Source organism: Muscardinus avellanarius (genome assembly GCF_963383645.1).
Source record: "Muscardinus avellanarius genome assembly, chromosome: 2".
NCBI lineage: Eukaryota > Metazoa > Chordata > Mammalia > Rodentia > Gliridae > Muscardinus > Muscardinus avellanarius.
Window position 1 is genome coordinate 47444232 of NC_137787.1, and position 132711 is coordinate 47576942.

General features: G+C 36.7%; 1 protein-coding gene across 1 annotated transcript; it reads right to left on the bottom strand.

Annotated features, from left to right (window-relative positions):
* Window positions 1-44410: 44410 nt before the first annotated feature.
* PMS1 (PMS1 homolog 1, mismatch repair system component) lies at window positions 44411-119879 on the bottom strand (the record flags this gene model as incomplete). Its single annotated transcript, XM_080689620.1, has 12 exons — window positions 119739-119879; window positions 115486-115668; window positions 106087-106189; window positions 97465-97628; window positions 73870-73986; window positions 65794-65916; window positions 65077-65220; window positions 64034-64908; window positions 54275-54760; window positions 50778-50908; window positions 45593-45753; window positions 44411-44572 (listed from the first exon to the last, which is right to left on the bottom strand). Exons 1-12 carry the CDS (start codon window positions 119868-119870, stop codon window positions 44411-44413), a joined length of 2781 nt encoding a protein of 926 aa, XP_080545746.1. The 5' UTR covers window positions 119871-119879.
* Window positions 119880-132711: the final 12832 nt, after the last annotated feature.

Here is a 132711-nt window from a genome sequence, read left to right on the forward strand (position 1 = left end):
ATTTATTTTGCATTCTTAAGATGTTCATAAGTAAGGGTAGACGAACCAATCTGTAATTTAAAAAGGAATAGTAGGGGTGAATAAAAAAAAATACCCAAGAGCAGAAGGAACCAAAAGAGGCTCCAAAACTAAAATTGTGTGTGTGTGTGTGTGTGTGTGTGTGTGTGTGTGTGTGTGTGTTACTATAGGTGGAACCCAGGGGCTTTTCTACCTCCAGGCTATACTCCCAGACCTATTTTATACTTTATTTGGAAAGAGGGTCTCACTAAGTTTCTGAGAGCCTCACTAAGTAGCTGAGGGTGGCTTCGAACCTGTGCCATCCTCCTGTCTCAGCCTCCCAAGCACTGGGATTACAAGAGTGTGCCACCAAGTCCAGCTAAAAAAAAACTGAGATTTCTAAACAATACATGCCAAAGCAATTAATCAGTTCAATGAATTCAGGAAAAATAAGGCAAAATGGCAACTAAGAGATAAAAAAAAAAAGCTGTCAATTTGTTAAAGGCAGGAAAAATAATGACAGACATGATGGCACATGCCTATAATCCTAGTACTTGGGAGGCTGAGAAAGGAGAATCTCAGGTTCAAGGACAGCTTCAGCAAGTAGTGAGACTTTCATCAACCTAGTGAGACGCTATTTCAAAATAAAAATAAGATAGGGCTGAGGGTGTAGCTTGGAGTTAGAATGCCCCTGGGTTCAATCTCCTGTATCCCTCACACACACATGCACATGTGTGCATGTACATACACAAACACACACATTCAGTAAGAATGATAATTTAATGCATTTTAGAAAATCAGCCTTTAAAGTAATTACAAAATTGATTAATTAACCAAAACATGCCTAGATTAAACTATAAATTTAGTCATGCTTCTTTATTAAACTTTTGACTACTTTTCTACCACACATAAATATTGTAAGAATCATGAGATATTGGTATAGTACTTTTAAATATATACCATATTAGTAGCTACTAGAGCCCATCTGGCAATCATATAATGAATTCTATACATTTGGTGGTACTGGGGGTGGAACCCAGAGGCTTTCTACCTCTGGGCTATGCTCCCAGACCTTTTTTTTTTTTTTTTTTTTTTTTGGAAACAGGGTCTCACTAAGTTGCTGAGAGCCTCACTAAGTAGCTGAGGCTGGCTTCGAAACTGTGCGATCCTCCTGTCTCAGCCTCCCAAGCGCGGGGATTACAAGCGTGCGCCACCATACCTGGCTAGCAATCATATAATGAATTCTAATTGTGGCTTGGAAAATTTTAGGAAGGTAAGAGGTAATTTTAAGAAGGTAATTTTCTAAATCCTTTTCAAATTTCAACAATCTTAATGTGTGTGCCTCCTACTTCAATCTAAAAAGCTTACATATTTCCTCCAAAATTAGTAACAATGACAATATATTCAAATAGGTGAAGCTTAGCTTTTTGTCCTATAACCTTATAATCCCCAAATAGGTGAATAGGTGGACATTGTGGTGCATGCCTATAATCTCAGTATTTGGGAGGCTGAGATAGGATGACCACAGGTTCAAGAGCAGCACAGAGTAACTTAGTAAGACCTGCTTCAAAAACAAAACAAAACCCCAAAATACTGAAGCTGATAAATGGGTTAATTTGCTCCCAGCACTAAGCAAGTTTGTCTTTCATCACTTCTGTTTTGCTTCATTTCCTCTTACCTTACTCACCAAATAATGAACCCATAAAGGCAGCCTTGCTTGAAAAGAGCAACAGTAAACATGAAAGAATACACCAGCTGCATGCCCTTCCTTTCCCCTCCCATAAGTCCTCTTCTCTTTCTGCAGAGGAGAAGTGAGGACACTTCTCACATGGGGTGAGTTACAGAACTTTACCCCATGTCTGTTCATGACAGAGATCTCTGGGTTCTGTTTCTGCTGTTTATTCTCTGTCAGTCTCTGCTCTATCATTGTGTCTGTGTTGCTGCAATATGGGAAATGTGTCATTCGTTTCCAAAATGAGCCCTCTGGGTTAAAATCTGAGTAAATGGGCTGACTGTGGCTACAGTACTATGCCAAAGAAATGTTGGTGTGTGTGTGTGTGTGTGTGTGTGTGTGTGTGTGTGTGTGTGTGTGTGTGACTGGAGATTGAAACCAGGGGGATTCTACCTCTGGGCAACACCCCAGCACCATTTAAATTCTTTATTTTGAAACATGGTCTCCCTAAGTTTCAGAGGGTTTCACTAAGTTGCTGATGCTGGCTGAAAACCTGCAATCTTTCTGTCTAATGGTTTTCTTTTTTTTAACTGTCTAGCCTCAATATTCCTTGGGGTTGGGACAAGAATGGCCAAAAACAGCTCCCTTAACTGGCTCTCAGACTATAAGGAGGAATGAATGTTCTGATGAAAACTGAGAGGGCCCAGGTGCTCCCATGGATCTAAGCCTCCCTATCTGTGTTCCCCATGGGAGTCCTAGGTACAACTGACAGTGGACAAACAGCTTACCAATGTCTTGTGGGCAATAGTTTCTGTTAAGCACCAAAATGGGGAAAAATCCCAAACTTCTACCCCAGTCACAGGAATATCAAGAGAAACTGAAGACACATACTTCTTCTACCCCTTGAATGCCAATTATGAGACAGGACTTTAGAGCACAGCTTTCCGTATATACTGGAGTGTTCAACTTCCCTTTCCAGATCCACTTCCTCTGTGAGTGTCTCTGTGAGGAGAGTGTCTCTTCTCTCCATCTATTATTGCTGAGTGTCAATTAGCCTTTGACAACATTAGCATCAGCTTAGCCCAAGCTCTAGCTCTGAGACTACCGAATTTTGACAAGCCTTTTTATCTCTATGTGCATGAAAAATAGGATGTAAGTTTGGGGTACTAACCCAAAAGCTGGGCTCCACTTTGCATTGGATGGCACACTGTTATGGTTTGGATAGTTCATGTATTGAACTTATGGTCCCCAGTGCCACAAGGTTCAGAATTGGGACTTTTAGGCAAAAACTAGATAGTGAAGACTGTAACTCTATCAGTGAATTTAGTCATTTGATGGATTAATAATGTGAATAGATTTACTGGTTGGTGACTAAGGCAGGGGTGGTGTGGCTGAGGGAGTTCGGTCACTGAGCACATGGCCTGGGAAGGGTTTATCGCCTCCTAGTCTTTTCCTCTCTTTGTCTGCTTCCTGGCTGCCATGATCTGAGTAGCTTTCTTCCGTGATGCTCTGCAGCCATGATGTTTCTGTGCTGGAACCAGCTGACCATGGACTCTTAAACCACCAGTCAAATGCTGAGCGTGGTGGCGCACGCTTGTAATCCCCGCGCTTGGGAGGCAGAGACAGGAGGATCGCGAGGGTTCAAAGCCAGCCGCGCTGGCTTAAGAGACCCTGTTTCCAAAAAACAAAGTATAAAATAGGTCTGGGAGTGTAGCCCGGAGGTAGAAGGGCTTCCAGGAACCCCAGTACCACCCCAAAACAAAACAAAACAAAAAAGAGTTAAACTAAATATTTCCTCTTTTAACTTTCTTTTTCATTTCTGTACCTATTCCAAATTCTTACGATAATACAATTGGTTAGGAAAGTATAGTTCTGTATTGAGCTGTTGGATTATATTCCTATTGACCTAACCAGGTCTATTCAGGAAACTATTCAGTAAGTACAACAATAAATCTATGAATCAAGACTTTTGTGATACTATGAACAAAAAGCCACAATAAAGAAATACATAGAAATAAATGCTGATATAAGGCTGCAACTGTTATCCTTAAATCCTATCAAACTAGTTCCTAAAAGCATGCTTCATGTTCTCAAGAATTTTCTTTATAAAAACTACATGTTAGGTGGGCACACTGGAAAATACCTCTATTCCCAGTATTTGGGAGGCTGAGGTAGGAGGATTGTACATTTGAGGCCAGTGCATGTTAACATGACGCTGTTTCAAAAATAAAAAAAATTAAATAGGACTACGCATTTAGCTCAGAGGTAAAATATCCCTGAGTTTAGTGCCATGCATATGAGAATACATACTATAAATTTTCATACATTTTTATGTGAATGGAGCATTTAATGTTTACCCTAAAGTAATTTAAAGTAACCTTTTACTTGTATCTATCAATCAATGTCAAATAATAAGCCACTAAATTAATAAAATTTAGGTCATAAAGCTGAATTCAGAATGTGTTCAATTACTGAAAAACTTACACACAAGGACTTAAACCAACATAAAAATAAAACCAAAGAAAAACATATTTCATCATTATATATGTGTTTGACCGGTTATAGAAATAATTTTACACTTGAAAAAAAAACCTCAACACAATTCTAAATACAAACAGTATCATTAGTGACACCAGTTGTTATTCATCAAAGAAGGTGAGGCATATAGAAAATATAATAATAATTATTAATAAAATATCAATTCAATCTTTTTATACAGTAAATATTATAACTTACCATGTCAGTGTTTTCTTTGCCTAAGAATAAAAGATAATTCAGAAACCTTAAAAATGTAAATGAATTAAATTCCCTAATCAAAAGACATAAAGCGGTTAACTGGACAAGAAAATCAAAATCTAACTATATGCTACCTACAAGAGAGTTACTTTGGTTTTGAGGAACATAAAATCAAAGTAGATGGTGAAAAAAATGAATTTCATGCAAATGGTAACCAAAAGAAAGCAAAGGTGGCTATTCTTATATCAGATAAAACAGACTTTATGTCAAAGATTTAGGGGTTTTGTGTGTGTGTGTGTGTGTGTGTGTGTGTGTGTGTGTGTGTGTGGTACTAGAGATAGAACCCAGGGACTTTTTATCTCCAGGCTACACTCCTAGATCTATTTTATACTTTTATTTGGAAACGGTCTCACTAAGGTGCTGAGATCCTCACTAAGTAGCTAAGGCTGGCTTCTAAACTGTGTGATCCTCCTGTCTTAGCCTCCCAAGTACTGAGATTACAAGTGTGCACCACCACACCCGGCTATGTCAAAGATTTAAAAAAAGAAAAAGATTATATAATGATAAAGGGGTCACTTCATCAAGAGTATGTAACAATTATATGTAATTAAATATATACATATATATAACACTGGAACATCTAAATATACAAAATACAAAGCAAGTATTAACATATCTGAAAGAAGAGATAGAAATATCATAATAGTAGGGAGCTATAATGTCTCACTTTCAAAATGGATTATCTAGACAGAAAATAAGCAAGGGAATATTGGATTTGAATTGCACTTAAGACCTATAACACACTTAGCAGACCCACACAGAAATCATATACAAGAGCGAAAGAATACACATTCTTCTAAAGTGCACATGGAACATTCTCTATGATGGATAATGTACTAGATCACAACATAAGTCTTATCTAATTTATGACTGAAAATAAGTATCTTACAACAATAGTATGAAAACAGAAATCAGAAATAGGATGGAGATTTGTAAATATAAATATGTGGAAATTAAACTACCTAATCCTAAACAATTAATAGGTCAAAAAAGAAATTAAAAATGAAATCAGTTAAGAGAAACAAATGAAAAGTGAGATGCCACGTACTAAAGCTTATGGGATGCAGCAAAAGCAATTCTAGAAAGAAAGTATATAGCAAGAAACAGCTACATGAAGAAACAAAGGTTTCACTCTTTAAAACACTGGAAAAAATGATCAAAGTGGGCTCAATTAAAGAAAGAAAAAAATCATAAAAACCAGAGCAGAATAAAAGGGAGACTACTAGCCGGGCGTGGTGGTGCACACTTGTAATCTCAGCACTGGGGGCTGAGATGGGAGGATTGTCGTTTGAGGACAGCCTCAGCTACTTAGGCCCTCTGCAACTTAGTGAGACCCTGTTTCAAAATAAAGAACAAAAAAATAAAAAATAGGGCAGTGGGTGTAGCAACTGAAAAACATAAAACTAAGTTGATTTTTGACACAATAAAATCAAACCCTTAGTTAGACTAACCAAGAAAAGACTCAGTAAAGTCAGCAATAAAAGATTTTTAAGGAGAATTTACAATTGATACCACACACAGTTATAGTGCACTTTGTTTTACTGCACTTAGCAGATTAGGCAATTTTTACAAACTGAGTATTTGTGGCAATCCTGTGCTGATCAAGCCCATTTTTTTCTAACAGTTCAGAAGATCATTAGCATTTTTCAGCTTTTAAACAAGCGTATATACACAGTTTTTAAAACAATGCTATTTCATACTTAATAGACTTACATTATAAGTATGACTTTTATATACACTGGTAAACACAGTAACTGGCTTTGGTATTTTATTTAATTTATTGTGGTATTCTGGAACAAACCCCTCAGTATTACCCATTTATACCTATACCATGAATAAATTATGCACTACAAATTAGATAATTTAGAAGTAATGGATAAATTCCTAGAGAATAGGAGAGAGAGAGAGAGAGAGAGAGAGAGAGAGGGAGGGAGGGAGGGAGGGAGGGAGGGGGAGGTGGAGGGAGAGAGGGAGGATGAATGTGTGTGAGAGAGAGAGACTTTGAGGATTGAACCCTGGGACATTCAACCTCTAAGCTACACCCTCAGCACATTTCTTTTTTTGAAACAGGAACTTGTTAGCTTGTTGAGAGTCTTGCTAAGTTGCTTAGGCTGGTCTCAAACCTGCGATCTTCCTATCTCAGTCTACGAAGTACTGAAATTATAAGTATTCAATGCCACACTTGGCTTAAAATAATTGTTACTTAGTAAAGTTTTTAGAGTATATGTGTAATGCTTGTTCAATATAGCAAAATATATTTAGAAAGTGTGAGAAAATATGTGGGAGAAAATTAAAATTACTACAGCTCTACTACTCAGAAAGTCACTATTCATTCAACAGATAATAATAATTATTTTTGGTGTACTCTAATCATATAGCTTAGTGGGGTATAAGACGAGAAGGAGGGAGGGGAGAGGAGGGAAGAGAAAAAACGGGAGGGGAACTGGGGATGAGTGTGCATGTATGCCTCTATCAGCAAATAATTATTGAATAACTACTACATGCCCTTTTCTGGTTTTGTTTTGGGGAATTCAGCAATGACCCTGAATAAATTCTCATTATCATGAAATTTAGATCCCAGTGAATCAATAATCAGGGATTACTGAAGTAACACATTTTGGGGTCTTAAAGATTTGAGCTTGAACCTAGAAGAAGGAGACTTTTGGTCAGACGGGATGTAAGACAGTGGATCCCCACATCAAAAGGCTTGCCTGGACAAGGGGCAGATCTAGTCAGGTCACAAAGACAATTGGTTAAGCAAAGATGTGAGATAAAATTCTTTATAAAAACTGTTCTATATCTAAAATTTCAGTAACTTATTTTCAAGTTACTCCAATACACCACCCCTTTCTGTTTCTTCTTTCTGCCTTTGTAATAATAAAATTACTTAAGTTTACAGCAGAAGTGTTCAGGCTATTCCTTTTTCTAAAATAGCCCAGAACAAGAACCCGCAGCTACACCTCACACTGATACAGTTTTGCTGTACCACTGTAACAGAATGCTTAGAGAAGTCCTTTCTGATAAGATGATATTCAAAAGAAACCTTGAGTCAGCAAATATTGCAGATATCATCTCAAGAAAACGCATTCTGCAAGGAAAAGTAACTGGAAAGACCCTGCATATAGAATATGATTGACAGAAGAAATAGCCAAGGAGCCAGTGTAGGTAGAAAAATTAAACACAGGAGGAGAGGTGGAAGATACAAATTAAAGGAAAAATGGAAGGTGGGAGATGGGAGGCAGAGATATATAAAACTTTGAAGGCCATCGTAAGAATTCTGAATTTCAACCTGACAAAGCCACTTGAAGGTCTGTGCAGAAATGACATATAATAATTTCTACGGCTAATGAATTTCTCTGGCTACTATGAAAAATTAATGGACTATAAGGAAGCAACACTGAAGTTAATAGATCATTTAAGAAACTGGTTTAATAATGAGAGATGATGGCAACTTTTTTTTTTTTTGGTGGTACTGGGGTTCCTGGAAGCCTTCTACCTCCCGGTTACACTCCCAGACCTATTTTTTACATTTTTGTTTGGAAACAGGGTCTCTTAAGCCAGCACGGCTGGCTTCGAACCTGTGCGATCCTTCTGTCTCTGCCTCCCAAGCGCGGGGATTACAAGCGTGAGCCACCACGCCCAGTCTGATGGCAACTATTTAAAAAGACTTCAGTCTAATTTCCTCTGTTCTTTTGTTTGTGCATTTGAGTTCGTGTATAATCAACATAAGTGGGATTAAAAGATGTACACAATTTAGTATTTTGCTTTCTCTCACATAAAATTATATTTCTCATATAATGTGAAATCTCATAAAAGGTAGAAATTATGTATCAGGCAAATATTTTCTTTGGTTACTTGCATGCTTGCAATTATTTAAGTGTAAAACAAAACATCAAAACTTTGCTATCATTATTATTATTATTATTATTATTATTATTATTATTATTACTGTTGTTATTATAAATGTTGTGGTGGTGCTGGAGATTGAATCCAGGTCTCACATATGCTGCCAAGCACTCTACCACTCAGCTACCCCTCAGCACAAAATATTTTAACTTTAAATCAAAAAGTTAGAAACAGCCGGGCGAGATGTCGCACACTTGTAATCCCAGCACTCGGGAGGCTGAGATCGGAGGATCGTGGTTCGTGAATAGCCTCAGCTACTTAGTGAGGCCTCTGCAACTCAGTGAGACCCAGTTTCAAAATAAAGAATAAAAAATAGGGCAGGGGTGTATAGAAACATTATTACAACTGTTTAAAAACAGAAGGTATTTTTTTAAAAAAGGTCATGTACTTACATGCTAAAATACTATGCAACTCTTAAAATAACACAAAGTTATTTTGAAATTGGGATATACAATGGAAATTACAGAATGAATAAGGCTGTATATGCTAAATATTCCAACTATGTAAAATATAATCAGAAAGATTAAAAGGAAATTAAAAACCCTGTTTCTGGGTAATATGGTCATGATTATTTTTATTTTCTTCTTTTGTATTCTTCATTCTTCAAATTTCTACAGTAAAATGGCAGTAAGGTTAAAATTAATTTTGTATTTGAAAAAATTACAGAACCTAGAAAAAATTAAGGAACACACGAAATTGAAAATATCTAAGTCAATTATTCAAATTATTAGATATTCAAAATATCTAATTCAAATGCCTCACATGTCACTAACTAGCCGTATTTTGTACTAATTTCTTTTTTAAATTTCAATTTTCTCCCTTTTATTTATTTATTTATTTATATTTATTTATATTTATTTATTTATTTATTTTGGTTCCTGGAAACCCTTCTACCTCCGGGCTACACTCCCAGACCTATCTTATACTTTTTAAATTTGGAAACAGGGCAATTTCCTCCCTTTTAAAATGAGGGTAAGCTGGGCTTAGTGGCACACACTTGTAATCCCTGCACCTGGGAGGCTGAAACAGGAGGATTGCACAGGTTCGAAGCTACCCTCAGCTACTTAGTGAAGCTCTCAGAAACTTAGTGAGACCCTGTTTCCAGATAAAATATAATATAGGTCTGGGAGTAGAGCCCGGAGGTAGAAAAGCCCCTGGGGTTCCACCCCTAGTACCAGACACACACACACACACACACACACACACACACACACACACGAGGATAATACTGTCCTGACATAATGACTTTTGAGATTATATGCAGATGTACACAGCACATTCTTAGTACAGTAAATGCTTGAAAAATATGTTTAAACAAACAGAAAAACTTGACACTAGGATAATTCATATTTCGAGTAAAATGCAAAGTTTCAAACCAAAACAATATAAAAAGTATTATTTAAGCTGGGCATGTTGGTGCAGGTTTGTATTCTCAGCACTTGGGAGGCTCATGATTCTGGTTTGGGACCAGCCTTAGCTACTTAGTGAAGCCCTCTACAACTTAGTGAGATCCTGTTTCAAAATAAAGAATAAAATAGGGCTGGAGGTATAGCTCAGAGGTAGAATGTCCCTATGCTCAATCCCCAATACCTCAAAAAAAAAAAGTGTTATTCATTCTTTTATCCTGTTCTCTCTTGCTATAGTCAAAATTAGAAAAAGAAAAGTATCACTCTAAAATTAATATAAAAGACAAACCAAACTATCTTTCCTTCTTGGAGCATTGTGTTGCCTAAAGCGCTCCCTAACACTGCAAAAATACTTAAAAATTTGCTGTAAAAGTTATCCTCCTAGAGATATAAAAGTAGGAGTGGAAAAAGAATTCAGTTCATTAATATAAATACTACCATAGATTATGTGTATCATGTGAATGTATACCAATATCAATCTGGATCCTTTGTATTGGGGGGAGGGAGGTGGGGAGAAAGGGGCACCAAGAGTGTGTGCATATATGTCATTGTCAACATGATTTACATCATTATGTGAGACTATAATACACCAATAAAAGCATAAAAATCATATATGACTAAATTAAAAATAAACTAATTAAATAAAACCTGGTTTATTAAAAAAAAGTTCTCCTAAAGTGAGTACAAATTTTAGAGAGAAATTCTCAAGTCTCTTATGACTTCACAAGTTTCCTAAAACTGACGAAATATTAGAAATTCATAGGTAGTACTGACTTAACAACTAACACCTGACTAGAGATTGGAGAAACACCTTTTAATATAATGATGACCAAAAAAATCCCATAGTATCAATGAATTCAAGTTAATTTAGAGACTGCAGACCCTAAAGACAATTACAAATATTTCCTTTCTTTAGAGGAATCTAAAACTACCTTATCTACAATAAATTTTTCCTATGATTACTACAAGGTTCAGATGATAAGGATGATGATGATGATGACGACAATGAGATGGGGACAACAACAATAAAGACAGGGAAGATGATGATGGTGATTTTGTACTGGAGATTGACCCCAAGAGTATTCTACCTGCGAGCTACACCAACAGTCCTTTTTATCTTTTTATTGTGATCAGGGTATCACTAAGACTGGCCTGTAATCCTGAACCTGTAATCCTCCTGTATCAGCCTCCCAAGTACTAGATTTACAGATATGCACCACCAGGCCAGCTAAGATTCAGATTCTCAAAGTTGTGTGGCAGATGGAAAAACTGTGAGTATCAATTTTGTCCTGACTACATACTTCTAGTTATATCCCTTATTCGGTCATCTCCTGAATCTGAGATAGCTTCTGAATTTTTATACTTTTAAAATAAAATAATACAATTCAAAATATTTCTGTAAGGAGATTCATAAAACAGAAACCTGGGATACTACATTTGCAACTAAAGCATCAGCTCCTTAAAAATACAAATGCAGCTGACCTTGATTTCAAACTTAAAAATTCAGATTTTAGAAAAAATGAACTATGAAATAATTGTATTATACAATAGTCTTAACCTTATCAAAATTTTAGTTGACAAAATTTTACTGAATTTAAGTATTTGTACATGTTACTTATACAACTTCAAAATAAGAGATTCCTATTTAACTTTATTCTTTTTGCTTTTGGATATAAAAGTGACAGAGATACAGAAATATATGTTCCTATAATAGCAACAAATAAGAACTATAAAATGCTCTGATGAACTATACAATGCATATGATAAATGGTCATGTTTCACTCTGAATAACACTGTCAGATGATAACATGAATTCTTATCCTCATTTCTAAAGTGAGAAATGTAAGTTCAAAGAGGGTAAATGACTTTCCTAAAGACACCAAATGCTAGAGCCATAATTTTATTACTGTAAATACAGTATTCTTTGTAGTACACAAAAATCATCTCTTTAATGCCATATTTTCTCTTAAGATAGGTTGTATAAATATGAGGATTAATACCACTTGTGCATGGTGGTGTATGCCTGTAATCTCAGTGTTATTGGAGGCTGAGACAAGAGAGTCACAGGTTTGAGGAGAGCTTCAGCAACATAGGGAAACTCTTGGAAACCTAGTAAGACCTTATTTCAAAAAAACACAGAAAAAAAGGGCTATGGCTGGTACTCTGGGGTAGAATGCCCTGAGATCAATCTGTAGTACCACACACACACAAAAGAGATTGATGCCAATGAATATTAATAACTGCACAAAGATTTATAAAATCATTGCTTCTCAAGAATTAACAAGTGGGATGGCATCAAAGTAAAACGTTTCTGTTCATCAAAGGAAACCATCAAGAACCTAAAGAGAAAGTCTACAGAATGGGAGAAAATCTTTACCAGCCAACACTCTGATAGAGGGCTAATATCCAGAATATACAAAGAGCTCAAAAGATTCTACACTAGCAAAACAACCCAATCAAGAAGTGGGCAACTGAATTGAATAGACACTTTACAAAAGAAGAGATACAGATGGCCAACAGATACATGAAAAAATGTTCAACATCATTAGCCATCAGGGAAATGCAAATCAAAACTACACTGAGATTTCCTCTAATCCCAATCAGAATGGCAAACATAAATAAGTCAAATAACAACAAATACTGGCAAGGATGTGGGGAAAGAGGAACTCTTTTACACTGTTGGTAGGAGTGCAAACTAGTTCAGCCACTATGGAGATCAGTGTGGAGATTCCTTAGAAAACTGGGAGGAATGGATCCACCAAATAATCCAGCTATACCACTCCTGGGTATCTTCCCAAAGAGTTTGAAATTAGAGAATTACAGTAACATATGTATACCCATGATCATAGCAGTATAATTCATAATAGCCAAAATATGGAACCAACCTAGGTCTCCATCAACAGATGAATGGATTGCAAAATTATGGGAAATACACACAATGGAATTCTACTCAGCAATAAAGAAGAACAAAATCATGTCATTCCCAAGAAGATGGAAAGACCTGGAGAACATAATGTTAAGTGCGATCAGCCAAGCACAGAAAGAGAAGAGGCATATGTTTTCTCTAATATGCCCAAACTAGGGAGTATTAGGGATACCAGAGGGACTCTAGATAATGAAGGGGAAATCTCAGCAAAGCTAGAAAGGAAGGATAGGAGAGAAAGCTGAGGTTAACTGGAGGAGCTATATTCGAATATGTGTATAAGTGTGAATGTAGCATGGTCAACCTGGACACTCATTTTTTGGGGGGAGCAGGGCAGGGGAGGGCACCAAGCACTGTGTGAATGTATGCCGTTTTCAATATGATCCACATAAGAATTAAAAAAATAAATAAAACCTGAAAAGGAAAAAAAAGAAAATCATTGACTTTTTTCAATATCTTTTCTTTAAAGTAACTTCTGAAATAGCTCCTGTCTACAACATGGTGGCACTGCTACAGTTCCAATACGGTGTCCACTGGAGGAGTTCACATATTGATGCAGGGATCTTTGGAAGTGAAGTGATTGATTCATGAGGGTTCTAATCTCCTCAGTGAATTGATCCATCGTAATGATTTTACTGGGTGGTAAACTAGGCTGGTAGAGTGTGATGAGAGGAGCTGGGTCACTGGGGGTGTGTGGCTTTGGGGACTATACATATGTTCCTGTGCCCCCTGTCTCTCTGCTCCAGGCTCCATGATGTGAGAGTGCAGCCCTTGTGTTCTCTCTTTGTGCTTCCTGCTGCCATGCCCTAAGCTCTGCAGATTTTACCCTAACATGGACTGAATCCTCTGCAACCTCTAGAACTGTGGGCAAAGAAGTTTTCCTTCTTCTAAGTTATGGTCCAGGTGTTTTGAGTCACAGAACTGAGAATGCTGAAAAAATATCTCATTCAAAATTATTTTTGTATTTCACATTAAGGAACTCAGTCTTTTTATGTTATGTAAAAACATTAATCTATTTAGAGATTACTAAAAGCAATGAATAGAGCTAGGGAAGTAGTTTAATGAGATAACATGTGCCTCGTATGCACCTGGCTTTGTGTTCAATCCCTATCACCACCAAAACAAAACAGAAATCTTCAAGAAACAAAATAGTTTAACTTCAGAACAAAGTATAATTAGGCCCATAAGTCTGAAAGCTACTATATAGAATGCTAGCATGAAGGGAAGAGAACTACTCAAATAGTAAAGCAGTTTCATTAGGGACTAACTTTGGGTTATTTAAATACTTTGTGATTTATCTATAAAATAGAATACTGACCTATATATCTATGAGGATTACATGAAAGCATATATAAAGGCATATTTTTAGGCACCAAGCACAAGATAAATGTAAGGCAACTAAACTACTGACTTGCTCATTCTATATCTTGATATATACTAATCATTAATCAATATATGTAGTTTAAATTTTAAGTTATAAAAGTGATATTAAAATACACAAAAGAAATTGTTAATCTTTTAAATAATCACTCCCCCTTAATACTTGTAAATTCAAAATTTTACATATAAAAACTCATTATAAAATGATTTCTATAAGTCATAGATACAATCAGTCTTGCCACCTTATCATCTAAAGTACATCTTTACAGGCAATGTACCATCCCTATTTCCAATACAGAATGCTTTAACAGCGTGAACTCAATGTTTACACATACTAAATATTATTCAAATATCCACTGTCTCTAATGCTGATAATGTTGATCCTATAAAAGCATAAGATGTAATTAACACAAAAATAAAAATTTTAATCATTGTAATCTTGCTCTAAGATCATCACTATGAATAACGTTCTGTGCAGTATTTTTCAAAATAATTTAAGTATCTAATCATAGTGTTTAGGAATTTCTAAATGTGTTTAAGTTAAATGTTTGCAATTATATTTTTACAATGTTTATATAATCTTATATGAAATTTATCAGTCTATATTCTTGTACCATAATTATATTTAAACCTAAGGACATATTCAGTATTTAAGTTCTTTGCATCTTTCAAAAAAATTGTTCAGAAGTCTTATACTTTCATAAGGTATGTAGCAATGTTGGCCAAATTTTACTCTGCTTTTTTATGATTACAGTTTGCAATTACAATTTTTCTGATAAAGATATTTTTAAAAAACTATTTAAAATATTATCTAATATCTAGCCTCTTGATTCATATGATTTCTTATCTTCCTTATCTCTCAGTTACTACTCAGGCTTCTGTTTCCTTAGCTTATCTCATCACCTCTTTTAGAGGTTTTTAAATAATCACTTCTACTAATGTAATTTCTTTTTATTGGTACATTATAATTATATATCCTAATGAGGTTCAGAGTGATAAATACTTGCATGCACCCAGCAATTTAATAATTAAAGAATAGAAAAATGTTCCCTGCCAAGTTCTATAATAAAATAGATGATCTTCCCTATTTTTACTCTCCAGTACTAAGTCCAAACAAGAAATTTAAGTAATGAGAACGGGTATGGTGGCTCATGCTTGTAATCCCAGCATTCCAGAGGATGAGACAGGAGGATCACAGTTCTCGGACAGCCTCAGCTATTTAGTGAGACCCTTTGCAACTCAGCGAGGCCCTGTTTAAAAAATAAAGAATAAAAAACAGGGCTGGGGGTGTATTTCAAAGGTAGAATGTCTCTGGGTTCCATCCTTAGTACTGCAGAAAAAGAAGAAAAAGAAAAAAGAAGAAAGAAAGAAAGAAAGAAAGAAAGAAAGAAAGAAAGAAAGAAAGAAAGAAAGAAAGGAAGGAAGGAAGGAAAAGAAAAGAAAAGGAGAGCCAAATTGAGCTTTAAAGTGTAGGGTTTTCTCTTGATGTTCTAAACAAGGCCTGACCAAAGAAGGATAATTTTTGAAACTATTTATTCATGGTATTTATGTCCTATACATGTTTAATAGAACTTATATAATACTTATAATTGTGACAGTACATACCAGTTTGCATATTGAATCTAAAGCTTTAAAGAAGAAAGAAAAAAGAAAAGTTCCATGAGAAATTTTTATTTAAAGCACCTAATAGAAAATACTTAAAATTGTGCTTTCAAAATTTTAAAAAAGCTTTTAAATTAGAAAAGCATGAATTATTTACCAAGAAGTTCCAGGTGATTTTCTGAATTCTTCATCTGTAATTATACCAAACTTCTTAATTCTCATATTAAGCCTCTGAAAACACAAAATATTTTATAAGTTTAAAAATTAACATTGTAAGAAAAAAGCCATAAAACAAACAGGCTAAACTAAAAATGGAGACTATACTTAGTAATATTTCTCAGGAGAAAACAACACATAGACTAATCAACAAAACTTAGAGTCTCAGACATCTACATGATCTTGTAGAGAACACTAAATTAAGATATATTAATTCTTTTTTTCTTTTTGGTGTACTGGGGATGGAACCAGGGGCATTCTACCTCCAAGATATACCCCCAGGCATGTTTATTCTTTATTTTAAAACAGGGTCTCACTAAGTTGCAGAGTCTCACTAAGTAGCTGAGGCAGGCTGTTAACCTGCAATCCTCCTGTCTCAGCTTCCCAACTACTGGGATTACAAGCATGCGCCACCATGCCCAGCTGACATATTAAATTTTAACAAATGTAGATGAATTTAATTTCCTAGGCTTCACAGAAATATAAAGATGTGAATTTTTTCTGCCATAAATAAAAAATTTATTAGGTAGCAATAATTGTAAAAGTATATTTCTTATAAAATAGAATCATTTATATTAATGAAAATTAAGAGTAACTCATTTTTTAAACTCATTTATTGGTCATTTACAATGGGTAATCATTTTTTAAAAGATTGATATTTGTTTTACTCATATGTAACATTTAATGATTTATATTTAATATTTGTAATAAATTCATGAGTTTATCATTTCCATTTTACAGATGAGGAAAGAAAATTCAAAGGTTTGGTAACTTGGTCTAAGGACATATATATTTATTTTATGCTAAATTATTATGTATATCTGACTATGCACAATAATTTAACACAAGATAAAGGGACTATTTTAAGTAAATGTGAACTATTTATTAAGTTCAAGAGACAACTGTCTAAACTTTATATTCATGCTACTTTTCATACCAAATGAATTTCCTTATGAATTTTCTTTCTTTTTTTTTTTTTTTTTTTTTTTTTTTCTGGTTCTGGGGATGGAACCCAGGGGCATTCTACCTCTGAGCTACATTCCCCAGCATTATTTTTTAGTATTTTTAGTTTTGAAACAGGATCTCACTGAATTGTAAAGGGCCTCGCTAAGTAGCTGAGGCTGTCTGTGAACCATGATCCTCCAGTCTCTGTCTCCCGAATGCGGGGATTACAAGCGTGTGCCACCACGCCTGGCTATGAATTTTCAAGTAAAATAAAAGAAGTACCAACTAGAGAAAAACATAAATATAAGAAGTATAAGAAGAAAATATATTTATATATTCATGTAATTTTGAATTGTGCTTTAAGAAAACCTCTAATATATCTGATTACAAAACCCCCAAAATTATCTACATGAAAAATATAACACACAAAGTTAAATACACATAATAATCTGGCAATAGTTTTTCAATATACAGGACAAAGTTTAACTTTCTACAATTAGCAATTCTATTTACAAATAATAAAAATACTGACATTCTAAATTTTTTTTAAAAAGTGGTAAAGACAAAATAGGGCATTCACAAGAGAAGAAACAGAATAAAAAAAATTAACATTATGAAAATATTTACATATTCACTAGTAATCAATAAATTATTTAAAAAATAGTGTGGTATTATACGTGCTTGAGAGTAAAAGTGGCTTATGGTGTGGAAAAACTTCCACTGACAATTACTGTTGATTTGAATTAATGACTACCATCTTGTGTTTGTGTGTGTGTGCGTGATGGTGGGGATTGAACCCCAGAACATTCTATGTCTAAGATATACCTCTAGTCCTATTTTATTTTTTTATTTTCAAACAGGGTCTCACTAAGTTGTGGGGGGCCTCAAGAAACTGCTGAGGTAGTCACAAATCTTTGATCCTCCTCCCTCAGCCTCTCAAAATCTGTGATTACAAGCACATGTCACCATGCCCAGATGACTAGCAGGAGTAAATGTGGTAATATTTAAATCATTTTTAAGTCATATTCTTATATTTTAAAATTTCACATTTATGGATTCATCTATGAATTTCTAGTAAGTTAGCAAATGGGCACTAAATTCTGTAAGAATATGTTTGTGAGTTGTACTGCCTGTAACGGGAAAAGATGACTGAAAATTGCAACAATTGATATTTAAGTTCTAGCAAATTTATAAGATTAAATACAATGCTATTATTGATATAAAGATTCAAATCTGTTTTACTGACTTTAAAATATACTAATGATTAATAAACCAGAAAAACAAGATCCAGATCCAGAACAACCTGTTTAATACTATGCTAGTTGACATGACTACCGTATAGGTACACAGGAGAAAAACTGAAAAAGACTGAATATGGCAAGAATTAGGATGATATTTACCCTTTGTGTTTTGTGTGTGTGCGTGTGTGTGTGGTTACTGGGAATTGAATCCAGTGGCAGAAAAGAAACCCGTCCACCTTGCAGCAGCGGGAACCATCGTGGCGCCATCTTGCCTCACAGCACCAGACTCCAGAGATGAAAAGGAAAACAAGAACCTGAAATGAACAGCTGCAGATTAAGGGGGTTGTAAGCCATTAGTTCTTCCTGTGCAAACACAAGCTACAACTTGCAGCAGCCGAGCTCACCATGCCTTCCAGGGATCCAGAGCAGAGCTCAGGACCAGAAAAGAAACCCACCTGCCTCCTGACCAAGGGCATCATGCAGTGTCATCTTGCCAGCGGTGGCCAAGCTCACCACGCCCTCCAGAGATCCAGACCAGTGCGCACCAAAATCATAATTGAAACTATGGTCCCTGCAGGAGAACATCCAGTGCTGCGCCCCCCAGGGACTCGTAAAGCCGTGATAAACTTTCTGGGTCTGAGAATTTGCAGCTCAACACAGTAGTGGCGGCTGAGATTACCACACACTCCAGAGATCCAGAGCAGTGCTCAATAATACAGTAAGTGAAGTTGCAGTTCCTGCAGGAAAATGCCCAGCCTGGCGCCTCCAGGGACTCACTCAGCCCCAATAAACTCCCTGACTCTGAGAAGACTTTGCATTTCAAGTGAGTGAAGTAGTGGAGTATGAGATTACCACACCCTCCAGAGATCTAGAGTGGCACACAATAACACCATAAGTAAAGTTGCGGTTCCCTCAGGGAAAAAGCCCAGCCCATTGTCCCCAGAGACTTGTGCAGCCCCGATAAACTCCTTGGGTCTGAGACTTTGTGGTTCAACCCAGAGAAGGTGGGAGTGGGGTCTGCTGTTGGACATAACAGAGGCTCAGACTGACTCGCTCTGATCAGTGGAAAGTGTGGGGGGGGGGAACCTACGCTTGACACTAGACCCAACTAGTAGGCTCTACAAGATCACTATAGACCTTCTAATTGTAGTGAATGGGGAGAAGTCAGACCAACCCAGGCCTAGCTGTGGAGAACAGAGACACCTACACTGAGTTTGGTCTAAGAGGGATAGTCTACCAAATGAAGCAGGGACAGACCAAGACTCCAAATTTATGCAAAGAGTGGAGGGTGACCTGTGTTTAACACTAAATCCAGTCCCATTGATACCATCTGTGTAGAATGAGAAAGACTCAGAGAACCAGACTCACAGCAGGAAAGGTGCTGGTGGTACGTGGTATCTGCACAGAGAGAGATTGCAGAGGCCCTGTCTGCTGAATAGTCATTTATTTGTAGAGCTGCATTAATTTGTTGTTGGGGTTGATTTGGTTTTTGGTTCTGTTTTGTGTGTGTGAGTATATTCCTAGTTTTTTTTCCTCTTCCCAAACCCTTTCCCAATCTTCTCTTGTACATACCTACTCGCTAATCTCTATCCCTTTTCTATATTTTATCCTTCTTTTTCTCTCTCCCTTGTCTTGTAGTAAATCTACTTCATATCACTATACCAGAAATTCTACACTGGTTACTAGAATACTACTACATTTTTACTATCTCTAATCTCTTGTATATACTACCTTACCAAACTCATACTCTCATTCTATTTGACCCTATCTGAAGCTTTACCCTATTCTTCCACTTATGACTCCACTTCCCTCCACACTTTGTCTTCACTGTTGAATACGATACTACTTGCCTTTTGATATACCAGCTGATACCTAGAGATTGAGAGAAATCTATCAAAAGCAACAGATACAAACTTCCTTTTTTTTTTTTTTTTTTTTGTAGTACTGGGGTTTCTGGAAGCCCTTCTACCTCCGGGCTACACTACCAGACCTATTTTTAAACTTTTTTAAATTTGGAAACAGGGTCTCTTAAGCCAGCACAACTGGCTTCAAACCTGTGTGATCCTCCTGTCTCTGCCTCCCAAGAGCAGGGATTACAAGCATGCGCCACCATACCTGGCCGATTCAATCTTCTGAAATCATAAGAAGAAGGAATAACAAGGAAGCAATGAAAGCCCACAAACCCACAATAACAGAACCTGATAATACAGCATTGCAGAAATCTCCAGGTGGTCAAATCAGAAATGTAACTGTAGAAATAATACAGGACTTCTGAGAAGAATTTAGAGAGAGTCTTAAAGAAATGAAAGATGTAATCATTGAAGGCATCAATCAAAACTATAAACAGTTGTTTAGATCACATGGAGAATAGAGTCTCACTCCTAGAAGATGATCAATCCAAAAATGAAAGCATAGTATATAACAGAAAAAACAATTTGACAGCATGAATTGGACATTGAAGAAATATGGGGCCATCTTAAAAGAGCTAACCTAAGAAAAATTGGTATAGAGGAGGGAAAAGAAGGTGAAACCAAAGGGATAAACAATCTTTTTTAAAAAATAATAGCAGAAAAATTTCCAAACCTAGAGCAAGAGATCGATACACAGGTATAGGAAACTTATAGAACCCCCTTTAGACAAGATCAGAGAAAAGGTTCACCATGCCACATAGTAGTCAAACTGACCAACATAGAAGCCAAGGAGAGAATCTTAAAGGCAACAAAAACAAAAGACCAAGTGACATTCATAGACAAACCAATTAAAATCACTCCAGACTTCAGAAACCATGTCATGAAAGCCAGGAGGGCCTGGAGAAACATATTCCAAACTCTGAAAGAAAATAACTTTCAGCCAAAAATTTCCTCTCCAGCAAAAGTATCTCTCAAATTAGATGGGAAAATAAAAATCTTCCATTACAAACAGAAGCTGAAGGAATTTGTCTTCAAAACCAGCACTAGAAACTGGGTGTGCTGGCACATGCTTGTAATCCCAGCACTGAGGAGGCTGAGACAGGAGGATTGTTTTTTATGGACAGCCTCAGCTACTGCTTAGTGAGGCCCTGTGCAACTCATTGAAACTCTGTTTCAAAATAAAGAATAAAAAATAGGGCTGGGGGTGTAGCTTAGAGATAAGATGTCCCTGGGTTCCATCCCTGGTACTGCAAAAACAAAAACCAAAACAACAACAACAACAAAAACAGCACTAGAGAAAATACTCAAAGAGATTAACTGCAAAGAAGAAATAAGTAATACATGCCAGAAGTACAAACAGTATTTCAAACAGAAGTAAAATCCCAACATGTTAGGAATTAAAAATCATCTCTTAATAATCACACTGAATGTAAATGTCCTCAACTCCCCAACAAAAAGATATAAAGTGGAAAAATGGATTAAAAACCAGAATCTATCTATCTGCTGCCTGCAGGAAACATACCTTAGAAGTAAAGATAGTAAAAAACTTAAGGTAAAGGGCTGGAGCTCATGCCAACAGAGCTCAAAGACAAGCAGAGTAGCAACTATGATATCAGACAAGTTAGACTTCAAGCCCATGCATATTAGGAGAGAAAGCAGATCATGTGTTTTACTGGTAAAAGGAACAATCCAGGAAGAGGAAGTAACAATAGTCAACATTTATGCCCCCCAAATAGGTATAGCTTCTTTCTTTTTTCTCTTTCTTTCTTTCTTTCTTTTTTTTTTTTTTTTTTTTTTTTTTTGGTGGTACTGGGTGTGGAACCCAAAATTCTACCTCCGGGCTATACTCCCAGACCTTTTTATTATTTTATTTGGAAACAGGGTCTCACTAAGTTGCTAAAAGCCTAAGCAGCTGAGGCTGGCTTCGAACCTGTGCGATCCTCCTGTCTCAGCCTCCCAAGCACGGGGATTACAAGCGTGTGCCACCACGCCTGGCAGTGTAGCTACTTTCTTAAAACAATTCTTGTGGCATTAAGTCAAACATAAATCCCAATACAATAATACTGGGAGACTTCAACACCCCTCTTACACTATTAGACCGATCTTCTAGACAAATAATCAGTAAAGATGCTTCAAACTTAAAGAACACCATTAATGAAATGGACATGTTAGATACATATAGAATATTCCACACAACTACAGCAGAGTTCACATTTTTCTCAGCTGCTCACAGAACTTTCTCCAAAATAGATCACATCCTGGGCCACAAAGTGAGCAGCAGCAAATTAAAAAATGTGACATACTTCCCTGTCTCTTTTCAGACCACAATGGGATGTAATGAAACTAGAAATCAATTATAGGAAGACTCAGAGAAACCACAAAAACATGTGTAGACTGAACACCACACTGCTCAATGAAGAATTGGCCACAGAAAGAAGGAAGGGGTGATTTCAAGAAATTTCTAGAAACAAATGAAAATAGAGATACAACATATCAAAACCTCTGGGACACTTTGAAGGCAATATTAAGAGGCAAATTCATAGCATTGAGTGCTCACATAAGAAAAACAGAAAATCATCAAATAAATAACCTAAAGACACCCCTCAAAGCCCTTGAAAAACAGTAACAATCTAACCCCAAAGCCAGTAGAAGATAGGAAATTATTAAAATCAGAGCAGAAATCAATGAAGTACAGAATAAAAAAAAATCCAGAAAATCAACAAAACCAAAAGCTGGTTTATTCAAAAAATTAACAAGACAAACTACCAGCCAACCTAACCAAAAAGAAAGAATCAACCAAGGATGGTTCAACATACAAAAATCAACCCATGTAATTGATCATATAAACAGAACCAAAAACAAAATCACATGATCATTTCAATAGATGCTGAGAAAGCATTTGATAAAATCCAACATACATTTATGATAAAAGCACTGTAGAGAATTGGAATAGAAGGAACATACCTCAACATCATAAGTCAGTCTACAATAGGCTCACAGCCAACATCATATTAAATGGGGAAAAACTTCAATAATTCCCCCTAAAAACAGGAACAAGACAAGGATGTTCATTATCACCACTTCTTTTCAATATAGTACTTGAGACTCTAGCCAAAGAAATAGGGCAAGAAAAGGAAATCAAAGGAGCATAAATAAGAAAAGAAGAATTCAAACTTTCACTATTTGCAGATGATATGATACTAAGAAGACCCAACAAACTTAAAAAAAGGCTTATAGAACTGATCAACAAATTCAGCAAAGTTTCTGGATACAAAATCAGTCTTAATAAATCAGAAGCTTTTCTGTACACCAACCATGAATCCACTGAAAAAGAAATTCAGAAAACATTTCCACTCAGGATTTTCCACAAAAAATAAAATACTTAGGAAGAAACTTAACCAATAAGGTAAAAGACTTCCACAAAGAAAATTACACAACATTGAAAAATGAAATTGAAGATCTTAGAAGATAGAAAGATCTTCCATGTTCATGGACAGGCAGAATAAATATCAAAATGGCCATACTTCCAAAAGTAATCTATAGATTCAATACAATACCCATTAAATTACCAAGGTCATTCCTCACAGACACAGAAAAATCAGTCCTTAAATTCATTTGGAACAACAAAAAAACCAGAATAGCCAAAGTAGTTCTCAGCAAAAAAAACCTTGCAGGAGGAATCACAATACCTGAGTTTTAACTATACTACAAAGCCATAGTAATAAAAACAGCTTGGTACTGGCACAAAAACAGATACATAGACCAATGGAGCAGAATAGAAGACTCAGAAAAAAATTCATATACTTGACAAAGGGGTGAAAAACATACACTCTTAAAGAGCCTGTTAACCATATGCAGAGAAATGGGTAACAGGAGAAATTCTACATGAAGGAGATTCTATAGATAAGCAAATAAGGTGACCTGAGGGGATGGGAGGGGGGAAGAGGGAAATTCTCTAAAGCATATGATGTACTTAAACAAACATATCAAAGTTAATCACTAAGCCAAGCATGGGAAGGAGGGAGGAGAAGAGAATGGGGCAGGAGTTGGGTAAGGGCTAATTGGGGGATGTGTGCATGTATGTTTCCATCATCTTTTATCCCATTAAGATGTGTGACTACAATACACAAGAAAAAGTTAAAAAAAAATCCAGCTATACTCCTAAACTGATGATATAGAAGTGACTGAAAGAAAAATGATGAAAATGCCCCCCAAATATTAACAAAACAGAAAGTTAGTATGGTTATATTGACATCAAATAAAACAGACTTAAATATAAATTTTGCTTTTAGCTATAAAGGTTATTATATAAGACATTAATCAGCAACATATAAGAATTCTAAACTTGTATGCACCTAAAAAAGTAGCAATAATGAAAAATAAAGAAAACATACAAACACGTGTTGATACCACACTTTACAAGCCTGACCTAATGAAGGTGTAAGTTTGTTCACATATAACTGAGCATTCAACAATTACTCTTTTTCAGCACATTTAAAACACATCTACTTTATAGAGTTATTATAATTAAAAACAATGCATTGACTGTGGGATAGACAAACCAACCAATGGAATGGGATAGGGAATGGAAGGATGGACCTCTGTAACAAAAACAACAGTATGATAATGGAAAACTGACTATATCCAAATGATATGAACAAGTATATACAAAATAAATCTCAGATTCATGTTGTTCTTAAATGAGATAACACTGAACTACATGAGTGCTATGTTGCCTGAAAGCAGTGATGGCAAGAAAATCCCTTCGCCCTTTTTTTTTCCAGAACTGACTGACTACAAAGGAGTACCCTGCGTCCCCACATTCCTTTTCTCAATAAACACGAATCCTGTTTACTCTCCTTTATAAAACTCCATCTCTAATTTGAGAAGAGAACTTATTACTGAACATGATCTCTATTATCAATGCCCAAATGAAATCATCTCCATTGTCTAGGGTCTCTCATAATGTGAAAAATAAAAGTAGCAAGTCGATTGAATAGAAAAAATCTTAGTAACACTAAAGTAAGAATCTTAAGATATTAAAATGATTATGTCTCAAAAACACTGCAGTAAAAATATTCATATATATAAAGTTAAAAACAGTGTGTGTGTGTATTTAGGATAAAACTCTATATGATAAAAATATCGACAGAAAGTATATAATACCAAGTTAGTGTAGCTCTAACCTCAAGGAGAAGATGGAGAGAGTAAGATGAAATAGAATGGGTTGAGCAGGCTTAACTATATATTATGTTTTCCTCTAAAAAAATATTTATGACGAGATAAATTTGGGATTTTGTTAAAATGGAAATTATAATTCAGAAGAACTGGGGATGAAAAATAAGTGGTAATACCTTTGGGCTATAGACCTTACTTTAGATCTATTATTTTTTATTATTATTTAATTTATTTATTTTGTTTAAAATACTTCATAAATAAAAATAAAAAAGTTCAAGAGAATTTCTAGCAGCCTCAAGAATGTGGTGACAGTCAGTAGTAAATATCAACACTCAACTATATAGATAGAGCTTTGAGTCTGTTCGGATTTGGTGACACAGAAAATAGTTCTTAGAGATAGGCATAAACACATGAAAGTAAGGAAAGCATTTGCATCCTTAGCTTAAATTATTAAAAGATTGTTCATTGGGATTAATGATATTTTACTTTTTTGACAGTCTCTAAAAGCTGACAAATTACTTAATAATCCTAACCTCTGTATCCGTCATTGATGAGATACTCCTGAGGGACACTTTTTGAGAAGTTCTTATGCTACAAAAAATTAAATAAAACAGCATTAATTAAGAGGAATTTTTAGAATATAATAATAGTAATTCAGATTAACATTTTTGAATAACATTAAGTTAATGGCTCACAGAAAAGAGAACAAACTGGTTCATGGATATTTTCTATGTATCAAAGAGTAGGTTTAGGAAGTTTATATTATCATTAAACACAGAATATAAAGTTTATAAAGACTAGGTCTTTTATGTGCTACATGAATCTAAATTTGTACTCTACTGTTTTGGTAGACTATAGAACTGCTCCTAGCACATAAATGCAAACCATCAACAAATTTCTATCAAACGAATAAGCTAAAAATGGTCTTGCCCTTCAGGGAATTAACATCTAGACAGAAACATAAAGTAAATTTATATATTATATATTAATATTGATACAGTGAGAAATCTGTACTTTTTATAGTAGAAACAAGTATAATCACGTAGAAAAGAAAATATACATACATAAAGGAATTATATATAAGGAAATATATAGTGTGAAAATAAAATTGGTATGGGTAGTAAAATATATATGAAAACACTAAAGAGGTCCAGGCATGGTGGTGCTTGCTTGTAATCCTAGCATTTGGTAGGCTGACACAGGAGGATCAAGGTTTGTGGACAGCTTCAGCTTCTTAGTGAGGTCTTTTGCAACTCAGTGGGACCATTTTTCAAAATAAAGAATAAGGCTGGGGGTGTAGCTCAGAGGTTGAATGTCCCTGGGTTCCATCCCCAATACTGTAAAAACAAACCAAAACCAAAACCAACCAACCAAACAAACAAAAAACCACTAAGGAGGAAGTCAATCTGCTCAGGAAAATAAAAAATAATTCTCAAAAATTAATAGTAACCTCAAGTCTTATAGGATAAATAAAAATTTGTTGACTGGCTCTGGCCTGAGGTAGAAAATAATAATTAGGGGAAATTGAAGACATATATCATACAAAGAGGAATATATACAGAAGCAAGAAATGAACAATTTAGTATACCAGAGTTCAGGTACAAGAGGAGAAAATACTGGAAATGAGGCTGGAAAGTTACATAGAAGTGTGACTATCAAGTACTTGATATATTGTGCTAAGAAATTTGACTATAACAAGGACTCTAAGGAAGAAAATAATTTGATTAAATCTGAATTTCATAAAGATTCCATAGTAGCAATATGGGATGTAGAAAAGAAGTGGGTAGGACTAGAAGAAAAGAAATAAAGAACTTTTCAAAAGAAAAGTGGTACTGGGGTTCCTGGAAGCCCTTCTACCTCCGGGCTACACTCCCAGACCTTTTTTTTTTTTTATAATTTTGAAACAGGGTCTCGTAAGCCAGCACAGCTGGCTTCAAACCTTCGCGATCCTCCTGTCTCCGCCTCCCAAGCGCGGGGATTACAAGCGTGCGCCACCACGCCCGGCGGCAGAACTTTTCAAAAGATTGAGGGGATGCCAGGCATGGTTGCGCACGCTTGTAATCCCAGTGTTTGGGAGGCTGAGACAGGAGGATTGCACGGGTTCGAAGCCAGCCTCAGCTACTTAGTGAGGCTCTCAGCAACTAAGTGAAACCCTGTTTCCAAATAAAATAAAATAGGTCTGGGAGTATGGCCTGGAGGTAGAAAAGCCTCTAGGTTCCACCCTCAGTACCACCCAAAAAAAAAAAAAAAGACGTCAAGAGCTTTTAGGAATTAGAACTGAACTGACAAGCTAATAAGAGAGATGTTAAAGTGACTCTCGGGTTCCTAACTGGGGGGACTGACTAGACTGTGTAATGGTGAGTACGCCCACACTGAAGGAAGCTGTGATTAGAGAAGCGTGTGGCACACTGAAAGTAGGTTGGGAAAGGCAGCCTATACAATGAAGAATATGTAACATATATGAAAGAAAAGATGGAAGCCTTAGAAAAATCATATTTGTGGGGATGTCTTTTTCTTTTTAAAACAGCTGTCCTCGCTTTGCTTTCAAATTGCCTCTAAGCTATATTTACAAGTTGGGCAATATTCAGCTCTCTAGATGAATTAACATATCTAAAGAGCTTAAAACCAAGTCTAGTAAATAATAACTTCAGTGAGTGTTAGCTATCATATTACCCTGGATTATTCAAAAGCATTAGCTCCTACTCTCACTTCATTTTATTGAAGTTTTAGTTTTACAGAGGATTTGGTAAAAAATCTCTTGGGTACAAATAACTTATTAATTCCTCAACATTATTACACAAAACATTTTGATGAAATAAAGATATTTGTTTTTTCAAAACAAGAAAAATCTGGAGTAAAGACTTTTATTCATTGCTTATTTGCCCCAGAAAATATAGAAAAGTTATCTATCCCATGTAAATATTACAGTAACAGTTTTCGATCTGCTTTAGGATACTCTGTGCCACTCAAAGTTGATGAATTTGTTCCCAGAATGGACTTGAAAGAGAATTGAAAAAAAAATGATAAAAGAAATTCCACAAATGTCCACAATTGCTTAAAATGAACCTTCAAATTACATTACTTTTTTTGTGTGTGGTACTAGGGATGGAACCCAGAGGCATTCTACCTCCGAGTTACACCTCCAGCCCTATTTTTTATTCTATTTATTTATTTATTATTTATTGGTGGTATTGGGGGTGGAACTCAGAAGCTTTCTACCTCCGGGCTATACTCCCAGATCTATTTTATATTTTTATTTGGAAACAGGGTCTCACTAAGTTGCTGAAAGCCTCACTAAGTAGGTAAAGTTGGCTTCGAACCCATGCGATCCTCCTGTCTCAGCCTCCCAAGGGCAGGGATTACAAGCGTGCGCCATCACAACTGCCTTATTCTTTTTATTTTGAAACAGGGTCTCACTAAGTTGTGGAGTGCCTCACTAAGTAGCTGAGGCTGGCCATGAACCTGCAATCCGCCTTTCTGTCTCCCTCCCAAGTACTGGGATTACAAGCATGCACCACCACGCCCAGCTTACTTTTTTTTTTTAAAGAGCTATAAATAATCATAATATATCCACATCAAAAATATCCACATTCTAAGGCGAACACATAATACATTATTTTTTAACTTTCTTCCATTAGCTCAATAGAAAGTTAACTGTAACTTACAACAAATTCTTGTCAGTGTGAAACATTAATATAGTGCATGATTCTAAGAATGTTGTGATTTCTTATAAAAATCATATATATGTTATGCTTAGGTGCACAGTGACAGGCTCTACATTTTTAAAATACTTTGTTTTTTAATTATAAAATTCCTCCAAGAAATAGGTGATGAGATAAAAGATGTGAACATTCACTAGATATGTCCTAGGCACTGTCCTAGTTGCTTTAGCTTTCATCCCATTCTTTAAAAGTCTACAAAGTAAATATTATCCTAGTATATCACAGAGGAAGCACACAAGAGTTAAATTGTCTACAATAACATAGCTAGTTATGGACAGAACTGAAATTGAATTCTGAAACTGTTCAGCGCCAAGGCCCACAGTTTCATATCAAACTATATTGTCACTTCTAAAATACAGGACATATATGCATAATATTTGAATAAAAGTTATACACTTAAAAAGATATTTATATATTTCACTGACTTATGTGCTTCTTTTGAACTACCATCTTCACTTATAGTTTCTGTTTCTTCCTCCTTTGGAGATAAAAATATAATATTAGGATCAGTCATACAGGTAGATGAGAATATGCTGTTTTCTCCAAATAGCAAAAATATATCCCTAAATCACCTAAGATTCATATATAAGTTAATTCAGAGTATCTTACTCTAAAAATTCAAAGATCCCAGTTACTCACATCATAGTTTATCCTCTTTAAAAAGAATGCATCTCAATATCATTTGCATTGATTCAAATCATTCCTATCTGATTCCTTCACTTTTACACTAGGTTGAGATCAACCAAATTAATGGAAAGGGAATTGAAGCTGAAGGTTGGGAGAAAACAAACAAGAGGTAATCTGGAAATATGTGAATCTATTTGGAATGTAGGAGAAAATATAGAAACAGAAATAAGTACAAGGAATTAGATACTAGAAAGCCATGACACAAATAAGGTGAACAAAAAATATACATTTTCCTCCAAATGTCAGAATATTTGCTGTTATGAAACTCAAGATAAAATTAGATACATTTAAAGCATCTGTCACATATTTCATAAACTTAACATTCTTGTTAAATATGGTCTTAGTATTCTTCCAAAATCACTAACACATCTTATTGGCAAATATCAGAACTAGAAAATGAGGGGAAATGCTTTAAAATGTTACTTTGGTTGAATTTAAGTTTAGAAATAATATCTCTTTATACCTCAAGGATCTCAAATTCTTCTTCAGTCTCTTCTAAAGAAACATCTTCTTCCTCTGTTGGAAGAATTTGAATGTGAGATGACTAAGTCACTTAGAAATAGCATAAGTGGAATTCTAGCGATCTTGTTTTTAAACTGACTTCTCATCTCTATTCTTACTAATCCCTATTCATTTAAAAATGGTTAAAAGGTAATATTCTAATTGTGTTAACTTCCTGTTCACAAACATTTAGCTGTTTTTAACAAAACTCAAAATATTTAATCTATATTCATGTCTAACCACTATTTGGTCCCAAATAAACCATGAATCTTATTTTTCATGACTCGCCCCCTCCCCCAGATTTTGTGGTACTTGGGATTGAACCCAGTGGCATTCTACCTCCAAGCTACATTCCCAGCCCTATTTTTAATCTTTATTTTGAAACAGGGTCTCACTAAGCTGTGGGGGGCCTAAGTAGCTAAGGCTGGTTTCAAACCTGTGATCCTCCCATCTCGGCCTCCCATGTACTGAGATTACAAGTGTGCGCCACCACACCCAGCTATGACTTTCTTCTCTTGAAAAGCATGGGGAGTAAAACCATTCATTCCCTTCTTAATACCTGCACAGTTGGGATTGAAGATAGAGTGAGTTAAATAAAATATCATAGGCTGGGCATGGTGGCGCACACTTGTAATCCCCACGCTTGGGAAGTTGGAAGCCAGCCTCGCTGGCTTAAGAGACCCTGTTTCCAAATAAAAATATAAAAATAGGTCTGGAAGTATAGCCCGGAGGTAGAAGGATTTCCAGGCACCCCAGTACCACCAAAAAAAAAAAATTAAAAATTAAAAATAAAAGAAAATATCATCACTCAAATATACAGATATTTATGGACTGCCTTCTGGGTTAGGTGCCCTCTTAGGTTGAAAAAAAAGTAGCAAAGCTATATAAGAAGACACAAAATTGGTGACTTTAAGCACTGAATAAAATTAGATATGGAAGTTCAATGTTAAAAAAGCAAAATGGGAGATTTTCAGTTCAAGAATATCATCTCTATAAACTGGGGTTTAATATTAGTACAGAGTCTTATAAAATGTGGGTCAGGAGCAGAAAATAACTTTTGTGGCTATCAATCATTATACAGGTTGCCTTTAACCTTGTCCTGTCTTCCCATTCACTTCTTTTCTTCTGTACTAGATTTTTGTTTGTATTGTCCTATTTTTTTTTTACTATTTTTAATTTTAATTTTTTTTTGTGGTACTGGGGGTGGAACCCAGAGGCTTTCTACCTCCAGGCTATACTCCCAGACCTATTTTATATTTTATTTGGAAACAGGGTCTCACTAAGTTGCTGATAGCCTAAGTAGCTGAGGCTGGCTTCGAACCTGTGTAATGCTCCTGTCTCAGCCTCCCAAGTTCAGGGATGACAAGCATGTGCCACCACGCCTGGCTTTAAATTTTTAATTTATTTTTTGTTGGTGCATTGTAATCATACATCATGAAGTTCAGAGTGATATAGGCATACATGCACATAGCACTTGGTGAGCCATCCCCAAACTCCCACCCCACTCCCTCCCCCCTTGGAAGACACTGTGATTTACAATGATAAATTTGTGCATGTACTGCATGTACACCATGTCCAGTGAGGTGTTATCATTTTCAAGTCTCTCTTCCCCATCCTGCCTCCCTCCCTTACACTAAGCTTTTTCTCCTCCTTTGTCTGGAGTCCCTCTGTGCCCAATTTCTTCCTAGCATCCATTGATAAGGGAAAACATCAAACCTTTCAATTTTTGTGACCAGTTTCACGTAGTATATTATTCTCCAGTTAAATTTATTTCCTTGAAAAATGTCATAATTTTGTTCTTATTTATGGCTCAGTAAAATTTCATCATATACGTATCTCATAATTTTATAATCCATTCATCTGTTGATGGATACCTAGGCTAGTACCATAGTTTTGCAATTATGAATTATGCTACTATAAACGTGGATATGCACACATTACTATGGAAGTCTGGTTTCAATTCTTTTGAGAAGATACCCAGGAGTGGTATAGATGGATAATATGGTAGGTTCAATTATATTTTTCTGAGGACCCTCCACACTGTTTTCCAGAGTGGTTGCACTAATTTTCAATCCCACCAACAATGTATCGAGTTCCTACTTCTCCACCTCCTCACCAGCATTTATTATTGTCCTTATAATGATTGACATTCTAGTTGGGATGGTGAAATATTAGAGTAGTTTTTTTTTTGCATTTCTCTGTGTGTATTTAGTTCACTTGATCATTTTTTAAATTTTTTATTTTTGTGGTAAATTTCTTTAGTTTTTTGTATATTCTAGATATAAGTTCTCTATCAGAGGAGTAGGTGACAAAGATCTTCTCCTATTCCGTTGGCTTTCTCTTAAAGTTCATGATAGTTTCCTTTGCTGCACTGAAGATTTTAATGCAATCCCACATATTAATCTGCCAATTCCTGAGATCTGTGGTCCCCTGCTTCACATGGACTGAGCCTGAAACCATAAGAAAATAATTCTTTGGTCTAAGTAACACGGTCAATCTTTTAGATTATAGCTGCAAGGATGTTGAATGAAACAGAGAATAAACTAAACACTTCTTCATAAATGCATCATAATTTAAGAAAAATCATTTTTATTTACCCTTAAGCTGGTAGAAATTCACTTATCTTTTAAAGATTCTGGGTATAAGTACAGGAAGTATTTATTGTTTTTACAAAACATAGTCACACTAGTTTTTGTTTTTAAAAGCAACATCCAAAGTCATTCTTGGTCTATTGCCTGATGTACAAAGGACACAAGAATATGGCTAACAGGCTCACTTTCTGAGAGAATTATTTTTATTGAACTCAGCCTCTTCTACCAGTCTTCTAAAAATGTAGCCTTCCTAAATGGTACTATAATTCATGCAGAATCTCAAATTTAGTCACCTGTACTGCCTATGATGCACTGAAAAAATACATTCATATATATATATATATATATATATATATATATATATATATATGCAGGCACTATATCCTGTCAAGTCTATTTCCATAAATATTTTTTCCTCCTTTCAATTTCCAAATCCACTACCTTAATTCATGCATATTTTGTACACCAAGCTTTACAAAACCTTCTACCTAGACTTGAGTTTCTCTCTTACACAAAGTATGTTACCTCTGGCTGCCACAGTTCTTGCCCTAAGGCACAATTCTGAATATGCTCTATCACCATCTCCTCTATCCTTTTGTTCCCTATGTCTAGAATGCCTTCTCTATCTTCTAACTAAAAACAAATAGCAAAACCTTCCTAGTTCTCATTGCCCAGCTTAAATACAACCTTCCATCCTTCAGGAAGCTGATCATCCTTTGCTGATTTAAAAACATTTATTTTGCAGAGTTGGGACGTGGACCCAGAGCCTCGTGCATCTCAGCAGGTGCTCTATAACTGAGCTACAGTCCCAGCTGAAGTGATATTATTTTTTCTGACTTTATTCTTCTCATTTATCACTGAATATGGTTATCCATGGACTTTTTAACCTTAATATTCTAAAATATTCATGAGGCCAGAAATTATATTTAGTTTTTAATCCATGTCTCAAATTTCTCAGGGTGTTTTGATAAATGTTTGGTAAGTACTGAGTACATAAGTCAGTTATTTATTTATTTATTTATTTATTTATTTATTTATTTATTTATTTATTTTGGTGGTACTGTGGATGGAACCCTTCTCCAGGCTACACTCCCAGACCTATTTTATATATTTTTTATATTTGGAAACAGGTATCTTAAGCCATGAGTCTGGCTTCGAACCTGCGCGATCCTCCTGTCTCTGCCTCCCAAGCACGGGGATTACAAGCATGCGCCACCATGCCCGGCCTACACAGTCAGTTTTAAAATGGCACTAAAGCTAGGCATGCTGGCACATACCTCTAATCCCAGTACTTTGGATGCTGAGACAGGAGGATCACAGGTTCAAAGCCAGCCTCAGCAAGTAGCAAGATTCTCAGCAACCTAGTGAGCTCTGTTTCAAACATAAAAGATAAAAAGGGTTTGGGGTGTAGCTCAGAGGTAGTATGTTCTTGGGTTCAACCCTCAGTAAAACACACACATGCATACACCTATGTGCCCACGCGCGCGCACACACATGGCAATAAAATCATTCTTTATGAAAAAAGTAGTGCTCAAAGAAGAGTGTTTTAAGAAACTATTGTTTTGAGACTAGCTAATCTCACTATTCTCTATAGTCTCAATATTTCTAATTACACCCATTTTCCTGCAGACCTCAGACAAAGGAGGTGAGACTCCAATGGAGCAATAGAGAAATTGTTTAGGGGAAGAAGGGGAGGGCAAAAGAAATGTAATAAAGGCAACAGTTTAAATAATGTTATGTACCTATATGAGACTATCAATACCAATCTCAATGACATGTATGAAGAAGGGGAGGGAGTCACGTGAGATGCAGAGGAAAACACACCAAGTGTTGTGTGTATATATATCCCTGTTGCTCTACACCTCATTATGAGGAACAACCACAATGCACCGATAAAAGTGTAATAAAGATGTGTTAACTCTTGACAGAAAAGATTGTTTTATTTATTTATTTATTTATTTATTTATTTATTTATTTATTTATTTATTTATTTTGCAGTAATGGAGATTGAACCGAAGGGCATTCTATTTCTGAGCTATACCTCAACCAGATTTTGTATTCTTTATTTTGAAACAAGGTCTCACTCATTTGTGGAGGGCCTAAGCTGAGGCTGACCATGAACCTATAGTCCTCCTGTCTCAGTCTCCCAAGTACTCAGATTACAAGTGTTGGCCACCATGCCTGGGGACTTTATTTTATTGGTTGTAAAACTGTATGCTATGAGAAAGGTCTATTTCATCCTGATCCATGTTAAGATGTAAAATTAAACACAATCACTATTATGCTCCCCCCCAAAAGAAACTATTAAAGCAAATAACTATTGTCTGTTTAGCATTATCATGAGTCTTTTAAAAACAAAAGTCAATTTTTAGTAAAAAAAAATTGATAACTCTCATTCATAGTTTGATCACATGGATCAACAAGAATTAAAAAGTCTATTGAATACATGGCAGATCTACAAATTCAAGCCTATAAGAAAGGCCCAAAGTGACATTTTCCTCAGTCTCTAAAGCATGAGAATAAAATATAACTCAGATATAAATCTGTACTAGAACACTTAATCTATAGAAAATAAAATGCTACGTATTACATGAATACATTTATATTATAAAAATCAAGTCCACAATAATATTTGTATGAAAATTTCAGGTGAATTTACAATTCCTGTACTGATAATTTTTTGGAAGATTAAAAAGACATTTCAATAATAAAACTCACCAGATTAGCATAATATAAGTTTATTGGTTTATTTCTGTATAACAAACCACCAAAGTCAAGTATTATGGTACATGCCTATGGTCCCAGCTACTGGGGAAGCTGAAGCTGGAGGACCACTTGAGCCCTGGTGTTCAAGACCAGCCTGGGTAACACAGTGAGACCCTATCATGAAAATATAATACAAACCACCCCAAAATTTAGTGGTTAACAATTTATCATCCATGGTTCTGTGGGTTGATAAGTTCAGCTGGGCAGTTTTCTATTTTGCTATCTCATGAAGCTGTAATAAGATGGTAAGATGAGGGTGGAGTTATCTAAAGGCATCTTTACTCAATGTCTGGCACCTGGCCTGGGATGGATGGCACTAGGAACTAGTCAAGCACCTGCATCTCTCCACGTAGCTTACCTAGCTAGCTTATGCTTTCTCTCACAATAGAACACTCAGGTAGACTGCTTTACTAGGGCAACTATTTAAAGATGTTAAAAGGGAAATCTGCAAGGTTTCTATAATTTACTCTTGGAAGTCATATAGCATTACATCTGTTATAATCTAATAAAAAAGTAATAATAAACTGGATCATACTCAAAGGAGTGAAGAAATAGATTCTACCTCTTAATGGGAGAATGACTTGTGTGTACAAGAAGTGAAGGCTTGATGGTGGAGCTAACTACCTCAGTAATATATGTTTTTGAGAATTTTTGAGAATTTTTTTGAGAATATATAAACCCAAGTTAATAAAGAAGAATGTCCCAAAGAAAAAAAAACCTGACTTCCCAAAGAGATGGAGGACCTAAACAGATTAACAAATTTGATTATCTGTTTTTCAATATTTTTTTATTTATTTTTTATTTTTTTAGTGGTACTGGGGTTCCTGGAAGCCCTTCTACCTCCGGGCTACACTCCCAGACCTATTTTTACATTTTTATTTGGAAACAGGGTCTCCTAAGCCAGCGCGCACGGCTGGCTTCGAACCTGCGCGATCCTCCTGTCTCAGCCTCCCAAGCGCGGGGATTACAAGCGTGCGCCACCACGCCCGGCTGTTTTTAAGGAAGAGAATAGTTAAGGAAAAAAAATAACTAAAAGTTGATGGCTACAATAAAATCTGACAAAAAGTGCATGTGGTAGGTGTGCCGGTACTGGGAAATTGCCCCAGTATTGGTTTCCAATAAAAAGTGTAAAAGTGGTCAGAAGCTGGGTGCTATGCAAGCACTCAGGCAGGCAGGCAAGAAAGAGAGACAGGAAACAATACAAAACAAAACAACAGCTTTTCCTGCTCCACCTCAAAACCCCCTCTTCTTGGCCCTGATTTTAACTCATAATAAGAATGTAAAGGCAATTAGAGTTTTTAGCCTTCAATATACATACATTACAAACACAATTAAAAGACCTAAGAGCACAAAAAGCTCTGCCTGGCACATTTTAAAAGCTGTAGAGATAGCAAGAGCCTTGTGCTCTGTTCTGAGATTACATGACATGTGGCTGCCATGGCTGTGATTAGGGCCTCTGTTTCGCATTTTCCTGTGACCCAGCCTTGACATGGAAGATGCAAGCTATAACTGGTGCCTCTGTTTCCCTATTTTCCTCTGTGACCTGGCTTTGATATGCAGGATATAAGCCCAATATGTTACTTCAAAGCTTCACCAATTAATGGGCATCTCATACAGCAGAGGTAGAAAAAGATATACTTACTCTTAAGGAGTACACTGACCAGCAACAAGATAATACCACCTGTCTAAAATGAATTGCTAGCCTATTGTCCTGGTAACGCTGCTAAGAACACACCAATGGGAAAACTTCACTTAAGGGCCAGGGTCTGAGGAGAGGGCAGAGTTCTACCTCCAGGTGCTCCAGGGTGTCTGCTAGGCAAGCTGCTTTCCTTCTCTTATCACCTACTGACTTTTTTTTTTTTTTTTTTTTGTGGTACTGGGGTTCCTGGAAACCCTTCTACCGTCAGGCTACACTCCCAGACCTATTTTATATTTTATTTGGAAACAGAGTCTCTTAAGCCAGCGAAACTAGCTTCGAACCTGTGCGATTCTCCTGTCTCTACCTCCCAAGCATGGGGATTACAAGCATGCGCCACCATGCCCAGCTCTACTGACTTTTTTTTTTTTTTTTTTTTTTGGTGGTACTGGGGTTCCTGGAAGCCCTTCTACCTCTGGGCTACACTCCCAGACCTTTTTTTACATTTTTATTTGGAAACAGGGTCTCTTAAGCCAGCACACGCGGTTGGCTTCGAACCTGCACGATCCTCCTGTCTCTGCCTCCCAAGCGCCGGGATTAAAAGCGTGCGCCACCACGCCCGGCTTCTACTGACTTTTTAATAAATTTTTTTTTGCTACAATCGAACCTCCTATTAGATTTTAATTTCTCTATTCAGCAAATTGTACTTGAATAGAAGAAAAAAAAAAGCACACAGTGGCATTGCAAACAGTAACACAGGAGAAATTTTGTCTTCATCTGAGATCAAGAATCAACACTATGTATCTGAAGAAATGCTCATTGCATATCAGGCTTTTTAAAATATGACCAAGAAAATTAAGGAGAAAAGACCAAAAAAGTACAGAAAATTTCAAAGTAAATAATAAGCACCTTATATGCATTTAGTGATGTATATATAAAAACACATGGATATTTGCTATTATTAGAAAATATTGAAATATTTTTAAAAGAAAAACATCTTTGTCTTGCAAGTAAACACACTGTAATTTACCAATGTCTCTAGATAAAATAAAATCAACTTTAAAAACAAATGCCCTGAAAGCATACCATTTTCTTCCAAAAAAATGTTCAATCCATTCACAATTTCTTTCCTGTTTCTTCTTAAGTTGTCATTCACTTCTATGATCTAAGTTAAAAACATAATCACTTATAAGTTCTTAAAAATCAAGTAAGTTCAACATTAAAGATCACTTAAATTACCAGTAATCGTATTGTCTAACTTATTAAGCATCTTGATGTAAATGTTACCTAGAAATTTGTGTTTAAGCTGGGCATGGTGGGACATACTTGTAATCCCAGTACTTGGGAGGCTGAGATAGTAGGACTGCAGGTTTTTGGCCAGCCTCAACAACTTAGGCCCTACACAATTTTTGTGAGACCCTGTTACAAAATAAAGAATAAAAAATAGGTCTGGGGATGTAGAAGTCCCATGAGTTTAATTCCCAATACTGCAAAAAATAAATTTAAAAAAATTTTTTTAAATGGGCTGGGGGTATAGTCCAGAGGTAGAATGTTTCTGGGAGAAAGAAAGAAAAGAAAGAGAAAGAAAGAAAGAGGGAAAGAAAGGAACTAATTTGTAAATTTGTTTGAATACTTAAGTCCTTTATAAATAAAGATTATTGGATTTATGAAGCAACTAGAAACTTTAGCTTGGTTTCTCCAATTGCCCCAGACACAAATCCATATTAAAATTTATTTATTTTATTTATTTTTTAAAATTTTTTTGGTGGTACTGGGGTTCCTGGAAGCCCTTCTACCTTTGTGCTACACTCCCAGACCTATTTTATTTTTGGAAACAGGGTCTCTTAAGCCAGCGCGGCTGACTTCGAACCTGCGAGATCCTCCTGTCTCTGCCTCCCAAGCGCGGGGATTACAAGCTTGGGCCACCACGCCCGGCACCCATATTCAAATTTAAAGATAAAGACTTAGCTGGGCGTGCTGATGCATGCTTGTAAACCCAGCATTCGGGAGGCAGAGACTGGAAGATCGCAGTTCATGGACAGCCTCTGCTACTTAACGAGGCCCTTTACAATTCAGTAAGACTTTGTTTAAAAAAAGACTAAACAAATTTAAGATAAAGACTTGATTTAATAAAAAAAAATTTTTTATGGTACTGGGGTTCCTAGAAACCCTTATACCTCCAGGCTTCACTCCTAGATCTATTTTATACGTTTTTATTTGGAAACAGTGTCTCTTAAGCCAGTGCAGCTGGCTTCGAAACTGTGCGATCCTCCTGTCTCTGCCTCCCAACTGCGGGGATTACAAGCGTGCGCCACCACGCCTGGCTTGATTTAATAATTTTTAAAAGAGGTGTATTATAATTTTTTTCCAATGTGTGGAACTCATAAAGATTGGCAAAAATTGTGCTGAGCATTGAGGTTTACATCTGTAACACCAATAGCTGGGAAGCTGAGACAGGAAGATCAGAGGTTCAAAACTAGCTTCAGCAATTTTGAGAGATTCAGCACAGTTTAGAGAGACACTGTTTACAAAAAAAAAATAGGGTTGAGAGTGAGGCAGACAGCCCCTGGGTTCAGTCCCCAGCACTCCTTACCACAAGCTTAGCAAAATTCATACAGGCTTTCCAATATAGAAATGAAAGGCAAATAAGCCTCTAATAATCGGCTCTGCTACCATCATAAATTAGCCAAGGCCCTGAGGAGAGACTTCTTTTCCACTTGAGTTTTATTATGGAATTACTCCGCAGGACCTAAACTGAAAACCTTGCAAGGCGGTGAAGGCCTCCACAATTCTAACAGCAACTAGCTCTATTTCTTACTACCCAGCCTTGATCCCTTTTCGTTTGGATCACTGAAAGTATATGAATTTTCAAGTAGCCTGATATATTGCTGTTTTTATAATTTGACTACAGTGCTCTTAACCTTATTTTGTAGTTCCTCGCTTCAACATTTTATTAACTTCTCACCATTCTTAGGGGGAAAAAAACCCTCTCCAATCCTTAAAGGCCTCAAGTCTTTTTATGATCAAAGTACTATATTTCTTATCCAAACTCCATTTATTCCATTCTCTTTGCTCATAAATGCACTGGCACATGCTGTTCTTCCTGTCTCAAAAACCCTTTTCTTCCTGGATAATTTCTTATAACCCTTAAGCCTCAGCTTACTAGTTTCTTCCATAGGTTTTTCCACATTGGCAGTGTGCACCCTGCATAGGTTTAGAGTACAAACTATATAACCTTATGATAACATTGGCCCATTTATACCTAATATATATTGCAATTATTTTTCCCCTTTAGAGTACAAGGGATGTCTTCTCATTTAGCACTGTGATACTCAATAAATGTCACTGAACAAAGGAATATAGAGATGGGTTAATTTGTTGAAGTACTTTTGGTTCCAACTTGAGCAGATTAGACAAATTTTATAACTTCCCTATTTGGGGGAGGTGTGCCAGAGATTGAACCCAGAGGTGTTCTACCTCTTAGCTACATCTCTACCCCTATTTTATTTTTTTATTTTGAAACAGGGTCTTGCTAGGTTGCTGAAAATTTCACTAAGTTGCGAGCTTACACTATCAATTTAAGAGTTTATGAAAAAGTGAACTAGTTCAAAGGGATTCAAGCATGGTTAATAATAATGTACAAGCCAGTTATAGTGGCACATGCTTGTAATCTCAGTGGAGATCTCCTGAAACAGGTGATCATGAGTTCGAAGTCAGCCTCAGCAACTTAGCAAATCCTTCTGTAACTCAGTGAGACCGTTTCCAAATTAAAAATGAAATTGGGCTGGGGGAATAACCTGGAGGAAGAATGCCTGTAGGTTCAATTCCCCAGTCCCCCAATAAAAATTATGATGATGATATAGACATAATTAGCTGGAAAAGGGTTATTCCAGATCCTGATGTAATGAATATTTAAGAGGAAATAGGAAGAAACAAAACTACAGAATGTTAGAAATAATTGTGCATTTGAAGATCAAAGTTCAGCATCATCTAAAATGGACTTGAGGTTGTTAGGATAACTTTGACATCCCAAGCCTATGATGGTTAAGATAACTTTGACATATAAAACAGGATCATAGTTCAGGTAGCATCATGTGGAAATTTGTTAGAAATAAAAGATTTTGGCTCTATCCCAGACTCACAGAGTCAAGAACTCCGGGCATAATGCCTAGCAATCTTTATCACTCCAGGTGATTCTGATGTATTGATCAACAATTTTGATAACCACTGGGACAGGATTTTAAAAGCTAAAGAAAAAAATCTTTACACGTATGTGTAGTATTTGAAGGAGTAATAAAAACAGTGATCCCCAATCAATTAAGCAGAGAAAATGACATAAAGGCTGCAGTGGTGAGAATCCACTGGCGTGTTGCTAGGATTAATAGAAAGAATGAAGACTGGGGAAAGGGGGCTGACTAGGAATTGAACCCAGGGGCTTTCTACCTCTGAGCTACACACCCAGCCCTTTTTTTTTTTTATTGTTTTGAAACAGGGTCTCATTAGGTTGATGAAGGCCTTGTTGAGACTGGCCTAGAACCTGCAATCTCATTGTTTCAGCTTCCCAAGTACGAAAATTATAGGTGTGTGCCACACATCTTACTACAATGAAGATTTTGGAGTTTAAATTTTTAAAGTTTAGGTGAGATTACCAAGAGATGTATAAAAGGTGGCTCTTGATTATTTGTGCTTATGAAAATAGAAAGCAGTCGACAATGTCAAGTCACTTTTCATTTGGTCTTGCAATAAACCTTAGTTTTTTTTTTTGTTTTTTTTTGTTTTACCATTTATCTACCCTTGTTAATGGTAATTATCAACACCTGAAATGGAACTAGTAAAGTACTAAAGTGGATGTGTGTACTCAGGCAAATCATTAAATCATTTATTTTCTTCCATGTAAAACTGCTTGGATAACTTGAATTTTTTGTTAATCATTATGAATCCACAAACACTAGAATGCCCTAAATGCTACTTCTAAGAACAAGTCTAGTTCATTTAAATGTTTTAAGATCACTCCTGGTTTTAATTTGCTTGTTAATTCTAGTTGTTAGTAATCAACATTTGGGTGTCTCATCTGTATTATTTGCTTTACAGTAGGTACTGTGAAGTTTGAACCCATTTCTGGTTTTAAGAGTAGACCCTAACTCAAGTTTCTTTAGTGGCTCCTGCTCTACCCTCTCCCCTTCCAAAAGAGACTGGAGGAATTTAGCAAAAATATAATGAAAATAAAGACAAAGCTGCCTCAAATGTTTAGAGAGGGAAGAATGTGTAATATTTACATTTTTAGTCAATAAATTAGGCCATGGTGGGATGGGTTCTGATTACTGCAACCTGGGCTACAAAATTGGATAAAATCACAGAATCAAATAGCCAATGAAAACAAAAAATTTTCCATGTGAATTCAGGCCTACCATTTTCCAAAACATCAAATACCTAAAAACTTCGCAGTCACAGTGGCACCATGCAGTCACATTCCCGGCAAAACATGGGCCCAGGAGAGGCCTGCAGGCCTTGGCCAGGCTGGGATCCCCAGTCACATCCTTGGGTATCAACAGTACTCTGGGGGCTCAGAGTCCTTTTCTCTGGCCAAGGCCTAGAGAGGAGGCAATGGGTCGTCGGGGGTGACTTTCCTTCGCTCTGGGTGTCCCCACCTCGCCCTGAGCTCCCATAGGGGCTCTCCCAGTCCTCAGCGGCCGTTACCTCCATCCTGGGAGCCACGGCCCCACTGTCACCGCTGGCTCCAGCCATCTTGCCTCGCGGGGGCTGCTGGGGCTGCTGCAAGGGCTTGTGGGGCGGAGCGTGGCGCGGGCCAGAGGCCCGGATGGACGCGGCCGGGCCCTGCAACAGGGCAGCACTCTGCCTGGAGGACGTTGAGGCACCAAAGTGATTCAACCAGAGACAGGCGTCCATCCCTTAAAGTGGTGGCAGGGAGTGTGTTATATGCCCGCTTACCCCCCAAGCTCAATACTTTTGGACCCACATGACTATTTCTCATGGCGGGCAGTATACTGGTGGTAAAGGACAGTAGCTCGGACATTACTCTGAGGAGCACCCGCAATCCCAAATTTGTTAGGAAGTTGAAACAACATACAAGACAACTGCTTAGCATATCCAGTAAATAGGTTGTCAATAACTGCTGCCATTACTACTGAATTGATATGGAAGAATAGAGAACTGGAAAGAAATGAATTTATCTAAGAGGCTGTCAATATGAATACAGAATATACTGGCGACAAAACAAAAAGGTGACCATATGTTCCCTTAATTTATTCAGTTCATTAAAAGGATTACCACCAGGAAGATGCTCCAAATTTACATAAGGGAATAAGGGGAGGGATAGTATTTGAGTTATGGGAAACAGGACGACTTTGGCAGGCAATAGTGGGCTACAGATAGTATTCCAGCTACTTGTAAATCAACACAAAGATCTTAAGAATATAAAGATGATTCATGAGAATTACGGGACATGGTATGTGGAGACTGTATCCAGTATAACATATTATATTCTACACAACAAATATATTTATTTAAAATACATCTGAGTATGTATAAAAGTATGGATATAGCATGGTTACCCTGGACACTCATTGTTGGGAGGGGGAAGGGAATACAGGGGTAGGGAGAAAAGGCACCAAGCACTGTTTAAATGTATACCATTTATTTTCAATAAAAATGAGTAAAATCATATTTCTGGTAATAAAAAATATTGGTGCCGTGTGACCTGGCTTTTGAAGGGGCAAATGTACAGAAAAAAAAAAAAAAAAAGATCTTAACCTAAAATTTCTGTTAAAAATTTAGATCGTCCCATTTTGACCCCAAAGGCCAATAATTATGTAACCAAGAGACAGCACCATCCCTGTTCTTCCCAAGATAGAGGTAAGTTGGTAGGATTTCTGAAGTTATGTTCTTTTTCCTCTGAACTTCATTTCCTTTCTCTCCTACTTTTAAAAAGATAGACAACTTCTGTTAGATACACCCAAGTCTGTGTAATGTATGAATTCTCCCTGAACAGGATGACCTAGTAAAACAACTATCCAAGAATACTAGGTATTTTCCAATGTAGAGTCTACAACTTATAATTATTATAAAGGCTATTATTGAGAATAAAACACATTAATCATCTTTAGTAATTTATTTAAACATCTTATAATTTTTCAATATACAAAAACAAGCTAGTGAGACAAGATTTTTTTTTATTATACAAACAAGCCAGTGAATTCTCATTTATAAAATAAACATCTGACACATGATAATACAAAAATGCTTTAAAAATGGACTCACTGTTTTAGGACCACATCAATTTCAACAGTAACTCATTTTCTTAAACATTTTTTTAAATCATGTGTCTGGAAGGTGTGTTAAATGATGAAAAAATGGACGACCATGAATACATCCTTTAATTTCATTTCTAAACTGATGCTTCATTCTATAGATGATATCTTGAATGTCCTCTTCTGATAAGTGCATGGGTAACTGTCTGCAAAGACGCACTGCTTCTCCCTGTGAAAAGAAAGTCATATACTTTACCATGATATACCCTGAATCAGAAAATACACCGTTGTAGCAGGAAGACATGATTATTTTCATCTTACTAATTAACTTTAGATTATTTTCATCTTATTCAGCAAACCTTAAGTATCAACTATATTACCTTACATGGCATTTACGCTTCTATTTAAATAAACTCTCGCCGGGCGTGGTGGCGCATTGTAATCCCCGCGCTTGGGAGGCGGAGACAGGAGGATCGCGCTGGTTCGAAGCCAGCCTCGCTGGCTTAAGAGACTCTGTTTCCACATAAAAATGTTAAAAAATAGGTCTGGGAGTGTAGCCCGTGGGAGTGTATCCCGGAGGTAGAAGGGCTTCCAGGAACCCCAGTACCACCAAAATAAATAAATAAATAAAAAAACTCTCATACAAAGACTATGGGGGAAAGACATACTTTTTTTTTTCTCCTGTGTACCAGGGGATGGAACCCAGGAGCATACTACCGCTGAGCTAAACCCCCAGCCATATTTTATTCTTTTATTTTGAACAGAGTCTCATTAAGTTGCTGAGGGCCTTGCTAAATTGATGAGGCTGGTCTCAAACCAGTGATCCTATAGTCTATAAATATGAATTCACTCTAAAGATATGAATTTTTTATTTTTTCAGTTCTGGGGATGGGACCCAGGGGCATTTGATGTCCGAGCTACACCCCTGCCCTATGCTTTATTCTTTATTTTGAAAGAGGTTCTCACTAAGTTGCAGAGGGCCTCACTAAGTAGTAGCTAAAGCTGTCCACAAACCGCGATCCTCAGGTCTCAGCCTTTCAAATGCTGGGATTACAAACGTGTGCCACCATACCCGGCCCACGATGTGAAATTTTTAATGTTTTTTTTTTTTTTCTTTCTAGTAGTATTTCCTTGTTGTAGAGAGCCTTTATGGAAACCATCTCACTATTTTTATAACATTTACTACTTTTTAAGGGATAATTAAGTGTAACTTAAAAACTCGTCAAACTATATATTCTATAATGCATACCTCTAAATAACTTCTCACTTTGAGAGGTCTACATTCATAAATCTCCTTTGCATTTTTGTTTAATATGGCATTAAGAATTTCTTTTAAATCTGTTACTCCATAGAATGGGAGACAATTGGCCATGCCTTCAATTTCCAAGTAGTTTTCAGTAATGGAAACTCCTATGAAAAAAAAAACACAACATATAGACACAGTGATGTTAGTTATAATTCTATTTCGGAACATGTCCATTAAAAATAAAATCGCTGTTAAAACATTTAGCAAACCTTCATCAGAATTTAATATAACTAGGACAAAGTTTTGTTCCTCAGTTGGAGAACAAAGAGTAATTCCCCACAGTATTTCATATTCAGTCATAAGTACTCATTGACACCACATGTGCTTTATATAATTTAATTTACTTTGTTACTGCTGGTCTGCTCCTTACATTTGTTTGGAACATTTCTGACTTTGGAGAGAAAATGAAGTCCCATGATATTAAAATAAAACTGGCTTAAGTGTTTTAGCAACTGCTATCCTTCACATTCTAGCCCACTGTTTTAATATCTAATTTAAAGGCCTAAATTATTCCTATGGTTATTTTAACTTACAAGTTATAAAGAATAGTCGCATAGTAATTTACCAACATTATTATTAATTCAAGGAAATGAAATATTAGTGTTTATTAAAAATATCTTACTGGGATAGTATTTTAAAACTGACATGTTATCTATTGCTCCAACTATTTTACATTATTTAATAATTGAAACTAAAAACTAGACACATGCTTGGATGTATAACTAGATAATCCATAACAGCACACATTCCAGAGCACATTTGGCTTTATAATACATGATTTTGGCCAGGTGTGGTAGTGCAGGCTTGCAATACCAATACTTGGGAGGCCGAGACAGGATGATTGAAGATTCGAAGCTAGCCTCAGCAAATTATTGAGACCCTGTTTCCAAATAAAAAATAAAACAGGGGGATGTAGCTCAGAGAAAGAAGACTTCTAGGTTCCGTCCTCAGTACCACACAAAACAAACCACCACAAAACCCCCCAAAACAAAACACAATTTTGGAAAATGGAGATTTTTGGCTATATCCATGTGATATTAGTAATATTAAAGTCTGTATGTTACCTAGAAGGGAAAATAGCCCAATTTGGATAAGTAATAGCTATCAATGGATAACAAGTTAAAAACAATGTAATCTAACTTGAATAGTTTCAAATTCTGAGACTCCAATAATCTAATCCCTAACCCACTCTCAGTTTCAGACCTCGATGGCAATGCAATGATAGTAGACTCAACAAAGCTAGTATTCTAATGTCTTTTCCCAGTAAACACTAGAGAATAATACAATATATTATGAAACATTAAAGAGATACAGAGTCCAATAATAGAGGAATGAGAGAGAGAGAGAGAGAGAGAGAGAGAGAGAGAGAGAGAGAGAGGCCTGAAACAATGTATACATAGGCAAACAGTAGCAGAATATTCTAATTCACATCACACACACACACACACACACACACACACACACACACACACACACACACGAGGCTGGGCATTGTAGCACATGCCTGTAAATCTAGTACTTTGGGTGGCTTAAACAGGAGGGTTGCAGGTTTGAGAATAGTTTTAGCAATGTACCCAGTCTCTGAGCAGCCTAGTGAGACCCTATTTTAAAAATAAAGAAATAAATCTACAGAATTTATGGTGGATATGGGTGAAAAGTATTTGGCAACAAAATAGGAAATTGCTGAGCAATACTTACTTTCTGTTTGTAAAATTTTGATATGGAAAATTTAAGGGATATTTGGAGCTATGTAACAATAAACTTTCAAGAAGTTTCCACAAAATTATGTGAAATAATCCCCAATTTAGGGGGGGAGTGAATATATGGTTTGACAAGTTTTTACTTCCTAACATATGGAATTCTAATTGAGAACAGAAACCTCATCACAAACCCAAGTTTTTAGGGTCACATTAAAAATCTTCTCCTCAAAGCCAGATGTATTCTTTCTCTCTTAAAAAATGTGCCTATTCTTATCCATAAGATGTTCTGTGACAATTACAAACTGTTGATTCAAAATTTTGTACAATAAACTAGGTGTGGTGGCATACTCTTGTAATAACAGTATTCAGGAGGCTGAGACTGGAGAATCGCAGTTCGCAGACAGCCTCAGCTACTTAGTGAGGCCCTCCACAACTTAGTGACACCCTGTTTCAAAATAAAGAATAAAAAATAGGGCAGGAGGTGTAGCTCAGAGGTCGAATGCTCCTGGGTCCCATCCCCAGACCTGCCCCCCCCCCAATATATATATATATATTACAATATAATAAAGTTCTCCCTAAATGAGAAAGATAGGGTCTTTCAGAAAACAAAAGTTAATTTTAAAAAAATGGGAAAAGACAAAATAATGAAGAAAACATGAGTGCTTTACACTTGATCTATCATTGATATGGCAAATCATGCTCATGATATCTTATGTAAAGCTTATTTCAATCAAATCAAATCACTTTTCAGTGACTTTTAATCATTTTTGCATCTTTGGTGCATGCAAAGTACCTGGCCTTCAGTAGGATTTAAAAACCACTATTTACAAACTCAGCATCTGTCAGAGACAAACTTTCTGAGTAACTAGAAATAAACATGCTCTTGGAACAGATAGGACAGTTATCCTAAATGTAGCAAACAAACAAACAAACAATGGAAAAAGGTAATAAGTAAATCATAGTAAAAGTGTCTACTTCAAAGGCTATTAGGAAAGATTAACTAGATTAACATATTTAACTCAAAGTAATACTTTGTATGCAACAGTTATCTGTTCAAGAACTATAGGTATAGCCAGGTTCAATGATGCGCACCTGTAATCTCAGTACTTGTGAAGCTGAGACATGTAGTTTGCAAGTTTGAGGCCAGCACATGATAATTTATCAAGATATTGTTTAAAAAAGATGTGAAAGCTAAGGAGAAATGAGTAACAGGAGGAACTCTAGATGAAGAAGGAGATCCTATAGAGGAGCAAACAAGGCTACCGAACTGAGGGGACAGGAAGGGGGAAGGATACTCTCTAAAGCACATGATGTACTTAAACATCAAAGTCAATCACTGAGCCAAGCATGGGAAGGAGGGATGGGGAGAAAATGGGGCGGTGATTGGATAGGGGCTAATTGGGTGATATGTGCATGTATGTCTACACAAGTCTTGTATCCCATTAAGATGTAAGAATACAATGCACCAATAAAAAAATTAAAAAATAAAATAAAACATAAAAAATAAAAGAATTAAATGTATTTTATAAAAGCAGAATGCATTTTTAAAAACTTGTAATTTGGTCAAGCACAAATAGATATTTGAAATCTAAATGAGATACAAACCCCATTTAGAAAAGCAATAAAATTTTAAAATCCTCAGTACCACACACATACACACCCCAAACAACTATTAGTTGTTGATGAGCCTACTTTTCCCCAAACACATTGTTTTTAAATAGACGAGCTGGAATTTGAACAATCTGTACCCCAAGTCTAAATAGCTATAATTTCTAAAACTGTAACATCACATAAAATTACTTAAAGTTTGGAACATATACATTTTCTGTATAGACCCAGCACTAGACTTTTGTAAATTCTCTTTAATTATTATATTATTTTTGTGTTTCAGTAGAAAGATATTCCTTTAATAATCTTTCTTTCAGCTGGGTGTGGTGGTGCATGCCTGTAATCCCGGTGCTTGGGAGGCTGAGACAGGAGGTTTGAAGCCAGCCTCAGCTACTGAGTGAGGCTCCCAGCAACTTAGTGAGACCCTGTTTCCAAATAAAGTATAAAAATCTTTCTTTCTTTTTTTTAATTTAATTTTTATATTCTTATAAGTGGAACATGTGGAGTGAGGTGTACATTTACATTGTGCTTCATGCCCTTCCCTCTCCCTCCCCCCTCCCAATAGAGAGTGTCCAGGTTAATCCTGTTGTATTTATGCTATTACACATATTCGTATGTAGCTCCTCCATTGAACAACCTCAGCTTTCTTCCTCTCCTCCTCTCCTATCCTTCCGTTCAATCTTTGCTGAGATTTCCCCTCCATCATCTGGAATCCCTCTGGTATTACCACTACTCCCTAGCTTGAACATATTAGAGAAAACATATGTCCCTTCTCTTTCTGTGCTTGACTAATCTCACTTAACATAATGTTCTCTAGTTCCTTCCATCTTCTTGCAAATGCTATCATTTTATTTTTCTTTATAGCTGAATAGAATTCCCCACTCCTGGGTATCTTTCCAAAGAGGTTAAAACCTTTCTTTCTTCGCTTTGAGTATAACAACTTTAGGGGAAGTAGGTGACACTGGAGTCATTTTACAGGGTGCCTCTTACACTTTGACAGCAGCGGAGGGACGGCCCAGGAAGTTAGGGTAAAAGCTAGTCCATAGTGGAAACAACAGAAAAAAGAAAAGGCCAGCAAGAAAAACTGAACTCTCATACAAATTTTCTTTTTCTCTTCCTACCCCATAAATTCCCATATAAGCAAAGAGGACTATAAGTCTTTTAGCAAGGCTGCTGATGCTGAATCTCTATTTAGCAAAACAAGAAAATATAAAAAGCAAAGAAGATACCCATTTTTATTACACCATGATAGTATCCTACATACTTATTTTTATCATCTAAAAAGTATTTTAATAATTTAAATAAAGCAGCATATATGAATACTACAAAATAGCAAAATTACAAAAAAATCATCTATTTGATTAGTCAGAAAAATGCAAATGCAAGATATTGAACTGAAAATGATGCCAAAATTGCTCATTTCAAGAGGTGATTTTGCTGAGTGTGGTAGTGCATGCCTGAAATCTCAGTACTTGGGAGGCAGAGATAGGAGTACCACAAGTTCAAAGGACAGCCTCAGTAACACAGTAAGACTGTCAGCAGCCTAATGAGACCCAGTTTCAAAACACAAAATAAAAAAATAAAGGGATCTGGGTGTGGCTGGGAGATAGAATGTCCAGGGGTTCAATCCACAGTATCCAAAAAAAAAAAAAAAAGGAAAGGAGGTGCTTTTTTTTAAGTAAGTCTGTTTTTACAGAGTCAACAATGTCTTTAGAGAAAAAAAATATACAAATATACCAGAAGATTATCAAACCCAAACGTAACTCTTGGAGCAAGACTTACTTTTCCATGTCAGGAAATAATAAATTACATCATCATACCTGGTATCAATTTTATCTTGAAACCATTTGCTACAAGACGAGGATCCGACAGGTAGGTTGAGCCACTGTATGTTTGCTCATTTGTTGCCATCTTACACAAAGCTTCTAAATATTGAGATCCATTAAAAAGGCTAAGAAAGGAATCATCGAAACAGTGTTAATCATTTGACAGAAATACAAGGTATAAGTAGCCCTGAGAGAAATTTTTCCATTTCTGTTAAAATTTTATAGGTGACCTACTGTATATAGTGTACAGAAAATATTAAAAAGACAAAAGATAACTTCTATTCTTAGAATGTTATAAACGCAATGTGAAATTTAAAAACTGGCTCTCTAAACATAACAATGAAATGAAAACTCTATAAATAATCCCCTTTAATTTAAAACAAACATATTAACACACTGTCAAGTTATTCAAGTCATACATCCTGTCAAATTTTCAATTGCAGTCAAAGTTTCTTCAATAACAAAAACATTAAACATACATCTTTCTCTTCTAGGAATTTATAAATTTATCAGTTCAACACTTGGGACACTTCTGTCAGTTATCATATGAAATGATTCTGAGCAGTGTAGGCCCTAAACAAAATACTGAAGAAGCTCAAATTCATCTAGCATACAAACTGAGCTCTTGCACTGGTTTTAGGCTTGGCCAGGACCTCATAATATAACTGTTATTGCCACAAGGTGTATGTGGGAGTGATATGTGAATGGTGAACATTTTCCCATTTGCTCAAGGCATATTTGAGTGCCTACCGTGTGGCAGGCACTATACTAGGTGTGCAAGGTGCTGTTTTATGTTCCAGAGCTGGATGATGTGCTATTTCACTGTACCCCTGGGCCCTTGAGAATGCAAATAAGTATATTTTCGCTTATCGTCTCTGAATGGCCTAAGACTCACTCCACTGGCCATGAGAGTAGGTACCACACAGACAGCTTTGGCTATCTAGCAAGGGTACATTCTGAAAACCAGTCCTGAGAGCTGGGGATGACGATGATATAGCAACTAACAGCCCAGGCGCTACAGTTACGCTGTGTGAATTGGAATCTTGGCTCCATTGTGTATTTACAGGCTGCGCAAGCCTGGATACATTACTTAACTGTTTCATCTTCTTTATCTATGAAATGTAGACGATGGCATACTTAACCTCATACCGTTGCCGAAAAGATCACAAAAGGACAGAGCAACATTTCTGCCATATAGTAAGTGCTCAATAAACATTAGCCATTATTAACTTTGTGTTCTATAGATATCTCAGTTATACTGAGAGGTAAACTGGCACTAAAATTTCAGTGAGAAAAATAATACATATCCATCATTACTTGTCAACACTGTAGAACAGTCTATAAGTCGGTTTTGAAAAACGTATCATTAACTGTAAAGGAGGATGACACGTTTCAGAAGAATGGAAAAACAATTCTGAGTTACATTTTTTTATGATCTCTGTTCAACTAAGAAAGAATTCCTTTCAGGCTAGTGTGGGCCCAAATAGTAGTTTTTAAATGTTTTTTTTTAATAAAAGCAGAATGCATTTTTAAAAACTTGTTATTTGGTCAAGCACAAATAGATTTTTGAAATCTAAATGAGTTATAAACCCCATTCAGAAAAGCAATCAAATTTTAAAATTCTGCCACGCCCTTCCTCTTTTGGAGGGAACAAAGAAAAAGCATCACTAGGTTTTTGAACTGTTGTAGGACAGTCCAAAGCACTGTTGTTATCATTTGCTGCCGCTGCCCTCCTCCTCCTTCTCCTCTTCCTCCTCCTCCTCCTCCTCCTTTGTACTGAAGAATGAACCCAGGGGTATTTTACCTCTGAGCTACACCGCCACACCTATTTTTAAATTCTTTATTTTGAAACTGTGCCACACTAAGTAGCTGAGTTTGGACTTGAATCCACAATCCTCCTGACTAAGCCTCCCAGGTACTGGGATTACTAGTATGCGCCACCACTCCAGGCTTAAAGTATTATTTTCTAATTCATTCTTTGACAGTTTTCTAAGCCAATATTTTTTTTCTTTGTGGTACTGGGAATGGAACCTCCGAGTAATACTGTATCTCTGAGTAATACCCCCAGCCCTCTTCTTTTTAGTCATTTATTTATTTATTTATTTATTTATTTATTTATTTTGCAGTACAGGGGATGGAACCCAGGGGCATTCTATACCCCCTGCCCTATTTTTTATTCTTTATACTGAAACAGAGTCTTACTACGTTATGGAGGGCCCCACTAAATAGCTGAGGCTGTCTGTAAACCATAATCCTCCAGTCTCAGCCTCCTGAATGCTGGGATTAAAAGCATGCGCTACCATGCCCGGCTCTGCTTTATTCTTAATGGTTCTAAAACGGAGTTATCTAAGATGTGTCCTCCTCAATAAACTGTTATCATCTTTTAAATGTTCCAATTCTGATATCCTTCTCCCTTATTTTGTTGTGTCAGACTAAAACAGAAATATTGTGTATAACAACATGATATTGTATAATAGGTCAGTTAGTATTTATTTTTACAGAAAGCAATTTGATCACATAGAATCTAAAAAGGAAACACCTCATTTTATAGCCAAAACCAAAATCCATTCAGGCAACAATCATCAATGGATGGAACAATCAGATAGAAAGGATGACTGGCAGCTTTACGGTGAAAGACCAGGCCGTTATCTGCTGGAACCCAGTGGAAAGTGCGTTTAATGGGATGAGATGTGAAGCAGAGCCGCACTCATTAAGCAGTCCTACCAGAAAGTAGAATCCCTCAGCCAATTCCAATCAAACACAGAGGAGAATCAAACAAATGCTACCACAGGAAAAAAGCATCTGTGGTTAAGTAAGAAAGCCATTTTTGCTGGGTATGCTGGTGTATACCTGCAATCCCAGCTACTGGGGACACACCTGTAATCCTAGCTACTGGGAGGCTGAGGCAGGAGGACTGCAGGCTTAAGGCCAGCCTGTGGGGGGAGGGAAAAAGGGAAGGAAGTAGGGAGAGAGGGAAGAAAAACGGAAGGAGCAAGCTGGGGGGTTAGCACCCCTGGGTTTAGTCTGCAGTACCACAAATGGTGGGGGGGGCATATTTGAGAAAATAAAGGGAGTAGAAGTTATTCTCAAATGCTTTAGCATTTGAAAGAAAATGTGTGTGTACAGATAAATAAAATGTGCTAAATTGATAATTGTTGATAAATGCATTCACTGCCTAATTCTATTTTTATGTACTTGTTTAAATGTTATAATGGTTCAAGTTAAGAGTCACAGCAACCTAACTTCATAGTTACCCTAGGGGAGTTACTAATGTACAGAATAAATGACCTTCTTTTTTATTAATGCAGAAATTAACTATCTAGAATATTTGAAAATTATTTAAAAGCAACAAATTTTCTTAAAAGATTAGAAATAAGATTCTTAAAATATATCACTCATCCCTACTAGAAAACATTACGTTTTACCTTCTATTTCTAATATAGAATGAATAACTGTTCTAAGAGTTAAATAATTTTATTACTTCACCATACCTCTCTGTTAATATAATTGGCTTTTCCAGTTGCTCTGTAGGAAGTTTATGATTCTCAAGAAGTCTTTTAAATAGCAGGGCTTCCTCTACTCTGTATGGATTTAGTAACATTACCTCTGTTTTGGATGTAACTAGCCACGCATCAGGAAACTTGAGATGGCGAATCAAGCAAAGTTCATCTTTCTCTTCTAAGTTGAATTTTTTTTGTTTCTCAAAATTTATTTTCAAGTTTTTCATAGAAAAGGGGATCTGTACTATTTTAATATTTTCACTCCTTTTTTTTTCTGTTTGGGACCGAAAAAGCTCATCAAGTTTTGGCTGATTAGATAATGAAGTTTTCATCTTGTGCTTCTGTGCCAAACTCCATGCACTGGTGGGTTTCATCTTTTTTCTGCCATCTTTCAATGATATTTGTGAGTCCTGCTCAATGGCCTTCTTCATTTGATTATTGTATCGTTCCAGGTCTTTAGTTGCCTTTTCCTCATATCTAAGAATAAAAATTAAACAGAACTAATGAGTCATACTAAATACATTAATCATCTGAAGTAAATTTTTATACAAAGAAGCATGTATTGGACTAACTCCTAATAATGTAATTATGATAAACTCTGAATGAAATATAAAAATCAATTATTTAAAACAGGCACTGAATGGAGGGGGAAGGGCATGAAGCACAATGTAAATGTACACCTCTCAATATGTTCCACTTAGAAAAAATAAAAATTTTAAAAAATTTAAAAAATAAAATAAAATAAAACAGGCAATGAAAAACAGCCAAATTCAGGCAGAAATTGGAAAGGGTTCACATTTATACATTGATACAGCTGTTGCCCTGAGGGCTGTCCCCAGCATTCAGGGGGTGAGGAGTGGCAAGCACGCAATCATAAAGTTCACTTTTATTAGCCTGAGTCATCAGGACACATAGCTACTTGCTTCATGAACAACTTGAAATTGAGAGAAAAATCTGAGAAAATCCCATGTGTGGGAAACCAGAGGAAAAAAGCCAAATGAGCTAAACAGAGATTTTAGCTGCTGCCCAGTACAGGGGAAACAGAGTTTGAGTTTGAATTACATGTGGTTTTATGGCTTGGTAAACACCTTGGGCTTTCAATTAAAACTGGAGGAGGGCCAGGTCTTAGGTTAAAACAACCTATTTCCGAGAAATAAGGAAGTTGCCCTTAGGACTGAGGGCAAACCCTCAGTAAACCAAAACCCACTCCACAAGCTCAATGCGATCTGTAATTTAAATATCTCCTAAAACAAAAACCAATACTTCCTACAAGAAGAAAACAGAATCCAGAGTTTTAAACACAGCACCTATAATGTCCATTACACAATTAAAACTTACCACTCAAGCAACAAAACAGAAAAATGTGAGTCATGGTCAAGAGAAAAAGTGGTCAGCAGCAGCCAAGCTAAGTAGAGCCAGATGTTATAATTAGCGAAGAAACATTTAAAAATAGTTTTTTACAAAATAAATGTCTAAGGACTTAAAGATCCTAATGGGAGAATAGAAGGGGAAATCTCAATCGAGTAGTGGGAATTATTAAAAAAATGAAATGGAAATTCTAGAACTACAGATGCAAGACAGCCAACAATTCCAAAGCAGAATAAATGCAAAGAAATCCACAGCTAAGCGCATTAGAATCAAACTGGTGAAAACCAAAGATTAAGATAAAATTTAAAAGCAGAGAAAAAAATACAAAGGGGGGGGAGGAAGAAGAGAAGGAAGAAAGGAAAGAAGGAAGAAAAAAGGAAAAGAACATAATCAAGAACAATGTACAGCTGGATGGCAGTGAAATCTTTTAAGTGGCAAAGAATCCAGAGTTTATGTATATCCAGTAAAAATAACCTTCAAAAAAGAAATAGGTATTTATAGATAAGAAAATTTTCCAGCATATCTACACTATTAAGGGATGTTCCAAGATTTAAATGGAACCATACTTATCAGGTTTTTATATTTTATGTGAGATGGCATGTTAACCTTAAGATTATGATAAATTAAGGCACATAATGTAATAAAGCAAAAATTAATGTAAAGCCAACGGAAGAATTAAAATTAGATACTAATACATATTTGTTCAACTCTAAAGTAGCCTCCTCTGTCTCCAATAAAGAAGAAGAAATCAGAGATGGAACAAATAGAAAATAAATTTAAAAATGGCAGAACTAAACCCAATGTTATAAATGTTACATGGAACAAATATTCCAGTATAAAGATAGATATCAAACTGAGTTTAAAACATAACTCCCAACTTTATGTCTCTAAGTGTTTTATATTTTATGCTTAAGAAAGCTATAATGGCCATCATAAAATGAAGTAAATTTCAAGACAGAAAGCAAGCAGAGATAAAGGTGCCATTAGGGAAGTATAAAGACAAAAAAGGAGTCTTGGGAGGCCCTAATCATGATCACAAATGTGTGCCCCTAATAACAGAATGAAATTATGTGAAGCAAAATCTTACAGATCTAAAAGTAGAAACAAACCCAGAATCATAGTTGGAGATATTAATACCTCTTTCTAGGCAACTGAAAAACTAGACAAAAAAGATTAAAAAAACAACAAATTTATTAAAAACTATCAGCAATACTATCAATCACTTCCACTAGTTGATGTGTTAGAGCACTATCATGCAGCAACTGCAGAGTCCAGATTCTTTTTAGGTGAACATGGAACAGTCAAGACAGACCATGAGCTAGGCCTATTCTGGATTAAAATCTTAGCATTTTCTCAGTGTTAAATTAGCAATCAAAAACTTACTTAGAAAAGCCCCAAATATTTGGAAACTAAACAACATAATTTTATTCATAGCAGCCTCAAACTGGAACTAACCCAAATGTCCATCAAATGGGAATGAATGAACAAATTCTGGAATATGTATAAAACGGAATGTTACTTGTCAATTATAAAATGAACTACAGATAGATTCAACAACATTGATGATTCACAAAAATATGTTGTTGAGGCAAAGTCAGATAAACATCATATAATTATATATAGATGAAATTCAACTACTGATAAAAAAAAACCCAAGCAATAGAATAGAAATCAAAACATTGGCTGCCTATGGAGATTGGTTGAGAGATGGCAGAGGGTTTCAGCAATATAGCAAGTTCCTATTTTAAAACCAAACAAAAAGGGCTGGAGGTAATAGCAAGACTCCTTCAAAATAAAAATAAAATGGGTGTGGAGTTGTATCTTGGAGGCAGAATGCTCCTAGGTTTGATCCCCAGTACAAACAAAACAAAACAAAACAAAAACAAAAAGGAAAGATTTTAAAAATGTATTGGAGCCAGGCACGGTGACACATGCCTGTAATGACAGTCCTAGGGCAGATGAGAGAAGAGGATCGCAGGTTCAACGAGTCTCAAGAAGAGACCCTGTTTGAAAACAAGCAAACAAACAAAAAATTTAAAGGCCTGGAATATAGCACAGAGGTAGAAAGCCCCTAGGTTCAACCCCCAGTACCACAAAAAGAAAAAACAACAACAAAACAAGTTTTGGGGGCTCAGGTGTGATGGTACATGCCCATAATCCCAGTACTTAGGAGGCTGAGATAGGAGGATGGGAGTTCCAGGCCAGCCTCAGCAACTTAACAAGACCCTGTTTCAAAAAATAAAATAAAATAAGGCTAGAGAGGTGGTGGCCCAGAGATAAAAGCACCCTAGGTTCAGTCCCCAGTAACACACACATACATACGCACACAGTGCTGGGGCACAGAAACAGGCACTCAAAAAAAAAAGTGAGAGAAGAAATAAAGAGATGACTAAACAGTCAATTCTTGATCTGAAGAGTTCCTTAAACAATCTGCTGTAACATTAATATGAAATATACTATTCCCTGAATGCTGCAAAAAATCTATGTATGTTAACAATATTAACATTTATTAGATACTGATAAAATTATAAAATCACTATAATAAGCAAACAAAGCAGCAAATATATAGTTAAACTTATAATGGTTTCACAGTTAAATGGTTTTTCTACTACAACTACTTTTTCTCATTTTAGAATCATCAATTTAAAAATATTCCTATAACACATCCATACCATCTAATTTAATTTCATTTCCAAGGTACAAAACAATGGATATTTTAAAGTTATACCAGATAAATAGTTAAAAAGGTTTTTCTTTTTTTAAAATCAGTAATAAAAGGAGTCAAATCAAACTTTTAGAGCCAAAGACAGCTTAGTGCAGCAGTTGTATCAACTCCCTATTTTTGTTTGCAGGTTATACTTTTATTGGTATTTTGTGATTATACATCACAGTGAAATTCAAAGGAATACACATACATTGCACATGTCACGTTGTGTATTTTCCTATCCAAATGTCCACACTTGTGTGTGTGCATAAGAGAGTGAGTGAGTGAGTGAGTGAGAGTTAACACAGAGTTAAAATGTGTCATGTAGTTACAGTGCTTGGCACATAGTAAATGGTGACATTGTTCTCAATTGCTATCAAGAAACACAAATCTGGAACTGGGGGAGCAGCTCAGTGGCAGAGTGTGTGTTTAGCATGCAAAGCCCTGAGAGGATTCAACCTCCAACACCAACCCAGCCAGCCAGCCAGCCAACCATCAATGAACAAAACAAACCCAACAAAGAACACCGATCTTATAATGCGTGGACCATATGACTACAGGTTGATAACTAAATACTGTGTTAAATACTTTTAAATTAAGATTTGTGTGTGTGTGTGGTACTGGGGTTGGAACCCAGGGGGTTTCTACGTCCAGGCTATACTCCCAGACCTATTTTTTTATACTTTATTTGGAAACAGGGTCTCACTGAGTTGCTGAGAGCCTCACTAAGTAGCCGAGGCTGGCTTCGAACCTGTGCGATCCTCCTGGTCTCAGCCTCCCAGGTGTGGGGATTACAAGCGTGCGCCACCACGCCCGGCCTTAAATTAAGATTTAAACGTGGGATTAGAGAATTAAAGTTATTTCTAGCATTGTACTCTTAAGAAACGGACTGAATTGTACTGTTAGTAAAATGCACATGATGTTTGAAAGGGAAAACCTGAATAGACATGCCAAGAAAATAAAAATGATAATATTAGCATCAGAGAGTTGCCACACTGGCCACACAGTGTGCCGCAGATCCCCTCCACAGGTCCACAGCTTTCTCATAAAGACCAATCAAATAACTGTTGGCTTTGCAAATGATTAGATGCTGAGATGTATATTAAAACTTCAAGGGATCTGTCAAAACAGAATTATTCTATTCTATTACTTCAGTTCATAATTCCTGAAAAGTTTATATAGTTACAGAAAATAATATTACCGAGAGTACTGTAATAAATGTTAAAAGTGAGACTAAGTGATAAGAGGTCACAACATAGCATGTATTTGTACTCCGTACATGTCAGTTAAATGAAAGAATGTTAGCTGGATAATAATGTTAAAAAAAAAAACCCAGTTCCATTGCAAACTACATGAAAAATGTCTCCTTTGGTTACTTACCATTCCATAATCACAGTGCTTAAAGTTATTTCCTCCCATTTTTATTTAGAACCTGAAGTTCTGAATTAGTTAATATAAAACATATGATTTTCAATAGTTTACTTTCAAGAGGTAGCAGAAATAAGTATTTTTAGTGCTTGGGCATTCAAAACTCAAGATTTTTCCTGTGTGGTGGAAAATGAGTTCAAGACAAAAGTCACCATTTGTAATTAATTACAACGTGCAAATTTTGACATATGGTACTAATCTTTTGATTTACTCAAGAAGTCACCTTAATTAGTTCCTTGGGAAATGTAAAAAGTTATGTCCAAAGGAATATCAGATAAATGTTAAGTAAAAACAGCTGCTACCTTTGTATTTAAAGCCATTAAAAGATTTAGTAAACTGAATGGAAAATATTCACCCTGATTTGTCAATATGAATTCTGTCTCTGAGATTAAAGATTGCATTTAATTATAAGGTTTATTTACCATTTTCAACAATCCTCCAATTGTAGTGCTACTCTTAGTTGTTTTAAGTAGAAATATACCCCTAGCTATGTCAAATGAAGCTCAAATGAACACCAACTGACTGAGAGCCTAGTGGCTGGGCACAGAGTTTAAACCTGGATTCTAATCCACTCAAGGAAAGAAGAGGAAGGCAAGGGAGTACCCCCCCCCCAAACACCCCAGAAAACCAGAAAGACTAGTTAAAAAGTGAAAAGTGACACCCACTCCAAAAGTCTCAGCTCTCAAACAGACGTTTAACAGTTAGAAAACCCTGATGATGTTCTTAGGCTTTCAGGACATCATCTTTTCCACCATACGCCCTCACACTCTGGTTCCTGCCATAGAGAGAACTATTCTATTCCTCAGTAACGCCATGTTCCTTCTATCTTGACAATTCCCTATGCCCTCTGTGGTTAGTTTTTACTCAGGGAAGCAATTTCCTTTCCCATACATGAGATTAAGTCCAACTGCCAAGTGTTTATAACTCCCCATATATCTTAAAATTCATCATATGTTAATGATTACTACTTGTTTAAGTGAATCTTCCTCACTACATGGCATTATTGATGAGTAGGGAGAGTATTTTGTTGGGGGGGGGCAGGTCTGGGGATGGAAACCCAGAGGCATTTGATCTCCAAACTACACCCCCTGTTCGATTTTTTATTCTTTTATTTTTTGAAACAGGGTCTCACTGAATTGCAGAGGGCCTAAGTAGCTGAGGCTGTCCGCGAACTGTGATCCTCTGGTCTCAGCCTCCCAAATGCTGGGATTACAAGCGTGCATCACCACGCCTGGCGAAAGTATGTTTTATTTCGAACTGAAGTGACTACCTGGAGCACATAGGGCATTACATGCACAAAGCCCTCAATAAAGATGTCTCGGCTGGGGGGAAGGAGAAAGGAAAATAGAAAGAAAGGACAGGATAAAAAGGAAAGACGGACTGAAGGACTACAGAAGAGGCGTCTACTCATATCCTTTTAATATTCCTTACAGAATTTAGGATCATGGAAAGAATTCTAAAGTAAAGACAAGAAAAAATGTTGGTGTGATCATTGGGTGTGATGCCATTTTTGCTCTACCTTCTTCCTGATCGTAATTTTGGACTCAGCTCATGGTAGTCCTTTGCTCTGGAAGATTCTAATGTAGAACTATGTGACATACAACTACACCTGATTCCAAGATACCTATGTTTACCAATAGAGTTCTAGTTCTGGAGTCCAAATTAAATTGAATCTGGGCTTAGGAAATGAAAAATGTCATTCACATCAGAGAAACTCCCTTTAACATATTAAAAACGCTGATTATGGGCCGGGTGTGGTGGCGCACACTTGTAATCCCCGCGCTTAGGAGGTGGAGACAGGAGAATCATGCAGGTTCGAAGTCAGCCTCGCTGGCTTAAGAGATCCTATTTTCAAATAAAAATAATATAACAATAGGTCTGGGAGTATAGCCCGGAGGTAGAAGGGTTTCCAGGAACCCCAGTACCACCCACCCAAACAAACAAACAAACAAAAAAACCTCTCTGATTATAATAACAGAACAAGCAATCATTTTTATATGTCAGTGACAACAATCCACGATAAGCTAGCTACACATTTTTATCAAAAGCTAGCAAAGAATAACTATAGTTAGAATTCAAGTGTAGTTCCAAGGCCTGCTCTTGACATTAATGCCTCATTTGTCTACCTGATGACAAAAAAACAGAAAAATATTTGGATTCCAGAATACTACTTCATGATAAACCAGTTTATAATGATTTCTATTAGATTCCCAGCAATCTGACACCTTAGCACTCAAGAGGAGAAATAATGCTGCCATTTTCCAAAAGGCAACTGAAATGATACCTGTTATTTTAAGGTTCCAAGGAACAGCCAGCCTGGGAGATTTCCATTTTAAGCTGTTACCCTGTCCCTGTTTCATGAGAAGTGAAAACATCTATGGTTTGTTCCACTCTCAGACCCTCTCAAATTATTAACTCTTTAGGCAATGCAATTCAACCTCTGTGGGCTTACTGTATTTAAAAGTTAAGTGTGAGGTGTGCATGGTGGCACATGCCTATAGGCCCAGTACTTGGGAGCTTGAGACAGGAACATCACGGGTTCAAGGACAGCCTCAACCTAGGTAGACTGTTTGAAAACAAAGAATAAAAAAGGCTAGAGATGTAGCTTGGAGGTAGAATGCCCCTGGATTCAATCTGTAGTAACACACACACAACACACACACACACAGTATGCTCATCTTATTTTTTAAGCTGACACATAAAAACAATACATATTTATGAGGTAGCATGTGATATTTCTATAAAATCCACTAATTTTTAAACTGCACAACTGTCATTTAGGTAAATCTATGAAGACAATCATAATTGAGTGAACCTTAATGGCATGAGTATTCAAAATAGACTTCCAAAAGCCTGACATTTATGAAATAGTTAAAAATTTGAACATTGAATATTTGATGTATTAAGAAATCCATGCTTTTAAAAATATTATGACAATATGGTTATATTTAAAATAAAATATGAATGTATCTTTTAGAGGTACATACTGAAATATTTATAAAATAAGATGATAGCATGCTTAAGATTTACTTCATAATAATAAAGGAGGAAGAGGGAAAGTAGAGGTATGCATGAAGTAGAACTGACCATGAGATGATGGTTGGTTGGAATAGGACAATCAACCCATTTTACTGTTTTGTCTACTTTTAGGTACATTTGAAAAAGGACAAACTGTGACCACCACCACTCCCCTTAAAGGGGGAGGGTAAAGAAAGAAGTTAATTTATGAAGGCTTACAATATTGGTGTTAATAGTTGTCTTTATAAGACTGAATGAGCTAATTAGAAAGAACTGGTTAAGTATCCATGTAGTTTATTACCAAATATAAACTGGATAAGAGATTACATTAAAAATTTTCCCCCAGATACTTGCCATAGTATTGAGATTCTTGAGATAACAAGAGATGACTTGAGCTAATATTATCCTCTTTCACTTTCTGGTAGAATAGCTCACTCAAACATAATTTTTTATGTTTATATTAAGAATCCTAAGTCAACCAGAAATACCTGTCATATTACTTTGGAACACTTATTTCCACCATCTGATACAAGTAATATTTCAACAAGAGACAAATCAAACCCCTATTTACATACCAAAACATCTACTATAGTTTATAAAATTACTAATAAATAAAAAAATTTTAGAAACAAACTTCTGAGTTATACTGATCAGGGTATTAACACCACTAAATTGATCCTGAAACAACGGCACTTTTTGCACTGTGTTACACATTTTGAAGACCAATTTTAAAATGGGAGTATTAAAAATATTAAAAACATCATTGTTTTAAATGTTCTCAAAAGTTTTATTTCATTTTTTTTTTCAGTGCTGGGGATGGAATACAAGGTCTTGTGCATGCTAGGTAAGCACTCTACCATTGAGCTATATCCCCAGCCCAATTTTAACTGCTTTAATACAAAGGCTTTAAAAAAAATCTTGCCAGAGAAAAGTTCTTCATAAATCAAAAACTAAATAGGAGAAAACACTGGTTTTAAATTGAGAAGAATGGAAAGGCTTTACCAAATAACTTAATTATTTATTGTCAGAAAGAGCAATTAAGGTTTATTAAAAAAAAAAAAAACCTTCCAAATCAACAGCCAAAAAATACCAAAAATGATACTGTGGCCAAGCCAAGAGACATTTTCCATTCTGCTTTTCCATAAATAAGTAGAAAACTTTTTTTCAACCAGTGAGTCATATAGAATGGAAAGAGTCAACACTCAGGTCACATGCAAGCTCTGGAAACTTACTTCAATTTTTCCTCTTTGCTCAATGTCTTCCACAGTTCTTCCATTTGTACTGTCGCATCTTCCAAACTAACCTTGGGATTTTCTGTGAGAAACTGAGCACGATGATCTTGAATAAAAAGGGCACTTGCTAACATGGGCTTCTTGATTACTCGATTGCTAATTAAATCATAGGCTGTAAGCTGCCCAGATTTGTTATCTATTACATTTGATTTTCTGTTAGAAGGACCATCACTGAGATTCTCTTGTTCAAGGCTTGGATGATGATTGTTACTCAGTTTACATATTAAACTTTCTTGAGGCATTAAGATTTTCACAGGTTCAATGTTGTCCCCCTCTGAATTCTTAAGTGCCTTTCCCTTGCTCCAGTCGTCTGCACACATTTCCAAAGGCATCTCAGGAACTGCTCCTTCCTCACGTTCCCCGTGCTCGTCTACCTGACCTTTACTGCTGCCTTCTAATTGAGTTTGTTCAGGAGAAACAACACAAGTTTCCCTGTATTTGCTCTGCTGATCCTTCCATGATAAATTACTCACTGGGAGGTTTTGAAATGTCTTACTAGTGTCCTTATTAATGCTAGAGTTTTCATTACTATCATGATCTCCAATACTTATCTGGGGAGCTGAACAGTGATTAGTGTGTTTTCTAGATTTATCATTATGTACATCATTTTGGAAAGGAATGGCTGAAGTATCAACATCTGGGTAATTATTTCCAGATGATTCCATTTTATTAAAAGGCCCATCTGTTTCTGCTGTTTTACTAACAACCATGTCAGCTGAGGAAACATCTGTTTTATTATTTTCATAAGGATTTGTACTAGGTAGTGGTCCATAACATGTTGTCATCAGATTTTCAAGAGCAATTAAAACAGAGTCCTAAAAATAAAAATTAACAAATATTAGGGGAGATTAGGAAAACAACAGGCAAGATTTCAAATAACGGTAAAAAAGAAAAATACAAGCAAGTCCTTGTTATATGAAAACAGAATTGCCTAAGTTTGTACACAGCATAAATTAATATTAAAGTTATCAGAAAATGGTTACCTTGTTCTGTAGTAATACTTGACTTTTATCTGGTGTTAAATTTACATCCACATCAGCTGTGGGAACATCAATTTTCAGAAAGAAAATGGGATACAAACGAGTAGATTCCTTTAAGCACTTCATATTGTAATAACGTCGGATTAACTAGAAATATATGTAATGGATAAAAGACAAAAGTACCAGGTAAATAAAGATAGTATTGCCAACCTTAAGATGCCACCAAAAGGGGAAGATTCAACTGAGAAGCTGAGTAGATGTAACTACTTATTACAAAAAGCCATACTCAAGTAGTTATAACACTCCTTTGGAGGCACTGACCCTAAGTGAAGCACAAGGATTCATTAGAAGTACAAATATCAAATGCGGCCTGCCATTTCATGGTTAAAAGTCAGTGTCCTGGGAATTTTGAAGCCCTAGGGCTCAAATCAAAACTCTGTGACTTTCTAGCTACTTTCCTTAAGAAATTCATTTGACATTTGTTTCCCCATTATAAATGGGGATAATACTGCAACACAGAATTGTCGCCAAGTATACATGAGACATCATATGTAAATATCTAGCACAATGCTTAAAAAGTGATATTGTATCTGTTTATTGCCACCTTTTCCTTATGAAAGTGAAAATTCTTGGTAGTGGTCCTTGTAACAAATTGAAAATGACAAAACTAGTTCTTAATTTCTGATCCAGGTGATACTTTTTTTCCCCCAAAGCAATTACCTTTAATATGTCTTTTTGATGTATTGGTCGACCATTTATAAAGATGAAGCTCCTCTCTGGGGTTGAAAGACTTGTGGAAGAGTGGTCTGCATCAGGCTTTGGGAAGAATCCACTTAGATAAATCTATAAGCATAATAAATAGTTATAGAATATTCAATGTCAACAATGCAGTTCCAAGGGTCTGGATATATATAACATATTAAAAGGCATATAAAGCAAAAATTTATTTTCAACATAAGGTCTGAAGAGCTATATACTTCTGATAACCTTGTCTAAAAAACTGACCTTGAATATAATACTGAAGATACTCACATGGTGTTCTCTGCCTCTAACTCACTTTTTTTTAAGTTTAAGGGAAAACTGCCATTAATAAACTTTTCATGAATGATCAAACATTCACTCTGCTCAATTTTACTTTTTTTAAAAATTTCTTTCATCATACTGTAACTTTTCTAAGGCTCATTGTAATTCTCTATTTAGCCATCTTTTCCCATTTATAAATGGCTGTTTCTGTTTTTATTCAGAGTATACTACAAAGCCAGTCTTAGTAGGTTTTTATTTCTGAGTTAAAAATAATCTTTTAAGCTGGGTGTGGTGGCACATGCTTGTAATCCCAGCATTTGGGAGGCTGAGACTGGAGGATGGTGGTTCACAGACAGCCTCAGCTAATTAGTGAGGCCATCTGCAACTCAGTGAGACCCTGTTTCAAAATAAAGAATACAAAATAGGGCAGGGGGTGTAGCTCAGTGGTCAAATGCCCCTGGGTTCCAAACCCAGGCCCTAAAAAAAAAGAAAGTCTTTTACTCTTTGAAATAATTGTTAGGGCTAAATACTGATTGCACTGTTGTACTTTATTTTTGCTTCGAGAATTTTTCTACAAAAATGTTACTAATTATTTACATGCTATCTTTCTCTATTCTACAGATATATGAATAGGAGGGAGAAAACAGAGGATAATAGAAAAGACCAGAGAGAAAAGATATTTAAGGAATAGAAGGCAAGGAACATGCTCCTACTTTTACATTTAGCTAACTAAAAAAGCTAAAGACAACATAGAGAATAGTTAAGAATACAAGATAGAACTAGACTGTAAAATATAAATTCCAGATCCACTATTTTCTATGGGATTTTGGTCAAGGTATTTAAAATATAGGCCTATAATCACTTATCTGAAACAACAGGAACTAGTTGTGTTATCTGCTAAGAAACACTAATATTAAAAGTTAAGCTTAGGCTAAGGAAACCAAGTATGCCAGTGGGGTGCTATTTTTAGTTAAGCTGAAATCATGCGGCTCCTTACCAACACAGCCTGTAGACTGCCACCTATGTCTACGGTTATCCCTGCCCTTGGAAGTAAGTGTTTAAGGAGATGCATTACCAATTTTAGAACACTAAGTGCATTATTGTCACAATGCCAAATTATGCCAATTTGAGAAAATAAATTAATAAATCTGGATAATCCATTACAAAATGATACCACTTAATTAACTGTAAAACTTCACAGCATTTATAAATGGTTGTATAATTTGCCAGGTAACATGAGACCCTTCTTAAAACACCTGCTGGGCATCAGGGAGGCCTGTTCAGCCTCTGAAAGACTTATTGCATGTGTGGATTAAAAAAAAAAAAATTGCCCTCTGCTCTGAAAAGGCTAGAAATGAAAAAGAAAATAAAGAAAAAAATATGTAAGTGCTAGTGTTTTTCTTTCAACTGTCTTGGCTGGCCATTGTATAATTACTATTACTTCCAGACATTGAGCTTTAAACAGGTTTAGGGTAATCTTGAGAACAAACTATATCTAAGTTATATGGAAAAGTAAAATAAAATAGCAATTTTGCAAAATGATGTAAAAAGATCAAGCTAGTTCAGGCAAACAGAACATAAAAGATCATATTAATAACAAATTTAAAGACTGGGTTGACTTTAAAAGATTCTCTGCTTCAACCTAGAAGAAAAAGATCAACGGCCAAATACAATCAAATATCATTCCCCTATGTGATTCTCAATGTGGGCTTCTCTTTGTCTCTCCCTCTTCAGCTTTCTTTGTAAGCTGACTTCTTCACTGAGAAACCCCAGTCCCTCTCTTATTTGACTGTCTGAAAATCCCTATACAACTCTCTCCTTCAGGAAGCACTCCACTGCAGCAATCTGCTTCAGCTTTTTTTTTTTTCTCTTGATACTTCCATTTCAGTCAGGTTGGCTGGTGTCTTTCCTTTTCCTTATTGCCTCCTATAAATAAAGATTCAGGTCCCCTTGAATTCCACCACTAGGCCCGTTTTTTTATTTTTTACTCTCAAGTTCTCTCTTTGAGACATTTCATTCACATCCACGGTCTCAACAACTACCCATGCACCAGTGATGACCATATGTAGATATTGTAGACTATTTCACACCCTGTCACAAAGATATTCTCAATCTCAACACACTCAAAACTTTATAAAGTATTCCATATTTTGCTGCCCAATGTCTCCTCCTGTAATTTTTACTGTGATATAGAACCCTGACATTTATATGGTCTGTCAAACTCATTTCCTCTTCTCTACCATAATTAACCTTAACTGGTCTCCTAACCCTAATCTTCCAGAGTTACATTTCAAAGTAATAAATCTAAATATTCTGGTAAAAATAGTGAAACAAGTTTCGGTGGGAATTTATTTCTCCTCCATCCCAATTGCAAACTACTTAGCAGTGATGAAACCAAGTTTTAAAATAATTTCAAAAGACCTACCCATATAAACACAAGACAAACAAAGATGTTATGGTTGCAAACCATGTAGCAGAGAATGATGGATAAAGGCAAAAGCCTTGTGTACGCTAGGACTACAAACAAGATGTGTCCTTTGAAAATTAAATTCTGGCATGAAAATAAGGACAGAAAATATTCTGAACAAGGCAGAGGATGGAAATCAGTCTTTCCATTTGAAACAGGAAGCTCAAATAGCACCTCCATTGAATGGAAAAAAAAAAAAAAAAACTTAAAAATACCGTGACCACTGTTTGGAGCTGTTCTCCAGGGTCACAGGAAAAAACAGAGACAACTCTAAAACCCAGAACAAGGCTAAGCCAAGCTGGCTAGGAGAAGGAGTCTGCAAAATCCTGGCAGGATAAGAGGCATGGACTACTAAGCTAATACTTGATTCTGAACTGGGGCTGGGAAAGGAGGTATCTGCTAAACTATGGTAAAGGAAAGGAAAGTGGAGAGAGGAAAATGGAACAACAAAAATAGACCTGAATTTAAAATGATTTTGCAAAAATTAAAAGTTCAAAGTATATGAAACAGCAAAGAATGAGAGAATTTTCAGGACAATAGAAATGATAGAGTAAAATGGAAAAGATTTTGAATTTAGTGTGTGTAACATAGTTTTTAGAAGGTAAAGAAAAATAGCAACCATTAAAAAACAGAAGGTAAATAAATCAGGATTTGTAGCTACAAATTGAGTATAGAAAAGAATGTGAAATTAAGTAAATCCTGAATCCTGGAAAAAAATAAATGGTGTGGGAAATAAAAATAAGACAGCACTGAGTATGGCATAATGCAGAAACAAAAATATCAAAAGGACGATATACATCAAGAAGGAAAACAAGAGGGGCTCCATCAAGTCAACAAAGCCATGCTGGAAAATGCCTAACAAGAGCTGCCACAGTAGAGGCTCACTGAGACCACTGTCAGGAATAAAGAAATCCTTCCCATGGGAGGTCCCTTCAGATAAAAACTGTACCTTCACATTAAGGGAAGATATACAAAGATTCTTAGTAACCAACATTTCCAATGGCCAATGCAACTGTCATCCCAGTCTAGTGAATGTACTTGGGTAGACAAGTTTCACAACTTAAAGATATGTAATAGGGACAGAACAGGGGTGAGAGGGGACAGCTACTAGTAGTTAGAAAATAACCTAGAGTTGCTCTTGGCCAGGGATGACAAGGGGCTCAAGCAACTTTAATAGAAGACAAGTCTCTACAAGCCTAGAGACAATGGCATGGTAACGGGTAGCTGGAGGCAATAAATAAATAAATAATATATAATTTATATAAACATATATAATATATAAAATAAACATATATGTGTGTATATATATATAATATATATATTATATATATATGTTTAGACACACCATGCAAGAATAGGAGAGATTCAGTCTTATGATTACTTTCACCAGTCACTCAAAAGTTTAATTATTATTGTCAGCTTATAGAATGATACTAATTGAACTGCTTTTCAATTTCTTCCACTCCTCCATGCAAAAAGAACTACAAAAATGTGCAAGATAAACTCTGGTACCTATGATGGGTCACCAGGAATTTTTATGTAATTCTATCTCAAGGGAAAATAAAAAATCAGCAGGCAAGCACAGATCTGGCAACGTATCTCAAAACACACTGGAGAAAAAAAGTTCCCAACTACAAAACAGACTCAAGTGACTGTTCCACACACATCCACACAGAAAATCAGAGGTGACCAAGGATGGTGTTCTCCACACTTCAATGTGCACCCAAGCACCTTGCAAAAGTGCAGATTCTGATTCATTAGACCCGGCACAGGGCCTGGATCCTTAATTTCTAAGAATCTTCCCAGTAACTCTAACACTGCTAGTGTGTAGACCACATTAAGACTGCTGGAGTACCTAGGGCATGAAGACACATAGGTGACAAAGTCCCCGAAGCTACAGAAATCCAGAGGAATTGAGATGTACCCTAAACATCTCACGTTAGTTACCGTAAGCAAAGAACTCAACAGCTTACAGGCTTAAAACGAGGAGACACACAACAGGTGAGTGTACTCTTCTCTTAAAACCAAAAAACCGTGATGTATCATAAACCAGTTACATGTAACCTATCTTTGTGCTAGGGAAAAAAAAGACATGCAGAAAGAGAAAAGAGGATGGATGGACTGATGAATGAAGAACAATGTAATTAATTTCCTATTTGAGAAGAACCAGGGAGGTGAGTAGGGTACAGTGTGTGTGTGTAGAGTAAGCCCTCACCCCCTTACAGTACTTGATTACAGGACACACAAGGGGAGCCCGACAGTCAGTAAGCCAATCACAAATACCATGTTCCCAATTAGATTTCCTCCTTCTGGGGAAAGACAAGGAGAGACAAACAGAGGATTGGAGGGGGAAAAAACTGATAAAACAAAAACTATTTCCTAATGAATAAAATATTTTTAAAGGATCTAATACTTTAAAAACAAAGCCTTACTATCTTTAAATAGATTCAAGAATTTGGACCCATAAAAATGGCTACAAAAGAGCAATAAAATAAAAATGCTCTTAGAAACTAATGTTCATTGTAAAAAAAAAAATTTTTTTTTGGTTTGGTATTCAGAAATGAACCTAGAAGCATTCTACCAAGATACACCCCCAGCCTGTTTGTGTATTTATGTGTACACACACACACACACACACACACACACACACACACACACACATTTTGAAACAGGGCCTCACTGAGTTGCCAAAGGTTTTGCTAAGTTGCTGAGGCTGATCTTGATCCTGAGATTCTTCTGTCTCAGCCTCCTAAGTACTGGGATTACAGGTGTACACTACCATGCCCAGCTAAAAAAATTCAATAATAGAGTTAAAAATATAGTCAATGAGATCTCCTAAAGTTTATAGAAAAAAAAAAAGAGAGAAAAATAAGAGGTCCTAATCAATAATGAGTTCTCTTAAAAAAACAGAAAAACAAGCCAGGTGTGGTGGTGCATGCCTGTGATACCAGTATTTGGGAGGCTGAGACAGGAAGATCCAGGTTTTCAGCCTGCCTCAGCTACTTAGTGAGACCCTTTGCAACTTACCAAGACTCAATTTCAAAGTAAAGAATAAAAAACAAGCTGGGGAGTATAACTCAGAGGCAGAATGCCCCTGGAGTCAATCCCCAGCACCACAAAAAATATAAATAAATAAATAAATAAATAAATAAATAAATAAACAGAAAAAAACGATAATGGAGGCAAGTATATAACCACGACTAAGAAACCAATCTTCAGATTTAGAAGGTCTACTATAAGTGTTCAACACAATAATAAATAATAAAAGACATACCTATACAGATCCTTGTAAAATTTAAGAACAAAGAGGAAAGATCCTAAGAATTTTCAGATAGAAGAAAATAAATTTAGACAGAAGAAAATGGCATGCATTGATTTCCCTATCAGCAACAAAGGATGGTTAAAGATACTCAACATCTTCAAAGTTCTAAAGGAAAGTTATTTCAATCTAGAGTTCCATGACTACAACACTATCAACAGAGAAAGTGCAAAATAAATTTATCCTCAGATATGAAAATTTTTCTCCTGTGTTCCCTTTCTATGGGAGCTAAAGATGAATCAAAAAAGATGATGACTTGAGATATAAGAAATATTGGCAACAACCAGTGTACTGATAAAAAGAAATGTCAGTGTTAGAGCTGTACAGAAGGCTTAAAAAGCAAGTAATTAAAAACTAAGTGGGTTCTAAGACCACTGACTTCAAAAAGATATACTGAAGGCGGGCATGATGGTGCATGCTTATAATACCAGTGCTTGGGAGGCTGACAGGTTTGAAGCCAGCCTCAACTAATATTTAGTGAGACTCTCAGCAACTTAGTGAGATCCTGTCTCCAAATAAAATATAAAATAGGTCTGGGAGCATAGCCCAGAGGTAGAAAAGCCCCTGGGTTCCACTCCCAGTAACACACACACACACACACAAGATACATTGAAGTCTCAGCAAATTAGGGAGGCCCTCAGTAACCTACTACACTCTGTTTCAAAATAAAAAATAAAATGTGACTGGGGGTATAGCTCAGAGTGTTGAATACTCCTGGGCTCAATCCCTAGTACCAAACAAACACATGAACACACACACACACATACACACACACACACACACACACACACACACACACACACAACACTGCAATGGATTACCAGCTACTATAGTAGAGTGACTAAAAAAGAGTTCATTTTATTGCTGACCTGATGAAAAATCTTCACTTAAAAAAATTGCAAACCTCTGAAATAGCAAAAAAAAAAAAAAAAAAAAAAAAAAATCTATATAAGGTAGTCCATGTATTAAGCAAAGAGGAACATGATAAAGTTTGAGAAACTGATGGGAATATAAGAGAGATTTTATTTAATCAGAACAGTCAGAATATTCTTATTTACATGGCAAGAGTCATAACACTGGATTCTTAATATAATCTTACCACAAAATTGGGCTTTGTAATAAAAATTACTTATAGTTATAAAAATGTATACTCCATATAAGTTTTCAAACTTTGGAATTAATCTTCAGACAAGAGACAAAAGACTTAAACAGAGTAACAGGGCTGGGGATGTAGCTCACCGGTGGCACACTTGCCCAGCATACACAAGGTCCTATGTTTGATCCCCAACACAGAAAATAAATAAATAAAAGGTGTCTTATGAAACTATGTTATTGAGCTTGATAATAAAAAAAGTATTGCTTACAAGATCGAAAAAGGAAAAAAGCAAGTAAGTATGGAGGAACAGCAATAAGTAAAACAGGTAATCAAAAAGCCCTGTCTAAACCAAATCATCAAAGAAAGGAAATTTCAGTAAACAAGCATGGAGAAGGGAACACAGAGATAAGCAAGCTCAATTATTTTATAATATAAATAGTAGACACGATTCTATATTAAGAATCACTGGTTTTTGTCATTCTTGGGGTAGACTGCATTCTCCCTTGAATGTGTATTCCCCACTTTCTTAAATAAATTTCTGTCTATACCTCAGGAAAAAAATTTGAAAAAAAAATTTTTATTGGGGTCCATGGAACTCAGGGGCTTTCTCTGTCCCTCCGGGATATACTCCCAGACCTATTTTTCAGCCTACCAAGCATGGGGATTAAAAACATGGGCCACCAGGCCCGGCTGAAAAATTATTTTTAAAAAAATAAATGCAATCAACAAACACAAAAGATAAAAAGAAAACAGGGCTAGGGAAGGAGGTGAGCTTTCTTTGATACCTTACAACATATTCAATTAAAATGTTAAAGGGCAAACCTCTTACTATCCATCACCAAAGGGAAATAATTTAATACCTTCATTAGAAAAGAACATTTCATTGTATACCTGTGATTCTTCAGAGTGGTACTGAAAGGATTCCATGTTGCTCATGACAGCAGTCCCCAGAACCGACATAAGAGCCATTTTGTGGTCTGACACTCTAGTTTTCTGCCAAATAACAGCCTAGGAACAAAATGACATAGACAACTTTAACACAATTTAGAGTTACTAAACTTAGTTTCTTAACTGTATTTATTTCTACATTTAGCATTCTTCCTCACCGCGTGTGTGTGTGTGTGTGTGTGTGTGTGTGTGTGTGTGTGTTTCTTTGGGTGGTAATGAGAATGGAACCTGGGCATTCTACCTCTGAGCTACACCTCCAGCCCTATTTTACTCTTTTATTTTGAAACAGGGTCTCACTAGGGCCTCACTAAATACCCGAGGCTAACCATGAACCGCAATCCTCCTGTCTCAGCCTCCTAAGAAGTGGGATTACAAGCATGCACCACTATGCCTGGTTTTACCTTATATTTTCAAAATCATTTAAAAGAGACTCATGAGCTATAACATCTGACAGAACAAACTCTGGTCCTGAGTTTTACGAGCTGTACAATCTACTCAGCTTCCCCTAAACCTCACTCTTCTCCCTACAAGACAGCCATTTCTTTCTCAGTCATTAGAAAATGAAACTATGTAACATACACAAGCATGCATATCAAGTCTAGCACAAAAATTCCATTAAATATTAAGTTTTTTCTCTCTTTCCAAACTTCAGAATATTTACTTGCATCTATATATTTGACAGTGCAGTGTTACTCCAAGTATAATGGCACTTTTTAATCCAGGATAAACAGCAATGCAGGATTTCTACAAAGAGGTAAAAATTTTAAAAACAGCATATGCTTTAAAAATATCCTTGTAATTATATTTAAAATACAGAGAACTTATAGTTTCCTGAATAACACAGACAGAAATGCTGAATAATAAGCATTTTTTTAAACTATGTGTATAGTAGGAGAGATTAACAGAATCATGGTCCAGAGAGACTAGAACAAAGTCTGGCTGTGAAGTGTGAGGTCAAGTTTGACATACTACAATTTCTTCAGTTAAAAAGGTCCAAATATAGTCAAATCCCTTGAGAAATCATCAGTGTAGAAACTATTCTTTTATTCAACAAATATTCACTTAACACCTCTTAAGTCCTGATGAAAACATACAAAGGGCCTAGGAGAAAAAAAATCAGTATTGAGCTGGGCGTGGTGGTGAATACTTGTAATCCCAGTACTTGGGAGGCTGAGACAGGAGGATCAAAGTTCTCGGCTAGCCTCAGCTATTTAGTGAGGCCATCTGCAACTTAGGGAGACCTTTTTTCAAAATAAAGAATAATAAAATAGGGCTAAAGCTTGGAGTGGTGGCACACACTTGTAATCCCAGCATTTGGGAGGCTGAGACAGGAGGATTGTGCAGGTACGAAGCCAGCCTCAACTACTTAGTGAGGCCCTTTGCAAGTCAGTGAGACCCTATTTCACAATAAAGAATAAAAAATAGGGCTGGGGATGTCTCTCAGAGATGGCCCCTAGGTTTGATCCCCAGCACCACACACACACAAAAAAAAAAAAAAAAAAAAAAAAAAAAGGGCTAAGGGTGTAGCTCAGAGGTAGAATGCCCCTGGGTTCCATCCCCAGTACCTTAAATCAATATTGACATTCAAGGAACTAGCTAAGGAAGCAAGGGGAATCCAAAAAGACTGGCCACAGAGACAGAAAGAGCAGAAGGAAAGTGTGGGACACAGAATAACAAAGTTGGTTTTTGTTTCCTTTTGCGGTACTGGGGTAGAACCCAAGGGCATTCTACCTCCAAGCTACACCCCCAACCCTATTTTTTATTTATTTTTTTTAAATTTTATTTTATTGGTGCACTGTATTCATACATCATAGTGGGATACAAACTTTTGTAGACATACATGCACACATCGCCCATTCAGCCCCCACCCGATCCCCACCCCATTCTCTCCCCATCCCTCCTTCCCATGCTTGGCTTAGTGGTTGACATCTAGTATTATAGCAATTTATCCAAAATTAAAAATGATAATCTCACATAACAGTTTCATTTGTCTGATACCAAGCGTTTGATGATTTAAAGATAGCATTTCAATATTTCTTTTTGCTTTCTTTCTTACTAGAGCATATTTTTTTCTGTTTTTTAGGTGAAACTATCATATATTTAAATATTTATTTTTCAGAAAAAAATCTATCCTAATATGGAATATGAATTCTAGATACCCAAAACGATCTTGAAAAAGAACAAAGCTAGCAGATATATATTTTCTGATTTCAAACCATATAAAGCTACAATAATTGAAACAGTGTAGTACTGTTCTAAAGGCAGATATATAGACCATTGGAGTTAAATACAAGCCTAGAGCTAAATTCTTCCCTATATTGTCAAGTTATTTTTGACAAGGTTTCCACGAACATTTGGTGGTGGAAATAATAATCTTTTAACTAAATATTGTTGAAAAATAATAATTACATGGAAAAGAATAAAATTGGACCCTTATCTAATCCCATATACAAGTATTAACTCAAAATAGATAAAAGACCTAAATATTAATCTTAAGACTATAAACTTTTAGGAGAAAATCTGGGTCATAAAACCTCACAACATTGAAATTGGCAGTGATTTCTTGGATATGATTTCAATGGCACAGGCAACAGAAGAATATACAAACTCCATAAAAAATAAAAGAAAATATTGTATATCCAAAGACAATGTAAACAGAGTTAAAAGTTACTAATAGAATTGGATAAAATATTTCCAGATGCTATATCTGAAGGTATATTAATATTCCAACTAGAAATCCTAAAAATTAACAACAATAAAGGCAAACAATACAACTTAGAGATAGGTAAAAGACTAACATAAATAATGAATCTCCACAGATAACCAATCTTAGTTGTCTGTTGGATGGAAACTCTTGTTTCTCTGGTTCTGGTGAGTGTTACCTATTTCTTCTTTGTAGTTAATCTCTTTGAGTATTTTCTCTAGCTCTGGTTTTGAAGACATAAATTCCTTCAGTTTCTGTTTGTCATGGAAGCTTCTTATTTCTCCATCTAATTTGATAGAAAGTTTTGCTGGATAGGAAATTTTTGGCTGGAAGTTGTTTTCTTTCAGAGTTTGGAATATGTTACTCCAAGCCCTTCTGGCTCTCATGACTTGGTTTGGGAAGTCTGGAGTGATTCTAATTGGTTTGCCTCTGAATGTCACTTGGCCCTTTGTTTTTGTTGCCTTTAAGATTCTCTGCTTGGCTTCCACATTGGTCATTTTGACAATTATATGGCGTGGGGATCCTCTTCTCCGATCCTGTCTAAAGGGAGTTCTATAAGTTTCCTGGATCTGTGTATCAACCTCTTGCTCTATATTTGGAAAATATTCTGCTATTACTTCCTTGAAGAGATTGTTGATCCCTTTGGTATCACTTTCTTTTCCTTCCTCTATTCCAATTATTCTTAGGTTAGCTCTCTTAAGATGGGCCCATATTTCTTCAATGTCAGATTCCTGCTGTTGGATATTTTTTTCTAGATTAGAAACTATGCATTCATTTTTGGATTGCTCATCTTCTAAGAGCAAGATTCTGTTCCCCATGTGGTCTAATCAGTTGTTTGTGCTTTGAATTGAGGCCTTTACTTCATTAATTGCATCCTTTATCTCTTTTTGGCTCTCTCTGAGTTCTTTTCGAAGCACCTCTATTATTTCTACAGTTATTTTCCTGATTTGATCTTCTAGAAATTTCTGATTTTCTGTTTTATCAGGTTCTGATGTTGTGGGGTTGTGCACATTCATTACTCCAGTGTTATTCCTCTTTCCCATGATTTCGGAGGTTTGTGCCTTCTCTGGGTTCTTCCCTTGGGTCACTATGGCTTCACTTAAGGTGCTCTGGATCTCGAGTCTGTATTATCTCAGACCCCTACTCCTTTACTGGGTTGTATCACAGAGTCTCCGACCCAGGGAGTCGATAGAGGCTGCTTTAAGCTATGGGGGGTGCCAGGTTGCACGTTCTCCTATGGTGTGATATCTCTGCCACCACCACTCCCTCACTGGGTCAAGTCCCAGGAGGCCCAATACTGCGATTTCTCCTCTGTGGCCCGCAATTTGACTCACTGTTCTTGAGTACGCAGATGTAGCTGTACTGGACTCGGTGAATTCACTGCTGCTGCCGCCGCCGGTGGCAATATGGCGCCTCTGCCACGCCCTCGGCCATGAGGCTGGCGTATTTTTTCTTCTCTGGTTTTGATTTCCACTCTGAATCCCTGCAGCGTGTGCTGAGCTCAGCCACTGGGAGCTTTAAATGCTGTCTGCGCCGAAAGATCCCGCCTGGCTGTTCCGCAGCGGCTCACCTGGCTTGCTGTAGCCATCCGTTGAGTTCGCCGCTGCCGCCGGCAGTATGGCGCTGCTGCCGCGTCCTCGGGCGTGTGTGTCTCCTCTGTGGCCCTGAGCTCTGTTCTCAGTCCGCTTTCTCTCTGGAGCCTGGTGGTTTTTTTTGTTTTTCTGGTGATGGTGCTTTCTGGCTATGAAAGGCGCTCTTTTTGTGGTAATGGAGATTGGTTGTTAGCGGGACTCTTAAGCCCCGCTTTTCTCGGTCGCCATCTTCCCGGAAGTCCCTATTTTTTATTTTTAAACAGGGTCTCACTAATTGAAGAGAGCCTCACTACTCTTTGAGGCTGTCCTTGAACCTGAGATCCTCCTGTCTCCGCCTCCCAAGTACTGTGATCACAGGTGTACATCACCACGCCTAGCTGAAAGTTGTTTTTAAATAGAAAGTAGTTATATACACCCAAGATAGAGAGCAAGGCAAGAATAATGATGTCATTACTGGATTCAGCAATCAGGAAGGTGAGAACTGTTCTAGAGCAGTAAACACAGCCAAATTTCACTGATTTGAGTAGTGATCACCAGGAAGGTATAAAAAAGTATGCCCAGACATGTCTCAGGAAGTCTAACTATGAAGTGTAGACAAGGTAGTGACTGGAAGGAGAAATGTGACACTCTTGACAGGAAACAGCAAGGAAAGAAAGGGCAACACTGACAATTTGGGTTGTACTCAAATTAATGTTAATAAAATTTCATCTTTGTTCTTTTTCTTTTATTTTTTATTTTCGTAAGATCATTCATGGAAAAGTGAAAAGGCAGTGATTTAAGTATTTAAAAGGACTGTGAAGGAAGGTCTCAAAGAGCTCTTGTAGGATACGAAAAAAAGAAAATGAATTTTCAGGCAGCACCCTGTACCTGCATTAAAAAAAAAAGTTTTCAATGAATCAAGCTGATAAAAGGGAGATATAAAATCATACTTCCCATTCCACATGTCTGAGATTTTTAGCCACTTTGCCAACCAATTACACTGACTTGCTTCTGAAAGATTCTACAGTTACTTCTGTAAAGTCTAAAAAATGTAGAAGTTTATGAGAAAAGAGAAAGGGGAGAAAGAAAGAAGTGGACCTCAGGATTCTGGCCAAAGGAAATCCTTAACATGGCCAAGTACCTATGAAAGCAAGAAGTTCTAATTACGTTGTGTATAATAAAGTAAAAGGTGAAGTGAATGGACTCATGTTGTTCTCTAGTGCATATATGAAGAGGAGAGAATGGATGTGCTTTTCTGGATAAGGTGACAATAATGACTATGTTTATTGATCTAAGCCATCTACAAATTACTTTTTTTAAAATCTCAAAGAGTAATCTTCTTAGGAAAACTGAGATAATATTACAATTATTGAATAAGAAAAACTATTCAATATGTAGGATAACAAAGAGACAATTACCTATTCCTAGAGATTTATTGGTACTAAGCAGATTGGATTATGATTTATGAAGAACTTATTGCATGCTAGGTACCTAGAAAGTACTGTTTATTTTCACAATCATTTCTGATAGGTATTATTATCTAATTTTAAAGATGAGGAAATGGTAACTCAAAGAAGTTAATTTGCTCAAAGAAACAGAGATAGAACCAAGACTTATGAAACCAATGTTACTCCAATTTGCTTGGCTCTAAACCTCTCACCCTTTTTACCTTCCAACATTTCTCTCTTCTCTAGTCAAAGACAGCAATACTTTAAAAGCAAGGCCTTACCTTAACACGAAGTCTCCTAAAATTAAGTTTCTGAAAAATGCATTAGTAAGTTCACAAAACAAAATTATTTTATCCTTGTCATTTAAACAATTTCCTTTCTTGTCTTTTAAACAATTTTCATTTAGAAGAAAGGGGCGAAAGGGGTCCTCAAGTCAAAGAAAAAAAACCCAGGATAATAAAGTCCAAAAAGATCAACAGTTATAATCCTACAGTCAGAATATTTTTGAAAATGTTATTGTTAGTACCAACCTCAATCTCTTTATGCAGATCCTTATACCTAAAGGCTTCCAAATTCTCAGTAAGTCTGTATTCACTAGTATTTATGTAAAGATAAATGCACAATAATAAGTCTAAAAATGGATAGCAAAATAGAAGAGCTAGAAAAGCAATTCGGATGTTGTTCCATCCTAAATTTCAACGTTTCACTATATTTTGCTTTAGAGGTGGACCTGTATTTGTAAAAGAACATAAGGTATATGAAATCAGAGTATAAAATAAATTGCATGCAATTAAAAAAATATGGGATAGTTTCAGTATATATATTTCTCTCTCTCTTTTTGCAGAACTGGGGTTTAAACTGAGGGGCATTCTACCTCTGAGCTATACCCTAGCCCTATTTATTTTGAAACAAGGTCTCACTAAATTGCAGAAGGCCTCACTAAGTAGCTGGGGCTGGCCACAAACCAGTGATCCTCCTGTCTCAGCCTCCCAAGTACTGGGATTACAAGTGTGTACCACCATGCCTGGCCCCAGCATATATATATATATATATTCTAAACATATATTGTGTTGTTTAATACTTTTATTTGGCACATTGTAATTATACATCTTAGTCAGGTTCAAAGTCATACAAACATGAACACAGGCATTGGTGTGATTTGTGGTCTGTTTATTAACTACATTTAAAGGTTAATGAAGTAGGCTACTTAAAATTAAAAGTGGACACAAAGGATAGCCATCACAAGTATTTTTTAATCCTTTAGTTTACCTGATATAATAATAATTAAATGTTCTGGATAAATTAACAATTTTGGAAAAAGCAGGGAATCGTGGCCCACTACCATAATCCTGGTATTTGGGAGGCTGAGAGAGAAATATCATAGATTCTAGGTCAGCCTTGACAACTTAGTGAGACCTTGTTTCAAAATAAAAATAAAAAACAAATAAAATGGGCTGGAGGTATAGCTTAGTGGAAGATCTCCTTAGTAAATAAGCAAGTAAGTAAGTAAATACTGGTGAAACTCATTTTGAATGTGTTCAATAAATATTTACTGAACATCTATTTTGTACTAGATTCCACATTAAAAGTGAGGAAATGCCGGGCATGGTGGCGCACGCTTGTAATCCCCATGTTTGGGAGGTGGAGACAGGAGGATCGTTCAAAATAAAAGTATAAAATAGGTCCAGGAGTGTAGCCCAGAGGTAGAAGGGTTTCAGGAACCCCAGTACCATCCAAAAAAAAAAAAAAAAAAAAGTGAGGGAATATAAAAGTAAAAAAACAAAGTCCCAGCTACAAGACACTAAAATAATTTTAACACATTATGAATAATGATTATCATGAAACAAAGTGGGGCCAGGAGTGGTCGTGAATGCTTGCAATCCCAGTAAGTGGGAGGCTGAAACAGTATCTCAGGTTTGAGGGCAGCCTCAGCAAGTAGTGACATTCTCACCAACCTAGCAAGGCCCTATTTCAAAGAATAAAAATAAAATAGAGCTGAGGGTATAGCTAAAAGAATACCCCTTGAGGTTCAATCCCCCATCACACACACACACACACACACACACACACACACACACCAACCACAAAACAAACACCAGACAATAGGACAATAGGAACATTGTAGAAGAAACCTCAGTCTGCTGAACAGAGAAGCTACGTATGTGCAAGACTTGAAAGGAGTCTACTTCTTAGGCGAATCCTGAGTAGCACATTCCTGATAGAAGGCCATATGCCAAAGTGTGGCAGTACAGATGAGCCTTGGTGAGGAGGAAGCTAGACAGACAAAAACACAATGAATGACCTGACACGCCATGCCAAAGAGTCGACAGTTTTTCTTTATGCGATACAGAATCAGTAGAGAAATCTAATTGGAAAAATACTATGACCAGATGTGGATGTTAGAAAGAGATATTTGTAAGAATGATTTAGTAAGAAACGAAACAAGACTAACATGGATTAAAAAATGACTGTATTAGTACAAACCCAAGGTTCTCTGTTTTTATTGAGGATAAACAAAATGAATGAAGTTCATTCGCTGTGTTAGTCAGCTAGTCAGCTTTTCATCACTGTCACCAAAATCCCCAACAGGAATAACTCAGAAGAGGAACGTTTTCGTTTGGCTCGGATTCAGATGTTCCTGTCCATGGTCGGTTAGCTCCATTGGTTAGGCCTAAGATGAGACAGAAGGGTATGGTGCAGGAGAGTTGCTCAGTTTAGAGCAGCCAGGAAGCAGAGGGAGAGACAGAGAGGGATGGGGAGAAAAGGTGGAAGGAGAGTGGGGGCAAGACAGGAAAGGAAGGGGCCAGGGACAAGATGTAGCCCCCAAGAGCATGCTTGACCTACTTCCTCCAACCACATCCTACCTGCTTACAGACTTTACCTCCTCTCATAGATGAGGTTAGAGTCCTCATGATGCAATCCCCTGGACGTTTCTGCACTAGAGACCAGCGCTTCAACACATGCTCTTTGGGGCAATTCCAGATCCAAACCCTAATGGGGACCTTAGAATTGTGTGTGCATCCTGCCACACTAGCTGCAAGGCTACTGCTTTTTCCTCCTCTCCTGAAAGTCCAGTGGAATGCACATCAGTGATTGACATTTATAGGATTATCCTTCTAGTTGTTTTTTTTTTTAAGCTAAACCATTTGCAAGGATATTTTACTAATATTGACAGGGTGGCCAAGAATCACTGGTCTTAATAACAGAACCAGCACAATAAGAAAGAAAGAAGGCAGAGTAGACAACATGAAGTAGAATTGTGACTTGGTGATGACTGTATGAGCAAAGAAAGAAAAGGAGAATCAGAAACACCTCCCAGTTTTTTTCTTTGTTGTTGTTGTTTTGATGATACTGGGGTTCTTGGAAACCCTTCTACCTCCGGGCTACACTCCCAGACCTATTTTTATACTTTTTTTTATTTGGAAACAGGGTCTCTTAAGCCAGCGCGGCTGGCTTTGAACCCGCGCAATCCTCCTGTCTCCGCCTCCCAAGTGCAGGGATTACAAGCGTGCACCACCATGCCCAGCACACCTCCCACTTTTTGAACTAGGGTGGCAGTAGCATCATGCACCAAGAAGAAAATGCAGAAGTGCAAGCTTGGAGGCAGGAGGAGGAGGATGGGCTCAGTTTGCTCAATGCTGAGTCCCTGATACTGATACTCATTAGGGTTCACAGAACACTTATGTGTGGATGTTTCCTACAGAAAATTAACCCTGGTAGAGTTTAAAACTAGTTCTCGTTTTTACTGATTAAGACTACTGGTTGACACACCTTTGTACCCACTAATAATTATAGACTTTGTCCACTACTTTACTTCAGAAAGTCCAATTCAATTTTTTCTTCTATTAATTTTTATTCAGATATAATTTACATATTGTATAACTTGACCACCTTAAATTTACCATCTAGTGGTTTTTAAAGTTTATCTACAGAATTGTGTAAGCCACCACAATTTAACTTTAGTGCAATTTTATTATTCTAAAAAAAAATCTCATATCTACTAGTAAAGACTCCTATCCATCCTCTACAGTTACTCATCTGCCTTGTCTCTATATACTTTCCCACTTTTAGTACTTTATATAAATGGGATCATACAATATTATCACTTTTATGGCTACTACTTTAAGCCATCCAGCAGCTGGTGATTTAAGGGACAATATTCAAAATATCAAAACATAGATAGGTTCTGAATAATCTGTAGCTATGAAATAGCTCACATCAAAAATTCCTTACAACAATGAAGTAGTACACAATAAAAATGTATTCAAACACATACAGTTTTTCTTTTCTTTTATTGGAAGTGCTAGAATTAAACCCAAAGCCTAACACATATTAAGAAAGCACTCTACTCCTGAGCTACATCCCTAATGACACATACATTTAAAATGGTCATGAGAATTTTTCAAAACAGAAATGTTTTTAAATTCCTGCACCATAGTATAAAGCCTGTGATTCTACTAATGTAAACATCAAACTATTTACCTTAATTTATATAACAATAATCCATTAGGTACAGTTATAAATCTTAATTGCCATCTAATACAAAGCTGCTAATTCACTGCCTGATTTGCTGAATAGTTAGTATACAGAACTGTAAAAAGATCAACTCAGGACATGAGTTCTAGAAAAGCTGTGAAATATAAGAACAATAAACGAGATATTTAAAAATCTTTTTAAAGTAAACACTGCTAGTAGCCTGGGAGCATTATTTCACACTAGGCAATTATTGCATCAGAGCAAGGTTAATTTAGGGACATTTTCCAAACTTAGTACGCTTGGGCCAGCAATAAATGATAAAGATATCTGTTGACAAGTAAAGTCTTTACTATTAGTTATGCAATATTTATTTTCAAAACAAGATCCATTACTAAAGAACTAAAGAAATTAAATGTGATAAATTAAAAAATTGAGAACCTAGATGAAACTGGACTTTTAATTACATTTTCTACAGAAAATATATTTTCAGTTTGCATTCTCTACCATTTCTTCAATTCTACATTATTTTCAAAACAGAGTTTATCTTTTCATTTCCTGAAGGTTTTTGTCTATCTTGTCCTTAAACTGAAAGCTTAACGTGCTAAAAATACACGCAAACCTCCATATGTTTCCTATCTAGGTCACACGAAGTTGGAGCATCTGGATGTGCCAAGTAAGAATCTGACTCTGGTCAGTATGATGACAGTGCAGAAACACCTTAATCAAAAATATATTATGACATGCACTCCATCTTGGGTTGGACTGAAGTTAGCCAAATATAACTTGCCCTGTTCCTACTTCATTGACAAATGCTATTTGAAGAAAATAAAGTTAGATGAGATTAATCAGTATTTAATTAGTAAATCTCAATTGTAAAGGCATTCTATGATACACAGAAAAAAAGCAGGTAAGCAGGCTGCATATAGATGATGGCTGATAGAGATGATTCTCCATCTAGAATATGATGAAATCAAGAGTAGACACTATTGGCTTCAAGTGCAACTACTCTGGTTTGAATGTCTTCTCCAAAACTCATGTTAAAATTTCATTGTATTCATACTATTTCACGGTAATAGTATGAAGAGGTAGAGCTGGGCATGGTGGCCCAAGCCTGTAATCCCAGTACTTGGGAGGCTGAAACAGGAGAATCAGGTTTGAGGCCAACCTCTGCAACTTAGTGAAGCCCTCCACAACTTACTGAGGACCTGTTTCAAATTTTAAAAATAAAATAAAACAAAGTAGGCTGGAGGTACAGCGTGGAGGCAGAACACCCTGGGTTCAATTCCCACTGACCTCACCCACCTACCCACCCACATACAAGGTAAAGCTGGAAGAGATGATTAGGTCATGGAGCACCACCCTCATGAACAGATTAATGCCCATCAACAGAGTGGGGCAGTTATCTGAGGAGTGTTCTGGTAAAAAGGATGAGTTAGCTCAACTTCTCTATCTGTGCTTGCGTGCCCTATGATAATGCAGCAAGAAGACCCTCACCTCATGTACTCCTCAGTCTTAGACTTCCGCTTCTAGAAGCATGAGCCAAATAATTATTGCTTATAGTTTACCAGCAGAAAATGGATGGAGAACAACTATTTTTTTATAAATTATATACATAATTATACTAAGCTCACATTTTAATTTCTTAGATAAAAAAGTCTTAACTATTTTCAAGGTCTTACATATTAATATAACTGGACCCATATCTAGTTGAAAATTTGTCAAAAATCCTTTTCCTTATAAAAATTATATGCTATAGGAGAAGATAATAAATCAAGGAAAAAATACATATATGCTTGATGTTGGTAGGTTTTAGGAAGAAAAACAATGTAGGAAAATGTGCACAGGACAGGGGAAATAGTTTAGATTTTAGGGTGGCTTAAGAAAGCTTCACTGAAAAAGTTTAAGGTTTAATACCTAAACTAGACACTGGGGGAGAGAGGGAAGGGCTCTAGGCAAAGGAATGACAAATGCAGCAGTCCTGAGTTGGAAGGAGCATGACTGGCAGGTTAGAGAGGCAAATGAAGCAGGTGAGCAGGCAAGAAAGAAATGAGCTCTGAGGTCATGGTGGGCTTGGTAAGCTACGACAGAGGTCAGCAAAATACAACCCAGGGCCAGACTGAGTCCACGGCCTGAGCTGCCTTCACGCTGCAACAAAAGAGTTAAATGGTACTAAGAAAAACTTTATGACCTATAAAACCTAAAACATTTAATATCTGGAGTCTTTAGAAAGTTTATTGACCCCTGCTATAGAACTTATAGGCTACCTATAAAGATTTTGATTTTACTTTGAATGAGATAGGAATGAACTAAGGAGGCATTATATGATCTGACCTGCATTTTCCAGGACTGGGCAGAAAATAGTCTGAGGAGGGCATGGAAGGAAGCAGGGAGAGTCAATTAAAATAATACTATAGGCCGGGTGTGGTGGTGCACGCTTGTAATCCCCGCACTTGGGAGGCAGAGACAGGAGGATGGTGCAGGTTTGAAGCCAGACACACTGGCTTAAGAGACCCTGTTTCCAAATAAAAAGTATAACATAGGTCTGGGAGTGTAGCCCGGAGGGAGGTAGAAGGGCTTCCAGGATACCCAGTACCACCAAAAAAAAACCCAAAAAACAAAAAAACTATAAAAATCCAGGTAAGCAATGATGATGGCTTAGACCACAGCAGTAGTCAGAGACATGATGTAAGTCACTTGGAGTCTAAGCATCTTTTTTTTTTTCTTCAGGTCTGGGGATGGAACCCAGGGGCATTCTACCTCCGAGCTACACCCACTACCCTAATTTTTATTCTTTATTTTGAAACAGGGTCTCACTAAGTTGCGGAGGGCCTCACTAAGTAGCTGAGGCTGTCCACAAAATGTGATTCTCCAGTCTCGGCCTCTCGAAAGCTGGGATTACAAGCGTGCACCACCACTCCCAGCTCTAGGCATCTTTTGAAGGCAGGACTAAAGAATTTACTTTTGTGGGGTGGGGCCAGGAGAGAAGCTCACCAAACATTGTGTGCATGTATGTACCTATCATACTAAACATCACTGTGATGTGAAATTACAATGCACCAATAAAAGTATATTTTTTAAAAAAGTAGTCAAGAATAACCCTGAGGCTTTCTGGTTTTTCAACCAGAAAAATAGAGTTCCTAAATACTTATGGGGAAGAGTATAGAAAAGTAGTTCATGACAGTTAAATGTGAGAAGCCTATTATACTAAAAACCCCCAAAAACCCCAAAATAGATACTGTGATGGTAGCTGGATCTATGAATGTGGAGCTCAAGGAACAGTTACAGAATGAAATATAAATTTAGAAGTCATCAATGTATAACTGATATCTAAAGTCATGAGATAAAATAAGCACACCGAGAAAATGAACATATATAAAACCAGAATAAACTCTAGGACAGTAATGTTTAGAAATTAGAGCCATGATGTAGAACTAGGAGACTCATAATAGATGGCCAAGAAGGTAGGAAGGACACCCTAAGGATATGTTGACCTACCAGCCAAGGAAAAAAGTGTTCCCCAAATGGGGAAATCAACTATGCCAAATGCTACAAAAGGGCGGGGAAGTAACCGCTGGATTGAGCACTTTAGAGATCAAAGGTGTAAAAACCACTTTTGGTGGATTTGTGCGAAGGAGAGCCTGGCTAGAACAGGTAATGAGAGAATGGGAGAAAAGTAATCAGATAGAATAACTATAAACAACTCTTTGAAGAAGTTTTACCCAAGTTGGGCAACTGGCCTTTCCTAAGAACATGAAGAGTACATTTACCAGAACAGAAGGGAAGGATGATGCATGGGCACAAACTGCAGACACATGAGTAGTTTGCTGATGTTCTCAGTTTTCTCACTAAGATAAGAAGAAAGATCATCAGGTAAGTGTGAAGCCGGAGGACAAAGTACTAGTTGTTGGGGAGCAGATATGAAATAGTTATTTGGGATATTGAAACTCAAAATGCGGAACATGGACCAGCAACAACCGCATCTACTGTCGACTTCTTAGACACACAAAATGTTATACTATCCCTGACCCACTGAATCAGAATGTGTGTGTGCTTGAGAGTGTGTGCGCATGCGTGCATGCATGCTCGTGCACTAGGGATTGAATCCAGGTGCATTCTACCTTTGGGCTACATCCTCAGCCCTATTTTATTTTTTATTTTCAAACAAGATCTTACTAAATTGTGGAGCGCCCCACTAAGATGAGGCTGGCCGCAAATCTGTCATCCTCCTGTCTTAGCCTCCCAAGCACTGGGATTACAAGTAAGCACTAGCATGCTTGGTTAGAATTTGTATTTTTAACAAGTTCCCTAGGTAACCTGTATGCATATTAAAGTTTGTTTTAAGCAATGATATAGAGAACCAAGAGAGGAAATGGTGGTATGATTACCAAGCAGCATTAAGATTAGTATTAATGAGCTGGGCGTGGTGGCACACGTTTATAATCCCAGCATCCAGGAGGCTGAGACCTGATTTCAAAATAAAGAATAAAAAATAGGGGAGGGGTTGTAGCTAGGAGTTCAAATGCCCCTGGGTTCCATCCCCAGACATGCCAAAAACAAAAAAGAAAAAAATTAGTATTAATGAATCTAAAGTGGTACCTGTCAAGAGTTGTGTTTATGTGTGTGTGTTTTCTTCCACTATGTTCAGCTGCACTGGTTCAAGCACTGAGATGATAAAAAAAAAAAATGGATTTGATTAGTATCTGACTAGTCAAACAGGTATAATTAAATGAGAAAGAAACAAGGCTACTGAGAAAGTGCCCAGAGAAAAGATGATAATGATAGGCCATATATATGGAAGGAGAAAAATGACATAAAAGAACAAGAAAAACAGTTAAAAACAGTAGGATCAATGGATCTTAGATCCAGTAGTCTAAGGATAGTTGCAAAGAATAAAGAGAAAGGAGGTACTGGAGAGAGATGGAATACTTAATGCTGAAATAATGGAGTAGGCCCAATTTGGGGCATTGGCAAGATCTATGAGACAGCCAAGTAATGAATGGCTCAGGAAGGGTGGAGAATAAAATCACTGGAGAAGAGGAGATGAAAGTTCTGAGAAGCTAGGAAGGAGTAGGTATGTAGATACTGAAATCACTGCAGCGACAATGACCTACGGATCTACGTGCATGAGATTCAAGGCTGAGTAGAGTTGTTAGGAGAGGATCAAGAATGGTCTGCAAGTGGCATTGAGACACAATGATGTGAGGAATCAGTGAGAAAAACCAGTCAATACTGAAAAGGGCCGTAGGGGATCCAGGATCCAGGGAGAGCCAGATTTCAGTCACAGTAAGACATGATCAACAAAAAGAGTAAGGGAACAGAGATTTTACTTATGACTGACCATGAAATAAAGCATTTCAGGAAATGGGGTCGTGTGAAAAAAAAAGTTAGAAAAAGCAATGATGTATGTAAGAGTAAGAATTTAGGGTGAAGTTGACTGACATAAGCAGGAGTAAAAATTATGATGAGATTAGTCCTGAGGGTGTCAGAGCAATTAACATTTGTAAGGCTCTGACCTTTAAGGAAAAAGTTAGAGAGGTCACCAAGATTACGGCATTCTGGGAATCCCATTTGACACCTGCAAGTGGAGACATGGAGGAGAGTGGTGGTCTTGGTTTGAAAGCAAAGGCTCACTGATAATCGCTACTAATAAAGATTACAAAGAGGTGGTCTCACAACCCTATACACTGGGCTTTCATCTAGCTCCTGCCGATGAAACCCTATGGAGAAGTCTTCCTTTTTGTTCATAATTTCTCTCATTCATAGGGAATTTTTTTTCGACTTTTTTTTGCTGCCTCTTCTACTTTACTACTTGACATTTAATACAGAATAGAATTCCAGTTGTGAACTGGGTTTAAGTGTATTCTGGTAATTCTCTTGGGCTGTAATCAAATCAGGAGTATGACTGAATTCTCTTGAATATTTAACAACAGCTAAGATGTGTATCTGCTCGGAGCAAGTAAGAACTTTTAGATGGGGGTAAAACCTATCTCCGCATACTAACGTGTATCTGAGCATCAGCACCAGCCCAGCCAAACCCTTAGCGAAATACTCAGCTTTTACTGGTCAGATCAATACACACCCACCAAGAAGTCGTCCCTGACAGTTCTGGCCTGAAGTAATCTTTTCTTCCCCTCAATTTTCATAGTATTTATTAATAACATTTGATATTCACTAAACTTTTGATTATCTTTTCAATTATTTAGGTGTTTACACACTTTCACATCTCATCTCATTTCTATTGTCAGCTCATTCCGAGTGTGGCCACAACATAACCTTTCTGAAGTACCTACTCAACACTGTATCTAATACACAAAGGATGCTATAGTAGAGGGAATGCAATACATTAAACATTAAGAGATCTAAATTCTGGCTCATCCTTTACTGTATTCAACACTTAAGTCATTGGGCAATCTACTCAAACTCTTGGGATCACACGGAGATAAGATGGCACTGAAACACAACTAAAAACACCATTTGTTAAAAGATTTGGGGCAGGACAAAAAAAAAATTCAGTGATCATTTCAGCTGTAAAGATGTAGGAATTCTTCTACTCCTTATTAAGATTATTTTAAGATTTGACCATGCTGCAGAACTTTTGAATGATAGAAATGTGAAATTCCAATGTTGGCCAGGCGTGGTGGCACACGCTTGTAATCCCTGTGCTTGGGAGGCGGAGACAGGAGGATCGCAACAGGTTCAAAAACAGCTACACTGGCTTAAGAGACCCTGTTTCCAAATAAAAAGTATAAAATAGGTCAGGGAGTGTAGCCTGGAGGTAGAAGGGTTTCAAGGAACCTCAGTACCACAAAAAAAAAAAAAAAGAAAGAAATTCCAGTTTTGTAAAAGAAATGGAATTGCTCAAATAGATCTCAACATCCATAAAAATTAAAAAGTTTCAGAACTGAAAACAGTCTGATTTTCATTGACCTAAACTCAAAAGCTAGATTTGTGCAGGATTTCCTGGTGAGATTATGGGTTGGAAGAGAAATCTATAATGTTAAAGTAAAAAAAAAAATTCTATTAGGATAAATAACAAGTATATAATTTGTTGGAGGCTCAGTAAAGAACTAACTATGTGGTCTATTTAAATTAGTAGAAACAGAATATACTAAACTGATAGCTTGTACAGGCAGTCCCTGTCAAATGCTGTCCCCTCACACACACCCCATTGCCCCATCCATAATCAGTCTTTATGTAATGTCTGACTAGTTCTAATGAAGACATTATTAGTGACTTCAATTCCAGGAAAAGAAATAGACTAGAATAGTATAATGAACACAAGTGAAATAAACTCTGTAAAAATCTAAGAGACCAATGGGGAATCCAAAAAGATGAATTCTCCCCTCCCCTACAAGTAATTCATTTTAGAAATAAATACTATGAGGAAGGTTCAACAAAGGCCAGAGCATTTAAAACTGGCCCTTTATACAATTTTGACTTTAGTACTAATTGATTTAATATATTACCTACTTTGTGCTATGCACTGAGTAAAAGTGAATATAAATCAGTTAAATGAAGGCCTCCTTCCCCTAAGAGGTGGCTGTTGAACACGGGAGATGGAATGCAAATCACTGCTAAGGACAAGGAAGAAATATATGAAAAATGCTATGGGAACATCTGAAGCACAAAGTTCTCCTAGGTGAAAAATAGAAAACTTCAGAGATCCTCTAATAGTGTAGACAGACACCAAAATCAGGAATCAACTACAGTTATAAATTTGACATATATGTGCTTTCCACCCTTTATTTATTTCATAGAACTTAGGCAAAATTAAAAAAAAAACAAAGCCAAGAAAAAAAAACATGAGAACTATTTGACAAATTTAGTTATTAGTTTGCAAGTAGCAAAAAACCCCTCCCAAACAACAACAACAACAACAACAATAAAACACAATTGATAATCAACAATAAGCCAATCTTACAGTATATCTAAAGGACATCCACCTTCATGAATTAAAAAGGAAACAAAATCAACCTACTCAAAGTTTCCAGGTTGGCAATGGAAGAGTAACTTTTTCAAAAGAAAGGGGCCTTTGAGTCACAATCCTAAATTGGAATCTCTGATTATACGGCCTCCGCAAACCTGGTGGGACTGGAGATGACCTTTAACACTGGTTAAATTTTGGCAAAAGAGTTTTCCTTGATTCCCCACAGGACAGCTAGAGCAAAGCCAGGACATTCAAAACACTTAGAGAAAACCACTAAAAGGCAAAAAGAAGAACAAAATGAACAAAGAACATTATGAATATAGCAGACTTGGGTTATAAGGCACGACTTGTTTATCTCAGTTTATAACCCAAATCGTCAGCCACCACCACAAAGAGTACTTCCACATAGACCTGAAAAGCTCTATCAAGAAATGAAGCCAACACATTTACAACCCAATCTCCATGGCCAGGTTCCTGTTTCTACGGAAGGCCTCGCCTCTTCCCAGACTAGCTGAAACCAGAGATTGCATCATTCTTCTAAAACACACACACACACACACACACACACACACACACACGCACGCACGCACGCACACACACGCACACACATGCACGCACGCACACACACAACTCCACAGATAACTGATCCCAATAGTCCTTAACACTCTTATAACATAGTGGTAGGAATAGGAGAGAAGCCGTTCTTTAAATCATGTTTCTTTTCTTTTTTCTTCTGGTACTGAAGATAGAACCTAGGAGCATTCTACCTCTGAGCTATATCTCCAGACCTATTTTATTTTTTGTTTTGAAACAGGGTCTCATTAAATTGTTAGGTCTCCCTAAGTTGCTGAGGCTGTCCTTGAACCAGTGATCCTCCTGTCTCAGCCTTCCAATCACTGGAATTATAGGCATGCGCCAAAGCACCCAGCATAAATTGTATTTCTTACAGTTAAAATCTTCTAGGCCAGGTGTGATGGTGAACAGGTGTAATCCCAGCACCTGGGAGGCTGAGACAGGAGGAAACAGGTTCGAAGCCAGCCTCCGCTACTTAGTGAGGCTCTCAGCAACTTAGTGAGTCTTTGTTTCCAAATAAAATAGAAAATAGGTCTGGAAGTGTAGCCCAGAGGTAGAAAACCCCTAGACTTGATCCCCAGTACAAAAAAAAAAAAAAAAAAACAAGGCCAGGCATGGTGGCACACGCTTATAATCCCAGTATTTGAAGACTGAAAAAGGAGGATCACAGTTGGTGGACAGCCTCAGCTACTTAGTGAAAGCCCTTTGCAACTAGTGAGACCCTGTTTCAAAATAAAGAATAAAAAATAGAATTGAGGGCGTGTCAGTCAGAGGTAGAATAACCCTGGTTTCCAACTCCAGTACCGCAAATAAATAAATAAATAAATAAATGAATGAATAAAATGAATAAATAAAAACTTCTTATAGCTGTGTGTGGTAGTGCACGTTTATAATCCCAGTACTCAGGAAGCTGAGACAGGAGGATCTGGGTTTGCAGCCAGCCTCAACTACTTAGTGAGGCCCTCTGCAACTTAGTGAGACCCTGTCAAGAATAAAAAATTGGGCTGGAGGTATAGCTCAGAGATAGAATACCCGTAGGTTCAATCCCCAGCACACCACACACACACACACACACACACACACACACACACACACACACACACACTCTCCTTTTAATATCAATGATATCTAATTCAGCTTTTGTAATACCAATGGGTCTCTAATTACTAAAACAAAATTCAGGGCAAAGGGACATAATTCAGTGAAAGAGCTCATGCTTTGCCTGTGCAAGGCCCAGCACTGCAGAACAAGACTTCAATACAAGTAATATTTTAAGATAGGCATTCAGGAAATCAAAAATTATGAAGTACAAGAGTAGCCTCTATTTGAAATAAAAAATTAACATTATGTTCTAAACTAGTGGCCCGTGAAATTATTTATGTCCTTTGGAATGACCAAATATACTAAACTGGTTTCAGATACTATCACACTGACAAAAATTTCTAATTTTGAGAAATAACTGCTTTACAAATAAAAATATACACAGTAAGACCTTACAGAGATTCAGGTTTTACAACTAAACCTGAAAACTCTAGGGCTCATCTAAGGAATAGTTCTACAATTCTCCAAATAATGCCGACTTTAAATAAACTCACTGAATCCACTTGTAAATTATTTTCCTTTGGCTGTCTCATTATTCAATATGCTTTCAAGGAACATGGTGATGAAAGAAGAAAAATACCTCTTTCTAACATAACCATACTGGCAAGAACATCAACATTATCAGTATTCAAAGAATGTCTTGGCAGGTTAAACCTTCATAAAAAGAAGGAACACTATCTAATCCAAGTTATCAAAATAGCAATAGTACTTCTCATACTATGTGCAGTATGATTGTTGGTTTATAATGCAGAAAAAAATAAAGACATCAGTGTTGTCATGCTTAAATTTTACATAAAGACAAAAAATTCTTCACAGAACACATAAAGAATGACAAGGTAAGCAATACTTAAAGGAAAAAAGGCTAAGAGCCTTTCAGTGTTCAGAGAGATTTAAGATAACATGTCGATGCTATTTTGGAAGTTTTAACAATATATTTTAACACTTTTTGAAGTACAACAGGATTGTTAAGAAACAAAGAAGAAGGACAATAATTAATACTAACAGAGAAAACGCTCAAAGACAGAAACCGTGTTCAAATTCAGCCCATGACCTCCTTGTGTATTAATAGCCAATACTAATTTTACTCTAAGACTTCTCATAATCTTACACTATTTCACTGTATAACACTCTCAGCTTACTCCCCAGAATGAACTATATCTTAAATTACTGAAGGCCATAAAAGGACTTGTATTTGCTTAATGTAAGTTCAGACAACAGTGTGCTCTGAAAATTATAAAATGCAGTACATTATAAACTACTGCTTTTTCTTCTCAAAAGCAAACACCCCATTGATAGTCTTATGTTGACTGGGAAAATGAGATCAACCTAAATTTCTAGAAGATATATACTTAACTTTAAATGAGTAAGTACTAATATGATCTCAATTCTGATATGCTCATTTAATCATATGAGGCAATAACAGTGCTTTTGCTATTATTAATTTTTTCTAATTCAAAATGTTTTAGTTCTTACTCACTTTTTTTTTAAAAACACACAATCCTATTTTTCTTCACATTTTACCTTTTTCATCTGTTTTCCCTTCCTCATTATGTTCCTTCTGACCTTGGGCTTTTCTTAACCTGGAGACATTTAACTTTTAATTATTGAAGGTCCTCTGGATCAAGAGGTCACAAGGTTATTTTTATGAGCAGGATGAGCCTCTATCCATCAACATCCAGAGGAATCATAGCATGGTAGAACTGGAAGGGATCTCAAGGTATCATTTGGTTAAGCTCTATGCCAGCAGGAACAGGTGGCTGACTATTCTTAATTTTTCTTCTTTTTTTTTTCAAAGATGACCAGAGATTTTGATCATAAACATTTCACCGTGGCTTAAAGATATAAGATAAAGGATCTCCTTGATAAATGAGTACAAAACACATGGAATAGAAGGAAACTGGGGGAAAAGAACTGCTGACCTCAGTACTATTACTAAAAAACATGAAGCAAGGCCTTTTACTGCTCTGATTCAAGTTCCTCCTACAAACAGAGAATGCTGGCTACCTCACAAATTCATTGTATATATTCTGAAATCTGAAAAATAATGTGATGTGGGACTAAAATGGAAAAAATGCAGTAGAGTATAAACAGCCTTCTTTCCAAGGCACGTTAGGTTTCAAATCCCATCTCAATAATTTCCTAGTTGTATAACACTGGGTGAAGCACTGAACCTCTGAGTTTAGTTAAGAGGACAACTGCAGAGCCGAGATGATGCCCCTGAATGTGTTTGTTCCTGTGCGGTCCTTGTAGATGAATGTGCTACTGCACACTCTAGCACCGCGCAGGTGCTCCTGAAACGTTCGTCCTCATTTCCACTGAACTTCCACACTGCTGTGGGATTCTGCTCTCCTTGCATTAAACGGCTCAAGGTGTTCGTGTGGAATCTGAGGAAAAACAGAACTGAGAAAATATATAAACCTTTCTTTCTCCAAAAATTCATCAAGTGGTAAGATGAATTTCTTTCCTTATCAGCCCTGCTCTGGAAAAAAAAAAAAAATGGAAAGAAATGACCTAGAGTTTCCTCAAAATAAGTAAATAAATATTTATAAACTCCTAAGGAAAAAGTTTAAAGATGAAATGTATCACTATACTGTAAAGTTGTGTGTGTGTGTGTGTGTGTGTGTGTGTGTGTGTGTGTGTGTGTAAATATGTATGTATGCATATTTTCTGGTATGGGGATTGAACCAGACATGTTCTACCTCTGGGCTAGACCCCCAGCCCTATTTTATTTATTTATTTATTCATTTATTTTGTGGTACCAGAGACTGAACTCAGGGAGATTCTACCTTTGAGTTACATCCCCAGCTATATTTATTTTTTATTTTGAAACAGGGTCTTACTAAGTTGCTGAGGCTGGCCTCAAAACTGGGATCCTCCTGCTTTGGCTTCCCAAGTACTGGGATTACAGGTGTGGGCAACCATGATTGGCATTTATTTTTTATTTTGAAATAAAAGTCTCCTACGTTGTTGAGGCTGGTCTTGAACCTGCAATCCTTCTGTCTCAGACTGCCAAATACTGGGATTATAGGAGTGTGCCCCCTGTACACCAACTGTAAACTCTTTATAAAGGAACAGAACAAGTCCTACTCATCTTCCTATTTTTAGAATCTATCATAACATTCAACAAGAAAGAAGACTCAAGTATTTCTTGGAAGAAATAGTCCATTGGGGTAATCACTCATCTTAGATATTAAGAAATATAAAGTGCAATTTCATGTAATTAGATGACATATTAAGGATTTTCTTTATATAATGAAGATAAAAGATACTACTAAGTGAATATGGACTGAATTTTTTAAAACAATCTACATATTGTTTTCAGGCTCCTTTAACCAAATATCATAAACTGGATAGCTTATAAACAAAAGAAAGTCATTTCTCACAGTTCTGGAGCCTGGGAAGACCAAGCTCATGCTCCAGCAGACTCAGTGTCTGGCGAGGGCCTACTTCCCTGGTCACAGATGGCACATTCTCATGGTGTGCTCGGATGGCAGAAGAGGGAAGGCGGTTCTCTGGGGTCACGAGGGCTATGCCTTCATGATCTAATCATCCCCAGCCAACATCCACCATAAAACCATCACTTTGGTGATTAGGTTTTCAGCAAATGAATTGGGTGTTATAGGGGATGGAAAACTTTCAGTCAGCAGCAGATATCTAAACTGGTATACATAAAATACACTGTCCCTTTATTATACTGTATACCCCCCAACAAACATTACAAAATACAATGATTCTTACCTTATTATGTACAAAAACAATCCTTAAGTCCGGTTTAAGGATACCATAGCTTATGAGGAGATCCTGGACCTTTTTTAATTCATCTTTACATTTTTTAGCAGTTGAGTAAAATTGTTTTCTTACAGGTAGATTTTTAAATAATTTTAAGGCAGTTACAGTTGTACCTGTTGGCAAATAAGAGAAAAGCACTATTCAGATTTGGAAAACTTTTACAGATCTTTCAAATCCACACTGCTCAGTAATTAGCCATCCCAATCAGTAAAGGAGGTTAATCCTTCTCCAAGTCTGGGAACCCAAAGAAGGCTCACCTTTGCAAACTATTCTGATGCTAGACTCTTCTATTTGTAACCTGCTAAGTAGATCTTTTCTGTGGTCTAAACAAGAATCATTTTATTTTTGCCACTGTCACATACTGGCTGGCATTCCAGGCTTTGTGTTGAAATCTTAGTGCCTCCGTGACCCCATTAACTTTTGCATCTTGAATGCCCGCAAACCCAGCGTCATGTGGACGTGCTGGTCTGCCACCAGCACAAACTGTCCTTAAGATAACTTGAAACACTGCTGTAGTGGCCTCTGAGCGCTTTGCTGGCTTAGGCATTCCCGAGTGAGCTGGGCACTCCAGGAATCTCTTTTCAAAATGACTCTGCCCTAAAAATTCATCGAAACAAATTTCCGTTTCTATGCCTTTGATCCTGTGATGGCTGTCACCATATTAACTTCTGAAATTCTCTTAAGACACCTTTCTTATTCCCGGGTGCAAAGATCTTGGCTTTTATCAATGCTCATTTCTCTCTGCTGATCGCTCTGGCAATTATAACCTCCTTGGCTGAAAATTTATATGTGCTTCTTTTCTGGCCAAACTGCAAGTTTTACAAAGCTTCCTGCTCTTCTTCTCACTATAAATCTGAACAAAAGTCACCCAGTTGCAATCATGCCACTGCCTAAAGCCAGGCATGGTGGCGCATGCTTTTAATCCCAGCACTTGGGAGGCTGAGACAGGCGGATCGCACAGGTTCAAAGCCAGCTTCAGCTACTTAGTGAGGCTCCCAGCAACTTAGTGAGACCCTGTTTCCAAATAAAGTAGAAAATAGGTCTGGGAGGATAGCCTGGAGGTTCTACCCCCAGTACCACCAAAAAATAATAATAATAATAATAATAATAATAATAATAATAATAAAATAAATCATGCCACTGCCTGAAGACTGCCTTTCCACTGTGACATTTCTTCTGCCAGATAAACTAGCTCAGCACTTTTAAGCTCAGCCTCCCATAAAGGCTCAGGCAATAACAAAATGCAGCTAAATTATTCGCCAGGATGAAACATGGGTGGCTTCTAGTTCAGTTCCCAATAGTCTTTGACTGTCTGCATTTCCATCAGCATTATGGTCTTCTGATTCCTTCCCACAAGTACCTGTTAAGCTCCACTTAAAGCATACTAGACTTTCTCTAGCATAATCATCCAAACTTTTCCAGATTCCTCCCATGAACCTATTCAAAGATTTGCCCATATCATCAAGTATGGTTATAGCTATCAACCCATGTCTCAATACCAATTTTCTGTGCTGAGTAGCTTTGTTACTGTAATAGCATACCTGAAACAATGAACTTAAAAAAGAAGACAGGATTACTTTGTTTCACAATTTTGGAGGTTCTAGAACATGATCAGGCAGCCCTACTGCTTTTGGCCCATGACAAGAAAATATATCATGAAGGATCACATGACAAGGAAGCTGCTCTCCTCATAGAAACTAGAAAGCAAAGCGAGTGGACGATAAGGGAACAGACTCCCAACATCACCTCAAGGGCACACTCCCAGTGACCAAAAACCTCCTGTTGGGATCAAGTGTTAACACAGAGGACCAGTTGAGAGCACCCATTCAATGAATACTTTGGACGTTGTATATTATTGGTTCCAGAATTTTCATTTGGTTCTTTTTTAGTTTCCATTTATCTACTGAAACTCTCCATTTAATGATTTTAAGCATTATTTTTTTCAAAATTATTTAACATATCATTTGACAAAATAGTTGTTTTTAAAGTTCTTGCATGTTAATTCAAATATCTGGGTCATCTTTGACTTTGCTTATAGTATTTTTTTCTCTTGAATATGGATTGTACTTTCCTTTCTTGATATCATTCAAGACTTCTTTTTTCAAGAAATATTGTATAGAAGAACAACAGATATCAAAGAATATTATTTTCCCCCAAGGGAAGCTCTTCATTTCCTGCCAAGCAGGTAAAGGACAGAAGTCTTCAATCTAATTGGGAATTTATTTGGGTTACAGATTAGATGACTCTTTATTTAGTTCCAGTTAACCTCTGTAGCCAATGTTTCAAAGATGAAATTAGTCTTTGTCCTCTCGAAAGGTTTTAAGAACTCTCTTTCTCTAAGTCAGTCCCAAATTTGTTCATGATGGCTCACTTAGAAAAGTACTCAAGAGATTCAGTGCTGAGAGTGAACTCTGTCTGCATTTGAAATCCCACACTTTAGTCTGTCAGGTCAGTCCACATGGCGACATTAAAAACTTCAGTTGAGCCAGGTGCAGTGGCACAGAACTGTAGTCTTAGTACAAACCTGAAAGGCTGATATAGTAAGATCACTGGTTCAAAACCAACCTTGTAGCTTAGCAAGACTGTTTCAACATAAAAATATAAAGGGATGGGGATGCAGCTCAGAGGTGGAATGTCCCTGGGTTCAACCCTAATGCCAAACTCTCCTCCCCCCCAAAAAAACAATCCCCACTTTATTTTATTTTTCTTAGTGCTCTATAAGCTCTCTTATCTGTGGCAGACTTGTTCCTTTGTCCACCTGTTCCTCCAAACTCAGATAATGCTTCCAGGGATACAAATGGTCACCAATCCCATCTTATGTAGGAAATGGTAGTCTTTCTCTTGAACTTAGTTCACTTAAATTCCTCTTTGATACAGTGTTCCAACAAGTTTAAAAGATAAATATGTTTTGTTTTTAATTGTGAGGTTTTGTTTCCCTTCCCTGCTACACAGGGAACAATGTTCTCTTTTATATTCACCACTGTTCCCTTACTGAAAGGTTATAATCTCATGTCTTCTCATCTACCATCTTTAAGCTCAAGTATCGACTTTTCTGAAAAACTTCCCTCTAGGCAGCTGGTGGCTTCACTTTAATGTCACTACGCATTCACTCATCTGTATTCCTCATTATTCTGTGAGTTCTGTGAGCATCTACTGTGGCTATGAACAGACAGACGGATGGCAGGAACAAATCAACAGGGTGAAATATAAATGACAATGCAAGTGAAAATATTATGTGTTCATTTTTAAATATTATATGACTCAAAGACCACCCTATACCTAATATTTTGTGTATGCATATGTGTGTATGTCTATGTATGTTTTGTGGTATTAGAGATTTAACCCAGGAGTGCTCTACCCCTGATCTATGCCCCCATCCTATCCATCCATCCATCCATCCGTCCGTCCGTCCATCCATTTCGTACTGACGATGAAAACCAGGGGGATTCTACTGCTGAGCTATAGCCTTAGTCCTATTATATATTTTATTTGGCAACAGGATCTTACTAAATTATGGAGGACCTCACTAAATTGCTGAGACTGGCTGCGAATATATTATCCTTCTGTCTCAGCCTCCCAAGTACTAGGAGGACAAATGTGTGCCACCAGGCCTGGCTTTATTAATAATTTTATTTTTGTAGTACCAGAGATGGAACCCAGCGGCATTGTACCTCTGAGCTACAGCCCCAGCCCTATTTTTTTTAAGTCTTTTTATTTTCAAAACAGGGTCTCACTGAGTTGCAAAGGGCCTCGCTAAGTAGCTGTCCACGAACAGCGATCCTCCTGTCTCTGCTTCCCAAATGCTGGGATTACAAGTGTGTGCCACCATGCCCGGCTTTATTAATAATTTTAAAATAGGGTTTTACTAGCCCCGTCCTGGTGGTACTTGCTTGGGAATACTTTGGAAGCTGAGACAAAAGGATCCAGGTTCCCAAGTACCTTAGTGAGGCCCTCTGAAACTTAGTGACACACTTTTTCAAAATAAAGAATAAAAAATCTCAGGCTGAGGGTATAGCTTGGAGGTAGAAGGTCTCTGGGTTAACTCCCCAGCACCATAAAATAAAATAAATTTTCACTAAATTGCCTAGGCTGGTTTCAAACCTTTGATCTTCCTGTTTCAGCTTCCCAAGTAACTAAGATCACAGGCATGGGCCACCATATCACACTTCGAATCTGTATATTAATAATTATCGCTTTGTCATCAAAACATACTCTTTCAGAATAAACAGAATTACTTTTGAGATACAAATTATATACCTGAATAAAATTTACAGATAGAAAGAAATTTTCTGTTTCCAAATGAAATGTATATCATGAAAATAAAAGTAAGTACTAAGTAATACTGGCCAACAGGCATGAGGCCACAGTAATACTATCATATTTTACAAGAAAACTGCTTAGGTCAGTAACTTTAGCACATTCTTCTAACACCAGAATTAATTTGCAGTCCTGTCATATGCTCCGTTATATTTTCATATGACCCTATGTTACAGCACTTTTTCAAGGCAGCTATTTTTATTCCTAATGCAGCAGTTTGGGTTCCTACATGTATTAGAAAGCATTCCTAGCTATTTAATAAATAGTTACATTCTTTAATTATGAACACTTTCAGTATATGCTCAATCTCACATAGAATTTACAAAGAAGGTGATGCTTTAATAACAGCTGAGTAAGTGTTGACATCTCCTAAGGCAGAAGTACTGGGGATACTAAAAGAATTTGTCCAGGAGGGTAAATCAATTTAGAAGCTTAATACTGATTGTCTAAGTTAGTAAAGGAAACAGAAGTAGCCAGGTGTAGTGGCACATGCCTGTAACCCCAGTACAGAGGAATCTGAGACAGGAGCATTACAGATTCAAGGCCATCCTCAGCAATTTAGTGAGATCCTGTTTTAAAATAAAAAAGGATGGGGTGTAGCTTGGAAGTAGAATGCTCCTGGGTTCAATCTCTAGTATAAAAAGGAGGGAAAAAAAAGAAAGAAAAGTGATAATAGAAAAAGATATGGCTAAAACAAGTCAGCAAGGCATTCTAGCTCCAAGCTACACCCCCAGCCCTATTTTTTTTCTTTCTTTTTTTAGTCTTTTTATGTTTGAAACAGGGTCTCACTGAATTGAGGAGGGCCTCACTAAGTAGCTGAGTCTATCCGCAAACCATGATCCTCCTGTCTCTGCCTCCCAAGTGCTGGGATTACAAGCGTGTGCCACAATGCCTGGCCCCAAATCAGCATTCTTAATAAAATAATTTAAAATCTGGAGATTTACTTTTATATTTTTTGTTAGTTTTTCTTTTTAAATCAGGTATAGTGGCTTTAATATGTAAGTAAAGAGAAGGCAAGGGATTAAAATGACATACTGTTAAACATATAAATCATTTAAATGGTTAAATTAACCCATTAAAAAAGTACCTATACCCAGAAAAACTAGAACTGAAATTTCCTGTAAGCTATTTTTAAACGTTTTAAAACACATCTTTTAAAGGAGTAATAAATTTTCCAATGCTCAAGTAAGAGTTTGTTGTAAGATGTTCATGTAACTATAGTTATGCTATCTACAGTCCTATCAGATATGAAGAACAACTGCTAAGCAAGGATGTTCACAACAGAGCAGAAATTAAGCTCCAAGAACCCTAAATGCACAGGTATAAATTAGGATGGCTGAACTGTAGTTTTATCTTACACAGAAAATATTTAAATGGAAGCTAATGACAGCTGGTGAAATGTGAGTCTGTGATTCAATCACTCAAAAACTATCAGCACTAAGCAATATAAATGTAAAAGGCCTCTGAGAATATTCATGGATTTTTATATGTCCACCTATAGCAACTTGAAAATAAGATTTTGTTTTTTGTTGTTGTTATGTCCTATAAACAATCAGCTGTAATTAGGTGAAAAAAACTGAGTTGTGAAAGGCAATTGCTGGTTTTGCAATTATTGACCTTTCAAGTATGTTGTTTCGTAAGATAAAAGAAATAGGCTAAAGAAAAAAAGGTTCACTTACTGACTATAAAAGTTCCTTAATATGCATACCTGGTCTCACTTACTAAAGGTACAAGATGAGGTCAGCAGGCAAAGGAAAATCAACCAGTAAAGGGCAAAGATCAAATGGAGTCCATATTTAAGGACTGTTATTTCCTAGTTCCCATGGAGATGAATACATAAAAGCATGAGAAGTATGAGTGCTGCATAGTTACTGGCCATCCAGATTAGAACGTTACTACTAAGATAAAAATAAATACATTTAAGTTTTATAAGGTGACTAGATTACTTCAAAGTACTCTACTGGACAGCCACTCAAGTATCTCCTAATGGTTTCCTAGTATGAACTCCTATGACCTGGGTCAGGGCTTTCTGGAGAGGGATTACATAAATAAATAAATAAATAAATAAATAAATAAATAAATAAATAAATATGCCTTCTCTTTCTCCTAACAGTAGAACAATTAAATTCTATTATTTAAGTAAAAATATGTATAATATTTGCTATTACATAGCAAACTAAACAGTAGACTTAATTTTTTTTTTTTTTTTTTTTTTTTTGGTGGTGCTGGGGATGGAACCCAGGGGTATTCTACCTCTGAGCTCCACTCCCAGCCCTATTTTTATTCCTTTTTTTGAAACAGGGTCTCACTGAGTGGCAAAGGACCTCACTAAGTATCTGAGGTTGTCCGCAAACTGAGATCCTCCTGTCTCAGCCTCCCAAATGTTGGGATTACAAGGGTGTGCCACCACACCTGGCTTAAGTTCATTTTCCTTAGATGAAAAAATTTACAAATTTTTGTTTTTGTAGGAGTTCCTATTAACTTTTTCCTAAGTGGATATAAAAATATTAATTCCTATTGGGCAAAAGCAATCAACATCTATGCTAAAAATTTATAAAAAATGAAACAGCAAATCTAGAATCAGAATTGATATAAGAAAATAAGTTTCAGTGAAAACAGAGTCATTTTAAAAATCAATAAATCCAATAATTTAACTTTAAAACTGGACGGAATAAACCAGAAGAAAGACAATACTTGGTAAATTATAAAGAAGAACAATAAAAGTGAACGTGAATTTAAAATACAAATTAGAGGAAGGTAAACAAAAAACCCCAACAATTTCCTTTTCCCATCTAAAATTCTTTTGAACATGACCCTAAAGAGGACAAAACTTTAAAATTTTCTTAACTTTAATCATCTCAGGATCAGAAATAGGAACATGAAGAAGATTAAAGAAAATGTGTGAAATGTAAGCGGAGTGAGATTTTCCCCTTTACTAGTTTTTCTGGGTTTTTTTTGTTTTGTTTTGTTTTGTTTTGTTGCAGATTTGAGGATGGAACCCAGGGGCATCTGACCTCCAAGCCACACCCCCTGCCCTATTTTTTACTCTTTATTTTGAAACAGGGTCTCACTAAGTTGCAGAGGGCTTCACTACATAGCTGAGGCTGTCTGGAAACCGTCATCCTCCGGTCTCAGCCTTCGAATGCTAGGATTACAAGCGTGCGCCGCCACACCCAGCTCCTTTACTAATTTTTTAAGAATAACTGAAGCCATACATGGTGGATCACGTTTGTAATCCCAGCATCTGGAGCTAAGACAGGAGGATCGCGGTTCTCGAACAGCCTCAGCTGCTTAGCGAGGCCATTTATAATTCGGTGAGACTCTGTTTTAAAAATAAAAAAGACTAAAAAATAGGGCTGAGGGTACAGCCTGTACGCAAAAAACAAAAACAAACAAAGAAAAAAGAATTGAAAGACATATCAATTAAAATGTAGTGAAATTAACATACGAATGTGCAAAACAGTAAAGAAGTATTAGTAGGAACAGTAATATATTTATTTGCCTCGAAATAATACAGAAAGGTGCCAGGTGTGATGGTGGACACCTCTCATCCCAGCACTGGAAGGCTGAGAAAGAAGAGAATCAAGGACAGTTTCAGTAACATACTGAGATTCAACAATCTAGAGAACCTTTATCAAAATAAAGAAGGGCCGAGGGTAGAGCACTGATGTAGAATGATTCTAGGTTCAATCCCTGATACTGGGAAGGATCACACACACACACTACAGACAGGAAGACGGTAGAAAGGGGATGAGGATATTAGAAAAAAGAAACTGGTGTGGCTCTAACTGAGCAGTGAGCCTACTATCCTATGTACTTGTGCATATGTTTGACATTTTTCATAAATGAATATATTTCAAATGATTTGTTTAATCATAATATTTTAATGCTATGGTTGATCTTTATTATACATCAATGGCATCTTAATTTATAGAGCTTATAAATCTTTATAATATTTCAATAAAATATTATACTCCATTGTTAAGGAAGATGCTGGTGATGCAGTAATTGGAAAATTCATGTTCTTACAGATATTACTACTCCATGGACTTATCCAGTCTCTCACATAGCTCCTCCCAAGAATAATTCTTAAGTCTTTATGCAGTTCATAGCTAAAGGATAAATGTTTGCTTTAAAGTCACCTAGACTTTATCAAGACCAAATCTAAAATAATACATTTTAGTTGAAGGAGTAACGTTATTTTTAACAAACAAGCCAGAAAAGGTAAAGAATGTTATAAAATTTCTCTCTTACCTTGACCAAGGTGTGAAGGTTTTTGAGAAACTATGTGACCACTGCCATTTAAAACATATTGAGTGCTAAAATTATCAGCAGTTGTCCTCGTTGTAATTAAAACCTAGAAATTAAAAAAATCTTGTAGTAAAAATTTCCACTTTAGATATTACAATGGGATCACTATAAAATTAGATTTGAACTATGTTGATAAATTCTTATGATCATTTCTCCTAAAATTACATCAAATAAACAATAGAACAGCTCATCTTTCCGGCTGCAAATCACTGACTTTTGGATATTTTAATCAAGCCACTCAAACACATACCAGTATGCCTGAAATGGTTATTTGTATTAAATATCATCTGTATTAAACATCAATTTTATTAAATAGCTGTAAAAGCAAATATTTCAATTGCCTTAGGGGAACCTGCTATTTAACAGGCTATTTCTGTAAATTTGTGCACAAATAAATAATAATCCTTAGGTAAACTAATCACTTAATAACCTGGGTTAAACAGGATCTCTGTATTTTAAGGTTATGGTTAAAAAGTAAATTATACATATATACATCTAAGAACATTTTCTTCCTTAAACTTACTAGTTAAAAAATGTGAGCTTTAAAAATAAAAGCATGAGCCAGGTACGGTGGCACACGTCTGTAATCCCAGTACTAAGGAGGTTGAGACGAGAGGAAAACAGGTGCTAGGGCAGCCTTAGCAAATAGTGAGGCTCTCATCAACCCCTGTTTCAAAGTAAAAGTAAAATAAGGCTGAGAGTATAGCTCTGAGGTAGAATGCCCTTGGGTTCAATCTCCAGTACTTTACTCAGTATAAAAGTATTTCTTCAGAGGTTAGTCAAAGAAATATACATTTAAAAATGTCTGCATTATTTTAAGCTACCCTTACCCTATTTAACTAACTTATGAGAATAGTAGAATAGTCACAATAGTAATTTTGTCACAAAATAACAAAGGTGAGGCGTGGCTATGCTGGCAAGAAAGCAAGGTGGACAAGGAAAAGCCACATATGGTGAGCATTGACCCAAATTTGGGAGCCATGTTTCTTCTTGCCTATCCCTGGACTCAACTGAGCTGAATATTGTTAAAATGCATCTACATAATTTAGCCACAGAGATCCAGCTCTGCAGTTGAAACTCATCTGGGGTCAGATGGGTCAATTCTGTTACTCCATCATAGCCAAGCAGATTTACCGTAGATTCGCTCTCAAAGTCAAGCTCATAAAACCCTTACTATGGGCACAGAGTCACGCTGCTATTTCTGTGGTAAGTATTCCAAAAAAGCTGCACCTAAAACAAAACCGTGAGCTTCTGTGTACTCTTAAATGATTGTTCTACTTCTTGGAAAACACATTCCATGAAGTTCCCTTTGTACCTCCATTACTCCCTGGCTTTCGCACGTGCAATAAAACATATAACCCTTTTCTTTGGCTAATCTCATTTAACGTCATGTTCTCCAGGTCCCACAGGCATGATGGGGGTGGTCTGAGGGAGGAGGGGGAGTTCATGAAGGAAACACTTCCACTGATATTATGTACATATGTAAGAAACCACTGCCAATCTCAAGACCCTGTCTGGGGAAGGGGGAGTCGGGAGGGAGACGGAGAAAGCTCACCAAGTTCTGTGTGCATCTATGTCTCCATCACTATGAACCACACTATGATGTGAGATTACAATGCACCAGTGAAAGTATTAAAAATACATTCCATGGTTCAAAAGTTATAAAATTGTTTAAAAATTCCTAATAATTAATCTTAATCTTCCCTGCTACAACCCAACTGTTGTGTATCCAATAGCGATTCCTCTGGTAAAGTTTATTCAAAGAACAAAGAGGACAAAGATTGCCACAAATTTTCTTTCCTGTATATTTACTCATTCCACAGATGTCCCTTTAAAAACAATTCTACATTTAACCAACCCCTTCTCCAAAATGCCAAGGTCAATTGAATTCTATTTCTATTCTCCAAAGAGCCAGCCACCTGACCTACAGTTGGTATCACTGAGCAAAGGCAGCCCTGGAACTCTGAGTCCCAGTACTAGCTTTGCCAGTGGCTTCTAGACAGTCCTGAATAAATGATTACACGATCATTTTTGAGAGTAGGGTGATGATAAGATGAAGATGATGCTAATACTCTATAAGGTTACATGGGATTTTGCTTCAACCACTTCAAAGCATTTTATAAGATATTAATTTGTTCCTCCTTTAAACATATTAATGAATAGTAAATATACTCCAGCTTCGGTGAATATAAGCTAAAGTGATAAAAAGTGAAATTGGGCTTGAGTGTTCTTAATGTAACATTTATGTTAAAGTAAATAGAACACAAAGTATTTTCCAAAAGTAAAATTTCTTAAATCACAACTTGTAGGGCCCTATGAAAATTTATTTTTATGGAAGATGCTTTGAAATTTATAAAGACAGTGAAAGAAAGCACACTTAGAATGTTTCAAATTCATGAAATACAGTGTCCTCAGAGGAAGGAATTGTATTTCAAGAGTTCATTTCATCATATGACCCTGTGTCCTGGGCAGGAAACCTTTTCTTGTACCAGGCACAGATTCAGAATGTGTTAGCAGTACAGCGGCTAGCATCTGAACCCGCAGTGACTCCGTCATCAGGAGTGTCTCTAATATTACACACTCATACTGGTGATTCTTATTAGAGGCACTAAGGAATCATGGAAGTGAGTGAATCCAGTGGCATCAAGAAAAGGAAATAAAGAAACATAATATTTTAGGAAGAGAAGTTTTATACGTGTGTAGAGTACCTCAGGGCTTAGGATAGCTATCAGTTATTAAAAACTGGTCTGTTTTAAGAACTGTTGTCATAGCCGGCATTGTAGTACATATTTGTAATCCCAGTACATGGGAGGCTGAGACAGGAGGATCACAGGTTCTTGGCCAGCTTCAACATCGTGGGCACTTCACAACTTAGTGAGACCCTGTTTTCAAATAAAAAATAAAATAGGGCTGGAGGTGTAGCTTGGAGGTAGAATGCCCTTGGGTTCAAGCCCCAGTACATCAACACCACCAAAAAAGAACTATTATTATAACAAAATTTAAATTATGCAGTTTTTTTCTAATGTTTGAATAAAAAGTAAATTAAAAAATTAGAAAGTTCCTGGAAATTCAAGCAAAAATCTTTTCTTGACAAAAATTCATTTTAGGTAATTATGATAAAGCCTTATGGAGGGGCTGGCTTGTTTTGCTTTTTTTTTTTTTTTTTTTTTTTTAAGTGTTTGATTTTAGCTGTGTGTGTGTGAGAGAGACATGGAGTGTTTTGTTTTCTGTGGTGTTGGGAATCAAATCCAGGGCCTGACATATGCTAGTCAAGTCTTCCACCACTGAGCTACAATCTCAGCCCTGGATTAAACCTTATTTTGAGACAGGGTCTTGCTAAACTGCCTAAGCTGGCCTTGAACTTGTGCTCCTCCTGCCTCAGCCTTTTTCAAGCAGCTGGAAAACAGGTATGTGCCATTACATGTGGCTAGCTTTACAAAAGCGTTCTATTACCTGTGAGAAAGCTGTATTCAGGAAGCAGAATATTCCAAATGCTTCAAAATTTTCCATGCATACTCCTGACTAGCACTCTACTGCCACAGCTATACAGGATGTAGGAGGCACCCAACACTGAGGAAAAGGAGTCAGGACCGTCCACTTGGCCTAGAACCATCAGAATGACGGTGAGGGCTTCTCTTTTCCCTTTTCTAACTGTGTGGGCCCACCAATAAGGAGTGCCAACTCCCTTTTCAAAACAGAATGACTTAGCTTCCCATTCTGTCCCATAAGCCATGGAGGCTTAACATGGTGTAAAACAAAATCAAATCTACAGATCCTGTATTCCAACTTCACAAAATTATATATAATAAACTTGACAGGTCAGAATAATACCCACCACACTGTAACAACTTTACAAATGTTGAATAGATGAATCAACAAAAAGGAGTGCAATATGGAAAATGGCTGGCAATTCTTCTGAGGTAAAATACGAGAGAAAGATAAAAAAGTCCTTATACTACAGAATGAAGGCTTTTGGTGATAATTAGAATTTACTTATGAATGGATATAAAGTTTCAGGAAGGACCTCCCAAAAATGTGGAGGAATCTGCATATACTTTGAATGTGGAGGAATGAAATACTGCTTGTAGACAAGGGAATAAGCAAGACTGATGACTTAATCATCTATCTGATACAGCTGCATACTGCTCCTCTCATTCAAGTTCAAAGTAAAAACAATTTTCATCTGCATGGTACATAATATTCAAGTTAATTTAATATGTATTATTTTATTCGACTTCCAAATCATTATCATCACTTAGTAGAGGAAAAATAACTCTCTAAAAAAAACTATCTTATGCCTTTGGCCATGAGTCTCTTATTCAAATTGACTTGGGATCTAGAATTAGGCTTGTGATTCCTGGGTTTAGAGTTTGTTCTGACTTTAAGAAAACAAAGGTATAATTTAGCTTCCACTTAAAATCCAGTTCAAAAAGCTTAAATTAGTTTCTTAAACATTTCTTTGGAGGGCATAGTATAATTTATATTTATAACATATTAGACAATAGAAACAATATATCCAATATAATTCATGTGTGTGTATGTATGTGTGTGTGTGTATTGCACTAGGGATTGAAACCAGGGTATTCTACCTCTGAGTTCTACCCCCAACACTATTTTATTTTAATTTTTTCAGGATATTAAAATATTTATTAAGATAATTTAGCATAAAAGAAAAATTATCAGCTAGCTGGGGCTGCAGACTCTCAGGGCAATTGTTAGAGCTGCGCCAACACTCTTTTATTTTGAACCAGGGTCTCACTAAGTTGCTGCGAGTGGCTGAGAACCTTTGATCCTCCTGTCTTAGCCTCTTTAAAACAATCTAATAAAAAGTAATTTTAACAGCTGAAATTTGGGGGGACAGTCTTCATAAGTAGAAGTACATTCATGATAAATCGTAAATTCATAAATCTGTAACATGGCCACTATGTTAGACACAGTCCACAACTGAATGTGCTATGTTGACGCGACTGGCAGAGGTTGTTTGTTTACACCAGCACCACCACAGACACCTGAGTAATGCGCTGCCCTAAGATGGTTCGCTGTCACAAGGCGACAGGGATTTCTCACTCTACTATAATCTTATGGGATCATTATCACAAACTATGTAGTTCAGTTGCTGACTAAAACATCACTACAGCCTAACTGTATTTTACATGTAACCGACATTGACAAACATCACTTTCTGTATTTCTGAAATACCATTCAGAATCCTCCTAGGTAACTTTTTATCTTTTTATACTGGGGATTAAACCCATGGGAATTCTGCCTCTAAGCCTCACCCTGAACTCCTTTTATTTTCTTATTTTAAAACAGAGTCGTGCTACATTGCTGAGGGTCTCACTAATTGCTGAGGCTGACCTCGAACTTTTGATTCTTCTGTCTCAGGGTCCCAAGTATGGCATTACAGGTATGCATGACTGTGCCCAACTCATCCACATAACTTTTAACTTGGCTCTGGCAACTAATTTATTGAGCTTACCACTACCACCTGGGTACATTTATTATTTCAATATGGAGGCATTGTTAAACTTATATATACCTTTTTAAGTGTATTAATAAGAAGGAAACATAACATGGAGAACCCAGTACTGAAAGCCATGAAACTGAATTCTTGGGTTTTTCATGGAAATACTATGTGTCCTAAAGGGGGTCACAATTTTCATATTCCATTTACTTCACATAATTTCTCTGAAATAAACTACCTAGCACAACACCTTGCATATAGTAGACCATAAAAAATTAGTTATGATTAATATGGTTAATATTCTAATATGGTTATTAGAAATTATTTTGAAGTTGGCGTAGGAGATAGCATTTGGCTTCACAAGACTCCAGTTTCCTCATCAGTAATATGGAGACAGAGCCAAAGAACACCTATGTTGTAGGAAGGCTCACCCATAAAGTGGGCTTTCAGATAGGTATTAGTGAGCAAGCAGTTTTTGAGGAAGTGCTCTGGAATACCTCTGTGGGGACAGGCCAGAGCTATACTAAAGGGACCAGGCCAGTCACTGGATGCAGGCTACCCTGCATGACCTGAGTAGGCTCGCTCTCTCCAGCTGAATTAAAGGCAACCTCCTAAGGGAAGGTTACTTGTGAGTATTCAGTCACCAATAATCTCAGTAGCACCCAGTTCTAAAATGGGGGATCTGGACAGTGCACTAAGGCCCACTACTCCTACCAGGATCCCTTCCAGTTATAGCTTTCCTTTAACTTTCAGGTACAATCAAAACCTAAATCATCATCACAAAATCTGTGACAAAATAATACCTGCTATAAGATCCCATTTATATAAAGTTTAAGAATAGGCAGAACAAATCTGTGTTGGCAGAGACCAGAAGAGCAGTTACCTCTCAAGTACTGAGTAGGAAAAGAAACCTTCTGGGGTACTGACAGTGGTCTTTATCTTAATCTGGAGTATATATATAAAAATGTATTACACACACACACACACACACACACACACACACACACACACACACACACGTATGTGTTTTCCCCAAATTCCTGTAAGAAAGAGGAGGATTCCATGAAATGCTCTATGAATATGAATATTTTTTAAGATAAACAAGTGCTTAGCACTGCAGTGTATAAATTGCAAATCTTAATCGTTTGAAAGTTACAGGGTTTTTTTTTTTTTTTTTTTCTTTCAGTACTGAAGATGGAACCCGGAGGCCTACTACCTCCATGCTACACCCCAACCCTATTTTTTATCCTTTATTTTGAATCAGGGTCTCACTGAGTTGCAAAGGGATTCACTAAGTAGCTGAAGCTGGCCACAAACCACAACCCTCCTGTTTTAGCCTCCCAAATGCTGGGATTATAAGCATGCGCCATCATGCCTCGCTAAAAGTTTACAGTTTTTTATTGTGATACTCTGATGATTCTTTTGTAATTTTGACGGGCAAAATTATTTTAATTATAGTCAAGGTCCTCTGAGCCTCAAAAGTAAGTGAGAAAATGATAAATGTGGACATTGAGTGGGCTTAAGTAACAAAAAAAAAAAACAGGATAAAGAGTGACCAATAAAGATATACTTGAAAAACTATACTGCCTACAATGAGACCTACAAAGAAGATTTGGATAAATCACATAGCTCAAAGAAAACACTAAGTATAGTGCTGCCACCTAGCAGGCAAAGCTGATTATGACCAATTTCCAGTCTGAAAGGCAAATATATCTTATAGAAAATATAGACAGGCCAAAATATATCAAAATATATATTTTCTGATAATACTCTATCAAAACAACTGTTAAAGGCTATCCACCAGTTTGGACAACAGCTAAAAAATCAAATATTCATGTTCTAAAATAGCCACTGAGAGCTCAAGGAACAGTACTAGTACTGGGAGGTTCAGAGACCCCTGGTACAATCCAATACACTTTAAAAACAGACTTTTTGTACAAGATCTAGGATTGTAATTTCTATATTCTCTAGGGAGAAGGATGGGCAATGCCCAGATGTACCTTCTAGTTGCTAGTTGCTCTTTTCCAAAATCTATTTGAAGGCTGAGTGAACTCTAAATAAAGCAAGTGCTGAGTAAGACAGAGAAGCACACGGTGTGCTAGATTTTGGGTAGAGGTTTTAAGAGTGCACTTAAGGATTGCTTCCTTTAAGAAGATCTGAACATCTGGATGCCAACAAAGGCGAAACCCCAGTTCAATAGCAAAATCTCCCACTTAGACTGAACCACCATTGGCCCATTTAGGAGAACACCTTATAGAGCCCCAAAGTCAAAGAGAAAGTGAATACCTAGGTAGGACCCTATCTACAAAAAAATTGAGAAAACTTTAACTATGCCACAATGATTCTGAAGAACACATCACTGTTGAGAAGACTGTGCTACTAAATAGATGCCCAAAGACCAGAAGATGAACCAGCAACCATTATCTCATGCCCATGCCACTTTTATACTGACAACAGGTATGAAATGCAATCATTTTACTGTACTTGATCATTCTCGCTTAAATCGGATCTTCCAGCCTAAGCACAAATAAAGTATTACAAAATCACCTTGTGACCCTTTCAGGCACAGAGATACTGTCATGCAATAAAACAGAGTCCAACAGCAGCATAGAGGAACTAGTCAAATCGGGTAATCAAACACAAACGAGATACATGGAAAGGAAGAGATCAAGAATACAGATGGGCTTTGCCACAAACTGGTTATAAAATCTGGGGCAGGGACAGTGTAATGTAATTGGCATAATGCAAGTAAGCATTTCAGGCACTGGACTATTACAAGCGACTAACCAGAAGTCAGAAGAGTCATGCTCTAGAATTCAACCTGCCTCTAAAAGTCTATGGTTTAGAACATATCCATTCATACCTCTAGAACTCAGCCTTACTGTTTGTACTGACCAAAGTATGTTCCACAGAACAAATAAACAAAAGAAATTTGTTTCTCAATAAAAGGACGTCATAATCACGTAGATGGAGCAAACTGTACTTACCATAAACTACTACCCTTAAAGATTCACAATGTCCTATACTACAGAAAAGGCTCTGAGAATGCTAAATGTTTTACTTTAATACAGAAAAGGCTCTGAGAATGCTATATGTATCATTTCCAAGCTAAAGATCCACTAAACTGCCTTCTCCTCTAATAAATATTAACGTTGCAAAGCACACATTGCTGTTCCTCAACGAATTAAAAGTAGAATTATCACCTGATACAAGTCCACTTCTGGGTACATTCTCAAAAGATGTGAAAGCAAAGACTCAAACATATATTTGTACACCCATGTTCAGAGCAACATCATTCACAACAGCCCCAAAGTGGAAGCAGCACAAGTGTTCAGCAACAGATGCATGAATAAACAAAATGTGCTACATATACAAGATGCACCTTATTCATATTATTCATCTTATAAAGAAGAGAAATGCTGGTACATATTACAGTGTGTATGAATCTTGAAGACATTATGCTAGGCCAGACGTGAAAGGACAGATATTGCGTGATTCTGCTTTTATAGGGTACCCAGAATACTTAACTCACAGAGATAGAAAGTATAACAGTGGTAACTAGAGGACAGGGTGTGAGAGGTCAAGGAAATGGGGAGCTAGCTGTTCCTTAAAAGGTACTAAATTTCAGTTTAGGATGGTGGTTAAAAATCTGGAGATGGATACAGCTGATGGGTATACAATGATGTAAATGTACTTAATGTCACCAAACTCTACATTTAAAAGGGATTGTAATTGTAAATTTTATGTTGTCTATTTTACCACAAATTCGAAAAAAATTTAAAATATACTTTGCCAAGTACTGGATTCGTTTTTTCTTAATTCTAATATTTTGTGATTATTAAATCACTAACATAGTCTATAAATACAAATTACCTTACCTCGGCTACACAACAAATTGACCCCAAGGCTTCTCCACGGAAACCATAGGTTGTCAAGTTTTCAAGGTCTTCATGATTGCTTATTTTGGAGGTGTAGTACTTCACTGCCATGACAGGTGCATCAACAGCCTTGATACCCTCACCATTGTCTCGAACCTCAATTTTATCAAAGCCATAGTTCTCCTATAAAAAATTAAAAATACTTTTAACACATAAAAGTATCAAATTGTAACCACATAAGAAACAGAAACACAAGTGAAATTATTTGGACATTTATTTACCTCTTATAGAAGGATAATCGTAGAGATAAAAGGGTTTTGGCCGGGCGTGGTGGCGCATGCTTGTAATCCCCACGCTTGGGAGGCGGAGACAGGAGGATCGCGCAGGTTCGAAGCCAGCCGTGCTGGCGTAAGAGACCCTGTTTCAAAAATATAAAATAGGTCTGCGAGTGTAGCCCGGAGGAAAGAGGGCTTCCAGGAACCCCAGTACCACCAAAAAAAAATAAAAAAATAAAAAAATAAAAATAAAAATAAAAGGGTTTTTTCTTTAGTTGTACTAATTCCTAGTTATAGTCCAATAAGCAAGTCTCTTGTTTTCATTTCATACAACATAAAATACCAGTCTAATCTTTAAAGGTTCTTTTAATTATTTCACTATTGCGGTAACTTATGTTTAATTTATAATTAATTTATGATAATTTATGTTTAAACTTGACAAAAACTTCTTCTGACTTACATATATAATCCCTCCAGTGAAAAAAAAACAGCAGCACCAGCAAAATATTACCTGTTCCACCCATGAAGTCTAGTTAGCAATTACAGTTATTCATCTAGCCAGCAATGATCATTCGTCAAGCTTGTTTTGAATACTTTCTCCCTGTTGCTTTCATTAAAAAATCAAAATATTTACATTGTTGTGTGTGTGTGTGGTACTGGGGATGGAACCCAGGGGTTTTCTACCTCCAGGCTATACTCCCAGACCTATTTTATATTTTATTTGAAAACACAGTGTCACTAAGTTGCTGAGAGCCTCACTAAGTAGCTGAGGCTGGATTAGAACCTGCGTGATCCTCCTGTCTCAGCCTCCCAAGTACTGAGATTACAAGTGTGTGCCACCACGCCCGGCACATTATAACTTTCTAAACTTTTCTGCAAGTATCACCAAACAGGAAGTGGCTGGGAAAACACAACTAACAGCAATTTCAGTGAGTTTTTAATTTAAAAATTAAGAAAACAAACTTAATTCATAGCTTAGTTCTATATTCTAATACTAAGTTATGTATACATAATAAAAACAAAATCTAAATTCCTGTAATAATCACACTTTCTGTGAATACCATACCCAAAGCATGGTAGTCAAGATCATCATAACCCTGACTCCAAGTGTTTTATCTATAGGCCATTGATGCAAGGGATAAAGGAGGAAATAATATCACTTCCTTTGGATAAGCTAAAATTATACAATACTATATGTGTCAATATTTTTTAGATACATTATATATCCAAGGTAAAGAAGATTTCTAAGATTTAGTTCCTCATATTGTAACATAAATAAGAACTCTAAAGAAAAATCGTGTGTGTGTGTGTGTGTGTGTGTGTGTGTGTGTGTGTGTGTGTTTGGTTCTGGGGATGGAACCCAGGGCATTCTACCTCCAAGGTACACCCCAGTCCTATTTTTTGGTCTTTTTTAATTTTTTTGAAACAGAGTCTCACTGAGTTGTGAAAGGTCTCGCTAAGTAGCTGAGGCTGCCCACAAACCGTAATCCTCTGGTCTCTGTCTCCTGAATGCTGGGATTATAAGTGTGTGCCACTGCTCGCCGCTACAAAAATCTCTTTAAATGTTTGAAATGGCGTTAACATATTGAACTAATTATGAAAACACACCTAGTGATGACAGTAATTATTGTACAAAATCGTAAAATAGGTCTTATTATGTAGAAAAGCCCATTGAGTTTTTAAAAATGCTATAAAGTAGATAGTGATAAATGTCAAGACACTAAAACGTATAGACAGGTTATAATGTTTAATTTACTTTCATAGAAGTACTTCATTTGGCTTGGTGGATTTTTTTTTGTGTGTGTGGTACTGGGGGTGGAACCCAGGGGCTTTTCTACCTCTGAGCTATACTCACAGACCTGTTTTATACTTTATTTAGAAACACGGTCTCACTAAGTTGCTGAGAGCCCCACTAAGTTGCTGAGAGCCTCACTAAGTAGCTGAGGCTAGCTTCAAACCTGTGTGATCCTCCTGTCTCAGCCTCCCAAGCGCTGGGATTACAAGAGTGCGCCGCCACGCCTGGCTGACTTGGTGACGTTTTAAAAAGTAAATTTTCTTTCAGAGACATTTAAGAACAAGATACATGCTTTAGATTAAAAAGAAGAAAAGAGAACAGGATATATGTTTAGCTGTGTAAAATTCTTAAATGAAATCTCTCAGAATATAATCTTATCAATTTTACTCTCATCAGATTGAACTATGTGAAATGTCTGAGAAAAATAGTCTTTATGTTAAGTACTTTTCATGTTCATAGAACTTTTTTTTTTTTTTGCAGTACCAGGAATTGAACCCACACACATTCTACCCACGAGATATACCCCCAGCACTATTTTCCCTTCTTTCTTTTGAAACGGGGTCTCACTAAGTTGCAGAGGGCTTCACTAAGTAGATGAGGCTGGCTACAAACCTGTGATCCTCCTGTCTTAACCTCCCAAGTACTGGGATTAAAAGTGTGAGCCACCACATCCGGCTCATAGAGCTTATTATTTTAAAACACAATACAGGTTTGATATGGTATAGAAGAGCAATTAAAAAGATATATTCCCTAACATAGCAACAGCCTCAACTAGAAACTTGTAAGAAGTGCAAATCCAAGTGCTACCTGGAATTTGAAGTCTCATAAGTGCAGTATGGTAGCTGTCCTGCAAGCACCTAAATTAGTATGATGCACTTAAACACTGTAACAAAAACTAGCACAGAGGTAAGATCTTTAATAGGTTTCAAAGTCAGAAAGACTGAATTCCAATATCAGCTTCACTACTTATTCATCATGTGGCTTTTGGCAAATTGCCAGAAAATTGGCATAAAATGGATATATTATTAGTTAAGTGGCTGCTCAGATTTTATAACTATATCATAGAATGTTATCTGATAAACAAAAACACAGGTTCTGTCCTTTTCCTACAAAGACATCCCTATCAACATTCTTTCTTTTTTTTGTGTGTGTGTGTGTAGTACTGGGGATTGAACCCAAGGGCATTCTACCTTCAAGCTATGCCCCCAGCCCTAGTTTTTTTTTTTTTTTTAATTCTTTATTTTAAAACAGGACATTATTTCTAATGCCATAATAACAAATATATCTCATAATGAGGTGGTTAAAAAAATACTGAAGCCAAGTGCAGTGGTGCGTGTCTATTATCCCAGTACTTGGGAAGCTGAGACAGAAGTGTTGCAGGTTTGAGGTTAGCTTCAGTAACTTAACAAGACCTTGTTTCAAAATAAAATAGGGCTCGGATATGTAGCATAGAGGTAGAATGCCCCTGGATTCAATCTCAAGTAGCAAAACAAAACACCATATTCACACAAAACACCATATTCATACACTAAAATTATTTACCTTCCAACTATGTAGTAGGTACTGGCTAGGTATAAGAGAGGATGCACAAATGAATAAAATATAATTTACCCTTAAAAGCGCTTCAATTTAGAACATGAAAAATGGACATGTTAACTAACTGCAATGAATTCATAACAGTGTTATAAATCAAATTAACTCAGTGATTTACTATGCTTAACTTAAACTTAAAAAGTGAAAATATAAGCTGGGCATTGTGGCGCACACTTGTAATTCCTGTACTTGGGAGGCTGAGACAGGAGGATTGCAGGTTCACGACCAGCCTCAGTTTCTTAGTGAGGCCCTCTGTAACTTAATGAGACCCTGTTTCAAAATGCAAACAGAAATATGTAAAACAAGTAATTATGAATAATAAAAGGAAAATATTAGTAAGTAATACTAACATTTAATTGATGTTTCAGGTGATAGAATCCTAAAGTACCTGTGTCCATTACAATTTCCTTTAGTATTGCTATATTATTAATTTACATTAAATTATATTTTAAAGAATTTGCTCTTAAAAGGTTCAATATCCTTATAATTTGCTGGCACACAGAAGGAAAAGAAAAGTAAAAGTTTAAGAAGAACACATCCTTTGGGCCCTTTTTATGCTTTAAAGAATTTGATGTCTCAAGGACACTCACCAGTTTAACATCTATGCTTGTGGCACCAGCATCCAAGGAGTTTTCAACAAGCTCTTTGACCACATTTACCACTGAAGTGATGATCTGAGAACTTGAAAGGAGACGGACTGTTGCTGCTGGCAATTGTTTCATTCTGTCTTTTAATAGAAGAGCTAGAAGATAAAAATGCAAGTTATAAAAATAAGAATTCTTAAACATTCCTAATGGAACTGATTGCATTAATCATGATATAACAGTAAAAGTATGCCTAACTACATGCCAGGCTCTCCTCTAAGCATTTATAAAATATTAAATCACTTATTTCCTACCAAAACCCTTTGACATAGATGCTGCCATCATTTCTATTTTACACTACTACTGAGACACGAGAAGGAAATGCGGACAAAGTCATTTGTTTATTAAGAGGCATTGTTAAGACTTAAACACAGGTAAGGCTTTCAAATCTTCCTCTACTGATAGGTAATCTAATTACCTCTTACAAAGAAAATGACCAAAGCAGGGTAAAAAAAAATATCCACAATGACATAAGTAGAAAGTTTCTCATTTCTCCCAGGGTTTGTGTGACTTTAATTGCTATATACAATTCTGACTTTTCTCCTACTAAATTCCAACCCAGGAGTTCCAAATGCCTGCTGAAATCATGAGCTCAAATTCAATGTATTACTATAAGAAATTCAGAGGATTATCAGAAACTACTCTGAAAAACAATATTCCAACAAAATGGAAAATCTGGAAGAAATTGACAACTTTCTAGATAAATATAACCTTCCTAAACTGAGTCAAGAAGACATTGAAAATTTAAACCAATCAATTGCGACCAAAGAGATTAAAGCAGCAATAAAAAACCAACCATCAAAGAAAAGCCCAGGATCAGATGGTTTCTCAAGTGAATTTTATAAAAACCTGTATAGAAGAGCTAATCCCAATACTCTTCAATCTATTTTGTGAAATAGAAAGAAACGGGACTCTCCCAAATACATTCTATGAAGGCAAGATCACAATAATACCCAAACCAAATAAAGACAGCTCAAGGAAAGAAAACTACCGGCCTATATGGTTGGTTGATGAACCTGGATGCAAAACTGCTAAACAAAATACTAGCAAAATGCATTCAAAATCACATCAAGAAAATCATACACCACGTCCAAGAAGGGTTCATCCCAGGGATGCAAAGCTGATTCAAGATACAAAAGAAATCACGAGATCATTTCAATAGATGTCAAAAAAGCATTTGACAAAATTCAACATCTATTTATGCTAAAGGCACTGTAGCTATTGGAATAGAAGGAACATACCTCAACATCATTAAGGCAATATACAATAGGCCCACAGCCAACATCATATTAAATGGGGAAAAACTTTGAGAATTCCCCCCAAAACAAGAGCAAGACAAGGATGTCCATTATCCCCACTTCTTTTCAATATAGTACTTGATACTCTAGCCACAGCAATAAGGCAAGAAAATGAAATCAAAGGTGTACAAAAAGGAAAAGAAGAACTCAAACTATTACTTTTTGCAGATGACATGATACTATACTTAGAAGACCTAAAAACTCAACCAAAAGGCTTATAGAACTGATAAACACATCCAGCAGTGTCTGGATACAAAGTCAATCTTAAAAAACCAGAAGCTTTCCTGTATGCTAACCATAAACCCACTAAAAAAGAAATTCAGAAAACACTTCCACTCAGGATATCCCCCCCACACACACACACATACACAAAATACTTAGGAATAAACTTAACCGAGGAGGTACAAAGAAAATTATAAAACACTGAAAAAATAAATCGAAGAAGACCTTAAAAGATGGAAAGATCTTCCATGTTCTTGGATAGGCAAAATAAATATCAACAAAATGGCCATTCTTCCAAAAGTGATCTACAGATTCAACACAATACCCACTAAATTACCAAGGTCATTCCTCACAGATAATAAAATCAGTCCTTAAATTCATTTGGAACAACAAAAAACCCAGAATAGCCAAAGTAGTTCTCAGCAACAAAAGCATGCAGGAAGAATCACAATACCAGACTTCAAACTATACTGCAAAGCCATAGTAATAAAAATAGCACGATACTGGCACAAAAACAGATACATAAACTAATGGAGCAGAACAGAGGACTCAGAAACAAATCCACACACTTAAATGGCTAATTAATTTTGACAAAGGGGCCAAAAGCATACACTGCAAAAAAACCTTTTCAACAAACGGTACTGGCAAAACTGGCTTGCCATATGCAGACAAATGGAATTAAATCCCATTTCTCACCTTGTACAAGAGTCAAATCAAGATATATCAAAGACTTGGAAATCAGACCAGAGACCTTGCAGCTCCTTGAAGGGGGCATAGGTCCAATACTTCAACACACAGGCACAGGTAAAAACTTGATCAACAAGACCCCAAAGGCACAAGAAACTAAAAGGAGGATCAATATGTGGGATTGCATTAAACTGAAGAGCTTCTGTACAGCAAAGGAAACTATCAAGAACCTCAACCAAAAGCCGACAGAATGAGAGAACATTTTTGCCAACTACTCCTCCAATTGAGGACTAATATCTAGATTATACAGAGAACTCAAGAAACTCAGCACTAAGAAAACAAATAACCCAATGAGGTAATGGGCAAGTGAACTAAATAGACCCTTCACAAAAGAAGAATTCAAATGGTCAATATGTATGAAAAACTGCTCAACATCATTAGCAATCAGAAAGATGCAAATCAAAACTACCCTGAGATTTCACCCAACTACAACTAGGATGGCAGTTATTAAAAATACAAACAACAAATGCTGGTGAGGATGTGGAGAAGTGGGAACCCTAATATACTGTTGGTGGGATTGCAAATTAGTGCAGTCACCTTGGAAATCAGTATGGAGGACCCTCAGAAGAATAGGAATTAACCTACCATATGATCTAGCAATATCATTTCTGGGTATCTACCCAAAAGAATGGAAACCAACATACCAAACTAATGAATGCATATCTATGTTCATAGCTACACAATTCATAATTACCAAACTATGGAACCAGGTAAAATGTCCATCAACAGATGAATGGATTACAAAACTATGGGATATGTACACAATGGAATTTTACTCAGCCATAAAGAAGAACAAAATTACATCATTTACAGGGTAATGAATGAAACTGGAGATTACGCTAAGTGATATTAGTCAGTCACAAAAAATAAGAAATCAGGTGTTCTCCCTAATATGTGAAAACTAGGGAGAAAATGGGTCATAGGCGGAGCTCTAGATGAAGAAGGAAAATCTATAGATGAGCAAATAATGTGACCTAACTGAAGGGGATGGGAGAGAGTAGAGGAAAATTCCCTAATGTACATCTTGTACATTAACAAACATATCAAAGTCAATTGCTAAGTCAAATATGTGAAGGAGGGAGGAGAGAAGGAATGGGGAGGGAATTGAGGAAGGGCTAAATGAGTGATGTATGCATGTATGCCTCTGCCATCTTATACCCCATTAAGATGTATGATTATAATACACCAATAAAAAATTTTTTTAAAGAATAAATTACTTTTTTTAGTACTGGTGATTGAACCCGGGGCATTCTCCTTCTGAGCTAAACCCAAGCCCTTTTTATTTTGAAACACAATATCACTAAATTGCTAAGGGCCTCACTAAGTTCCTGCAGCTGGCCTCAGGCATTCTAAACTGGGATTCTGTTGGCTCAGTCTTCCAAATACTGGGACTATGGGAATGCACAACCATGCATGGCTTCATTACTACTCATGTTAAGTTCCAATTTTTCTTTCTGAGGTACTGTGGATGAAACCAGGGCCTCCTGGATGTACTCCACCACCAGCACTATATCCTCCTTTTAGTTTTCCCTCCACGAATAATTCAAGTTTCCAGCATTATACATTATTATTTTTTCATTAGCTTCATAACTTTGTTTTTGTAATACTGGGGATGGAATCCAGGGGCATTCTACCTCTTAGCTATACTCTCAGTCCTATATTTTATTCTTTATTTTGAAAAAGGGTCCCACTAAGCTGCAGAGGGCCTCACTAAATAGCTGAGGATGTCTGTGAACTGCAATTCTCCTGTCTCTGCCTCCCAAATGCTAGGATTTGAAGCATGGGCCACCATGCCTGGCTTTCCATAACTCTTGACCATTGGTAACCAAGTCTTTATTTGTCTATTAATTAAAAGATTACAGTTATTCCGGCCATGGTGGCACAGACTTGTAATCCCAGTACTTGAGAGGCTGAAAGAGGAAGACTACTGGTTCAGGCCAGCCTCAGCTACTTAGTGAGACCCTCTACAACTTTGTAAGACCCATTTCAAAATAAAAAAATAAAAAGGGTTGTGTGTATAGGTCAGAGGTAGAATGTCCCTGGGTTCAATCCTCAGTAACACACACACACACACACACACACACACACACACACACACACACGATGATGGTTACAAGAATACTAATTACCATTTATTAAATATTTAGTATACAAGACAGTATGCTAAGCACTTTACATATAGGACTGCATTTAATTCTCAAAACCATGAAAAGAAAGTACCATGTAAACATTCTATTTAAGAGGCATGAAAGGAATGCAAAAGTTGTCAGGATCAAAATAGAGTTGCTTGTGTCAACCTACCCCCCAAAAAGGGTAAATAAAGCCAGGTTATGAAGGAAGGGTTTTTGCACATGATTGCCTGATAGTAACTACCACAAGACTGCCAGACTCATGAGCTAAAACAGAGACCAAAACAATCTTATAAAAAAGTACCTCTTACAAGGTCATCTCCCCAGCAACTGTATTTCAACCTCAGACTTAGACTACTTGTTATTAATTACTCTCACCAATGATTATTGCTTCAAAATATCTCACATAATTTTCCTCGCTTTGTTCATTAAAATTTCCTTTCTCTATCTCTTTGAATACACCCAGAGATTCTCAAACAAATATCATTATTCTTTGAAGAATCACTCTATTTTCTATTAGAGTTGACAGTTTTGTTTCTGTTTTCTTAAGTAACTGAATGATTATGCAACTGAAACTAGTTACTTCATAATGTTACTTTTAAATGTGTGAATAAGCCGGGCGGTGGTGCAGGCTTGTAATTCCCCGCGCTTGGGAGGCAGAGACAGGAGGATCGACAGGAGGATCGGAGCCAGCCTCACTGGCTTAAGAGACCCTGTTTCCACATAAAAAAGTAAAAATAGGTCTGGGAGTGTAGCCCATGGAAGTGTATCCGGGAGGTAGAAGGGCTTCCAGGAACCCCAGTACCACCAAAAAAAAAATGTGTGAATAATGTATGCTTTGGTCCAAAGTCATCAGAGTAGGTCACTGAAAACACAAAAAACATTGGCACTGTGGAGACAAAAGTGTTCTATAAGGCTTTTTTTTTTTTTTTTTTTTGGTGGTACTGGGGTTCCTGGAAGCCCTTCTACCTCCGGGCTACACTCCCAGACCTATTTTATATTTTTGAAACAGGGTCTCCTAAGCCAGCACGGCTGGCTTCGAACCTGCGTGATCCTCCTGTCTCAGCCTCCCAAGCGCGGGGATTACAAGCGTGCGCCACCACACCCGGCTTATAAGGATTTCTTAAAAGCAAACATTTAGATGGTAAATCACAGTTTGGTAATGACAAGATAATTGTACTATAATGAATGTACTGTATGATCTGTCTGGCTGGGAATGATGAAGTGGTGCTGTCCCCTTGGGATATAGAAATGACCAGCTAGTGTCTTAACAATATAACTAATCACCTATATTTTTTAAGTTACAGCTCCAAAATCATTGAGCTCTTGTGGAGTTAGGATAATCTCACTAGTCAGATCCCAGCCATGTCAGACCTTTTATATTACTTCCCTAAAATATTCTATTCATGTGGTCCCATAAAATCTAAATAACATAAAGCTCAAATCTCTGGCTGGAATCCAAGATCCAACATATAGATCCAAAATCTCTCATCAGTAATTGTTTTAGCTATAAAACTCTTTGTCCAAACAAACAAAACTAACAAAAAACCTCAAAAAAATTCATATAAAAATTTCATATTTAAGATATGCAAGGGAATTTTTCACCTGCCTTCATGCCTAATTTCAGAAAAGATTTGGGGAACTAGTGGGGTGGCACATGCCTGTAATCCCAGCAACTCAGGATGCCAAGTTAGGAAGATCAGAGGCCAGCCTGAACAACTTAGTAAGATCCTGTCTCAAAATAAAAAATAAAATGGGTTGGGAATGTAGCTCAGTGATATAGCACCCCTAGGTTAATTTCCTAGTACCACACACACACACAAAAAAAAAGATTATAGGAAAATAAACACTACCTTGAAAACATTCGACTTCTTTAGAATTAAGATTTTACTTATTTATTTATTATTTTTTTTATTTTTTATTTTTGGCAGTACTAGGAATTGAACCCAGAGGCATTCTAACTCTGAGTTAAACCCCAGCCCTATTTCTTTTTTTATCTTTTATTTTGAAACAGGGTCTAAGTTGCGAAGAGCCTCACTAAGTAGCTGAGACTGGCCACGAACCTATGATCCTCCTGTCCCCACATCCCAAGTACTGGGATTACAAGCATGCATGACCACACCCGGCTATAGTTAGGATTTCCTTGGACCACAAAATGGTGAGGAGGGAGACAAGTACCTCCTTAATTTAGCATGAACAGTTATATGCTCATATGATGATTTTTTATAAAATTTAGTTCCAAACAAAACAACAGTATAAAAAAAAAGGTCAATTTAGGATTCATGCTCAGGCAAAAATAAGCCAGTCATGTAAAGTATAGGTTAGTAACTGAGCAGGAAATGGAGTGTAGGTATTTTAGGAATTACCTAAGATTTGAAGGGATGCATATCTGGGAAGAGGCCAACATATTGGGTTCTACAGGTATTACTGTTTGTAGTTCATAAATACGTTTTACAAACACATCAAAGCAGATAGACAAAGCATGAAAACCTAACAGATTAGAGGCTACAAAACAGGTCTTGGGGTTGATCTTTATGACATGTAAGTAGAAGCAAATCACTTAAATCCCTCCACAGAAATAATTCATTATTTGTAAAAAAAAAAAAAAAAAAAAGAGAGAGAATATGTCTCAACGGTTTATTGTAAGAACCAAATGAGAAAGCACATATAAAATGCTCTGTAAGTGCTAAAGGCTTAAAATGTACGGCATTATGATGAGCAATCATTATATAAAGAAGTGCGGGGAATTATCTTTTATACTAACAATTACCGTCTAATTGATTTAGTTTCAGGGCATATAGTTTTAAGGGGAGTCGCTATGTATAGCTACAACTCAATGACCTTTGTGGCTCTCTAAGGCTAGAAGCTATCTCAGTCAGGGAAATGGTGGAAAGTTACTGCTTCTCCATTGTTATAATAGTAACACAAATTGGTGCTGTCAAAACAAAGGCCTTCTCTACTCTCTTCCAAAGATGCAAACTAGCCTTTGGTCTAAAGGTATACAGAGCGACATTTTGCAATATGGTGGCCACTCACCACATGTAGCTACTGGGCACTTAAAACATGACTACTCAGCTGGGCGTGGTGGCCCACACTTGTAATCCCAGAGCTTGGGAGGCTGAGACAGAAGGATCACACAGGTTCGAAGCCAGCCTCAGCTACTTAGTGAGGCTCTCAGCAACTTAGTGAGACCTTGTTTCCAAATGAAATATAAAATAGGTCTGGGAGTATAACCCGAAGGTAGAAAAAAGCCCCTGGGTTCCACCCCAATCCCACAAAAAAAAAAAAAAAAAAAAAAAAAAAAAGGCTACTCCAAATTAAAATACCCTAATACAACACTGTATTTCAAATTTAGCACACAAAGAATGTAAAATCTGGTTTTTATATTGATTATAAGATAAAACGAGAGCCAGGCATCGTGGCACATGTTTCTAATCCCAGCATTTGGGAGGCTGAGACAGGAGGATTGTGGTTCAAGGACAGCCTCCACTACTTAGTGAGGTACGTTGCAACTCAGTGAAACTCTGTTTCAAAATAAGTAGTAATAATAATAATAATAATAATAATAATAATAATAATAAAATAGTGCTGGGGCTGTACCTCACAGGTAGAGTGCCCCTGGGTTCCACCCCCAGTATTATAAAAAAAAGATAAAAAATGATATTTTGGATCATTAGGCCACATAACACTTATTAGCATTAAATTCTTTTTTTAACCTTTTTTTTTTTTTTGCGGTACTGGGGATGAAACCCAGAGGTATTCTACCTCCAAGCTACACCCCCAGCCCTATTTTTTATTCTTTACTTTGAAACAGGGTCTCGCTGAATCACAAAGGGCTTCACTAAGTAGCTGAGGCTGCCTGTGAACTGTGATCCTCCTGTCTCAGCCTCCCAAACGCTGGGATTACAAATGTGCACCACCACACCTGGCTTTTTTTTTTTTTTAACCGTTTCAATGTGGCTTCTATAAAATTTTAAGTGATACATGTAGTCTACGAATAAACTGCTATTGGAGTGCTACACAGAGTAGTGATTAAAAAGCAAGCTAGGTGTTCACCAACAGATGAACGGATAAAGAAAATGTATATACACACAATGGAATTTTACTTAGCCATAGAGAACAAAATTATGTCATTTGCAGGAACAGAATGGAACTTGAGATTATGCTAAGTGAGATCAGCTAGTCTCATAAAATCAAGGGTCATATGTTTTCTCTCGTATGTGGAAACTAGAGAGGAAAAAAGGAAACAAAGGGGAATTCAGGTAAATGAGGAGAGAGGTCAATAAAACAATGAAGAAGGATTGGAGGGAAAAAGGAATTGTTTAAGGCAACAGTTTAAAATATTGCTATGTCCATATATGAAGGTATCACGACCAGAGTCACTAACTTGGGGAGAGAGAGTGATATATGCGCGTACATTTATATCACTTTGAACCACACTATGATGTATAATGACAGCATACCCATAAAAGTATATAAAAAGTAATCACTATTTTGGAAAAGGTTCCATGGGCTGCTGAGAAGAATGTGTATTCTGTAGTTCCTGGTTGAAATATTCTGTATATGTCTATTAGGTCCATTTGGTTTATAGTTTTCTTTAGTTCTAAAGAGTCTTTACTCATCTTTTTGCCTTGAAGAAACTAAGCTGAGATTCCATCTAACCCCAATCAGAGTGACAAGCATAAAGAAATCAAATAACAACAAATGCTAGCGAGGATGTGGGGAAAGAGGAACTCTTTTACACTGTTGGTGGGAGATGGGAATGGATCCACCATATGATCCAGCTCTACCACTCCTGGGTATTTTTCCAAAGGGGTCGAAATCAGAGAACTACAGTAACGTATACATACCTATGTTCATAGCAGCACAATTCGTAATAGCCAAAATATGGAACCAACCCAGGTCTCCATCAACAGATGAATGGATTGCAAAGTTAAGGGAATAAGCACAATGGAATTCTATTCAGCTATAAAGAAGAACAAAATCATGTCATTTTCAAGAAGATGGAAAGATCTGGAGAACATTATGTTAAGTGAGATCAGCCAGGCACAGAAAGAGAAGGGACATATGTTTTCTCTAATATGCCCAAACTAGGGAATATTAAGGATACCAGAGGGACTGCAGATAATGGAGGGAAAAACCTCAGCAAAGCTAGAATGGAAGGGTAGGAGAGGAAGAAAGGTGAGGTTGATTAATGGAAGAGCTACATTTGAACGTGTAAAAGTATGAATAAAGCATGGTTAATCTGGACACTCATTGTTGGGAGGGGGGAAGGGGAGCAGGGAGGGGGGTGAGAGAGGGCTCCAAGCACAGTCTAAATGTATACCATTTTTTATATGTTCCACATATAAATAAAGTTAAAAAGCATAAAATTAAGTGGCAAGGATAAAGCCCTAGTTTTGTTGTTGTTGTTGTTTTGTTTTTGTTTTTGTTTTTGATGGTACTGAGGTTTCTGGAAACCCTTCTACCTCCGGGCTACACTCCCAGACCTATTTTATATTTTTATTTGGAAACGGTGTCTCTGGCTTCGAACCTGTGAGATCCTCCTGTCTCTGCCTCCCAAGCGTGGGGATTACAAGCATGCGCCACCACGCCCGGCTTAAAGCTCTAGTTTTGACCGCACATTTATAGTTATCATTTATTAAATGTTCTTATGTATGAATGTAAATGTATGTAAGTGGATATCTTAAAATAATTGTATTTTCTTTCTGTCCAGAATCAGTAAAAACAATTTATACCTAAAAAAAGTAATCACTAAAAATCTAAATAAAAATTAGATTGTGGAGAAAAAAAATCAGGTTCTAAAATCACAGTACTTTGGTTCTATCCTAGCTCTTACACTGTTAAACTCCATTCCCTAATCTATATTATGGGGATAATAATCATACAATGGTTATTATGTGAGAAATAAGGAAATATATAACTGATTGCACTACTTTGCATTTAAATGCTAAAAGATTTCAGATACTTAGGCTAAAGTGAGTCCCTCCAAACTCCTAAATGAACAACCTCCCCACCAACCTCAACCCCTAAAGGGGTTCAAGAGGTCTTCTACCTTAGCCTGAGAATCTTAATGATCTAAGGAAAACAATGATTAAGAAATTTTTAGAGCCAGGCTTGGTGGTGCACGCTTGTAATCCCAGCATTTGGGAGGCTGAGACCAGAGGATCACAGTTCGCGGACAGCCTCAGCTACTTAGTGAGGCCCTCTGCAACTCAGTAAGACCGGGTTTCAAAATAAAGCATAAAAAATAGGGCAGGGGGTGTAGCTCGGAGGTTGAATGCCCCTGGGTAAAAAAAGAAATTTTTAGGGTATTAAAGCTGAGGGTACACGGTTGCTAAGAGTCTTCTTAAATCACTCAGGCTGGTTTCAAACTTGTGATCCTCCTGTCTCAGCTTCCCAAGTACTGGGAATAGAAGTGTGCACCACCATATCTGGCTCCCATACTCTTCTTTATTTGGTGTTAGGTCAATGTCTCTTCTCTCCTAACAACTATGTCCTCCCAGAGTTCTTATGTTACAATCCTAAATCCCATAAGGTTATGGTGTTAGGCGGCGAAGTTATCTGGGAAATGATAAGGTCACGCAGATGAAGCCCTCATGCTTGGGATCGTTTCTCTTATTAAAGGAACTGCAGAAGACTGCCCTATTATCTTCTATCATGTGAGGATACAGTAAGAAGGTGCTAGCTATGACTAAAAGCAGCCCGCACCAGATACAGAACCTGCCCTGACCTCAGAATTCCCAGCCTTCTGAACTGTGAGAAGTAAGTTTCTGTTACTGATAAGGTACCAGTGTATGTACTGTTATAACAGCCTGAACAGACTACAGTGCTAATGTTTTCACCCAATTACAAACACTTTCCCCTAGTTTTGTTTCCAGTTTACCCACAAATATCTTAACCCTGAAAGGAAAAACAAACAATCCTTCCCTCAACCCTATTACCCCAGCAATTACCTTCTTTCTCCTTTCGCACAAGGTCAAACTTGAGTAGGTATCCTACATTTGGTATCACCAATTCATTTCTAAAGCTCTTACAAAATGGCTTATAAATAAAACCACTTAGTACAGTGAAGATCTCTCCAGTCATTCCATCATTTCCTTGAGACTCACACTCTCATCTCCCAAAAGCATGTGAAAAGGATACTTCTCAAGGATATTTCTTTTTTTTTTTTTGTCTTTTTTTTTGGGGGGGGGATACTGGGGTTCCTGGAAACTCTTCTACCTCTGGGCTACACTCCCAGACCTATTTTTTTATTTATTTTTTTTATTTGTAAACAGGGTCTCCTAAGCCAGTACGGCTGGCTTCGAACCTGCACGATCCTCCTGTCTCTGCCTCCCAAGCGCAGGGATTACAAGCGTGCGCCACCACGCCCGGCTCTCAAGGATATTTCTATCTATACCTCTTGGACTTCTTTGTGTTTTCTCTGTTCTCTCCTCAGAAATGTGAGCATTCCCCAAACCCTTTCCATTATTTGTAGGTATCTTAAAACCTAAACCTAAATCTAGGTCTCCCAAAGTGATCTCTCTTCCAAAGTGAAGATAGGCATTTCTAACTAGTGTCACTGCTATTTCATATAAATATTTGTAAAACAGGACGTATCATCCAGGGCTGGAGGTGCACACCTATAATCCCAGCTATTCAGAAAGCTGAGGCACAAATTAGAGAACACTCTAGGAACTTACCAAGACCCTATCTCAAAATAAATTTTAAAAAGGGCTGGAGATGTAAATAACTGGGTTCAATTTTCTATACTGAAAAATGGGAAGAAAAAAAAAAAAACCCAGAACATCCTGCCTTCCCCCATGACTTCCACTTACTTTGCTATATCTCTTAATTATATAATGTTATTAGTCACCAAGGTCAAAACTCCATCTTCCTTTATCAGCAATCCCTATTTGTACCCTTGCTTCCTAATGCAATCCTACCTGTCATTCTGTTCTCAATTCCAATCTTATCTGCAACCCAATCCTTTGGATTCACCCATCTGGAATGATCCTTCCCGCTCCCTATACTGCTGAAGTATTTGGCTTGCATCATTCAATGGGATGCTTATCACACCCCTCCTGAGCTGTACAACTTTTAAATTACATACTATGTGTCTCTGGATGCCACACACAGCAATCACAGTATTTTACTTGTGAAAAGCACAACATAAATATTAATGAAGATTCACTAAAAATAACTTTGTCAGCATCTTTCCTGTGCTAGTTTAAACATTAAAAAGAGTATCCTCCTTCCCAGCAAATCATTATGTTAACTCTTTCATTTTATATAATTATCTTTATTTTCTTTTTCTTTCTTTTATTTGGCAGTGCTGGGGAATAAACCCAGAGCCTTGTACATGGCAGGCAAGTACACTACCACTGAGCTACATCCCCAGCCCCCTTAGATTTAATTTTAAACTGACCTCCTTCTAATTCTTAACTCTTCTGTGGATTCCAACGTCTGATTCATCTACCTTCTACACATCATTCAGATGACCTAGTAGAAACATAGTAAACTTAGTATGTCTCAAACTAA